Below are 144179 nucleotides of genomic sequence, written 5' to 3'. Positions count from 1 at the left end.
TCATATTTGTGTTAATAGAACCCAGTTGTGGCTGGGATGCATTGTCTTTAATCTCTTTTCTGATGAGTTCAATTTTCTTATTAAAGAAATTCATAAAGTCATCTGCTGAGTGGGTGGAGCTACTGGGAGGAGTCCCTTGTTGGGTTAGCGATGCTACTGTACTAAACAAAAATTTAGGATCATTTTTGTTGAGGTGGATGAGATTTGAGTAATATTTAGCTTTAGCTGAGGTAAGCATGCGTTTATAAGTTATTAAACTATCACTCCATGCTTGATGGAAAACCTCAAGTTTAGTCGCACGCCATTTGCGTTCCAGCTTTCTACATGATAATTTCTGGGCTTTAGTTTCTTCTGTAAACCATGGGGTACGCCTTTTAGGGGCCCTTTTTAGCTTTAGCGGTGCTACAATATCAATGGTGTCGCGCAGGGCGTCGTTAAAGTTGTTAGTGAGGTTATCAATAGAGCCCACATAATTTGGGAAAGGTGCCATTACTGAAGGCAGTAGGTCAGTAAGAGTCGTCGTTGTGGCAGTATTAATGTTGCGGCTGCTATAGTAGTTATTATTATTATTATTAGTTTGTTGACAATGAGTCCGAACTTCGAATTTTATAAGGTAATGATCGGACATTACTTTAGTGTACGGGAGTATCGTAACTTTAGAGGTGGTGACACCCCTGACAAGCACTAGATCTATCGTATTACCGTTGCGATGCGTGGGTTCATTTATTATTTGTGTAAGACCACAGCTATCAATTATAGTCTGGAGCGCCACGCATGGAGGGTCCGATGGGGTATTCATATGGATGTTAAAGTCTCCCATTATGATTATATTGTCGGCGTGCGTCACTAGATCAGCAACGAACTCTGAAAATTCATTGATAAAGTCCGAATAGGGCCCAGGGGGGCGGTAGATGACAGCCAGGTGGAGAGGCAGCGGTGTGACAAACCTCATAGTGAGCACCTCAAACGAGTTATATTTATTATTTAGGTCCGAGGTAAGGCTAAAGTTTTTGTTGTATATTAGTGCAACACCCCCACCCCTTTTAATGGGGCGGGCAATATGCGTTCCCGCATAGCCAGGAGGAGACGCCTCACCCAGCGCAAAAAATTCGTCTGGTTTGAGCCAGGTCTCGGCTAAACCAACGACATCAAGATTGTTGTCTCTGATGACTTCATTAACTAATAACGTTTTGGAAGACAATGACCTTATGTTTAAAAAGCCCATATTATAGGTAGTGGGCTGTTTTGAGGAGTTTTTGTTGAAAGTATCCGTAGTAGCAATATTAATAATGTTACGTTTATTATGCATAGTGCACTTTAAATAATTTCGACCATATCTAGGAATTGATATGACAGGAATTTTTAGATTGTTTGCCACCTCAGTAAAATGCATGTCCACCTCTGACGCAGAAAAAACATTATGTGAGTTGTATATTATTCTAGAAGAATTGCTATGTGTGCAGGGATTATCCAGCCTGGCGCTGGCTAGTTCTAGCTTAACAGACTCCTTATTAGCGCTTCTTTGTGGATTAGCATTTAGCTTTTTCGTTAGCCCCGCTAACAACAAAGCATTTAGCTTTGTTGTTAGCCCCGCCCGACACCCCCGCTTCTGCTTCCGAGCGCACCGCTTACGTCTCTTTCGCTGACCGTCTCCGCTGGTAGTCGACGCCGCTGCTTCAAAGGCCACTGCTGGATGTAGCTCGCGAAGAATTCCCAAGCTAGCGAGCAGGTCCATCGTACACGCATCTATCAGCCCAAAATGGCCCGATCTCTCCACATCCAGAATTGTAAGTCGGTCGTAAGTGATCACGGAGTGAACACGCTGTGAGCCAGCCATGAAATTGACTGAATTGAGGGGTATTTTTGCCCTCACTTCCAGGATATATATATATATATATATATATATATATATATATATATATATATATATATATATATTATTTATTTATTTATATAATAGATTGTATTTGTAATCTACTTTACATTTGATTCCAAATCTCAAAGTGCTACAGAATTACATCCATTGGCGTAATTAGGCCTATTTTGGCGTTGTAATAAATAAATAAATTTAAAAAAGGCTTATCGATAAGCCATTTGTTTTATTTGATATATATATATATATAACAGTGTGGTTTTCGTCCTGGTCGTGGAACTGTGGACCAGCTCTATACTCTCGGCAGGGTCCTTGAGGGTGCATGGGAGTTTGCCCAACCAGTCTACATGTGTTTTGTGGACTTGGAGAAGGCATTCGACCGTGTCCCTCGGGAAGTCCTGTGGGGAGTGCTCAGAGAGTATGGGGTATCGGACTGTCTGATTGTGGCGGTCCGCTCCCTGTATGATCAGTGCCAGAGTTTGGTCCGCATTGCCGGCAGTAAGTCGGACACGTTTCCAGTGAAGGTTGGACTCCGCCAAGGCTGCCCTTTGTCACCGATTCTGTTCATAACTTTTATGGACAGAATTTCTAGGCGCAGTCAAGGCATTGAGGGGATCTGGTTTGGTGGCTGCAGGATTAGGTCTCTGCTTTTTGCAGATGATGTGGTCCTGATGGCTTCATCTGGCCAGGAGCTTCAGCTCTCGCTGGATCGGTTCGCAGCTGAGTGTGAAGCGACTGGGATGAGAATCAGCACCTCCAAGTAGGAGTCCATGTATATATATATATATATATATAGATATGTATGAAAGACTTAATATGTATATATATATATATATATAAGAAAAACCCAGACACCATCTTTGTAGTCATTTTTCTCCTGCGTGGACTTCCGTCTTCCTTTACAATGAGTGAAGCTGCACGAAACCTTGTGTCTGCAATTGTAAATAATTTAGTTTTTAAGTTTTGTGTTTCTTGTAGAATCTTTATAAAGTAATATACATTAGCCTGTTGTTAAAATAATGAAAAACACATCATTAAATATATTTGTTTTATTGTATTGTTACATTAATAGCTGTTGTATTATTATAGGATGGCTTGTTAAACATTTCATAGGATTTTCAGAGGGAGGAAAAACCAAGACATTTAATATAAAATGTAAAATGAATAAATACATAAAAAGAAAAAGAAAAAAAATGGTTAAAAGCCATCGTCCCGGGGAGCATTTCATTTCGTCCCGTGCATTTTGTTTACCGTCCCCGGGACGACAGGACTACGTTAATCTCAAGCCCTGGAAGTTACATTTTATTGTTTGCATTATTTGTTTCAGCATTGCACTTTGAAGATGGTCCCTCCGCTCTTGACAGCTTTGGCTCTTTTTCAAATCAGCAGACAGACTCTAAGTCTTTCTTATTTACAGTATATATAAACGTTTCTCATTTCTATTCAGACTTCCATATATATTTAATTTCCTTAATATATATATATATATATATATATATATATATATATATATATGTATATATTATATATAAGCCAAATTATCCCGATCCAGATATTACTTTAATTCAAGTAATTAAGTAATATTTCCAGGGCTTGAATTTACAACCATTTTAGTCACATATGTGCCCAAAATGTAATCTGTGCAACTTCAAAATATATGGGAACAAACAATCATTGTATTGAGAGCGAAAGTGGTGGCATTAGCCTCTATGTTGTGAATTAATAACATAGAGGCTAATGTCATGACTTTCATTGTGTTTCAGTGTATCTTGAAGGATCATGCAAGTAATTGTTTCTTGTTGATGCTGTAAACAAAATGTCACTGTGCTGATGTGTTGTACTGAACACAGATTTAAAATAAACCGACTGAAATAATAATAATAACAATGAATAATTTCTAAGTCTTTGTTAGCCGTTTGTGAAGTTTTGTGCTCGTGCGCTACGTTCGCTCGCATCCTGTGCATCTCCTGGGGGCTAAGCCCCCCCTGTCCTTAAAAGCTAGTGACGCCCCTGTCTTTCACAAAGTTGGACACATAGAATTGAAAGAAGACCTCCCCAACCTTTTTTACCACAAAGTTTGAAGCATTTAAATGAAACTGAAAAATCAAACTAGGGTCGTCCTAATTGAACCCTTGCAAACCGAAAAGCTTCAAATGACTGATTAACTCCCGGAATTCGGCACAAAGTCAGAAATGCTGCAGTTTGTTGCTGCTGGTAAAAACTGCAGTGCAAATTGAGTCGATATGCTAGGAGACGCATTAGCATGGCTGGAAGACAGTTTTTATTTTTTGTACGTCGTTCTGGACAAACCAAGCGTGGATGCGGCGCACGTTAAATATTAGCACATCCTGGCTTTAAAAATGGTCGATCCAATTCATTGTTTAAGTACGCCTCCGTGACCAACCATTTGTGTGACAAAATACTATTAATATGCTTATGAAGGGCCAAAAGGCATCTCGCAATTTGAATAACAAGCCGCAAATTTAATGTATTCAGCATCTTTGAAGTGAGAGGGTTGGATAAGGATGTTTTAATCATACTGTATGTAAAGAACAGTGAGGTAAACTTCTCTGTACTCCTGTTTAGAAACAAACAAGTGTCCACACAATAAAGACATTGTTGTGGTTTTATCACTGTTTGTTTACCATCAAACCTTGCAAATTAGCCTTACTATTGGGCTATTGTTAGACATTAACATGACATCAACACTCACCTGGCACGAGTTAACTAATGGCATCCAAAAAGATCGCCTCCAGTGTCACATTTGTCTGCTTCCCGGACTGACCGATGCAATCGATGCTTTTCTAAAAATGTTCATACTAGAGAGGATCAATTGGCATTTTCCTCCCACATGCACACAAATAGGGCCATTGATGCTATTAAGTGCCCTCAGGACGCACTATGCTAATGTTGCTTTACTGCTTCCTTCTTTTACATCTCATAATGCAACATGGAGCTACTTTGATGGAATATAACACCTCAGGCTTACACACGCACAACACACACACACGCATATATATATATATATATATATATATATATATATATATATATATATATATATATATACATATATATATATATATATATATATATATATATATATATATATATATATATATATATATATATGTATATATACATATATATATATATATATATATATATATATATATATATATATATATATATATATATATATATATATATATATATACATATAACTTTCCAAAAACTGCTGTTGTCGAGTGGTTTGTGTTGAGGCTACCCGCTAAACCTTTTTGATTGCCATCTACGTGGAGATATGAAGCTTTGTTAGTGCCAGATTCCCGGCGTTCCCATTGCCTTTGTGACTTCAAATCCTTCCATAAAATATTCTGTCATGGATTTTGGTTAGGAAATAAGCACCCGTATAACTGGTATTGCACCAGGAAAATACTTCTATGCATTCCCTCGACGATGATCTCCACAGTATTCTCCTTATGGGATCTGGCCCGCCGCTGTGATTGGTGGCTTGGAAGAATGGGAAGCAGCTTAATATGTCAATCATACTGGCATAAATACTGAGACACGCTTTTAAACTGATGAATTAATCAGAGGCTTGTAATCGCACTTAATAGCATTTTTCGCTGCTTCAAACATACTAATGTCACAAACTACTAACTTTGGACATATTTTCTTCTACATTTTTATGCAGCTTAAAAACAACAAGTTTCACCAATAATTTTGGTCAAACTTCGAGGTTTTTCATTCATTCCCTTACTCCAGAGTTTACGGGTAACATTAAAGATGTATTAGAGTGACTATGAATCATGGAACAAACCGACACTTAAGAATTTTAAAACCTTGCTAAAAACAAAGTTTTTCCATTAGCATTCGTCAAATAATCAAGCAAATTGGGTTTTATCTTGTATTACCTCAACAGTTTTAGCTAAAATCTTAATGGTGCTGTTATTTTATTACTGTATATTTTATTGTTTTTACTGCTTTTATGTCTAATGTGCCCTGTGCAGCACTGTGGTCAACCTAAGTTGTTTTATTATGTTGTTTGTATTGTACCATATGTCCCGGCAAGAAATCTGCGTTCTAAGAATCAAAAATCAAGGCCCGGGGGCAAAATCTGGCCCGCCACATTATTTTATGTAGCCCACGAAAGCCTGGAAATAATATGTGTTAATAAAATGCTTAATCTTTTCTTACTAAATATATTTGTTATTTCCCTTTTGACATTAAAAATCATGTACTGCATGCAATTGCATATCTTTTAAAATTCCATATTATCAAAATCTAAATATTATATTATCATGTATTCCAAAAATATTTTTTGTTAAAATAGAGATAAATACCGTACTCAAATATTTGCTTGATTTATGATTTCAAAACAAATTGATGATCAAATTGTAGACTGTAAAATTGACAATAGATTTTACGGTTAAATTCCGCCGACTGAGCTTTTTACCATACTTTTACTTTTTTTTCCCATATACAATAATACACAAACATTTAAAAAACAAACAAAAAAACATTAAAACAAGATTTTACGGTAAAAAAACCCAAAACTGGCAGCTCTGTTGCTTGAATTTTACCGCTAAAAACAGTGGTATCGTTTTTCCATTCCATTTATTCAATTTCTTTATATGCTGTAAAAAACCCACTGATTTTTACTGAGAAATTCTGGTGACCGAGCTGCCAGTTTTTAAAGTAACATTTTAATACTTTTTTTAAGCTTATGTAAAAAAATATATTGTTAATGTATTATATTTATACATGTATGGTTTCCCTCCGGGTACTCTGGCTTCCTCCCACCTCCAAAGACATGCACCTGGGCATAGGTTGATTGGCAACACTAAATTGGCCCTGGTGTGTGAATGTGAGTGTGAATGTTGTCTGTCTATCTGTGTTGGCCCTGCGATGAGGTGGCGACTTGTCCAGGGTGTACCCCGCCTTCCGCCCGAATGCAGCTGAGATAGGCTCCAGCACCCCCGGCGACCCCGAACGGGACAAGCGGTAGAAAATGGATGGATGGATGTATATTCATATATTACTCATTGTTAAATGCAGCCCTCTGAGGGCAACCATAACTGCGATGTGGCCCTCAATGAAAACGAGTTTGACACCCCTGTTTTAAAGTGTGTGCAGGATCAAATTAGAGCACATTTTGTTGTTTTACACTACAATTAAATTGGAAATGAATACAGGAGTTAGCTTGGCAACAAACACGACAAAATATACATTAATTTGTGATTAGTAGCTTTTTTTCTTATGTTTAGGTCTGTTTCCGTTCTCTACCCTCGTTTCTTTTGGTTGCCATGGACACTAATTGCTTGCACCTGCCTTCAGTTGATTGATTAGTGTCCTCACCTGTTTCTGCCCCTAATCACTCCCCTTTATATTCTGGCGTCGCCAAGCCTTTAGTTGCAGGATCAATGCTCACTTCATGCGACAGCTTGCGTTAGTGTTGTCATTCTCTGATTCCTGGACAAATAAGTTTATGTTGAAAGCTTGATTGATTGATTGAAACTTTTATTAGTAGATTGCACAGTGAAGTACATATTCCGTACAATTGACCACTAAATGGTAACACCCGAATAAGTTTTCCAACTTGTTTAAGTCGGGGTCCACTTAAATTGATTCATGATACAGATATATACAATCAAATATATACTAACATCATAATACAGTCATCACACAAGATAATTATCAGAGTATATACATTGAATTATTTACATTATTTACATTATTTACAATGTGAGATATGGAAGGGGGGTTGGGTTTGGTTGGTATCAACACTTCAGTCATCAACACTTCAGTCATCAACAATTGCATCATCAGAGAAATGGACATTGGAACAGTGTAGTACTGACTTGGTAGGATATGTACAGCAAGTAGTGGACATAGAGAGAGGGATCAGAAATTGTAAGAAAAAGTGTCTACATTTGATCATTTACATTTGATTATTTACAATCCGAAGAGGTGTTATGTGGAAGGGAGGGTGTTAGTTTAGGGTTGTAGTTGCCTGGAGGTGTTTTTTTAGTGCGGTTTTGAAGGAGGATAGAGATGCTCTTTCTTTTACACCTGTTGGGATTACATTCCACATTGATGTGGCATAGAAAGAGAATGAGTTAAGACCTTTGTTAGTTCGGAATCTGGGTTTAACGTGGTTAGTGGAGCTCCCTCTGGTGTTGTGGTTATGGCGGTCATTTACGTTAAGGAAGTACTCCTGGGCTCAGTGGCCTAGTGGTTAGAGTGTACGCCCTGAGGTCGGTAGGTTGTGAGTTCAAACCCTATATACAAAGACTATAAAAATGGGACCCATTACCTATCTGCTTGGCACTCAGCATCAAGTGTTGGAAATGGGGGTTAAATTAAAAAAAATGATTCCCGGGCGTGGCCATCGCTGCTTCTCACTGCTCCCCTCACCTCCCAGGGGGTGAACAAGGGGATGGGTCGAATGCAGAGGACAAATTTCACCACACCTAGTGTGTGTGTGACAATCATTGGTACTTTAACTTAACTTGTGAAGCATTTTCATAGCTTCCTGTGTTCTCGGCACGTAAATCTTTAGTACATTTTTGCTTTTGTTATTGGAATAAATATAAATTCCTACCTGAACGCTGCTCCTGCCGCTTCCTGCTTGTCCTCTGAGTGTATACGATTGTGACATCAACGCAACACCCACATCAGATAGATCACTTTTCTGCAGAACTTTGTTGAGGAAAATCTTCCTCGCGTCTCCTGCTTGCTGCTCTGTAAACGAACCCCACCCACTATGCTCCGTGCCTCGTCTGCATGGAGCTGCTGTGACATCGTTCCTATGGTTACCGTAGGAACCCGCAAGTCACACAAAAGTGCAGATTCTAACCAGCGTCGGATTAATTTCTATAGTTTGGGAACATCCAAACGGCTGCATTTCAATGTTAATTATATTGTATTATGCCAAGGTAGCCCAGGCTACTGCCTTTTTGCTGCTTTGCAGGACCCTTTGTCAGTGGCTTCAAACTTGACACCTCATTGGCTGGTTCTGAGACAGGATCAATTGCTTCAGTCTAAGGCTATGTCTACACTAAGCCGGATAACCCCTTAAACTAATACTTATTTAGCCTAAGCCCCGTTTCACCCACGCTAAACCATTGTTTATGATTCCCCTCCTTGGATAATTTTTTAGACGGGTAAGTTGCGCCGTGTATTTTTTGAATCTCCGGGTCTTCGCTTTGTATGGACTCATTAAATCGTTTACAAACTGAGTTCGGAGAGGAAGTGAAGTCAGAAAGACCGCGCCACAGCCAGCTTCATAACAACCGGAGCTAACCACTGGAAATATGGAGGCGAGTCATCCAGACATGCCTGTGTTTCTCCTTCTACATGTACAGACGCTTGTGGAAATCACACATGAATACCTTAAGAGAAAGCGATTGTAGCTATTTCGGATACAACACTTCTCAGACGGCAAGAGAACTTTCGAATGTCCAGATCAGCTGTGATTCTACTTACCGAAAAACTTTGTCCATTTGTCGAAGGAGCGACAACGAGAATGCGAGCTCCTGTGGATGTGATAAAAAAAGGTAGCATGTGCTTTGTATTACCTGGCCGTCGAGGGAAGACTACGGAAAACAGCAAATGCATTTGGACTGGCAAAGCAGACTGTATCAGTTATTGTCCGCCGTGTATGTTGTGGACTCAACGTCTAGGTCCAGAGTATATAAAGTCACCAAAAACGAATGGACAATGAAGGTGAAGGCAAAAGAGTGAGGAGTGTCCTGACCACGTTAAAGCAATTTTAATCATAAAGAAAATAAATTAATAACACAGTTTTTAACGGAAAAGTATTATTCTATGGTTTTATTGTTAGGTTGTTTTTTGTTTTTTTTTCCCCCATCCTGACAACTGGGGCTCTGCCTCACCTGCCTACCCTGACCGTACATCCCTGAACGCCACCCAGCATGGTAGGCCAAAGGACACACCAGACTGGCAATCAGGTACGTCCTGATTGCCAGTCAGGGACAGGTGAGGGAGCCAGCACTCATAAGTAGTGGCAAAAAGGAGGAAAACAGGAAATGGAACACAAATCAAAACGCTTGACAGGAAATAAAACACCAGAAACTAATAATGATCGGCATGAGAGATTTGGGGAACTTTAGTCAGTTTTTCGTGAGGTAATGTATGTTTTCCTCCCAAAATGTGGATCTTTAGAGACATATACCTTAAGGAAAATACTGCATATACAGCAAAAAAGTTAGAGCTGTATTCGTCAACAAGAGAATTGTGCAAATGTAAAAACATTACAAAAATTATGGTAAAACTTTGCTGTTTTATAAAGCTTTAATGCCTTAATTTTCCTAAAAAAAAAATGGTGGTAAAACTCTGAATTCAGCAAGCTCAATGACCATTTAGCTTTAGAGCAGGGGTGTCAAACGTAAGGCCCGAGGCCCGAGAACAGACCCGCGAACAGGTTTTATCCGGCCCGCGGGATGGTTTGCTAAGTATAAAAATGAGCCGAAATTTTTTAATGAAAGAAACAGCTGTTCTAAATGTGTCCACTAGATGTCGCAATAGCAATTATTTGTATCTTTGTAGATTATGCTACATATGTTCAAAATAAACCACATGATGTTAGTGCACCAGTCGAGGAACATGAGCAAACTACATGAATAACATCCTGTAATTTACATTTTTTATATATTTTTTGTATTTTGATAGATTGAAAATGAACACCAATGAGTTCACTGATGAACATGATCACATAATTTATTCAGAAAATATAAATAACGACAAATAAAGATAGAACACTATTAACCACAACACGTAAGTGTAAAGAAACCCCAACAACATTATGATTTGTACATTTTCAGAATGTGCTTGTTCTATTTTTAAACAAGGAAAACAATCTGAAGTTGTGTTTATTTTTAAGTTATCGTGCCGTGATTTTACCAGTCCGGCCCACTTGGGAGTAGATTTTTCTCCATGTGGCCCCCCATCTAAAATGAGTTTGACACCCCTGCTCTCGAGGATCCACTGACTTAATTAACATTGTTTATTATAATGGTTGTACATTGCATGGAAGGTTACTTCCAGGTACATGTTCACTGTTTTTGTTTGCGTGTGTGCTATGAGAACATACTGTAGCTAACACACACACACACACACACACACACAAACACACACACACACACACACACACACACACACACACACACACTCACACACACTCATGGTGCAGATATCTGAGCAGCGTACTGGAGGTAGTAAACCAGCATAGAGCAGTAATGTTGCACAGCCTCGGGGGCTTATTAGGAGGCATAAAATCTGTTCGCTGCCTTCATTCATATTCCCCATAAACACACCATGGCGCCACTGCTTCTTTTGCGGGCCAAAACATAAGCCAGTGTTTTGTGCTGCATGATTTATTTGCAAAGTAGGCCGGCGCTGCGAAGACGGCGAGGACTTGCCTCTTCTGTGTGCAAACGCAAATTGCAGTGTCAGATCGCCGCATGGATATTGTTTGTCTGGCACAGACTCAGCGTGGCACCAATTTTTTTTGGGCCTCTTTCTCTCCATAACTGACGTAATCTGCAAAAATTGGAGCTAGCGTTGATTAAAGCAGTCAAGGAGGGGACAAAGGACTGAGAACATGGACACTGCCAAAGTGAAATCATGGCCAGTAATGAAAAGCACAACAAAATGCAATTTAAACGCAGAAGGGAAGTACTAGTGAATCTCAAGTGCTCCCAATGACAATTCACAACAGGTTTGGACTACCAACATCACATTCAAATTGTTATCAGCATAATATTCACACTGCAAAAAACAATCCTACAAACATACAAAAAAGATAACAGTAGTTTCCGATTGTTGCCTTACAGAGTTTTAATTATGATTTTTTTTGTACATATAAAAAACGTCTTTGTGGTCTACATAACATGTAATGATGGTTATTTGGTCAAAATGTTGCATAGATTATGTTTTACAGACCGTTTTCAAGCTGCTTTCTGACAGTCTCAGAATGCACCGTTTTGTGAGCGATCTAATACTGCGTTCCTCAGCGTTAAAACTAATACTTGGTTAATTCATACCGACAGCCATCAGACTGTATAATGCATATGTTCCTTGACTGCACTTAAATGTAGAGTATATGTAGAACATATTTATATTATTTATATATTATATATATAATATATTATATATATTATTTATTATTATTACTGTCTATTGTGAGCGAACTGTGGTGCTGAATTTCCCCCAGGGATCAATAAAGTACTTTCTATTCTATTCTATTCTATTCTATTAATATGCAGTATCGTTGGCGGTTTTTGGAAGGTTTTTTTAGAGGGATTTTTGGGCACAACGGATGACTCCCTTTAGCTTCATTGTTAGCCATCTCCTACTTGCCATGTATTACAAATCAGAATGCATAAATAAGAGAGACATATGTGTTCCTGTCTTACATAATGATTGTGAATGATAGGCAACATTCCCCAAAAAGTGCAGTTCCCCTTTTAAAATGCCTACAGGGCTAAAATAGTACACAATAACGAACTAAATAAATTGCAAAATGTAGTAATTTCAAAATTAACTTAAAAATTCTTGAGTTTCAGAAATACAATTTTATTCGGGTGCCGTCATTACTCGCGTTTTTCGGCATCCTCTAATAGTGGCATAAAATAGCATAATGCTTCATAAGTATATTTTCAAGTTGTTAGAGATTAAAGGTCGAAGGTTTGATAGCAAAAACCTGACAATAGCAATCGGTACTATAATTGCACAGGTGTAGGGATGTGTATCGTTTACATTTCAACCAATATTAGTACCAAATTGGTACTTTAGAAAGGGTGCCGGGGATGAAACGGTGCCGGAACCTGTTGTTCAAAAAATGGATAACGTGCACATTTTTGTAAAAAAAACTTAGTCTTATTTTCATGGAATATAATGACATTCAATTTGAACAGACTAGTAATTGATATAATCAGTTATATTAATTAAATGATAACTAAATAAGACAGTCTAAATAAAAAACACTACTAATTTGCAGAATTATTGCATAATTGATCAAAGCAGTCAAGGAGGGGACAAAGTACTGAGGACATGGACACTGCCAAAGTGGAAATAATGGCCAGTAATGAAAAGCACAACAAAATGCAATTTAAAAGCAGAAGAAGTGAAGTACTCTCAAGTGCTCCCAATGACAATTCCCAACAGGCTTGGACTACCAACATCAAATTCTAATTTTTATCAGCATAATATTCACACTGCAAAAAACAATCCTACAAACATACACAAATGATAACAGTTGTTTCCGATTGTTGCCTTAAAGAGGGCTAATTAGGATTTTTTTGTCTCCATTTATAACACTTCTTTGTGGTCTACTCTACATGACATGTAATGGTGGTTCTTTGGTCAAAATTTTGCATAAAATATTTTACAGACCGTTTTCAAGCTAACCGTCTCTTCAGAATGCACCATTTTGTGATCGATCCAATACTGCGTTCCATTTACCTCGGAAGTTGGAAGTTGGAGCTGGGAATGACGTCCCGGCCGAGTTGTGAGGGTTCCAGTTACGAGGTCGGATATCAAGATGGCCAAGTCCACAAAAGCTATTTTTGCTCTTGTCTTGTTTGAATATAAACAACTTATGGGAAAATATGGACTCTTTCTACAACCTTCAAGCACGGTGGATGAAGAGAAAACCGACACTATTTCTAGCGACGTACAGCACATATACCACATGAAATAAATGTAGTTCACACTATAAGTGACGTTACCATATAAAAACGTCCAACAATACATCGTATATGGCGGATTTATTGCGACAAAAACTAATCAGTGCTAGTACCAGATTCTATAGGAGTGGACATCATTATTTACATCTCGAGCAGCCATCTTTGAGACAATTTCTGGGGTGGTGAGAATGCTCTGACTATCTGAGTCTTAAAATCCGACCTCGAGGGGCGTTCCAGTTGAAATTTTGACTGGGAACTCGAAAATTCCGACTTCCCAGTACAAATGGAATACACCATCATTTAGGTGGCTCCGTTTCGACAGCGTCTTCTCCCAGCCATCTTTGTTGCATCTTTGTTTAGCACTTTCATAGTTTCTACTGACAGATATAAGTGACAACTATGCGCTACTTTGTACTAGAAATAACAGCAGAGGATGCATGTGCACGTACACTACCGTTCAAAAGTTTGGGGTCACATTGAAATGTCCTTATTTTTGAAGGTAAAGCACTGTACTTTTCAATGTAGATAACTTTAAACTAGTCTTAACTTTAAAGAAATACACTCTATACATTGCTAATGTGGTAAATGACTATTCTAGCTGCAAATGTCTGGTTTTTGGTGCAATATCTACATAGGTGTATAGAGGCCCATTTCCAGCAACTATCACTCCAGTGTTCTAATGGTACAATGTGTTTGCTCATTGGCTCAGAAGGCTAATTGATGATTAGAAAACCCTTGTGCAATCATGTTCACACATCTGAAAACAGTTTAGCTCGTTACAGAAGCTACAAAACTGACCTTCCTTTGAGCAGATTGAGTTTCTGGAGCATCACATTTGTGGGGTCAATTAAACGCTCAAAATGGCCAGAAAAAGAGAACTTTCATCTGAAACTCGACTGTCTATTCTTGTTCTTAGAAATGAAGGCTATTCCACAAAATTGTTTGGGTGACCCCAAACTTTTGAACGGGAGTGTACGAGCCAATCTGCACCACAACAAGAGAAAAGAGAAAAAGTTGAGTTTAGGATTAGTTTATTTCAAAGGGGACAATGCAATTTCATAAAACACATGACTATACATGGTTAAACAAGCCAGAATTAGCCAGAAGGCTAGTTTTCATCTGTAGTCCCCTGGCCATGATGTAAAAAAAGGCAGTAACATTTAAAATTTCAAAGAAAAAGAAAATGAAAAAGAGAGAAAAAGAAAAAAAGCACTCAATACATATACGATATAATAAAAAAATAAAATACAACATTACAACATAACATTTATCTTAGTATCAAAACAGGCTCATCTTTTAGTGCTGGCAGCTGTAGGCGTTGATAAGCCTCATTTTCCATTTTTTTGTGAAGGCCTTGTAAGTTGTGACCGGTTTAACCTCCCCAGGTACTGAGTTCCATACATTTGCACTCCTTACTGACTATAGTGTCGGACTACAATGGCATGGAATTTAATGGCATTTGAACAGACTAGTAATTGAAATACTCAATTACATGAAATAAACGATAACTAAATAAGACATTCTAAATAAAAAACTAAATCCACAACTATTTTGCATAATTAGTGCAGCAATACAGAACGTTTAGTGTGCAACAAATATCTTGGTGACCTTTTTTTCTGTGTAGTTATCACTGTGGAACTGTGTTTCGGTGCCCATCCTTACACAGGTGTCAACGTAAATGTTGTTAACCATGTCATGACTCGATGTCCCGGGTCATGTCTTGTTTTGGTAATTATTCACAGTTTAGTGTTCTGTTTTGTCCTCCGCGCTCCTTCCTGTTTACTTTTCTCGTTGTGAGGTTCGCTGATTAGACACTCCTGTTTCTGTTTAGTGCTCCCACCTGTCTCCTTAGTTAATCACTCCCCTATTTATTCTTTGGTTACCCAGCCTTAGTTGCTGGATCAATGTTCGCCAATCGCGGCAGTTGCATTTTCTTGTTTTTGCCACGCTAAAAGACTTTCATGCTGTTTGCCCTTGGCAACTGTTTGCGTTTTGCTTCATGCTAAGATTTTGTGTTTTTTTGTCTTGCCTTGTGGTATTGAAATAGATGTTTATCTGCATGCTGCTCCTGACGCTTCCTGCTTGTTTTTCTGCATCCTTGACAACGCAACCATCGCAGCTGTGCGCCCCCACGATCGCAACAAACCACACCAAAACACTAAGACATACAGTTGTGGTCAAAAGTTTACATGCGCTTGTGAAAGACATAATGTCATGGCTGTCTTAAGTTTTAAATAATTTCTTATCTCTTTATTTTTTTGTGATAGAGTGATTGGAGCACATACTTGCACAGAACTTTCCTGTGATGTCAGATGAAACAAAAATTTAGCTGTTTGGCCACAATACCCAGCAATGTGTTTGGAGGAGAAAAGGTAAGGCCTTTAATTCCAGGAACACCACCCCTACCACCAAGCATGGTGGTGGTAGTATTATGCTCTGGGCCTGTTTTGCTGCCAATGGAACTGGTGCTTTACAGAGAGTAAATGGGACAATGAAAAAGGAGGATTACCTCCAAATTCTTCAGGACAACCTAAAATCATCAGCCCGGAGGTTGGGTCTTGGGCGCAGTTGGGTGTTCCAACAGGACAATGACCTCAAACACACGTCACAAGTGGTAAAGGAATGGCTAAATCAGGCTAGAATTAAGGTTTTAGAATGGCCTTCCCGAAGTCCTGACTTAAACGTGTGGACAATGCTGAAGAAACAAGTCCATGTCAGAAAACCAACACATTTAGCTGAACTGCACCAATTTTATCAAGAGGAGTGGTCAAAAATTCAACCAGAAGCTTGCCAGAAGCTTGTGGATGGCTACCAAAAGCGCCTTATTGCAGTGAAACTTGCCAAGGGACATGTAACCAAATAATAACATTGCTGTATGTATACTTTTGACCCAGCAGATTTGATCACATTTTCAGTAGACCCATAATAAATTCATAAAAGAACCAAACTTCATGAATGTTTTTTGTGACTAACAAGTATGTGCTCTAATCACTCTATCACAAAAAAATAAGAGTTGTAGAAATGATTTGAAACTCAAGAAAGCCATAACATTATGTTCTTTACATGTGTATGTAAACTTTTGACCACGACTGCAGGTGCATCATTTCGGTGCTCAGATTACCGATGTCATTAAACAATTATGTAAGTACAGCAGCGTCCCAAGAGAGGTGAGCACAGTTGGACGCCCTTTTAAAACTTTTACAACATTACCACATTAACAGCACTGCAGTTCCAAAACTGTATTCAATATTGCACTTTTCTCCATCGCTCTCGACGCCACACTTCAATCAACTTCAAATCACGCTCTCACAGCCAGATGCAGTCACAAACACAGGAATTACGACCATCAAGATTATAACACAAGCAGGCCGTTACACTAATTTTAATTTTGCTCAATTTATTTTACAACTCGTGCATGTCAATGAAGTAGCAGACACTGATCATTTAAAATTCCCAAATGTATGTAGCAATAGCAATTTCTGCTTGAATTGTGCAGAATGTATACACACACAAAAAAAAAAAGTGCACATTTTGTTGTCATATTGTTAAATTACTTATGAATTTATTTATATTACCTTTTTAAAAAATACTATTCTGTTCAACTTGCAATTCTGGAAAAATAAAAATGTGTATGCTTTCCATTTCCATTTAATTTCAGTGCTGTTTAAGGAGTCGTTTTAGAAGTACAGATTTGGCACCGGTAAAACATGTAAACGATGCCATTCAATCCCTGATAGCACCACAATGACAGGCCATTTTTCTGATGTGCATCATCATCATCAACAGTCAAATGAAACCAAACCAGCCACTTTGAAGCATCCCAAGCTGCAATTACCAAATGGCGTGTGGGCTGAGCCTGTCTCATCCACGGCGTGATGCGCTTTGCTGCTACAAGCGAAGCAAGCAGAGACTGTGAGAACATTCATGCCTTGTTAAACATGTGCCCCCCACCCTCTTCTGGCAGCCAGCAGATACTGTTAGATGACAGATATCAAAGTTTTTTTTCTTGGCCCTTCTTGTCACGCAGAAAATGAAATGAAAAGTTTACCTCTTGACAAGCAATGCAGGGAACAAGTTGGCGTCATTCCTGGATGTCGGTGACAGGACGCCATGGGATGCTGCTGCCCCTCGGCCTTGTGGAAGAGCTCCAAACATGGAGGGTTTGACAACTTGGGGAAACAAATCACAAACGTGTGGTGCAAATGTTTGAATCAACTATGACAACTTCAGTTGATAAATCACAAACATGCGGCCAAATTGTTGTACACTAGACACAATTCTGCATTTATAAATTATTTTAGCACTTGGTTTGCATTGTCTCAGGGTCACGGTTTTTTGTTACTAGCATAACAAAACTAGCCAATCATGCGATTTAACCAATAAGAAGTAATAACATTATTAATAAAAATAATGGATTATATTCACATAGACCAGGGGTCGGCAACCCAAAATGTTGAAAGAGCCATATTGGACCAAAAATACAAAAAAATAGTCTGTCTGGAGCCGCAAAAAATTAAAAGCCATACATAAGTCTTAAAATGAAGGCAACACATGACTTAAGTGTCTATATTAGCCTACTATCAAAATGACTGTGTCGCAAGCTGAAGCAAATCTTCGTTGACAGAAATGTTGAAATGTTATATTTATTCTACACATGTTTACATTAGAAACCATTAGTAAATCTGAGGCTACTCAGAAGATGAGATAACGTCTGGAAATGGGAATATAGATGTGTGTGTCCAAGTTAAAGGCTGTCTTCTTTTAATAGATGTATTACAATATTTGGCAAGCTAGGCAACATTTGCTGTGGTCTGGAACAGCATGGCACACAGACAACGTTTTGAAATGCAGCCAATATTACATCCAGATAATGTGTCATGAGACATGCAAAACTAAATTACATACAAAGAGTATAAAAGTAAAGGATATTAAATGAGCTCAAATATACCTACAAATGAGGCATAATGATGCAATATGTACATACAGCTAGCCTGATTAGCACTCCAACAAGTCAATAACATCAACAAAGTGCACCTTTGTGCATTTACGCACAGCATGAAACTTTTGGTGGACAAAACGAGACAAAGGAGGAGTGGAAGATTTTACATGTAAACAAACGGTTGCGTCACAGTCCACACTATGGTGAGATAATTTTAAGAACCGCTGTAATGATGTTCACCAAATACTGTCATCAGTGAAGCGTACACACACACATATTCAACAGTGGGCTTTCTAACAATTGGGAAGGTTTGTGTCATGTTTGTTCTTAAACAAAAACCATACTAAAACAAACAAAAAAAATGTTTTCCCCCATCTTTTTCCATTTTCAATACATTTTTTTAAATGCTCCAGGGAGCAACTAGGGCGGCGCTAAAGAGCCACATGCAGCTCGAGAGCCGTGGTTTGCTGACCCCCGACATAGACCTTTTCTCAACTCTTAAAAGCGCTTTACAGTGAGAACGGAGAACCTGTCATTCATTCACTCCATATTCACATTTTGATGGTGGTAAGACACATCTGTAGCCAAAGCTGCCCTGGGGTAGACTGACGGAAACATGGCCGGCAATTTGCGGCTACCATCAAGGAGTCATAAACATTCATACAACAATGTTAGCGGCACTGGGAGAAAAGTGGGTGAGGTGTTTTGCCCCTGGATTCGAACCAGGGAACCTTCAAGTTGCTGGACGGCTGCTCTATCTATCTGAATCACTTTTTGTTCACCAATGGGAGACACACCGGAATATCACCAAAACAAGACATACGGAATGATATACTGTCGACTTACATGGTCAGAAGATTTTTCCGTGTAGGGGCCTGATCTACTAAGATCCCAAGTAACAAGTGCTAAATAGCGATCAAACCATGTAGAAGTTAGTCACAATAGTTATACATTTCCACTATATATGTCCGATAATGGCTTTTTTGCCGATATCCGATATTCCGATATTGTCCAACTCTTAATTACCGATTCCGATATCAACCGATACCGATATATACAGTCGTGGAATTAACACATTATTATGCCTAAGTTTGTTGTGATGCCCCGCTGGATGCATTAAACAATGTAACAAGGTTTTCCAAAATAAATCAACTCAAGTTATGGAAACAAATGCTAACATGGCACTGCCATATTTATTATTGAAGTCACAAAGTGCATTATTTTTTTTTAACATGCCTCAAAACAGCAGCTTGGAATTTTGGGACATGCTCTCCCTGAGAGCATGACGAGGTTGAGGTGGGCGGGGTTGAGTTTGGGGGTGGCAGGGGGTGTATATTGTAGCGTCCCGGAAGAGTTAGTGCTGCAAGGGGTTCTGGGTATTTCTTCTGTTGTGTTTATGTTGTGTTAGGGTGCGGATGTTCTCCCGAAATGTGTTTGTCATTCTTGTTTGGTGTGGGTTCTCAGTGTGGCGCATATTTGTAACAGTGTTAAAGTTGTTTATACGGCCACTCTGTGTGACCTGTATGGCTGTTGACCAAGTATGCATTGCATTCACACGTGTGTGTGTGTGTGTGTGTGTGTGTGTGTGTGTGTGTGTGTGTGTGTGTGTGTGTGTGTGTGTGTGTGTGTGTGTGTGTGTGTGTGTGTGTGTGTGTGTGTGAAAAGCTGTAGATATTATGTGATTGGGCCGGCACGCAAAGGCAGTGCCTTTAAGGCACGCCTCCAACATTGTTGTCTGGGTGGAAATCGGGAGAATGGTTGCCCCGGGAGATTTTTGGGAGGGGCACTGAAATTCGGGAGTCTCCTGTGAAAATCGGGAGGGTTGGCAAGTATTACTGGGAGACGCAACTGCTCTGTACTTCTCCCTACGTCCGTGTACCACTCCGTACAGCGGCGTTTTAAAAAGTCATACATTTTACTTTTTGAAACCGATACCGATAAATTCAGATATTACATTTTAAAGCATTTATCGGCCGATAATATCGGCAGTCCGATATTATCGGACATCTCTAATTTCCACCAGGTTGTGGCCTCATTGGAGTCAATATCCACATGTAGTCATGACCAGACCCTAACCTTTAACCCTCATATAATTTTAAAAGGGGATCTGATCATATGAAGTAGGGTAATGAAAGTTTGATGGTTAATGGCGAGGAGCAGTCTTTGCCGCCATGCTACGCCCACCCATGTAATTTAATCATCACGCTAAACATCGTCACTGTGTTCAGTGTCCCCTGCATAAATGTGAAAGTGATTCAATAAAATACAGGTTTGTGTGGGGCCTGTAATTTGGGGGGACTTCCTGTCGCCATCGGACTGTCACCAATCAAGGAAGTGACATGTGGATGTCTTCACAGTGACATTTTCATCAAACACACCAAACGTAATCATAGTCTGACCTTGTGGAGCCGAGCTAATTAAAGTTGTGTGCTTTCTGGCGAGTCTTAAAGGCTCCGCCCACATTCTAAGGCATACCCTGAAATTGTTCACAATTTATCATCTGTCTTTCATTTTCATGGGGGCTTGGTTGGTCAAAGTCCCAAAGACTAGTTCGTTAAATTATGACCCCTGGTTTCACACCAAAATGGCTGACTTCATGTTCAGCCTTTCCATCTGCAGTCAAATGATGACACTTTGATCGTGAATGGTGATGGAAGAAATTTAGCCGTCATGCCACATCCGCAATGTGTGCATCGCAACCTAAGCTAACGTTTACAGTAATGGTGGGCAGGGTCGGGGGGGGGGGACGAGGCTGGTGGGCGGGGTTAAGGGGGGAGGAGTATATGTATAGCTAGAATTCACTGAAATTCAAGTATTTCTTATATATATATATATATATATATATATATATATATATATATATATATATATATATATATATATATATATATATATATATATATAAATAAAATAAATACTTGACTTTCAGTGAATTCTAGCTATATATATATATATATATATATATATATATATATATATATATATATATATATATGTATATATGTATATATATATATATATGTATATATGTATATATATATATATGTATGTGTATTTTATTATATATATATATATATATATACGGTATACATATACATAAAATAAACACTTGAATTTCACTGTTCATTTATTTACACATATACACACAACACTCCTCTCTACTCATTGTTGAATTTGAAAGTGCAATGCTTTGCAGCAAGTAGCACAGCCTTTGAAGGAGCATAGGTATGGGCAGTGTAATATTCTGGGTTGGAGTCAATAACCAGGCGAGGTGACGAAGTTACGTCTCTTTACTTCATACTTCAGAACCGACTCCCACACTTGCCGTCAGGGTGTGCAATACAACGTAAACCGTTGGGCAACCAAAAAGTAACCACAGAACACTTGGTTGGCCAAACGGACGTGACGACAGGCTGTCCTCACTCAGGTCCGCACGGACATGGAGGTGGCGTGCCTTAAGTCCGGCTGGAAATCGGGAGTAATTCGGGAGAATGGTTGTCCCGGGAGATTTTCGGGAGAGGCACTGAAATTCGGGAGTCTCCCGGAAAATTCGGGAGGGTTGGCAAGTATGGGTTATCAAGTTATCAAGCGCTGCTGACTTGTCTCCATTATGGCTGTCAACATTGGAGACACTCATTTCCCTCCAAATTTATGGTATCGCATGCTCTAACCTGTGGTGTTTTGTCATGTTGTTGACATGCACCTATTTTTAGCACGCTGAATGTGCGCTCTGGGAGGTGTTGCGTTATGAAAATGCATATTGAAATTTTTTTTAAATATAAAACATACAGCTTAAAAATATCTCCGAAATGAAAAAACAAAAAACGCTATAGCTGACACCAAAACAAATCAATGTGTTTTAATTAAGTCATCAAGCAGATAAAAAATGTCACTATGTCTATTATTTGTATTTGTCTCTGCAGTGCGATCACCTTCTTTTTTCACAACGATTTGTGTGTAACTGTCAGTTTACGCAAACTTTTCGGACGTACTAAATATAGACACAAAACCGCAGCCGCCGTCCTGGTAAGTCACATCGCATGTGCTAAATTATTAGAACCACATCTCTTCCCAGTATTGTGGGCGTTCTGATGATCAGCATATATTATGCATATTCATGAAGACAGACAGGCTGAATGGATGGCCCTTTTTATTTTGTTTTTTTAAGAGAGGCAATCCTTAGTGCATGCGCTTAGTAGATCTATCAAGTTTGCACATATTGTAATACATGCAAACCTTTAGATCAGGCCCGATAAATTCTACTGAATGCATTAACTATGCTTTGCGGCTGTGCTCCAAATGTGCTTTGTGCTCCTCCATCATTCATCAGCTGCATGCCAGCCAGGAATGACACTACGAGTGACCCCACCGACAAGTTCTCACGGTGAAATAGCGCGCATCCACGTGACAAAATTGGTATGTGGGATAAATTCAACAACAAGCAAACAGAAGGTCAAACTGTAGAAGGAGAAGAGGTTGAACTTGCTTGGATTGTATTCTTATTTCCTGATTGTTGCGCTTTTAATGCATCAGTAACATTTATTAAATACCGTATTTTCCGGACTATAAGGCGCACTTAAAAGCCTTTTTTTTCTCTCAAAACTCGACAGTGCGCCTTATATCCCGGTGCACCTAATAGAAAAAATAAGTTTGGTTGAGTTTACTCGCCTCGAAGCTATTTTATTTAGTACATGGTGTAATGATAAGTGTGACCAGTAGATGGCAGTCAAACATGACACATAAGTGTAGAGGGCACTATGACGGCAATATGTCTGAAGTAAACAACACCAACATTTTATATGTTCCATTAAAATATAGAACATTACAAATGGAGCTCAAAAATATATCAAAATGTTTTATTCCGACTTTGGTAAGCTATGAAGCCGCACCGCTTGAATAATTGTCAGTGCATTAAACATAGGAGTATTATTATGGTGTGTGTATAAGGTAAGACATATTATCCGGCGTTTTTGTTTCGCAATATTATGCAAAAGCAACTTTTCTTACCTTCTGGTACCTGCTGATCTGTATAAGTCCTGAAAAATTGCACACGTCCGCAAGTCGATAAGGTTGTTCTTCTTCTCGATCTTCTTACGTGACATTCATCCTCCGCTGTTGCCATTTCTAATATAAAGTAGTGTAAAGTTCTTACTGATATCTGTCAGTAAACTCGCCATGAAAGCGCTAAAACATACCGGTGTAGTGAGTTTAGTTTATTCACCCAAGGAACTTTAGTTATTAGAGAGTTCCAGTCGGACGGTTTTTCACGGGACACATTTCCTGTGTTGTTGTTTCTGGATGAAAAGATGCTGCTCCGTTATTGATTTAAGTAAAGTCTGAATGTCATTAAAACAGTTAGCTCCATCTTTTGACACTTCTTCCACTCCCGTCCTTGCACGCTACATCGCTACAAGATGACGGGGAGAAGACGCTGCCGAAGGTGAGCCACGTAAAAAAGGCCGCCCACAAAACGGCGCATCCGGAAGCGACTGTCTGAAAGCGGCTTGAAGATGATCTGTAAAACATAATCTATGCAACATTTTGACCAAAGAACCACCAATACATGTTATGTAGACCACAAGGAACTGTTTTCAATTAAGAAAAAAATAAGAATAATAGGACTCCTTTAATGCACCCTATAATCTGGTGCACCTTATATATGAAAACAGATAAAAATAGACCTTTCATCGGCAGTGCGCCTTATAATCCGGTGCACCCTATGGTCCGGAAAATACGGAACGTATTGTTTTATTTTGAAAATCAACTGGATTTTATTTATGTGTTGTACTGTCCTGCTTTATCCCATATGTACAATTGTAGAATGGGCCAGAGTAGAGTGAAACACAGCGCAGCTAGTGGAAACTGACAAATGACGAAACATACAGTACTGGTTCTGCAGAAGTAACGCAGATGCAACACAAGTGCACTCGCTGGAATTTAGGTGTCAGTTGGTGTTATTTATTGACCCTTTTTAGGATAAACTTGCAATGATATTGTGTTGTGATTTCTTCCATATTGTTTATTGTGAGTTCATCATGGCAACCTGCGTATAGTGGCCACCTTTCTATAATAGCTATACTCTTGTTTCCTGTCAGTGGTTGCTACAGACAAGTTTGAGAGTTTCTGGTTCAATCGGGCCTTTGTACCGCTTTCGTCTGCACTTCCCTAATATTGTGTTTCCCGGGCAAAAAAGCGCAACGGTATTTGAGCAGCACCCCCAAAATGTACATATATTAGCCGCACCAGAAAGAGTTTGTAAATGTTTATTTACATACCTTTTTAGTTGTTTCCTAACGGTGCCTATTCACACGGCAGTAAAACGGCTGATCAAACCAAACAAAAGTTATCGTCATGGATCCACTAGCTGCGGAAGCTAGTTCTTCAACCAGCTAAACAGACAAAAAAAAACCATTGTAAGTTAATAACACAAACATTTGTAAACGTTGTAGAGGTTGCCCTCCAGTGGGTTCTTCAGGAGAGCCAGGAATTCCGGGTATAACACTGTTTTATTTTCATAAATAGTGCAAGTCTTTCTGCTTTTCAGCACAACGTCTTTTCCTGCTGCGTCTCCTCAGCAGCACCTCCAACTCCGTCTCTCCTCCCGGTTGCTGCTTATACAGAGCGACAGGTGATTAGATAACAAGGCCCAGGTGGGCCATCTACGCACCTGTCGCTGACTTCAAGGCCGGTCCTGGCAGACCCCTTTCCGCTGCAGGCCCGCAGGCCACGCCACCCTCCACAAACGTGCTAGCATATTCACTAATGCCAACGACGCTAGCTTCATTACATTCCGATAGCATGTACAAATATGCATGAAAACCTTACTACAGACATCACACATGGGACGGTTTAGTAAGTATGACTTGTTTTAGTTACATTGTAAAATGTACAAACGTTGCTTGGAGTGATGAATGAAGAATCCATAAGAGTAGAAACGCTATAAAGGAATATTTCCGGTTCAAGGAACGAAACAGAAAGTACATTTTCAACCGACAGCACCTGCAGTGAGTGAATTCGCCTAAAAGATGGCAACATAGCCAGAAATCGTCTTAATGCACAGGCCTACCTGGACTGAAGGCCAGGGGCCCTACCCAATCAGGGCCCCCTTAAATGCAATGATTGGTATTCATAGCTGTCAATGACAAACGGCTTAGCTTCGTCTAGCGATGATGTACTCTCTCTCTCGGCTGCGTCATTTTTTCCTACTCCTCTGAGCAAGGCTCGAATCCACATCGCCTGTGTGAGAGATCAGCATACTACTGTTGAGCTAAAAAACACAGGCAGTCTCCCGGATCGTCAGCACTTTACTTGAAGTTGACTAGCTTCTATTGCACTCACACATACGTGAACAAAATCATTTTAAAAATGGGTGATATTTTTGCATTGTTGCTGTTCTGTTGAGTGAAATCTTATTTTTTTTCTAAACTGAGGTTTGGGGGTGCGGGGGGCATAGCACAAACAATAACACACCTTTTCAGTGTCTCTGTCTGTGTTCTATTAATAATATTTGGTGAATAAAAAACATTATTGTCACGTCGGGGTCACATGTTATTGCACATATAATTTTCCCAGGATGCAGACGGAACTCCGGAGGCAAAGTGCAGGTAAAACAATGATATATTTACCATTAATCCGTCAAGATCCAAAAATACAGGAAATTGCAAACAAACACAAGAAAAGTGTGCCGATTGCATGGGAAGCTAAAGGAATAGCTATCAGGAAGACTTGTCATTCAATCAGAAATCAAATAGTGTACCCACGTAACTTGTTGCATAGCGCAAACAAGACAGCCAGACTGAGTGTGGCGAAAAAACAGGAATAAATAGCTCTCTGATTAGTGCCCGGGAGCAGGTGAGCGTCCTGAACACTAGTCAGAAGCAGGTGAAAATAATCATCCCCCATGGCAACTAAAACGCAAACCCAGGGGTGCTGAAAACAGAACTTAGGGTTTCCAACTAAAATAAAACATGATCCGGGCAACGGATCATGACAATTATGGCCGTGAGCAAAGAAAAATCCAGCAATTAGCCGGACCGTTTTATAGGCCACAGGGTTCAAAGCGTGGGAAAAATACTATTGGTATAGTCCGGAAAATACAGTAATCTGGATCATCTTGGTCAATGATAAATTAAGGCTATTTACCTAGCATAAATGTTCCTCTCTTTGTAGGTGGTTAAAAACCATATGGCTTTTGAGTCATTTCTGACTAAAGGTGGCTGAGGTCAATTGTCATAGATCAGGGGCTGTATTTATCAAGCGTCTTAGAGTGCCATTTTACACTTAAGTCCTGAGATTTTGCGAAATTTAGTCCTACTCTCAAACTTAAGAATAAAAGCTATTTATCAACTTTCTTAAGTCTAACAATCACTCCTACTCTCCACGGTATTTAAGAGACCTTCAGAGATGTCCCAAGTGGTTAGGAGTTGCCAGCGAGAGAGACGTGCGCGAACGTTCAGGGAGCGGAAGGATGTCCTGGCTTTGTTTGATGACAAGAAGCTGAACAAACTGTATCGTTTAGACAGAGCGGGTATTATTTTTGTCACAGATTTAATAAGGGGCGTCATCTCATCAGCAACATCACGCAGCAGAGCTTTCACAGCAGGACTAAAGGTCATCACAATGCTTCGATATCTCGCCACTGGGAAAATGCACATTTATTTTTGATTCATTGCCAATATTGTTTGTTTGATTTGTATTATTTTGTAGTTTATTGTCAAAATATACACTCCCATTGTCCACTTAAATATTTCTAAGATATTTCTTTATTCTTAGACAAGGGATTCCCTTCCGTGATTGGTCATTTCTATGGACACAGAAATGACGTCACCTAAAATTCCGTTTACGGCACATAGTAATGTCGTGATTCAGCTCTGAGTGTGACACTTAAGATTCAGTCCTACACTTCGCTGAAAGTGTGAGTAAGACGCTTGATAACTAACTTTTAAGTGCAGCTTTCAGCGAAGAATTTCTTTACACATAAGTCAACTCTTAGCAGACTTCTTAGGAGTAATTCTAAGAAGCTTGATAAATACGGCCCCAGAGCTTCAAAATCAATAGGGTGAAAGGGTTCTAGTGAGGGTTCTTGTACATGCATCTTCAGTATATTTGCTCAATGTCTGTCTGATCATATTGGTAAAGTCAACGCTAGCTAAAATATTCCTTTAGAAAAAATGTATGTCCACAGGGAGTGAGCACAAAAAACCTGTTGATTTTAAGTGACAACAGAATAAAAGTGTTTGAAATGTAATTCATTATAAGCCAACCAGCTATCAAGTAGCTAAGTGGGACATTTTCCTATTAATTACAATTTCCAGCCGATATTTGTTTGTTGCTTTGAAGTGTCAAAATAATAAAGATGTTGCTTGTTTTCCGCAAATTAAAACATGTTTTGTTTTTTTTCCTTTCCTGTTTTCTCTGTCTGCCTCTTTTGGGACAAAAATAATGACTATTAAAAATCGCAACCTCCCCATGCGACATTCTACTTGCAACACTTTCTGCCGTTAATGAGTAATAAGGAACAGAAGGAGCATCTTCGTCGTCTTTCTAAACTGTTCTAAACTTTGGGGACTGCATGTTTTCTGCACTGGATAATTAATGGCTGCAGACAAATGGCTGCTTGATTGAGCGACTCATCCTACTATTTTCAATCACCATCTGCTGCATGGTTCAGCAAAATACCCCTAAAAGAACGTTAATTACCTCGAGTATGCCCGCGACGTATTAATTAGAGCCACGGCAACAAAAAGGATTGTCTTAGGGATGATGTCTGTAGGTTTTACATGGATTAGCATCCAAGAGCCTTGCTGATGTGTTGTTTTGATGCCATACACACATTTTCTTACCTCGCCGACTCCAGGTCGATGACAATGAGCCTTTTTGACCACATGCAAAGATGGCGCCCATGTCTGCGCTTTTCAATATCATTGTTTTTTTTGTTTTTTTTCAATCCACAACAATTAGAACACGTTGGTAGTTTTCGTTCAACGCGCCGACAAATAGGCTTAATTCCGTGATAGAAGTAGGACATTCAGAGTCCATTATGCAGCGGATGGAAGCTTGGGCTTGATGAGCCTTCTTACATAAACATGTGACTATTGTGTTTTTAAATGCAGGGGGAAACCTTGAATAATACCATGCTGACCCGGCTATAAGACAGCCCAGAATACATTCAAGATGACCCTTCTTTTTTAAGGTGTTTTCTTAAAACCAAAAAAAAAAAGGTTTTAATTATGTCCTGGTTTGCATATAAATACAATAATTCAATTAAAAAACCACTATGACGTTGTATATACTGTAAGGCAACCTTTATTTTTCCATTAGGCCATTGAAAGGTTTTACAAAAACGATTATTTGATGACTCCAACATCAATCATCGTCACCATTATCTTGAAATGGGCATCATCATCACATATGTGTGTGAGTGTGTGTGTGTGTGTGTGCGTGTGTACCAGGTGTGAATGAATGATGGGTTCCCACTTCTCTGTGAGCACTTTGAGTATCTAATAGAAAAGCGCAATATAACATCTAATTCATTATTATTATTATTTGTGTGTGTGTGTGTTCTTGTATTTCTACCCTTCTTGAGACATCAAGAAGGGTCCATATGAGGACCGGTGAACAAGTTAGGACCGAAATCATGGTCCCAATACGGAAAACCATTGCATTTGATAGATAATGTCTCATTTGCACCCCTGGTGGTGAAATCTATCAAAATTAGGGTGGTCCCAAAATGGAGGGATTTTTCAAATTGACTGTGTGTCGGTTTTAAAAGTGCCCCCCCTCTGGTTAACATATGAAATAACAAGTGTGTGTAAGAAATTGAAATGCGCCGCCTTTGGCCAAAATTAATAAAATACATACGTATAAAGAGACATACTGTAATAACTTGACGTAAATAATGAAGATTAAAAACTAATTACAAACAAATTGAAAAAAAACAATTATTAACTAAAAGCTTAACTTTTTTATATTTGCATAGTATGGATATATTATTAATGTTGTAAATACAAATCTTTATGTATCTAGAAGGGGTGGTCCTAATGAGGCAGGCATTTTTCAAGGGTCTCAAGAAGATAGCAAATACAAGAGTGTATGTGTGTGTGTTGTATTTCTACCCTTCTTTGAAGTCGTTTTTCACATGTTAAATATCAATAAAACATATAACATTAAAACGATACAACGTTGAATTGTCAACATCAAATTGTTGACATCGGAGTTCAATGTTGATTACCGTATTTTCCGGACTATAAGCCGCACTTAAACTCCTTTTTTTCCCCCTCAAAACTCGACAGTGCGCCTTATAACCCGGTGCGCCTAATGTACGGAATAATTCTGGTTTTGCTTACCGACCTTGAAGCTATTTTATTTGGTACATGGTGTAATAAGTGTGACCAGTAGATGGCAGTCAAACATAATATATATGTGTAGACTGCAATATGATGGCAATATGACTCAAGTAAACACCAACATTTTATATGTTCCATTGAAAATATAGAACATTACACAAAAATCTGTCAAAATGTTTTAGTACGACTTTGGTAAGCTATGAAGTCGTACCGCTTGATGGATTGTCGGCGCATTAAACATACGAGTATTATCATGGTGTGTGTATAAGGTAAGATATATTACCTGGTGTTTTGTTTCGCAATATTATGCAAAAGCAACTTTTCTTACCTTCTGGTACCTGCTGATCTGTATTTGGGATCTGCATCAATCCTGAAAAATTGTGCGCGTCTGCCTTTGTAGTCCGTAGCGACATCGTAGTCGATAAGATTCTTCTTTTTCTCTATCTTCTTGTTATGTGACATTCATCCTCCGCTGTTGCCATTTCTAATATTAAGTAGTGTGAAGTTCTTACTTATATCTGTCAGTAAACTCGCCATGAAAGCGCTAAAACATACTGGTGTATTGAGTTTAGTTTATTCACCCAAGGAACTTTAGTTATTAAAGTTCCGGTCGGACGGTTTTTCACCGGACACCTTTCCGGCGTTGTTGTTGTTGAATTAGGAGATGCTGCTCCGTTATTGATTTAAGTTAAGTCTGATTGTCATTAAAACAGTTAGCTCCATCTTTTAACACTTCTTCCACACCCGTCCTTGCACGCTACACCGCTACAACAAAGATGACGGGGAGAAGACGCTGTCGAAGGTGAGCCACGTAAATAAGACCGCCCACGAAACGGTGCATCCGGAAACGACTGTCAGAAAGCAGCTTGAAGGTGATCTGTAAAACATAATCAATGCAACATTTTGACAAAAGAACCACCATTACATGTTATGTAGACCACTAGGAAGTGTTTTCAATTAAGAAAAAAATAAGAATAATAGGAATCCTTTAATGCGCCCTATAATCCGGTGCGCCTTATATATGAAAAACGAAACAAAATAGACCATTCATCTGCAGTGCTCCTTATAATCCAGTGTGCCCTACGGTGCGGAAAATACGGTATATACCTTCTGCTAGTATTCTAACAATATTGGTTTCATAGCGTCAGGGCGACGGAATTTCATTTGTATGTATCAACTGCTGTAGATATTGAAATAACATTGAAATTTCAACGTAACTAAGAATCAATGACATTTGAACAATATTACCAGAAGACATGGGGCTAATTTAGCCTACTCCTCTTCACACTACTGACCTACGACTGCACAGCTTAATAAATCATATATATAGTATATGAATGTACCAGAGGTGGGACCAAGTCATTGCTTTGCAAGTCACAAGTAAGTCTCAAGTCTTTGCCCTCAAGTCTCGAGTCAAGTCTCGAGTCAAGACAGGCAAGTCCCGAGTCAAGTCCAAAGTCAAGACTGGAAAGTCTCAAGTCAAGTCACAAGTCCTGCATTTTGAGTTTCGAGTCCTTTCAAGTCCTTTTGACCACAGACTAATATTTTTACACAGATTGTGTATGCTTTTAAACCGCTGTATTTATTTATTAAAACAAGTGCATTTGAAATAGCAGGAAAAAAAATAGTACTGACATTGCAATTCATAATAGCACTATTAACCAGTCATTTTAATAGTTTAAACAATTTTAAACATTTAACTCATTCCTTTACAGAATAAACACATTTGCAAAAACAAGTGCAACTGTACTTATTTGTACAAAAGTGTTAACATTGTATTTCCATGGCATATTGCATTGTAACTAGTTCCACAGCGGTTTCTATTCTGTTCTTACCTTATCTCATTGATCTCATCTCATACTGTATGTGTGTTGATGTGTGTGTACACATGAAAAACATAACAAATACATGAACATAACAATGAACAGAGTTGTACTTTTTAGATGTCAGGGCCCTATGCAATATGTACACATATTCTTAATATAGTATACATTTTAACTGACCTTTATTTGACTATGTTTGTCTTTTTGTAGGTGGTTAAAATATGCGGTGCTGCTGACCGCCGTCTAACATTATGTTACTGTGTGTGATACATTGACTAACGTAACGTTATGTTTGGTACCTCATGCAACCCTGCTTAAAAAAATCACTTGACAAAAAGTATGAATAAGGTAGCAAACTGCAGTGGACGCAACATATTGCTGTGTTTGAAATGATGTTATAACCATAGACATCTTATAAGTAGACGAAGTATTGGTTGCTGTGACGCGAGCAAATTGCATCTTGAAGTGGTGATGAGGAGCCGGCGAGCAGCCTAAACTGACAGTTGACAGGTAGAAAACAAAGATGCCGGGCTGGTGTTCAGCGTTTTCCTGCTCAAATGAGCGGACTGTTGAAAATAGGAATCGGGGGATTACTTTTCACAAGTAAGATTTAACATTAATGTACTATTGGTTGTATTTTATGAAAATAACATCACCACAGAGTTGAGAAGGAGCAAAGATCTTCAATATTTGTATGTGAAAATCACAAATAAATCTTCTGGGGGAGGATGACGCCCCTACAGGGGTTTGGTTTACAAACTTTCAGCCCCACCTAAAACAAAATTCACAAGCCGCCACTGATTATGATGCATTCTCATTTTAGGCAAAATATAAGACAATACTTTCTTAACAGTATAATTGTAACCAGGAATAAGTCTTCAAGTAACAATATTCAAATACTAACATTGTTGGGTAAGACAGCATTTGGTTTTATTCTGAATCCAGTGAAACAGATTGGTGGTTTTAGCTGATATAAAGAGTTTCAGGTGTTTATATAAGTTTAAGTATTTGGCAGACGCTTTTATCCAAAGCGACATACATAAAAAATACATATATAACAATCACTGTAAACATTATCATTTAAGGGAAGAATGTAATACAAAATATCAATACAAAGTGTCAAGACAGAATAAACTCTCTGCTGCTGCAGCAACAGAGATACGGTCTATAAGATATATAGATATCTAATGTATTCATACATTGTTTATGTAGGATATACGCATGTATATATAACGTAATCATATTGTTTCTTCAACTTAAAAATAGCTGACCGTTTTTTCCCCCTTCTCTGGGATTATATTCCCAGTTTTGATCTCGGACGTCTGGTCAGTTATAGCATATAAGAATATTATATTACTGTTAAGCAAACTATGAATAATAAAACATGTGTCCGTTATCATAGCTACACGTATGACAAAAAAGCGCGTGAAAATGAGTGGTATTCAGTGAGGTAAAATGAATTAAATGCGCTGACAGTTCATTGCTCCTGCCAAATGAATTGCACTGAGTGGAGCGGATCACCACTCCAAGATGGCGGCCCCGCGTCTCGTCTGCGCCAGTAGGCAGTAGCCCTCGATGCTGCGTCTACTTATAAGATGTCTATGGTTATGACGTTAGCAGTGAGTTTACAGCCTCACTGATTTAACTACACAGCAAATAAAAGTCACGTTACTTAGCCAATAAACGTTATATTACATTCAAAACTTACCCTTCTTTGTGCAACTTCAAATGTCGAACGAAGTTGGAAGTTGTTGCGTCTCCGTCTGTAATATTTGAACTGCGTGATTTGCATACGGCAATTCGTTTTTTGTTGACCAAGTCGTAGTTTTTATACCCGAACGAAACCAACTTTGGTATAAATCTTTCTCACTGGCGCGTTGTTTGACAACTCTTGTTCATTGGTTGTCCTGCAATTTGATTGGCTGAATGCTGTGTGATGAAAACAATGTAGATCTAATTTGATTGGCTGTTGTACTGAGAGCACACACGCTGACACGCAGCACACACGCTGATAGACAGACACGTACAAAATGAAAGCTACGGAGCGCTCCCAAATAACTTTTTAAGATTTAGGTTTTGGGGAAAGTAGCAAGTCATGTCAAGTCAAAAGGCTCAAGTCCAAGTGAAGTCACAAGTCATTGATGTTAAAGTCTAAGTCGAGTTGCAAGTCTCTTTACATTTTGTCAAGTCGAGTCTAAAGTCATCAAATTCATGACTCGAGTCTGACTCGAGTCCAAGTCATGTGACTCGAGTCCACACCTCTGGAATGTACAGTATGTATATCATTTATGAAAAAATAACTATCTCTTGCTAACTATTGGATATCATTTAATGTTGAAGTAATGTCAGTGAATGGATGTTTCTCGAAGATATATTTTGAGGACTTTTGAAACATAAAACCACTCGTAGGGACCTCCGGCTTCAAACCACTTCCTTTGAAACGCAGAAGCTCGCAATCCTGCGCCGTTTTTCGCATATTTGTCGGATCAAGGCGCCATAATGGCTCCGTTCAAGCATTCCTGATGGCTGCAAAAGAGAGAGGAGCTGAGTGCTCTCTCCTTTTATTTTCGAAATCCCAGCCCCGCTCTCTTTCAACAGACCCGAACTTGAACCCGCGACTCGCACACAGCGAGCCATCACGCCGTAATAGACGCTTCCACATGGACAGTTATTGTTTGTTTACTACTATTTATGTCAATGTACAGTCTGTGGAAAATGGCTCCATAATATAATCAGTCATCCCCCTGCTGTCCCTCTCTGCCGTCCATCAGGCTAATGACCAACAGGAATTGTTTGCGCGTCCTTCCCGCCGTAATGAGGCAGTGATCTCATTCTTATGTCTGGAAAACGAAAGAAAGAAATTGTAGTTCCTGGAAAACGGTGCTACTTTTAGCTACAACGACCACTATCAAATTTATTGGCGAAATCCTTTAGTTTAGACTCATAGTGCTTCTGATCTGTCCTCCCACTTGTGCGAGACCATTAATGTTCTATCATTTAGACTGACGGTGTTTACATGTTAAGCTCGTGGTGTGTTCAAGTTGTACCAGAATGTTGACATTTTCATCGGAGTCCCTTCCATTACTACTGTATTATTACCACGACTTATTATTTCTGCATTTGTACCGCCAACAAACCTTGGTTGCCATTGGTTTGTCTGCTGTGTAGTTGGCAAAATAACTCATCAATTCACAGGCAATGGTGCCTTAAACTTGAAGTAAATATCAAAATTTGGATAAGGAACACATTTGTACATTTTGGAGCTGATCTGGATCATTTCGACTACGTTAACTTACGTTTACATTAGCAGCTTTAACTTCTCTTTGTGCGTATGCGAGCGGCCCCGCATCCACCCACAGAGAAAAAGACAGTGGAGGTGGCACTGTCCAATTATTTAATTCCTCTAAAGATAGATAAAAAAAGAACATGTATGAGTGGATTTTGATTAAACTTTCAGGAACTAAAGGAATTACACTTTGGGGGTGATCGGGATCACTGTCTGGATTCAGGACTGTTCCTTTTAATTTACGTACATATGTTACAGTACAGTTTGTAACAAGCCGTTGCCCAGGTCATGTTTTCTTCTGTTAGTTTTGACTACCTCAGTTCTGTTTTCTGCACCCCTGGGTTTGTGTTTCAGTTGCCATGACTGCAGATAAGTTCCACCTGCCTCTGATTAGTGTTCGGGACGCTCACCTGCTCCTGGGCACTAATCAGAGAGCTATTTATTCCCGTTTCTTTCCACAATCAGTCTGGCTTCCTTGGTTGCATCACGCAACAGCTAACGACGGTTATAGTTTTTTGATTTCTGTTCATATGCTAGCTCCCGCGCTAGCCTCCTTAGCTTTGCCTACCGTACTATCGGCACGCTTTTGTTTTTTCCTGCATGATTTATGAGAAATAAATCATTTCCTACCTGCACGCTGTGTCCGGATTTCCTGCTGCAATCTTGGGAGAACGACCTCCGCATAAACATGCGACCCGATCGTTAGTTATTATACAAATGTTTAAATCACAGGTGTCAAACTCAAGGCCCGGGGGCCAAATGTGGCCCACGAAAGCTTGGAAATAATATGTATCAATAAAGTACTGTAACATTTATTACTAAATGTATTATTTTTGTATTTTGCGAGAAAAAAAAAACATGTACTCCATGTCATAGCAAATTATGTTAACTTAAATATTGTCTAATTATGCAAAAATGTATCATCAAACATTCAAACCATTTTTTAAAAATAGAAATAAATACTAATAATAATGATTTCAAAGGAAGTTATCCATCAAATTGTGCAATATAAAAGTAGCAATAGATTCCATGGTAAAATTGTGAAATTTACTGTGGTTTTTGTGAAATATAATGTGGTTTTTACAATATTTACAACAGTACTTTTTTTTGTACTGTAAAACTGTGGTGCCGTTTTGGCATTTACAGTAATACACCGGAAAAAATATACAGTTGTTGATTTGCGGTAAAACAAAAAACAAAACAAAAAAATGTCTGGTCAGGTGCCAAAATGATAATGTATAATTGCAGTTTTTTTGTTTACAGTAAAAAAAACTAATGGACATTTTACTGTAAAATTCTAGCAACTGAGCTGCCTTTTTTTTTTTAACCATAAATACAGCAGTACTGTTTTTCCATTTACAGTAATGTGCACTACATTTTGATGTGAAATTATTGCAACTTACCATATTTTTTTTTTTACATTTTAGAGTTTTAAAAATCTACTAATAAAATGCATAAAAAAATGTGTAATAATAGTATTCTGCGATGTGGCCCTCAGTGAAAACGACTTTGACACCTCTGGTTTAAATGAAATATTTTTACAAAGCCTTGTCAAATCCAGCTCAAAAATCACATCTGAGCCCCTGTTTGAACCCTAATTACTTTAGCTTACTGTACAATGTCTGCTGTCACAGGGATGCTGACTGTTGGGATGTTGATATACTGCCGTTTAGATGAAGAATGACTCATAATCCTCACGAAGAAAAAAGGGCGGTAGGAAAAAAGTGTCTCTTTGGGTCTTTTTCAACATATCTGGGTCTAATTTGGCTGTCAAAGTTGACCAATTTCTCAGTTTATGTCCACATCATTTTACTATCCCGGTGAGAGGCAAGATTTATAATCTAGAATCAACTTTCACAAGCTCCTAGACGAGAAAGCAGCTCACCAGCTGATGTCAATACAGCAGCATTAGGAAGTTTACTCTCTCTGATCAATGCGCCACGTAATGTAGGTCCTTAACGTTAGCGCTTATAATAACAATATCACTAATACTTAATTCATATTCAGGTCACAAAATGTAATTGGAGTATTGTTGGTGCTTTTTGGATGGTTATTTATTGGGTTTTATAGTCGGAAAAGACACAATGACGTCATGGCTCCACTTGGCTCTATTGTAAGCACACTTTTATTCACAAGTTAGAATGCATAAAAAAAAAAAGACATGTGTTCTTGTCTAATAAAAAATTTAAATTATAGGCAAAATTCCAAAAGAGCATTTCCCCTTTAAAGGGGTCTTATTATGCAAAACCAACTTGTCTTGCCTGTTGGTACCTTTTTTGTGTATTTGGGATCTGCATTAATCCCGACAATTTGAATGGAGGCATGGTGGAGCTATTTACAATCTTGCCTTCTTCCAAATTAGCACCAAATGAGCCATTTGGAATATGAGACTTTAGTGACTTTAGTGAAAATATGCTGCAGATACCTCCAGCATATGGTCTGCCATTTTTATTTAGTTGTAGTCAATAAGTTCCTTATTTTTGTCTTTCCTGTTGTTGTGGGGCAGACTGGCTCATACATGCACATGCATGCTAAAATCCTCAATTGTTTGGCATTTCTAATAAAAAGTAGCGTATAGTTCTCTATCTGTAAACTCTATATGGAAGTGTTAAAAACTACAACATTTCTGACGGGGTGGAGATGCTGTCGAAGGGGGTTTAGCCTGGAGGAGGACTTAGGCACGTAAATAACAACGCCTACGAAACGGCGCATCCTGAAGAGACGGTCAGAAAGCGGCTTAAGGGTGGTCTGTAAAACAAAATACATATATTTTTGAGCACAGAACCACCATTACATGTTATGTAGACTACAAGGAACTGTTTTAAATGTGAAAAAAAAATCCCAATATGATTAATTGTGGTTCATTGTATCCATTGTTGTATTTACAATCAGCAAAGTATGTGAAAATACTGTCTAAACATCACAAAATGCCACAAATTCAGTTGGCCATTTTGAATATTCTGCTCCAAATATCTTCAATCAATCAATCAATCAAAGTTTATTTATATAGCCCTAAATCACAAAAGTCTCAAGGGGGTGCACAAGCCACAATGACATCCTCGGCACAGAGCCCACACAAGGGACGTCGATGTGAATGACTATGAGAAACCTTGGAGAGGATCGCATATGTGGGTAACCCCCCCTCTTAGTACAGTCCCTAGTGGATCCACATAACAGTGAGAGTCCAGTCCATAGTGGGGCCAGCAGGAGACCATCCCGAGCAGAGACAGGTCAGTAGCGCAGAGACGTCCCCAACCGATCCACCCCGGGTCCCAACTCTGGACAGCCAGCACCTCATCCATGGTCACCGGAACCGGAATAACCCGGCGAGGGGGCAAAGGAGAAAAGAAAACGGCAGATCTAAAAAAAAGGGGGGTCTATTTAAAGGCTAGAGTATACAAATGAGTTTTAAGATGGGACTTAAATGGCATCTCTAACTTTTACCGGGAGGGCATTCCATAGTACTGGAGCCCGAACAGAAAACGCTCTATAGCCCGCAGACTTTTTTTGGGCTCTGGGAATCACTAATAAGTCGGAGTTCTTTGAACGCAGACATATGGTACAATACAATCAGCAAGATAGGCTGGAGCTAGACCGTGTAGTATTTTATACGTAAGTAGTAAAACCTTAAAGTCGCATCTTAAGTGCACAGGAAGCCAGTGCAGGTGAGCCAGTATAGGCGTAATATGATCAAACTTTCTTGTTCTTGTCAAGAGTCTAGCAGCCGCATTTTGTACCAACTGTAATCTTTTAATGCTAGACATAGGGAGACCCGAAAATAATATGTCACAGTTATTGAGACGAGACGTAACGAATGCATGAATAATGATCTCAGCGTCGCTAGTGGACAAAATGGAACGAATTTTAGCGATATTACGGAGATGAAAGAAGGCCGTTTTAGTAACACTCTTAATGTGTGACTCAAACGAGAGAGTTGGGTCGAAAATAATACCCAGATTCTTTACCGAGTCGCCTTGTGTAATTGTTTGGTTGTCAAATGTTAAGGTGGTATTATTAAATAGGTGTCGGTGTCTAGCAGGACCGATAATCAGCATTTCCGTTTTCTTAGCGTTGAGTTGCAAAAAGTTAGCGGACATCCGTTGTTTAATTTCATTAAGACACGCCTCCAGCTGACTACAATCTTCAGCAATTTCAGTAGATACTACGTCACTGGAGTAACCCTTCTGCACTCTGACCATAGTATCAGATCAGTCAAATTGGAAATACCCACCAATTGGAAAGAGATGTGCCGTTTATCATTCAGAATCCTTACATACGACAAAAACACATATGCTTGGCTTTGTTATGCATTCGAAATCGTAAATAAATAGCTAACAATTGAGTCAACAGATCGAGGGTCCTCTGTTGCGCTCATTATACTCTCTCTAAAAATACCCAGAAACCGCAGACAATACTCTATTTACATGTCGTCACCTGAAAATTAACCAAATATGAGTGATATTGTTATTACAAGCGCCAACGCAGATGGACTCTTTTAGCGGCGAATTGATAGCAGTGAGCTCATGCTAGCTTACTTTGCTATTGTTGACAAATTGAGGCGGCGGCTGCTTCTGCTTTGTCTCAAACGTTCTACACGTTGACGTGAGATTATCATTTATGCATCTCTCACCTGGTAGTAGACAAATGTGGCCATGGACCGAGAGGCTCGTCGACTTTCATATCCCCCGAGATGGTGAAAAAGACGCTAGTAGCTGCGGCTTTTTTTTGACACTTTGTAACGATTGTCATTACTTCATCTAAACAGAATTATGTGAGCATCCCATCAGTCGGCATCCCAGCGAGAGTGGAACTTGTACATTAAGGGTTTTCTTATGGTTTATTATGGTTAGTTTGTATGTTTAGCACCTTCAGGACCAATGCTGCTAATGCTACAGTGTCACAATGAAGCTTCATCTGTTTAGCACTTGGCTTCTAAAACTTATTGCTCATACTCTTTGAGTTCGGGCTCAAAATTATAAGGTTCTGGATCATAATTTTTCCCAAACTAATCGTTGTTGGCTCTCACAAAGTCTACTTGATTAGCATTGTTGTTGATGGGGAAGGGCTCTGTGGTTCCTAACGCTACGTCACGGATCACGTGATTGGATCCTAATTATCTCTCAAAATGGCTCAGGAATCTCTGAGATTGATACTATTTTGAAAATATCTATTTATTCGCAAACTTTGGAAGTCTTTTGGTTTCATACATCAGACATATATGATCATAACTTCAATATAGAGGCAACTTGTTTTTTTTCCATCTACTGCTACTTTAAATGGGATGTCTGCAACCATTTTTGCGGATGCCTAGAGGACGCTAACTTTCCAATGTATTTTAAGCATTATGGCCTGCTCTTTTTCAGCATGTAATGACATAACTACCCCCGTGCGTAACACATGCATGCACATTAGCACATTAGAGATAAGTAATTTTTAATTCAATATATTTAGAAATTGTAAAAAAACAGACACTTTTTAAAATGTATGTTCTGTTAAAACACTAATGGTAACAAACATAAGCTTAGCCGGTGGGGTTCCGTATAATTTTTGGTGTTGAAAAATGTAACTGAGCAAGCAACTGCCCATTTAAAGGCCTACTGAAACCCACTACTACCGACCACGCAGTCTGATAGTTTATATATCAATGATGAAATCTTAACATTGCAACACATGCCAATACGGCCGGGTTAACTTATAAAGTGCAATTTTAAATTTCCCGGGAAACTTCCGGTTGAAAACGTCTAGGTATGATGACATTTGCGCGTGACGTCAATGGTTGAAGCGGAAGTATTCGGACACATTGTATCCCAATACAAACAGCTCTGTTTTCATCGCAAAATTCCACAGTATTCTGGACATCTGTGTTGGTGAATCTTTTGCAATTTGTTTAATGAACAATGGAGACTGCAAAGAACAAAGCTGTAGGTGGGATCGGTGTATTAGCGGCTGGCTGCAGCAACACAACCAGGAGGACTTTGAGTTGGATAGCATCCACGAATCTTTCATCCTCGCTCAAATTAATTGGGTAATCGTCGCTTTATCGGTCCGAATCGCTCTCGCTGCTGGTGTAAACAATGGGGAAATGTGAGGAGCCTTTCAACCTGCGACGTCACGCTACTTCCGGTACAGGCAAGGCTTTTTTTATCAGCGACCAAAAGTTGCGAACTTTATCGTCGAGGTTCTCTACTAAATCCTTTCAGCAAAAATATGGCTATATCGCCAAATGATCAAGTATGACACAGAGAATGGATCTGCTATCCCCGTTTAAATAAGAAAATTTCATTTCAGTAGGCCTTTAAGTGCAATCTTTTATATAAAATGATATACTGTGTATATATAATATGTAAATATTACATATGATATATTTTATATTGCTACTATGGTACATTTTTAGTCTACTTAATACAAACCCTGCTTCCATATGAGTTGGGAAATTGTGTTAGATGTAAATATAAACGGAATACAATGATTTGCAAATCATTTTCAACCCATTTTCAGTTGAATATGCTACAAAGACAACATATTTGATGTTTAAACTGATAAAAAAAATTGTTTTTGCAAATAATCATTAACTTTAGAATTTGATGCCAGCAACACGTGACAAAGAAGTTGGGAAAGGTGGCAATAAATACTGATAAAGTTGAGGAATGCTCATCAAACACTTATTTGGAACATCCCACAGGTGTGCAGGCTAATTGGGAACAGGTGGGTGCCATGATTGGGTATAAAAACAGCTTCCCAAAAAATGCTGTTGAGGCGAGGTACACCCCTTTGTCCACAACTGCGTGAGCAAAAAGTCAAACAGTTTAAGAACAATGTTTCTCAAAGTGCAATTGCAAGACATTTAGGGATTTCAACATCTACGGTCCGTAATATCATCAAAAGTTTCAGAGAATCTGGGGAAATCACTCCATGTAAGCGGCATGGCCGGAAAACAACATTGAATGACCGTGACCTTCGATCCCTCCGACGGCACTGTATCAAAAACCGACATCAATCTCTAAAGGATATCACCACATGGGCTCAGGAACACTTCAGAAAACCACTGTCACTAAATACATTTCTTCGCTACATCTGTAAGTGCAAGTTAAAGCTCTACTATGCAAAGCGAAAGCCATTTATCAACAACATCCAGAAACGCCGCCGGCTTCTCTGGGCCCGAGATCATCTAAGATGGACTGATGCAAAGTGGAAAAGTGTTCTGTGGTCTGACGTGTCCACATTTCAAATTGTTTTTGGAAATATTCGACATCATGTCATCCGGACCAAAGGGGAAGCGAACCATCCAGACTGTTATCGACGCAAAGTTCAAAAGCCAGCATCTGTGATGGTATGGGGGTGCATTAGTGCCCAAGGCAAGGGTAACTTACACATCTGTGAAGGCACCATTAATGCTGAAAGGTACATACAGGTTTTGGAACAACATATGCTGCCATCTAAGCGCCGTCTTTTTCATGGACGCCCCTGCTTATTTCAGCAAGACAATGCCAAGCCACATTCAGCACGTGTTACAACAGCGTGGCTTCGTAAAAAAAGTGCGGGTACTTTCCTGGTCCCGCATGCAGTCCAGACCTGTCTCCCACCGAAAATCAGTGGCGCATTATGAAGCGTAAAATACGACAGCGGAGACCCCGGACTGTTGAACGACTGCAGCTCTACTTAAAACAAGAATGGAAAATAATTCCACTTTCAAAGCTTCAACAATTAGTTTCCCAATCGTTTATTGAGTGTTGTTAAAAGAAAAAGGGATGTAACACAGTGGTGAACATGCCCTTTCCCAACTACTTTGCCACGTGTTGCAGCCATAAAATTCTAAGTTAATTATTATTTGCAAAAAAAAAAAAAAAAGTTTATAAGTTTGAACATCAAGTATCTTGTCTTTGTAGTGCATTCAATTGAATATGGGTTGAAAAGAATTAGCAAATAATTGTATTCCGTTTATATTTACATCTAACACAATTTCCCAACTTATATGGAAACGGGGTTTGTACATGCATTATCCTTTTCATCCTTACCCTTTCCATCCTTTGAAACTGAGCTACTGTGTGGGACAATTTCCTTTGTGGATCAATAAAGTTTGTTCTAAGTCTAATCTTGGATAGGCTGCTATGCAAAATGAGTATGGCTCTTGCTTTGACAAAGACAAGCTTTTGAAAGCTGAAAATCTATCTTAAAATAGCAGAAAATGTCATGGCAAGCTGCTTTCACTTATTGGATCATTCAAAAATCTGAAAGATTTTTACTTTGACATGCTTTTGCATAAACAAATGTAAAGCGGTACAATAAAAAAGCAGTAATTTTCTTGTTATACACAGAGAATGTGTGTTATTAGCTGTAGCCTTATTATTGTTGATACTGATTTTGCATCTTGCATTGACATTGAATCAAATAAGTGCTGACATTTTGAAAATCAATATTAAATAAGTTACCTTAACCGAGTTGAAACCGAGAGGAAACAAGTCAACAGCGAAAACGAGAACACCCGAGACTCTACCTTGAAAGAAGGATCAAAGAAAAGAACCTGCGTCTACAAAAGTCCTAGAAAATCACATATTTTAATAACTGTGATAACATCTGAAATGGCGCTTCTGCTTTTATGTTTATCTCCATCGGAACATCCGAGGCTGTTTGAAAACAAGCCACACATGCTTGTAGATGACCACAATGTACTCCACAGGACATCCTCCAGTTGTCAATAATACTTCATATAAACAATATGACCTGCCCAGCAGCCCAGTTTTCATGTTGTGCTTCAGTATGTCACAGTACTGTAGCACCACAGTGCAGTCCGAGACCGTGGTTCTCCCAGTCTCTTGCTTGACTGTTGGCAAGACACACTTTGTCTTTGTATTCCTCTTCTTCTGGTTGCCTCCACACACACTTGACACCACGCTATCTGAACCAATTACGTTTATCTCGGTTTTGTCAGACCACAGGAAACGTTCCAGTTATTCTTGTCCTCAGTCTGCTTGTCTGTTCCTGGCTTTCTTGTTCGCCATTCTGCATCTCATTATCAGGGCTCTGGCCATCTTCTTACAGTTTTCGACATCTTTATGTAGAACAGCAATTTTTTTTTTGCCATCCTAAGAACGTTCTTTGCCATGTTGAACGTCCAGTGACATTTACACTATTAAACAAGCTGTACATTGACCTCGTATTCACTGTTACCCCATTAAAATATTATAAAATAAGGGGTACATAGTTGTGTGGAGGTAGTGTCTGTGTAGCATTAAAGTTCAACAAAACAATAGTAATAATAAATAAATGGTATTAAATCTCTGAGAAACGGATATAAAAATATAGTCCTGTGACTGTGATGGAAAGAGAGGTGAGGTTCTAGGGATGTTTTCATTGTGCCAAAAGGCCAAGAAGAGTGAGACCTCCCTCTGAAATGAAATCTCTCCGGAGGGTCTTAATAAAAAACCCAATCACACACATACTTCCCCTCCTTCAAAGTTTAATGCACATTTTCACATATTTACTCTTGAAAGAAGAGTGCTCCATGGCAGACTGCAATTTTCTTTAAATTCAAATAATAGTTTTAGATATGTATAGAACTCCCCGTAACATATATTGAAAAACTAGGCCTTTGCTTCCTTAAGGGGTCAACTGGCTTGTATGGGTCTATATATATATCCCATTTTTCAAGAGTTGAACTGAAAGATATACAACTTTGACTATAGATACAAAACACCTATTACTCTCAAATATTGTTCACAAATCTGTCTAAATCTGTGTTAGTGAGCATTTCTTATTTGCCAAGATAATCCATCCCACCTCACAGGTGTGACATATCAATATGCTGATTAAACAGCATGATTATTGCACAGGTGTGCCTTACAGTGCCCACAATAAAAGGCCCTTATGAAATGAGCAGTTTTGCTTTACTGGAGTCTGGGGGGCTCAGAAAAGCAGTCAGTATCTGGTGTGACCACCATTTGCCTCACGCGGTGCAACACATCTCCCTCGTATAGACTTAATCAGGTTGTTGATTGTGGCCTGTGGAATGTTGGTCCACTCCTCTTCAATGGCTGTCCCCAAGTTTCTGGATATTGGCAGGAACTGGAACACGCTGCCGATCCACAGCACCCCAAACATGCTCAATGGGTGACATGTATGCTGGCCATGCAAGAACTGGGATATTTTCAGCTTCCCGGAATTGTGTACAGATCCTTGCTACATGGGGCCGTGCATTGTCATGCTGCAACACTAGGTGATGGTCTCGGGTGAATGGCACAACAATGGGCCTCAGGATCTCGTCACGGTATCTCTGTGCAATCAAAATGCTATCGATAAAATAACATACACCTACTCATACCATAACCCCACCCCCACCATGGGCCACACCATTCACAACAATGACATCAGCAAACAACTCTCCCACACACCCTGTCTGCCATCTACCCTGAACAGTGAAAACTGGGATTCATCTGCGAAGAGAACACCTCTCCAACGTGCCGGACGCCATCGAATGTGAGCATTTGCTCACTCAAGTTGGCTACAACGATAAACTGCAGTCAGGTCGAGACCCCGATGATGACGACGAGCATGCAGATGAGCTTTCCTGAGACGGTTTCTCAAAGTTTGTGCAGAAATTCTTTAGTTATGCAAACCAATTGTTACAGCAGCTGTCCGCGTGGCTGGTCTCAGACGATCATGGAGGTTCAACCTGCTGGATGTGGAGGTCCTTGCCTGGTTTGGTCACACGTGGTTGTGAGGCCAGTTGGATGTACTGCCAAATTCTCTGAAACACCTTTGGAGACTGCTTATGGTAGACAAATGAACATTCAATTCACAGAAAACAGCTCTGGTGGACATTCCTGCAGTCAGCATGCCAAATGCACGCTGCCTCGAAACTTGCGACATCTGTGGCATTGTGCTGTGTGATGACAACTTCACATTTTAGAGTGGCCTTTTATTGTGGGCAGTCCGAGGCACACCTGTGCAAAAATAATGCTTTTCAATCATTATCTTGATATGCCACACCTGTGAGGTGGGATGGATTATCTTGGCAAAGAAGAAATGCTCACTAACATAGATTTAGACAGATTTGTGAGCAATATTGGAAAGGAATAGGTATTGTGTGTACATAGTCAAAGTTTTAGATCATTGAGTTGAACTCATGAAAAAGGGAGCAAAAACAAGTGTTACGTTAATATTTTTGTTCAGTATGTATGTATATATATACTGTATGTATATATATATATTTATATATATATATATATATATATATATATATATATATATATATATATATATATATATATATATATATATATATACATACATACATGTGTGTATATATGTGTATGCTTATATGTATGTGTGTGTGTATATATATATACATATATATACACATACAGTACATATACATATATATATATATATATATATATATATATACATATATGTATATATATGTATATGTACTGTATGTGTATATATATGTATATATATATACAGTATATATATATATATATATATATATATATATATATATAATGTATATGTACTGTATGTGTATATATATGTATATATATATATATATATATGTATATATATATATATATATATATATATATATATATATATATATATATATATATATATATATATATATATTTATTAGGGGTGTGGGAAAAAATCGATTCGAATTTGAATCACGATTCTCACATTGTGCGATTCAGAATCGATTCTCATTTTTTAAAAATCGATTTTTTAAAATCTATTTATTTGAAAAAAAAAATATATATATATATATATATTTTTTATTTTATTTTTATTAATCAATCCAACAAAACAATACACAGCAATACCATAACAATGCAATCCAATTTTAAAACCAAACCCGACCCAGCAACACTCAGAACTTGTCATGTCTGTTCATGTTTTTGTTTTGGCCATGTGTTTGTTTTTTGGACTCTTTTTGGTTCCTGGTTGCACTTCCTTGTTTGGTTTGGTTTCCATGGTCACCCATTAGTTTTCACCTGTCTTGTCACGCACCTGTTTCACGTTTCGAGTCACGCACCTGTTTTCACTGATCACGTCACTATTTAAATCTGTCTGTTTCTGTTGTTCGTCCTGGCGTCCTCACACATTCACACTCTGATGATCCATGCTGCTCTTTTTCATGTTTTTCTCATGCCAAATAAGTTTTGTTTATTAAGACCACAGTTAGTGTTGTTTAGTGATGGGTTGATGAGGCCTCATGCGTTTCGACACATTGCAAAACTGTATTGATACTGTGTCGATACTGTGTCAATAAATACTGACATCTGCTGGACATTAAAAATCCCTACAGGCAACCTATGGACCGACTCAACTGACACTGATTTTATGACCTAGTATATACATTAATATAAACCAAGTCATTGTATTTCATATCTTCATTTAAATAAAAATATATTTTTATCTTTTTTAGATACAGTCAAGTAATGTGAACATGTATCGTGACTAGGATGGTAGAAGGTGGGGATTGAACCCCAGTAACCAGCAACCCTCCGATTGCTGGCACGGCCACTCTACCAACTTCGCCACGCCGTCATTCCTGTACCTTCTCTAGTAACAGTAGTGATGGGTCCTGCAACACAGATGCATCGGCGCATGCGTCGAGCTCATAGAGCGAAACCCTGTGTCGGTGCGCGTACCGCTTTTAGAAAGTCACGTGACCGATCATGAGCTGCTTTGGTCACGTGACCGATACGCGAACTGTATCGCACTGACGCCTCCTCTGTGCCCTGTGAGCAACGTTCCCTCTAAGGTGCGCGCCTGCGCAATTGCGCAGTGCTCAAGCGTCCTCCGCGCACACCGTGCGCCACACAGCCAATATAGGCCGCGCACCAAATCAAACCCATCTGAATTCTAAACAAAATAAACACATTTATTCTGTGTAATTTTCAAATGCAACTTTTGAGTGACAGTGACAACAAGCGGCCCTAACGGTGTTCGTCAACAACACGCATTGCGCCGCTTCCTAATAAACACAGTTTGGCGCGCAGGCGTCAGTGCGATACAGTTCATGAGCGGTCACGTGACCAGAACAGCTCATGAGCGATCACGTGACCAAAACAGCTCGTGTTCGGTCACGTGACTTTCTAAAAGCGATACGCGCACCGACACAGGGTATCGCTCTATGAGCTCGACGCATGCGCCGATGCATCTGTGTTGCCGGACCCATCACTAGTGTTGTTGTTTCTTTGTTCATAGTTTTTGTGCATACGTGCATGTCTTTTGTTTCTTAGTCAAGTTTGTATTTCCGCCTTTGTGCGCGCCATTTGTTTGCTTCCTTTTTTTTGTAGTTTATTAGTGTTAAAAAATCAATCATGTATTTAAATTCACGCCTTGCCCGCACCAATTTTCCTTTGCCTTCCGGAGAAGCAAACCCCAAGAATCAAGTCTTGACAGAACTGCAATATAGTGGTTAGAGTGTCCGCCCTGAGATCGGTAGGTTGGAGTTCAAATCCCAGCCGAGTCATACCAAAGACTATAAAAATGGGACCCATTACCTCCCTGCTTGGCACTCAGCATCAAGGGTTGGAATTGGGGGTTAAATCACCAAAATGATTCCCGGGCGCGGCGCCGCTGCTGCCCACTGCTCCCCAAGGGGATGGGTCAAATGCAGAGGACACATTTCACCACACCTAGTGTGTGTGTGACAATCATTGGTACTTTAACTTTAAACAGAGCAATTGAGAGGGGACACAAACACGACACAGAACAAACCAAGAGTAGTGAAACAAAAATTAATATTATCAACAACAGTATCAATATTAGTTACAATACAAAAATCCCTCATTGACATTATCATTAGACATTTATAAAAATACAAATAAAAGAACAATAGTGTCACTGTGGCTTACACTTGCATCGCATCTCATACGCTTGACAACACACTGTGTCTAATATTTTCACAAAGATAAAATAAGTCATATTTTTGGTTCATTTAATAGTTAAAACAAATTTACATTATTGCAATCAGTTGATAAAACATTGTCCTTTACAATTATGAAAGCTTTTTACAAAAATCTACTACTCTGCTTGCATGTCAGCAGACTGGGGTAGATCCTGCTGAAATCCTATGTATTGAATGAATAGAGAATCGTTTTGAATCGAGAAAAAATCATTTTTGAATCGAGAATCGTGTTGAATTGAAAAAAAAAAAAAGATTTTGAATCGAATCGTGACCCCAAGAATCGATATTGAATCGAATCGTGGGACACCCAAAAATTCACAGCCCTAATATACAGTATATGTATATATATATATATATGTATATATATATATATATATATACATGTATATGTGTGTGTGTGTATATATATATATATATATATATATATATATATATATATATATATATATACATATATATATATATATACATGTGTATGTGTATGTGTATATATGTATATACTCTGCTTGTCTTCGTGAAATGCCTCCCTTGGACTTCCGGCTGGCAAGGAGTCAAACTGTGAACGCCAAAGACGGACGGAAGGAAACTTTCAAACACATTTTCCCTTTATTGGCATGGTGAGGCGAATGAGAATTTCACATTAAAAAAAAACAAAAAAACATGAAAATTGACAAGAAAAGTGGAACAAGAAAAGGTAGAACCACAAAAGGCATTGGTAAGAACTTGGCAGAAGGCAACGTGGATAAAACACACACATCTCTTAACACACGCACACGCACACAAGCACACGCACACAAACATATTGTCCTTCCCAAACAAAACATGGACACCAAAGCAGTGACTTAGTCCTCAAAAGTTCTCAATAGTACAAATTAGAATCTTGATATTGCTACTCTACACCATTTACAAAGCTGTTTTTTATTTATTATTAATACATTTATTTAAAGCCAAATCTACACAATGGGTCACAATACCCATAAACACTATACAAGATATCAACAAAAACAACACAAGAACGTTTTCTTCCTCTTTTTTTTTTAACGTTCTTACGTCTGACGGGAGCCTCGTTACTTTCTGAAATGGGATATTTAAGTTTTTTTTATGACCCACTTTGAAGGGTCTTAAAGCAGGGGTGAAGAGCTACCATTGGTTGCAAATTTTTTAGCATTGTTACTTTTTGGGACAGTTTTTGGAAATTGCATGATGGGGCCAGATTAAATGCACAATCATACTATATTTGGCCCGAGTTTAGTAGCTTCCTCACCCCTGACTTTAAAGGGAACAGCAATGTGGTCTTAAACAAGAAAACAAATACATAAAATTAAAAAAAATCAGCGCTTAAAATACACTTCTGAAAAATAATTATTGCTTATGTTATATATATATATATATATATATATATATATATATATATATATATATATATATATATATATATATATATATATATATATATATATATACATATATATATATATATATATATATATATATATATATACAGTGTATATATATATTCCCCCATTTTTATTATTACCGTGAATGATATTACTAATATTTCTATTATTGTACATCAAATACTTTGTAAAAAATTCAAGAAAGAAAATTGTAAACTTTTGTTTGGCATTCACAGAATCAAACGCGAACAGAGCAATGTGGAAAAAGTCCTGCAAGAAAAAAATAAAAAATATTTATTGCTCTTAAGTAAAAGAAGAAGAAACCAAACTGGCACCAAAATGAGACTTGATTGTTCCAGAAAAAAGGCATAGAAGGTTATATTATTCCCCCCCCCCACCACCGCCTTCTGTTTGTTTATTGTACACCCTGTCTCGTAATTTTCTTTTGAATAAAATTACAAATAAATAATGACCAACGGCAGCCATAAATATTGCTGATTCCAAAATAAATACATAAAATAAATAGTCCGCTTGCTCTCCCTGTTGAATCAATGAGAAACGTATCAAATAAATTGCATATATGTGTTGTACACAGTATATAAACACAATATAATCGTGATTGCTTTGTGTTTTTATAGAAAAAAAAATCATTTAAAAAAAATGGGGTATTTTTTCTTTAAGCATGATGAAAAGCACAAACTGAACAATTGTTCACGTGCGCCCTCAGAAATGAGCAGCGTGTTCATCTGTTTTGTTGCCTTTTTTGTTTACAATCATCATATGTCTCAACATCAAAAATCCTGTTTGACAGGAGCGCACTGTTATTTTTTTTTAGGATCTACTGCAAAAAGTCAAGAATCTTCTGTGACAAGATGTTGCTTCTGTTTTTAGGACCTACTGCAAAAAGTTCAAGATCCTCTATGTGACAGGTGTTCTCTGACTAGCAGTAGGGGCTTAAAACCAGTGCAGGATCTCTATACGATAGGAGTGGTCTGTTGTTTTTAAGGACGTTTTGCAAAAACGCTGGTCAAAGAGCCTCTATATGACAAGAGCGGTATGACTAGTGCTCTAGTCATACCATGTGACTACAACCCTCGAGTTAGGAGCAATATGCCAAATTAACCGCTCCACACTCTATGCCAATGATGTGTGCACACTCTATCTCTTTTTATCCTCCTGATCGTTGTGCACATGTGTGCAAATTTGTACAAAATTGCAAAGGTGAGGTCACCAAGTATTGAATTGGGTACTGGTACTGGCCTGGTGTCCAATATCATCTATTCAGTTCTTCTGTTCTGTATTTTGACTTGCCTTATCTTATTGGAAAACATTATCATGGTTTCTATTATTACTGCTGTATTGTTGAATGTGCTCAAAAAGTAGTGTGAAAAAATATTTTGGTGGTTTTTGAGCTGCAATACTCGCCAACGAGATATCTGTTTAGTGTCCAAAGGAGCCATATGCTCTTGGGGTGCAGAGGAGGAGAGGGAGGGGTTTTGTTCCCCCCCTTATCTCAAAACACTTTGGTAGGTTATGTCCCATTCTTGACTTGAGGGAGCAAAACAAATACCTCTGGGTATTCAACTTCCAAATTTTCAAAGTGAAGTCCTTGTTTCAGGTCATTTCGGAGCTGTGACTGGTTCAAAACAGTGGACTTTGCGACGCTTATTTCCACAAAGCTATACAACCGAACCATCACTGCTACCAGCAATTTGCTTTTACGGTATGGCGTATGAGTACGACGTCCTTCCATTTGGTCTCTCGCTGTCACCACGGATCTTCCCAAAGTAAACTGTATGTTCCTACTAGTGGGATGATTGGCTTGTGTGTGACTCATCTTTGAGCCTGGCCAAAAAACAATAAAGCTATGTTTGCACACCTCACTTAACTTGGCCTGCATGTAAGGAAGATCCAGGGTTACCAGGCAGATCAGCCAAGTTTCTGGGGCTTCATCTGGACTACTGCATAACGAGAGCCTGTTTGATACGCATACGAGCATCTGCAATCATAGAATTGTCGTGTTCAGTGCAATGTCGGCTTAGCAGTACCAGAGACTGAGGTTGCTGAACACACGCCTATTTTCTTTCCAAAAGACAAGAGAAGACTGTCTTGCGAGAGCCTCTAAATCCTTGCATGGTGGGAAAGCTTGAGAGCTGTTGAATCCAGTGAAGGGGTTCCCCTGGATCTAGGGGGATCCAAGGTGGCTAGTACCACAGACACCTCCAAAACAAGCTGGGGCACTGTCTTGAAAGGAAGATCTGCTTGAGGCATTTGGGACCTTGTGCGTCATGCATGGCAGATTAACCTCCTCAAGATTGGGGTAATTTATTTCACCCTGCCACCCTTCCTCGCAGGGGTGAGGGACAGGCTGGTGATGGTGAGGCAGGATACGACAGCTGTGGTGTCCTACATCAATCATAAATGTGGAATGAAAACGTAAAACTTGCATGCTAGTGCAAAGACCCTGATTCTGTGGACTTAGACCAGGGCTATGCTGATCAGCTCTCAAGAGGAGCTCCTTTCTAGAATGGTAACTTTGGCCATAAGTGATCAGACAGATTTGGGGTCACTTCGGTCAGGCCACAGTCCACTTTTTTGCTACAGAGGATTATCCACATTGTCCTCTGTGGTTCTCAATGCCCGGCCGACCATGACCTTTGGAAAATTATGCTCTAAGCTTTCCATAGAACTAAGTGACCATCTATGCATTCTAACAACTCCCCCTCTTCCTGGCCTTGTTTGGCAGAGTGAGGTTGTCTCAGACCAGGTGCTCTCAGAACTGACCACAGATGCCTTGGATGGCCGAGACCCACATGATGCTGGATGGGCAACCGTGGCGTGGGCCAATCAAGCCAGACTTACTTTCACAGGGACAGGGCAAGCTATGGCATCCTGAGTCGAAGTCCTGAAGCTTTATGTGGACAGTGTTGGCAGTCTCTGGGGTTGAGTATCAATGATATTGACACCATGCAGGCCTCATGAGTCATTCCACTCAGCATATTTATTGTGTAGGATGGAGGATATTTAGTGAGGGTGTCGGGAAAACGGTGGCAACCCTGTACCCTGTGATTTACTTGTGGTGCTGTTCTTCAACACCTTTTGGAACAAGGGTAGTCAGAGTCCACCATCAGGGGTTATCTCTCAACTAATCCCACAGTTAAAGGTCGGTGAGATGAATTGACACCTGGGGAACATCCTTTTGCAAAACCTGTGCCTGAATGGTTTAAGCAGGTAATGCCCTGCAAAGAGGCTTTTGCTCCTGTCTTGGGTTCATTAGTGGGTCCTGAGGGCACTTTGTCTGCATCCGTTTGAGCTCTTACCCCATTTGGATATTTGTCTCCTTAGTCTGAGTATTACGTTTCTAATTGCTATTGCATTAGTTGCGAGAGTGAGCAAGCTGGTTGCTCTCTCTGTTAGTACAGGATGTGTTCAGTTTGGGGATGGGACAAGGTAGTGTTTCTTCTAACAAACCCTGCATTCCATCCCGAAGTGTTGCAGAAGAACACATGGCCAAGCTGAAATCTCATTATCCACCGCCATATTAGTCTGAGGAAACAAAAAGGCTACAATATGTGTCCTGTGAGGGCCATGAAGGCACATATAGCCAAAGCACACTGCCATTGTACAGTTGATAACCTGTTGTGCTTTTAAATGGTAGAGCAACGTTGTGCAGACTTGTTGGCAAGCAACGCCTATCCAACTGGATAGTTGACCTCATCTATCTTATCTTTGCTCAAGCAAGACAGACTCCCTCATCATGAGTGGTTTCCCACTCTACACGTGGCATGTGGCCGAATCTTGGCCCCTGTTGAGAAGTGCACACTTGGAGGATGTCTGTAGTAGTGCTGGTTGGGCATCGACCTCAACCTTCCCCAGATTTCATGGGCTGAATCTGCCTGAATCCTCCATCCCCTCCACTGTTCTCTGGGCTGTGATGGATGAATGGTACCTAATGGTAATATTAAACTTAACTTTAAAGGAGTCCTATCATGTTCTGGTGTATTTTGTTTTCCATATGTTTATTACCCAAGAAACAAGTTTATATTCATGGGTTATACTGAAGCTTTACAATTTGATATTCTCTTGTCACACCGTTACAGGTTCACTGAAATGAAAAAGACAATTGTTTACGTATGTAAACACGGTCCTATGAATAAAAGTGAATCTGTAACCATCCAGGTTACTTTTATGTTCAATTGGTTAGGGTTCGCCCAGTTGATAGAAAAAGGATGAATGTGTGCACACACATCATTCATATATACTGTAGTGTTGCTTAATTTGGCATAATGCTCCTGATCCCAGGGTTGTAATCACATGGTTACATGTTGATGTTTGTTCCTAGAAGTGTGTGTGTATATACATATATATATGTATATATGTATATGTAAACAATCAGTAGGTCCTTAGAAATAGCAGTGCACTCCTGGTATATAAAGGATTGTTGACTGACGTTTTTGCAGTAGGTCCTTAAAAACAACAAATACCTTCTACAGTATGTGACAGGAGTGCTCTGCTGTTTAAAGGACCTACAGGCGCAAATGTAGGCAAAACATATATTTTAGTTGTGTCATTACTATAGACCGACATTCTGAATTAAGAACAAATTGACCCCCACATTTGTTTTTTCTTCTTTAAAAAAAGGCTGCGTTTTACAGTGCATAGCTGTAACAAATAAAAACTATTTTCTTATATATATATATATATGTACATTAAAACAAAAATAAATTTTTTTATAGTTATTTGTAAATACACAACTACCTTTTTAAAATGTAGACAATAAGAGATTTCCTTTGTTTGAAAAAAAAAAAATGTAACAAAGATTTTAAAGGCAAAAAAACAACATACATCTTTTTGAACAAGCGGTTTTCGCCCCCCTCACCCCAAAGGATTATGGGTTTTGTAATGCTTGGAGAAGATCGTCTTTCATCGTCCCTTTTTGCATCCTCTCAGCAGCAATTGTTCATGTAAACTTCGTAGTAGATTATTTATTCTCATAGCTCCACAGAGAGTGCACAGACTTCTTAGCGTCTCATCGTCAACGAGAGACGTTGAGGTAATCGCAAAGTCACCCCCAGCCGCCACCCCAGCCCCAGGCGGGCCACCGTAAGGAAGGAACAGAGGCAGGTAGGCAGGCGAGCAGGTTACCTTCTCAGGCTGCCCTGAGCCTCCTGCAGCAAGCTGTCGAAATCCAACAAGTCATACTTGCTTTTGGTGGAGGCCGGATCGAAGTCGTCTGAGTGGGAGTCTACAAAGGAAAAAGGTGGAATGCGCTCAGCTTATATTATTTTCTTGCAATGTATATTGTATACGGTAGGGCGGCGCGATATAGACAATATACGATATAAATGATCTAAAGTTGGTGGACGATACAGCTTTTAATACTATCATTATAACGCATGTTGATGACAAATCCTCGCAAGTTTGACAGCAACAAGCGAAAAAACACGTCCTCAACGCAATGTAGCATCCTTGCTAGCGTTAAACGTTCGTCCACAGTGCAAAGTCGCTCCTAAATCAGTAACCCTAGCCTCCATGGCGGCAAGTAAACTGTTTCTTACAAGTATAATATTCGGAGGACAAGACTAGCTAAACATGCTACTAGTGTTGTCCCGATACCAATATTTTGGTACCGGTTCCATTACCAAAATTGTTTGATACTTTTCGGTAATTTGATACTTTTCTAAATAAAAAGGACCACAAAAATTGCATAATTGGCTTTGTTTTAACAAAAAACATTTACGGTACATGAAACATATGTTTCTTATTGCAAGTTTGGCCTTAAATAAAATTAGTGAACATACAAGACAACTTGTCTTTTATTAGTAAGTAAGCAAAAAAGGCTTCTAATTTAGTCTGCTGACATATGCAGTAACATATTGTGTCATTTATCATTCTATTATTTTGTCAAAATTATTAAGGACCAGCGGTAGAAAATGAATTATTAATCTACTTGTTCATTTACTGTTAATATCTGCTTACTTCCTCTTGTAACATGTTGTATCTACACTTCTGTTAAAATGTAATAATCACTTAATCTTCTTTTTGGATGCTTTACGTTAGTTTTGGATGATACCACACATTTGGGTATCAATCCGATACCAAGTCGTTACAGGATCATACATTGGTCATATTCAAAGTCCTCATGTGTCCAGGGACCGGTAGGTTTCAGAGGCGGTATAGTACCTAATATGATTCATTAGTATCGCGGTACTATACTAATACCGGTATACCGTACAACCCTACATGCTACATTGAACACCGTAGGAGGATATGCTCATCGCAAACTTGAATGTAAACAAATATCGACAGTGACGGAACCAAGTAGTATTCAGTAGTATCAGGACAATATCTCAGTGGTTAGATCGATATTTTTTACTTACTTACTTAACAAAAAATATTTTGTTGTTTTTGTTATTGTTAACAAACTCAGAAAATACGTCCTTGGCTATAGAAGGGCTTTAAGAGCAAACAAACCAAAGGATTTGTATCAGAGCCAGTATTAGGAAATAAATAAAATATGTAATTGATATTGTTACATTGTATTGTGTTTTTGTCTGATTATAATGTTCAAAATAATAATCAAAATATGCATCATTCAATGATTTTGAACATTTTAGGTATCAGTATTGGTATCAAACAATACTGTCCCTGTGGTTACTTGGTATTGGATCGTCCAAAACTAATGTAAAGTGTCCAAACAACAGGAGAATAAATGCTTTTAACATTTTAACAGAAATATATGTGGAAACCGTGTGAACAGTGAACAAGATATTAATAGTAAATTAGCAAGTATATTAATAATCTTAATAAAATAATACAATAATATGCAACTGCATATTGTATGTTAGCAGCTAAATTAGGAGCCTTTGTAACCCATTTTGAAATCGTTATAATAGATTTTGAGCCATATTGAGCATTCCGAGTATACGGGGTGCTCGAAAATATTATACACATATTGTTATAGACTAAAGCAAAATACATTTCACACAATCAACATACTTCCTGACATCAACAATTATGGTATAAAATAGCAGCCCAGTAACAAATTGTGATGCATTTTCTTTCAAAAATGTCTATTTTTAAACTGAGACGCCTTTCGTTCTATCTTCCTGTGTCTCGTATGTCCTATTTCTCCTGATCAGGGTGATAATACATAGGCTATCTTATCTCTGCCAACAGACAGCTCCAACAAATGGAGGCCCTAGAGGGACCCCGGCCGGCAGCGCACTGAGAAATGGAACTGACCATGGCAGCCTAGGAGATAGGGGGCGTGATCTACGCTAATGCAATAGCCAGCGGCTGTATTGTGTCACGCCGCGCACCTCGAGGGGATGACCAATACCCCCCTGCTCTATTTAAAACTAATGGACAGGATGCTTGGAAAACAACAGCAACACTCACAAAAATAGACTACCAGACAACACGATCAGAATAACGTCAGCTCGCTAAAATACAAACTCATTAAAACTACAAATGGATGGTTGGCATTATCTACAGTCGTAAATGATGTTATACCTTAAAACACAAGCAAAACGTTCATGCAAGTCCAAGATACACGACAGTACATGGCAAGGCTGCTCGGCTGTTTTTAAGGACGTACTGCAGAAGCACTAGTCAAAAATCCTCTTTATTACAGGGCGGCCTGCTGTTTTTGAGAACCTGGTAGTTAAATATTTTCTAAATTCAGGGGGGAGTGGGGGCACTGCTGTTTTGGATAACTTACTGCAAACAAAGACTAGCCTAAGATCCTCTATATCAGGCCTGGGCAATTATTTTGACTCGGAGGGCACATTTAGAGAAAAACATGTGTCTGGGGGCCGGTATAACTATTTTTAGAAACACGAATACAAAACCTCACAATAATGTCTGATTGAATGCTAAACACGTTATGACAGACCGCCTTAAAAAACGGAATAGAATTAAAACATTTTTTTACTGAATGAGACACCCAGAATGTACATGAAAATAAAGAATGTGGGATTTAAATTATTAACTATGAACGATAAAACACTGAATATTGACAACATATGAACGTCGCACCCCCTCTCGATCGACATATTTTGCAATAAAGCGGAACGCAACAAAAATGCAACAAACAAGGAAATATGAACGCTAAGGGTAAAAAAAAAACCCACCTCCAATCTGATATATCACTAAGCTTTAGAACTTCTTGTAAAAATCTCCTTCCTTGTCTGTCCCTGACACCCACATTTCAGGCTGGCGGATCTGGAACCATTCAGTGGAAACGCTCCCCACCCACAGCGCTTGGTGCCCCGTCTGAGCTGCTGTGACGTAGATTACCATAGTAACTAAATAGATTACCATAGTAACTAATTAGATTACCATAGTAACTAGTATATCATGCAAAAGCGCAGAATCCAACCATCGAAATACTTTGTATAGTTCGAGACTCACGGTCATTTGAAAACATCACTGCACATCATAATGGCAGCTACAGTTTCCATCTTAAATATCTAAAAAAAATATTTGGGAATGTCCGGCGGGCCAGATTGAAAAGCTTAACGGGCCGCATGTGGCCCCCAGGCCTTAATTTGCCCCATGTCTGGTCTATATGATCAGAGCCCTCTGCTGTTTTTAAGGACGTACTGCAAAAATTCAAGTCAATCGTCCTCTATATGACTACTCTTTTAAGACAAACACTTGTCAAAGATCCTCTACATCACTAGGACAGGTCTGCAATAAAGCGAGTAAAATATTCTCTATATAAGTGGTTCTCAAATGGGGGTACGCGTACCCCTGGGGGTACTTGAAGGTATGCCAAGGGGTACGTGAGATTTTTTTTAAATATTCTAAAAATAGCAACAATTCACAAATCCTTTATAAATATATTTATTGAATAATACTTCAACAAAATATGAATGTAAGTTCATAAACTGAACTGAACATCAAATCAAGTAGGCTATTCCATTCATTACCATAAACCCAGAGTTCCCCCCATGCCATGATGGTTTGACCCTCACTAAAATGTCTGTCAAAAAGAACTGTGAAAATAAATGCAACAATGCAATATTCAATGTTGACAGCTAGATTTTTTTTGGAAATGTTCCATAAATATTGATGTTAAAGATTTATTTTTTTGTGAAGAAATGTTTAGAATTAAGTTCATGAATCCAGATGGATCTCTATTACAATCCCCAAAGAGGGCACTTTAAGTTGATTACTTCTATGTGTAAAAATCTTTATTTATAATTGAATCACTTATTTATTTTTCAACAAGTTTTTAGTTGTTTTTATATATTTTTTTCCAAATAGTTCAAGAAAGACCACTACAAATGAGCAATATTTTGCACTGTTATACAATGTAATGAATCAGAAACTGATGACATAGTGCTGTATTTTACTTCTTTATCTCTTTTTTTCAACCAAAAATGCTTTTCTCTGATTAGGGGGTACTTGAATCAAAAAAATGTTCACAGGGGGTACATCACTGAAAAAAGGTTGAGAACCACTGCTCTATATGATAGACGCACTGTGCAAAACCACTAGATATATTTCAACTGGCTCCTATAGCTACGACTACAGAAGCTCTGTGGTCTCAAAGTCACCTCTGAACTCCAGCTGATCTTTGCAGATGCCCGGTGGACACATCCATGTTGCCAACAACATTTTGCATCACTTAGTCGCGCCTTTATTTCCTCTGTGTTACCTCATCACCAGACCAAATATAACAATACTGCATTCGGGGGATTGCTATTGTGAGTGGGGGGGGGTTCTTGGTCAAAAACACAGCCGTACTTACCCAAGTCAGTGTAATGAGATTTGCCCAACTGCTTTTGTCCGCCGAAGCATAGCTCGAGGCGGGGCTCGTCAGACTGGCGCAAGGTGTGTCCGTTGTCGAGGGCAGTGAGGGCGTCACACGTGTAGCGGTATGTGATGAAGCCAAAATTGTCCCTGGGCAAGGAGAGACGAGGGAAATGTTTGATTTGATCATTTAAACCTAATGTACAACAATCAAAAGGACACAAAAGACGATGAATGAAGTGTCTCTCTTACTGAATCGACTCAAATATAAGACAGCAGGAAGAACTTAACAAGCCTTACTTCACAAGTCAAATTGCAATATTTTGTTTTTAAACGGGAAAACAACATTTTAAGTCTCAGTTTTGACCCAAATATAAGACAGCCTTGTCTATTTCAATGCAAAAGACAATCAATAAGCGCCCTTCGTTAATAATACTGTATTACTCCAAATATAAGACAATAGGACAAACTTCTCATGGCAGAAGTCAAAATCAGCCCTTTTGTTCTTAAACGGAGGAAAACATTTTAAGATTACAGTTTTTACCCAAACAGTTATTGGGGAAAAAATAATTTAAACTACAGACAGTGATTCTCAAATTGTGGTACACGGGTTCCATCTAGTGGTACGCCAAATAATCACTTAATTAAATAATCAAACACACTGTTACTGTTCAAACTGTGTTATGCTACAGTGGACAAAAATATTAAATACATTTTTTTAAATATAACATCTGCCTTCTTTTAATTAATATTTAGGCCTACTACGCTACACTGCAAAAAGTCAGTGTTCAAAAACAAGAAAAAAAAATACAAAAATTAGGGGTATTTTATTTGAACTAAGCAAAATTATCTGCCAATAGAACAAGAAAATTTGGCTTGTCAAGACTTTACAAAACAAGTAAAATTAGCTAACCTCAATGAACCCAAAAATACCTTCAAATAAGTTTATTCTCACTAATAACAACTGTACTACTATATGAGTATGTATTTTCTATTGTTTCATTGAAAATATAACAGCAAAGTCCATTTGGCTGTCATCTGTTTTAATTATGAGACACAATTGTGTCAAAGTCATGATTTTTTTTTCCATGCTTGAAATAAGAAATTGTTACTTTAAAAAAGTAGTTTTATACTTGTGAGTGTTGATGACACAGCTTTGCAACAGTTGAAATTTTAGTTTCGAGCATGTTTTACTCAATATAAGTCATAAAATCTCAGCAACAAGCTGTAATATCTTACTGAAATAATTTAGGACCAAAACACGTATAATCTGCTTAGTGAGAAGAATTATCTTATCAGACCGAAAATGAGCAAATATCACCCTTATTTGAGATATTCAATCTTACTTAGATTTCAGTTTTTGCAGTGTACCGTATTTTAATGTCGGTCATAATGGTACTTGGGGAGCCAAGTGTTTTCTGAGGTGGTACTTGGTGAAAAAAGTTTGAGAACCACTGAAATAGACACAACTAATCGTTTATTTAAAATGTCAGTGACATAACTGGTAGGTTGTGATAACAATGATTTATTTAATGACTATGCTTCATTTGACCATGTATCCATTCATCCATCCATTTTTTACCGTTTGTCCCTCTAGTCGCCGCCTCATCGCAGGGCCAACACAGAGACAACATTCACACACTTGGGCACATTTAGGTGCATGTCTTTGGAGGATTATTTAAACATTGAGTATGAGTGACAAAAAGAGAAGTCATTTGAAGCCAAAATGCAATATTTAGCTTTTAAATGGAAGAAACAAATGTTAATTTTATTGTTTTGACCCAAATACTGTATATGACCAACCTTAAAGGCCTACTGAAACCCACTACTACCGACCACGCAGTCTGATTGTTTATATATCAATGATGAAATCTTAACATTGCAACACATGCCAATATGGCCGGGTTAACTTATAAAGTGCAATTTTAAATTTCCCGCGAAACTTACGGTTGAAAACGTCTATGTATGATGACGTATGCGCGTGACGTCAATGGTTGAAACGGAAGTATTCGGACACATTGTATCCAATACAAAAAGCTCGATTTTCATCGCAAAATTCCACAGTATTCTGGACATCTGTGTTGGTGAATCTTTTGCAATTTGTTTAATGAACAATGAAGACTGCAAAGAAGAAAGCTGTAGGTGGGATCGGTGTATTAGCGGCTGGCTGCAGCAACACAACCAGGAGGACTTTGACTTGGATAGCAGACGCGCTATCCGACGCTAGCCGCCGACCGCATCGATGATCGGGTGAAGTCATTCGTCGCTCTGTTGATCACTGGAACGCAGGTGAGCACGGGTGTTGATGAGCAGATGAGGGCTGGCTGGCGTAGGTGGATAGGTAATGTTTTTAGCATAGCTCTGTGAGGTCCCGTAGCTAAGTTAGCTTCAATGGCGTCGTTAGCAACAGCATTGTTAAGCTTCGCCAGGCTGGAAAGCATTAACCGTGTAGTTACAGGTCCATGGTTTAAGAGTATTGTTGATTTTCTGTATCCTTCCAGTCAGGGGTTTATTTCTTTTGTTTCTATCTGCAGTTAAGCCCGATGCTATCACGTTAGCTCCGTAGCTAAAGTGCTTCGCCGATGTATTGTCGTGGGGATAAAAGTCACTGGGAAAGTCCATTTCGCGTTCTCGACTCTCATTTTCAAGAGGATATAGTATCCGAGGTGGTTTAAAATACAAATCCGTGATCCACAATAGAAAAAGGAGAAAGTGTGGAATCCAATGAGCCCTTGTACCTAAGTTACGGTCAGAGCGAAAAAAGATACGTCCTGCACTGCACTCTAGTCCTTCACTCTCACGGTCCTCATCCACAAATCTTTCATCCTCGCTCAAATTAATGGGATAATCGTCGCTTTCTCGGTCCGAATCGCTCTCGCTGCTGGTGTAAACAATGGGGAAATGTGAGGAGCCCTTCAACTTGCAACGTCACGCTACTTCCGGTACAGGCAAGGCTTTTTTTATCAGCGACCAAAAGTTGCGAACTTTATCGTCGATGTTCTCTACTAAATCCTTTCAGCAAAAATATGGCAATATCGCAAAATGATCAAGTATGACACATAGAATGGATCTGCTATCCCCGTTTAAATAAAAAAAAATCATTTCAGTAGGCCTTTAATACCAATAAAACAACCAACTGTGTGTTAGAAAATATACACATACAGTACAGGCCAAACGTTTGGACACACCTTCTCATTTCAATGTGTTTTCTTTATTTTCATGACTATTTACATTGTAGATTGTCACTGAAGGCATCAAAACCATGACACCTGTGAAGTGAAAACCCTTTTAGGTGACTACCTTTTGAAGCTCATCGAGAGAATGCCAAGAGTGTGCAAAGCAGTAATCAGAGAAAAGGGTGGCTATTTTGAAGAAACCAGAATATAAAACATGTTTTCAGTTATTTCACCTTTTTTTGTAAAGTACATAACTCCACATGTGTTCATTCATAGTTTTGATGCCTTCAGTGACAATCTACAATGTAAATAGTCATGAAAATAAAGAAAATGCATTGAATGAGAAGGTGTGTCCAAACTTTTGGCCTGTACTGTATATGTATTTATCAAAGTCGGAAATACGCAACATTGATATCAGTGTAATAAGAATTGAACAATTGCAGTTAACAAAGTGGTTGGATAATGTTGTTTTATTAATACTATTGAAATTGTGTGTGTGTGTGTGTGTCAGGAAGAAAAGCTCTGACTTGCAAGGTAAGAAGCTGTTTTTTAGCCATTTGTTGATTTGCATGCACACGCGTCTCAACCCCCGGATATAAGAAAACCCTTCTTTATACATTCTGTATATATCTAAGACAAAAATCAAAGAAAAATTGCATGTGTAAAATGTTCGAAACCATCGGGAATAAGATGCCCCCTCTTTCTTAAGACTCATGTTTGGACAAAGGGGGTCAATGATAATTGTAATTCACACTTACTTCTGGTCTATATCAGTGGTCCCCAACCTTTTTGTAGCTGGGGACCGGTCAATGGGGGGGGGGGGTTTCCCCCCATAAATAAATACAATCATGTGTGCTTACGGACTGTATCCCTGCAGACTGTATTGCTCTATATTGATATATAATGTATATATTGTGTTTTTTATGTTGATTTAATTTAAAAAATTTTAAAAAAATAAAAAATAGTTTTTTTTATTCATTTATTTTTTAATTTCTTGCGTGGCCCGGTACCAATCGGTGGTTGTGGGGCCACTGGTCTATATAGTATGTATTGGATATGCTTTGGCATTTACCAGGATTTATGTCACTACATATCGCACGCCACGATTAGATGAAAATAATAATTCATCCTACATTATTTTATGGTTCATTAAACTAAGTAGTAATATCGTAACGGCGCTTTCTTTTTCGGCTGGAGTTTAGCAGCTAATCCAATTTTGCGGAAAGTGGAAAGTTTCCGCATTCATTTTGTAGACATCGGAGCAGGCGGCGGGTCATGAAACAAGAAGGAGGCTGCAGGTCGCGGCCAGAGGGAAAGGAGGGGCCATGCAGGCAAAGAACTAGAAATGCCTACATAGGTACTTCCGGCAGACTGTGATGTCACACTGTATCGACTGTTCAAAAAAAGACTGCAAAACATGGCGTTCAAAGACGTCCAAAAGTGTGAGCAAGCTCACGCCCAAAAGCTGCTCAGTGGCCTTGTGGTTAGAAGGTCCGCCCTGAGATCGGTAGGTTGTAAGTTCAAAGCCGAGTCATACCAAAGACTATACAAATGGGACCCATTACCTCCCTGCTCTGCACTCAGCATCAAGGGTTGGAATTGGAGGTTAAATCGCCAAAATGATTCCCGAGCGCGGCCACTGTTGCTGCTCACTGCTCCCCTCACCTCCCAAGGGATGGAACAAATGGGATGGGTCAAATGCAGAGAGTAATTTCACCACACCTAGTGTGTGTGTGACTGTCAGTGGTACTTTAACTAACTTTAAATGCATGAACCTCATCATTTGATGCGTTGGCATTGTTTATCGCAAGTATCCAACATTGTAACAACATCAGAAAAGAGACAAATCTTAATAGGTCTGCTTTAAGAAAACAAACTAGTGTGTGACAGGAAGATAAGCTCTGACTCACTTGGGGCGAAGCGCACCCTGTTGGTTGGTGGGTACATACTATATCTGGACCCCCAAATGTAAGAGAACCATCCTTTTTTTAGACTTTTTGCTCAGTGCACTGCAAAAACTGAAATCTAAGTAAGATTGAATATCTCAAAAAAGGGTGATATTTGCTTATTTTCTGTCTGATAAAATAATTCTTCTCACTAAGCAGATTTTATGTTAGGGTGTTTTACTTGTTTTAAGGGTTTTGGTCCTAAATTATCTCAGTAAGATATTACAGCTTGTTGCTGAGATTTTATGACCTATATTGAGTAAAACATGCTTGAAACTAGAATATCAACTGTTGCAAAGCTGTGTCATCAACACCCACAAGTATAAAACTACTTTTTTAAAGTAATAATTTCTTATTTCAAGCATGAACAAAAAAATCATGACTTTGACACAATTGTCTCTCATAATTAAAACGGATGACAGCCAAATGGACTTTGCGGTTTTATTTTCAATGAAACAATAGAAAATATGCACTCATAAAGTAGTACAGTTGGCACAGTACAGTAAACGGACAGTTAATATTTAAACATTTCACATTTGACATTTCAAACTATTTTGAACAGAAATAGTTCATGCACATTCAGATGAATTCTTCAAAATTACAATTAAAAATGTTTTGGCCGGGGGCCGGGCTGTATATATGTGCACTAATTGACTGAAAGAGCATGCACTTGGCGCGATGATGTCATGTTATCGATGGAAAAATGCATTTTTAGACCATATGATTTGCCTGAGCGGCTAGTAGACCCCGAGAGTAACAAGCGGTTGCCTTGTTGCCTTTCCATTAAGAAAAATAAAGTAGTTTTTAGGATAAGTTTGCTGGTTTCAAGAAATTTAATGCCCAGCGCATATCATTATGTCAAGATAATGGCACTAGCATTTACTTAATTTAAGAATATTTTTCAACATCCATCCATCCATTCATTTTCTACCGCTTATTCCCATCGGGGTCACGGGGGGTGCTGGAGCCTATCTCAGCTACAATCGGGCGGAAGGCGGGGTACACCCTGGACAAGTCGCCACCTCATCGCAGTATTTTTCAACATATTGAGCAAAAAGGTCTAATTTTTTTTTTCTACCAAGAAAAGTGCACTTGTTATTAGTGAGAATATACTTATTTTAAGGTATTTTTGGGTTCATTGAGGTTAGCTAATTTTACTTGTTTTGGAAAGTCTTGACAAGCCAAATTTTCTTGTTCTATTGGCAGATGATTTTGCTTAGTTCAAATAAAATACCCCTTGTATATTTATTTATTTTTTTCTTGTTTTTGAACACTGAATTTTTGCAGTGTGGCAAAGAATGGTGTCTTTTATTTGGGTCAAAACAGTCTTTCTGTATTCCAAAAATCTCCCTTACCCATCGTCTCTCAAGTTGATGGCACATTCCTCAATCTCGCCAAAGAACTCAAAGCGGCGCTTCAGCTCGGCGCGGGTGCAGTCGGACCTCAGTCGTCTCACGTACACCACTCGTCTCTCATCCTGAAAAAGACACCAGATTAAAACCGTAGCCATTTTTTCCACCCCGTCTCATGGACTCGCCTGGGCCCGCTACCCGCGGACGTCTTCCGTGATCGGTCGGCCTGCTCGGCGAAATCTGATGGACGGAAGCGCCTGCGGTCTTCCGCGAGGCGCTACAATCCTTCTACCTCTTGGGACAACATGCCAACCAGGGGCGGGGCACTGATTTTTATCAAATGATGTGACGTCTTCCTCCCGGTCTAAAAATAAAGCTTTGAGGTGACTCAGCGACACACTTTTAGCAAAATCTTAGCCTTTTTTAAAGGGATCCAGGGGGTATTACTTTAACCTCAATAGCACAATATAGAATAATTAAGCAACATTCACTAATCATTTTCTAAAGCCTTGAGGTATATCATTTACTTATTCCAGATGGTAAGTGCCGCCTTGACAGTTCTGCTGACATATGCAAACGAGGTGTCACCTATGACCCCCAGAAACTTTTTTATACTCCATGCTTCTGTTTTCAAGGACCTACCACAAAAATCATTTTTTAAAGATCCTCAATACGAATTACTAATAAGGACCCGTTGTAAATTGCTAGTCAAAGATTCTATATGTAAGAAAAGCTCTGATCGTTTTAGGTATGCAAATGAGCCTAGTAAATATAAATTATTTGCAGATTTCTACCCTCTCTTTTTTAGGCTTCTGTCCAGAGTTGTGGACAAGGGAACGCTGAACGAGGACTTTTACTTGCTGACAACTGATAAATAGGCAAAATCTTATTTGACTGCCCCCCTGAGGGCTGCCTGTGAGTGGGAGAGAGAGAGAGAGGCAGCCAGACGGAGGACAGAGACAATTTCTCCCGTCTCACAAGTCTTTGTTTGACAGTGTCGGTGCTAATTGTTTGTCTGCGCGCCGGGCCAAGTTTCAACGAGGACGGAATCGTTTCATGCGGTCCCAATATGGACGGGCTGGGTCGTAGAGGCGTTGGGTAAGAATGGCAGCATCAGCACTAACGGAGGACCGGCTGCAAACAATTCTAGCCAAATATTTCCTATGGGACGGGAGCGGCGATGGGCAAGCTACTTGCAAAATGTGGATAAACTAAGCTACAAGTTACTCTGGATTAGAGATGTCCGATAATGGCTTTTTTGCCAATATCCGATATTCCGATATTGTCCAAATCTTAATAGCCGATACCGATATCAACCGATACCGATATATACAGACGTGGAATTAACACATTATTATGCCTAATTCTGTTGTGATGCCCCTCTGGATGCATTAAACAAGGGGTGTCCAAAGTGCGGCCCGGGGGCCATTTGCGGCCTGCAGCTAATTGTTTACCGGCCTGCCACACATTCTGGAAATGCTATTGCAAAAAATAAAAATGAACATTAAAAAAAGTGGAATGAGGTGAAATCTAACGAGAAAAAGTTGCAATGTTGACACAAAGCTGCCATGCAGGCTGTTTTTTTTTTCTTTTGTCTTTCTTTCCTTTTCTTTTTTTGCCACTGCTCAAAAAAAAAAAAAAGACAAAAAATCCATGTTATAATTAATTATTTTCAAAGCTCCAATTAGTTCAAATGTTTCACTTTAAAAGGTTTTATGTGGTAAATATTGCATATAGTGTGTAGTTGCCATATAAAAACAAAGTTTTATTTGACAAAAGAGCATAATACAAACAAAATAATAGTTCAAACGTAAAATCGACAGATGTATCTGAAGTTGATTTCGTAACTTAAGTGATGAAAGTAAAAAAAAAAAAACGAATAAAAACGTATCACTTTATGAGTGGGGCACCTTTTGGATCCCAAATATATTTAGTGGTATTTTATTTATCTTTTCACTGTGATGACTCAAAAATATTAAATAATTAAAATCAATGGTGTCCTGCATTATTTATATTTTAGGGCTCTAATTACTAAATATTGCATATTTCAGTTTTACTATAAAAAAAAAGTTGTTTTTGACAGAAAGCCATAAAACCTTTTTTTTTTTTTTAAAGTTATTATAGAGATTTACTGTAAGCGTTAATTAAAAAAAAAAATACAAACATTTTAATAACTGAGACCCTTTATGGTCCCCGGGACCCCTAAAGGTGAAATAAATACAAAAAATCCATATATTTTGTTATGGTTTGAAATGAAAAATATCAAAATGGCCCCCACATGCTTTAATTTTTCCGTTTGCGGCCCTCAGTGGAAAAAGTTTGGACACCCCTGCATTAAACAGTGTAACAAGGTTTTCCAAAATAAGAGAACAACTTCAACTCAAGTTATGGAAAAAAATGCCAACATGGCACTGCCATATTTATTATTGAAGTCACAAAGTGCATTATTTTTTTTAACATGCCTCAAAACAGCAGCTTGGAATTTGGGACATGCTCTCCCTAAGAGAGCAGTAGGAGGTTGAAGTGGGCGGGGTTAGGGGTGGCGGTGTTGAGGTGGGGCGGGGGGGAGGTAAGGATTGCGGGGGGGTGGGGGGTGTATATTGTAGCGTCCCGGAAGAGTTAGTGCTGCAAGGGATTCTGGGTATTTGTTCTGTTGTGTTTATGTTGTGTTACGGTGCAGATGTTCTCCCAAAATGTGTTTGTCATTCTTGTTTGGTGTGGGTTCACAGTGTGGCGCATATTTGTAACAGTGTTAAAGTTGTTTATACGGCTACCCTCAGCGTGACCTGTATGGCTGTTGACCAAGTATGCTTTGCATTCACTTGTGTGTGTGAAAAGCCGTAGATATTATGTGACTGTGCCTTCAAGGTTTATTGGCGCTCTGTACTTCTCCCTACGTCCGTGTACACAGTGGCATTTAAAAAAGTCATACAGTTTACTTTTTAAAACAGATACCGATAACTTCCGTTATTACATTTTAAAGCATTTATCAGCCGATAATATCGGCAGTCCGATATTATCGGACATCCCTACTTTGGATTAATTGTAGCGAGCTACACGGCAAAAGTAGCTTGCTACATCAACACTACATGTTAAATTAACACTCATTAGCTCCACTGACCTAACCTGACTCTCGCTGAGCTCCACACAAGGATCTAGGACTTCTCGATAGGAGATGTATTTCAGAAGGCGGAGCCTTGTAAAAAAAACGGACTAAAAATAGTCATATTTTGCGGCTCCAGACATATTTATTTTTTGTATTTTTGATCCAATATGGCTCTTTCAACCTTTTGGGTTGCCGACCACTGCCCTAACCTTAGACAACCGTGAATCATCAATTGTAAACCAACCTAAAATCAGGGATTTTCTCCGTATTTTTTTGTCCCACTTTGGATTTGCAGTCCATTTTCCATCTTTGTAGCTTGTAACTTTGATGTAAGCTACCTCGTTAAACGGGACTGAAAATAGATAAGCTCCTGGAATCGCTACTGGCTCAAAAAGTAACGACGCTGTGAAATGTAGTTAAACTACGCAGCGTCGCTACTTGTAGCGAGCTACTGCCCAACACTGGACAGGAGTGTTCTGCTGTTTTTAAGAAGCAGAGGGATGCTAACCTCTTCTAATTTGACTGACACATTTTTTAACCATCATGGCGAGAGAAAATAAATCACTCACAATAGCTTTTTGGTGTTGCCTGTCCCTCTGCTCTGCCCTTTCGAACTCCCGCTTCTCATAGTCCCGGCGGTACTCCTCCCTCTTCAGTCGGTCGTGCTGATAGTCCTCGTAGCTGTCGTACCTTGGGGATGGACGGGGGACAACACATGGATGTTTTTACAGCCAAGTCCTAAAGGGACCAGCATTTGTCAGCAAAACTTCACATGCCATTACGTTGTGCACAGGAAGTGCAACATCGACTGATGAATGACTCTCAGCCTTGTCAGGTGTCATTAGGACACATGAGTGCCAAATCAGCTGGGAGCTCAGAGACGGTCTCACGCTACTTTAACCACCACTGACCCCCCCCCTAATCCCAACTCAAAATGTGGTGCTGTTTTTACTGAATTTCAAACATGATGACACAACAAATATGTTTTTAAGATACTATAGATCAAGATCAGGATTAAACACTAGTCAACGACGCTCTATGTCAGGGGTGTCCAAACTACAGTCCAGACATCACAATTTTAACAAAACCAATGTTGATGATCATGAGTTTCGCCTGGAAGTGGCTAGAGAACATCATAGAATAGAATAGAAAGTACTTTATTGATCCCTGGGGGAAATTCAGCACCACAGTTCGCTCACAATAAACAATTAACACTTAGGTATTTTCAATGTACACTACCGTTCAAAAGTTTGGGGTCACCCAAACAATTTTGTGGAATAGCCTTCATTTCTAAGAACAAGAATAGACTGTCGAGTTTCAGATGAAAGTTCTCTTTTTCTGGCCATTTTGAGCGTTTAATTGACCCCACAAATGTGATGCTCCAGAAACTCAATCTGATCAAAGGAAGGTCAGTTTTGTAGCTTCTGTAACGAGCTAAACTGTTTTCAGATGTGTGAACATGATTGCACAAGGGTTTTCTAATCATCAATTAGCCTTCTGAGCCAATGAGCAAACACATTGTACCATTAGAACACTGGAGTGATAGTTGCTGGAAATGGGCCTCTATACACCTATGTAGATATTGCACCAAAAACCAGACATTTGCAGCTAGAATAGTCATTTACCACATTAGCAATGTATAGAGTGTATTTCTTTAAAGTTAAGACTAGTTTAAAGTTATCTTCCTTGAAAAGTACAGTGCTTTTCCTTCAAAAATAAGGACATTTCAATGTGACCCCAAACTTTTGAACGGTAGTGTATATCATCAATATATATGATCCAATTAAAAAAAAAAAATTTCCCACTCTTGGTATAAATTAACTATAACCAACCAATTACCGTATTTTTCGGACTATAAATCGCAGTTTTTTTCATAGTTTGGTCGGGGGTGCGACTTATACTCAGGAGCGACTTGTGTGTGAAATGATTAACACATTACCGTAAAATATCAAATAATATTATTCAGCTCATTCACGTAAGAGACTAGACGTATAAAATTTCATGGGATTTAGCGATTAGGAGTGACAGATTGTTTGGTAAACGTATAGCATGTTCTTTATGTTATAGTTATTTGAATGAGTCTTACCTTATTATGTCACGTTAACATACCAGGCACATTCTCAGTTGGTTATTTATGCGTCATATAACGTACACTTATTCAGCCTGTTGTTCACTATTCTTTATTTATTTTAAATTGCCTTTCAAATGTCTATTCTTGGTGTTGGGTTTTATCAAATACATTTCCCCAAAAAATGCGACTTATACTCCAGTGCGACTTATATATGTTTTTTTTCCTTCTTTATAAGGGCATTTTCAGCAGGTGCGATTTATAAAAATACGGTAAGTCACCACACAGTCACACATTAAAACTTCTCCTGCTCATTGAACTTTTTGGACATTATAAAATGCGTTCATGCACTAAATATAATTTCAAAATTACAGATGTATAAATCCATTTAAGTGCATGATGGGTCATATACAAAAACACTTCCTCCACACTTTCCCATATGTGGCACATTTTAGCTGCTTGGTAATTCCGATTGATTTCAAAACTTTAAGGAGGTCGTCAGGTAAATAAACAAGGCATGAGTCGAACTTTCACATACTCTTAATATTCAACGATTTATCGTTTATACTTTATATTGTATTGTCGTCAGGGTCTGATGTGGGGGGGTGTTGTTATTCAGTCTGTTATAGCCTGCTTTAATCAATGCAAACATTTTTGTACAAATTATTGTTGTTACGTCACAATCAACGCTCTGCTGTGTGGCAAAAAAAGCGTTGTGATGTGTGTATTTCTGTATGCATATGTATGTGTGTGTGCACGTGCATCCTTGTAACAGCGTAATGGCGATTTACCCTCGAAAATATGGCTTTAACGCAGGTTGTACTGTATTCTTACATGTTTGGCACACTTCCCTCCTCAAATTGGTATTAAATTAATATGCGGACTCACAGCATTGCGATTGCAGATTACGTGTAAAAACAGCTATGTAAATCTGATCACAGAATACTGTTGGAATAAATAATACTGTATTTTCCGGATTATAAATCGCTTCCGAGTATACGTCGCACCGGCCGAAAATGCATAATAAAGAAGGAAAAAAACATATATACGTCGCACTCGAGTATAAGTCGCATTTTTGGGGGAAATTTATTTGATAAAACCCAACACCAAGAATAGACATTTGAAAGGCAATTTAAAATAAATAAAGAATAGTGAACAACAGGCTGAATAAGTGTACGTTATATGACGTACAAATAACCAACTGAGAACGTGCCTGGTATGTTAACGTAACATATTATGGTAAGAGTCATTCAAATAACTATAACATATAGAACATGCTGTACGTTTACCAAACAATCTGTCACTCCTAATCGCTAAATCCCATGAAATCTTCTTCTCGTTGTCGCCTCTGGTGTGCGCTCCGCTAGCGTCCTTTCTTTCTGCTGCTCGATTGCCGTTCTCTGCTGCATATTTCACTACGTGCGGCTTGTAATCTGCAGTATATGATTTCCTTTTCGGTGCCATTTTTGTGCAGCCCTTCTCAGTTTTTATAAGTTACCGCCAATGTAGAAATTATCCATTTTAATAGCTACGGCAGTAGCATATAGCATGTAGCAGTTAGCATCCCATGACCCACAATGCACTTCTGCCATGACCCTCCCCCGCCAAATTCTTATTGGTTGACGTGTGAGTGATGATTGCTGACATTTTGCTTCGTCTCTTCCGTGAATAAGATAAATAATATTATTTGATATTTTACGGTAATGTGTTAATAATTTCACACATACGTCGCTCCGGAGTATAAGTCGCACCCACGGCCAAACTATGAAAAAAACTGCGATTTATAATCCAAAAAATACGGTAATAATAAAAAAACAACAATATATATATATATATATATATATATATATATATATATATATATATATATATATATATATATATATATATATATATATATATATATATATATATATATATATATATATATATATATATAAGGTCAGGAAAAAACAACTCCCCTGAAGACATTATGTACTTTACAAGTGTATGTAAACTTTTGGTCACGACTGTGTGTGTATATATATATATATATATATATATATATATATATATATATATATATATATATATATATATATATATATATATAATGTATACACATATATATGTATAAACTATGTGTGAATATAAATTGTTACTTTACATGCAGTCAGCTTTTGGCCCCCAGCCAAATCTTTTAGCCCAATGCCGCCCCCAAGTCAAAAACTTTGGACACTCCTGCTCTATATAAAAGGACAGCTCTGCTGTTTTTAGCGGGCTACTGCAAAAATGCTAGTCAAATATATTTTGTGATAAGACTGCTCTGCTGTTTTAAAATATGTACTGCTTGTCAAAAGTCTGGAAAGACCTACAGAGCTCCCCTGGCCAAAAACCTTTTTTTTCACCAAATGCCACTTATAATTGGAAAAAGTGAACAAATTCACAGGTATGACTTGAACGCCTGCATTATGTTTTAGCAATACTTTTTTAGATCTGAACTTATCTTTACTTGTATTCCTATGTTTACCTAACCTCTGTTGTTATTGTGTCTATTATACTTTTTTATATATGTCAATGTTTGTATTTTAGTGCTGTCCATCTCGTGTTGATGAGCAAAGACAATTTTCCACCTCAGTGGGCAATAAAGATTTTATTCTAAAGCTTTATTATAGGACGAGTGCGCTGCTGTTTTTTTATGAATCCGCTGTACAAATGCTTGTCGCGTCCAACTTTAGACCTGAACCTGGTCTAGATTTGTCCTGGGGGCCACCGGTTGAATATCCTTGGCTTAGTATATTGTTGAGCACAAAATAAGTGAAACAATCACCTTGGCCTGCGACAGAGAGGAGACTGAGACTGAGGCCGGGGGCTCTTTTGGCTTCTGGAACGAAAACTGCTGAAGTCATTGCTGTGACGAGACCTGCGGGGGAGATAAAGACAGCTGATGTTAAAATAGTCCCACCTTTTGTTGGAGACCAGTTACATTTTCGAGCAGAATGTCACCTTCCTTTGACTATTCATGCATGTGCTGTTGGTGCTGCACTAACTGCAGGGCAAATAACGTCACGCTTCGTGATGCTTCATTATTGAAGCCTTGCGAAGGGACTTGAATTATGGAAGAACAGACGCAAAAGGATCGGCGCAGCATCTCAAAGTGGGATTTTAAGAAAACATCAAGCTTTCAGTTCCTGTGGCGTCCCCCCCCAAACTTAAGCCCGCGATGTCGTATTTTTCAAAGAGGTTGTCGAGCCTGTGATTGAACGTTGTGAAACTATTATTATGTGAGCGAGTTAGCTTTGAGTCGCAAGCAAAACAGACAAACAAAATCAAAGTGACTCCGCAGAATAAACTGACCTTTAAGTAATTTGCCAAACAAACTGCACCGAGGAACTAACTTCATTCAATCAAAGATCCTCTCTGTGACAGAAGTGCTCAGCTGTCCACAAGGGCCTATTGCAAAAACTCTACTCAAAGAGCCTCCAGATCAGGGGTCCCCAACCTTTTTTGCACCACGGACCGGTTTAATGGAGGCATTATTTTCACGGACCGGCCTTCCACGTGTGGCGGATAAATACATATACAGGGTATGGCAAATACCGTATTTTTCGGAGTATAAGTCGCACCTGCCGAAAATGCATAATAAAGAAGGAAAAAAACATATAAGTCGCATTTTTTGGGGAAATTAATTTGATAAAACCCAACACCAAGAATAGACATTTGAAAGGCAATTTAAAATAAATAAAGAATAGTGAACAACAGGCTGAATAAGTGTACGTTATAGGACGCATAAATAACCAACTGAGAACGTGCCTGGTATGTTAACGTAACATATTATGGTAAGAGCCATTCAAATAACTATAACATATAGAACATGCTAAACGTTTACCAAACAATCTGTCACTCCTAATCTCTAAATCCGATGAAATCTTATACATCTAGTCTCTTACGTGAATGAGCTAAATAATATTATTTGATATTTTACGGTAATGTGTTAATAATTTCACACATAAGTCGCTCCTGAGTATAAGTCGCACCCCCGGCCAAAACTATGAAAAAAACTGTGATTTATAGTCCGAAAAATACGGTAAGTGCATGAAAAATGAATGCATGAAAAAACTCACCATAACGTTGAATTAGTGGGAGCCCCTGGCCTTTTGCCTTTGCAAAAAAGCTCTCCATAGACTTTTGTTTTGTACTCATTTTTGCTAGTATTAGGCTTTTTTTTTGGCTTTATTATCTGATGGGTTATATGTGGTACATCACATTCAAGGACAAGAGCATGGATATATAATAAAGCTAGACATGTGTGCCATTAGTTACAATAGATTTATTTCTATTTCCATTCTAAAAGTTATGTATTCAAATTTTGTGCAATATTTCATACATAAATACACTAATGTTAGCTTTTTTTGTTCAAATTTTCCATGCGTAAATTCAACTGTTATTGCTAACTACTTGTGTAATAGGACGATGTGCAATAAAACCAGCACTTTAACTTACTAAGCCAAAGGAGATGTGTATTTTTTTCCTTCAGCACAATTATTATATGCAACAATTTAGCACTTCTCCATTTAACTGCTATGGTCACTTTGTTCCTGATCTGCCCTGATCTTAGGTCATCAATCTATCATGGACTGCAGACGGAAACTAGCTTTTGACTACGAATTGGCACCTTTACATTTTATATGTTTATTATTTTGCATTGTCCCATGTAAGAAAGATGTAACAAATATAACAAAAGGCGACTTCCTATCAGGAGTTTTATAATACATCTATGAACAATCTAATTGGTGTGTCTGGTGGGACTGGCCAAAGTTTAGTAGGAGAAAATGCGGTCATTTATAAATTATTTAATGTCTCTGTGCGGCCCGGTAGCAAATGCGTCATGGATCGGTGCCGGTCCCCGGACCGGTGGTTGGGGACCTCTGCTCAGACAGGAGCGTTGGGCTGTTTTATAAGAATCTACAACAAAAACACGAGTCAAAGATTATCTATACAACAGGAACGTTCTGCTCTTTTTTAAGGACCTACTGCAAAAAACACTAGTCAAAAGTTCTTTGCTTGCCGTTGACAAACTTAATTTACTACTAGACCCTGCAGAAGCCCTCCAGCCCTGATCAAAGGGAACCATGGGAAATGAAGTTCTCCCTCTGATGACAGGAGTCTGCTTTGAAATGAGATTTAAAGACGCATTCCCACAGCCGGGGTTTGGCTTTCATCTCCTGGGATGTGAAAAAAAATGAAGAAGAGGAGCATGCCGTAAAAAACAAAAACAAAAAAAAACAACAGCTGCCGCTTAAAACAATAACCCCCGCATCAAACGAATAAAGGCAGCATCAGAAGGGACAGAATATTAGGAAGACACTTTGGAGGGATAAAAGTGTTCCAACAGGATATTCCCTTTTGTTGCTATAGCACTATTTTCCTCAGAGATACGCGCCTGATAATTCCTCCTAAGGTTGTTCATATTCTTATGTATTGACCCAAATTTAGGATGCTATTTTAGACCCACCTAAAAATCTTTTAACTCATGATGGGTTATCATATTTTTCGTGTTGAAGAGATTTAGATTTCATAAATAAATTAAAACAGCACTCAGAGTCCAGGACCTCCACCAGGCCCCATCTTCCAATACTAAAGAATCCTTCAAACCATCCTGAATATAGATGGTGATCCGGATCACCTCAAAAATCGAATCACTGGTTTCCTATCTCACTTTTGACATTTTCTTGATATTTCCTCAAAAACTTTTTGAGATATGATGCTGAAATAAGCTTAGTGAACCCTCTTGACAGTCATCCCCTCTCTTTGTCTCCGTGGGTGGAGGCGGGACAGCTAACAAGAAGTAGCATGTCAAACCACTGTTTATTTAATTCTAACACAAACATAAGGTAATATAATTGATCCAGATCACCCCAAAATGCAACCACTTATTTCTTAGCGCAATTCTGACATTTTATCAAAGTTTTATCAAAACCACAACACAAAGGTCCGCTCAAAATCTGTAATTATTCAAAAATAGGATCTTGGAAAAACAAGATTTATTCTATATTCATGGTTGTTTTATATATATTTTTTTAATATTGCAGTTTTTTCTCCTTTTGTCTGTTTTTCACAAAAAAGCTCTTGGAAAAATAGTTTTCATCTTGTCATCAGGGTGGTCTTATGTTCAGGGTTGTTTATATTCAGAGTGCTTTTTTTGCAGGTGGTCTTATATCAAAGGCCATCTTAGGTATATAGTATGTGCAGTACTTAAGCAAAAGATGAAGAAGTCAAGTGTTTCTCGAGTTGATCCAGTCTGATGTTTTTACCCAACTTAGCTCATAGGTTTCAGGCAGAGAAAGTGGACTGGAAGACCACTTACCAGGAGGTAGGGTGTCTATCAGGTGAGCTGGACAGCGAGCGTCTTCGGTGGCGCCAAGAAGAGCCGCGGGATCCAGAGCGAGACCGAGAACGGGAGCGCGAGCCAGCGCCGCTCCATCGGAGAGACCCGCCGGGCAACAACAGCAGGGAGGACGGCAGCGGAGACGGGGTGCTTCGGGAGGGGGAGCAGCTCAATGGTGGAGAACAGGACGGGGAGCAGTCAAAGAGGAGGTCCAAAGGGGTGCCCTCCCACGGGTAAAGAAACCGACTCTCTTGGCCTTCACCCAAATCCAGCTCATCATTCAGGGACAGAAGCCCTGAACCAGGTAGCCTATGGGAATCGCCATCCTCAATAGACTGCGGGGACGCAGCCATCTCTGCTTCACCGGCACTGGACAGGGCTTTCAAGGGGAGCCCAAAGTGCTTGTTGAGTTCTGCTCGGATTTCCAGGTCATACAGAAACTTCCGGTTGACGGCATATGAGGGGTCCTGGCCCTGAGAGGTCGGGGTCGGCGATTTCTTCCTTAATACTTCATTTTCTCCAACAGTGGAGACCAAACTAGCAGAACCAGTAGATGAAGAGTGTGGCGGCATGCCTGAGTCCTTAAATCCAAAATCACCTATAAGCCCAGGAGCAGCAGGGCAACACGGTGTCTGAGCCTCTGTGGGGGCGCAGGAGGCCGTGGTACCGTCCTTCTTGACACTAGCCGACGCCTGGCAATAGTCATGGTCGCTGTACCCTCGGGAGGAACTCAGCTTGTGTCCACCAGCGCTGCAGCGACGCTCCTCCGGTCCGCTCCCTGCCACTCGCTGCTGTGTGGCAGAGTAAGGGAGAACGGTGGACGCTTTGCTCAGCTGGGCGTACAGCTCAGTCTGTTCAGGACCCTTCCTGGCAATGCCACCGCCTGAGGCGCTGGGGGCCACGGCACCCGGGCCTGACTCGCCCAGCCTTGCTTTTTTGTACGCCGAAGCTGAGGAGACACATGAGGACAACTTGGTTTTGAGCGATGCTTTGAAAAGATTCTCTGGACTGTCTTTGTATGGGGGTGTGGTAGGTGGTGTCAGACCTGGACAGAGGACATGAAACACAGCATAAGAAGTCAACAACAACAAAAAACGGGCCTCAAATATACCACATTCCCTCACAAGTTGGGTTTATGGAGAGGCCTGATTAAAATCTGCACTTTCACTGTGATTAATCCTGATCTCTCTTTGATTACAATCTTGACAGATTCATGTAATGCATGAAGGAACTTAATATGCTGGTGTTGTAACACGGATGGTTTGTCACCGACCTCCCCCACCTCACCCACCCTGTGACCTTGAAAACAGGCTCTTAGGTAGGAAAAATAACACAGGACAAACCTCATGTAAGTAAGAATAAGTGTTTAAGATCAAGTGTAAAGCTGCTAGTGTAAATATGTATGATACAGGAGGGGATCTACAACTTTTTAGACCTACTGTGCGTATAAGTTTGACACGTTCTTGTGCAACTGTATATCATGCGGTTGGTGTGTTTTTCACTTATACCCATATGGTTGAATTTTTAATACCACTCTTAAATATTAAGAAGGGTCGATCCTCACAACAGCAGAGGTCTTCAATGTTTTCTAGACCGAGAACCCCCAAACTGATGTAGAGCGGAGCAGGAACCCCCTACTTGTGTATCTTGTATAAAATAGTGTTTTAAAATAAACTGGTCTGAGAGGGACCCATCCCTCTCCAGGTGGTCATCGGGTTATAAACGAGTTGCGTTCCTGGATGTTCTCAATGTCGAGTTTTATAGTGTAAGTCAGATCTTATATCTAAAACGTAAACAAAATCACTCCTAAGTCACTCACAGTGTACAGAGAACAAATGAAGGATATTTACAATACACAAATGAAATGGACTAAACACACAAATTAAATGAAAGAATAATAAAAAAGAGAACAACTTCTTGTCTCTCTCCCCGTGACGGCTGTAACCCGTTGTTGTCTTTCAGGCGTTTCTACCTTCGGAAATTTGGCCCAGGTTTGCCAACCTTCATTACATTAATACTTTAGATCAGACCTGGGCAAATTAAGGCCCGGGGGCCGCATGCGGCCCGTTAAGCTTTTCAATCTGGCCCGCCGGACATTCCCAAATAATTATTTTAGATCTTAAGATGGAAAATGTAGCTGCCATTATGATGTGCAGTGATATTTTCAAATTACCGTAAGACTTGAACTATACAAAGTATTTCTATGGTTGGCATCTGCGCTTTTGCATGATATCCTAGTTACTATGGTAATCTAATTAGTTACTATGGTAATCTAAAAGTCCCAGCAGCTCAGACGAGGCACCAAGCAGTGTGGGTGGGGAGCATTTCCACAGTGTTTCCTGAGCAGCCAGCCTAAAATGCGGGTGTCTGGGACAGACGCAGAAGGAGAACAAAGTTCTTAGCTTAGTGATGTATCAGATGTATCAGATTTTAGGTGTTTTTTTTTTTTTACCCTTCGCGTTCATATTTGACTGTTTGTTGCATTTTCGTTGCATTTCGCTTGATTGTAAAATATGTCGATCAAGACGGTGTGTGACGTTCATATATTGTCAATATTCAGTGTTTTATCATTCATAGTTAATATTATAAATCCCACATTCTTTATTTTCATGTACATTCTGGGTGTCTCATTCAGTAAAAAAAATGTAATTCCATTCCGTTTTTAAGTTGGTCTGTCATACCGTTTTTAGCTTTCAATCAGACATTATTGTGAGGTTTTGTATTAGTGTTCCTAAAAATCAGATATACCGGCACCCAGACACATTTTTTTCTCTAAATTTGGCCCCCCGAGTCAAAATAATGGCCCAGGCCTGCTTTAGATTATCCCAGTTTAATTTTGCCTCAATTTTCACTTTAAGCGTGAGTGATGAGTGTGTGAAGAATGCACTACCGACCTGATAAGTCCGAAAGAGAAAGAGATTATACAATTTTCAGCTCACAGACGGTACCTGGTGGTTGTTTGAGCACACTGCAGCTAGTCCTGGATAGTCCCATTCCTTAATGCTTCAGTCATGCACAAGATTCTCACAGGGATGTGGCAAAATGACAGTGGTACCTAATGTATCCTTTCTGTATTGGCTATTATAGTCAAGAAATCGGAAACAAATGTGCGACTACTGTCGGTGGCCGTTTATCTTCTCTGAACTTTTATGCTGTTCATTTTCATTTTCATGGCACACTGCTGCATGGGGGACATAATGAAGGCCATAAAGTTAACTAAAAAGTGATGTTATTGTCAGTGCAGTAACTGAGCTGTCTCACTCCTGCTGGCTGCCTTGATTCACACATAGACCATGTTGAAATAATGAAGATTTGTACTTAAAAACATCCAAAATTGTAAAAAAAGAAAAAGAAAAAAAGAATACGGAGGAAATAATAAAAAAAATATTATTAAAAAATAAAACTAATCAACCAACAATTTCACAACACCCTGCAGTACCTCTGAGGGTCGCGGACCCCTGTTAAAGACCAATGCTCTATACGACAAGAGTGCTCTTTAGTTTTTAGGATCTGCTGCAAAACTGCTAGTCAAAGATCCTCAAAGTGTTTGTTCCTCCTGAGTTTTGAAGTAAAGCTCTGCTTTCAGTCATTTTGGGTGCAAAAGATCAGCTTCCGTCCTTCGGCTGCAGTTTATGTATGACCATCCCAAGGTCAACAGGGTGTCCTTTAGCCTCATATTTTTCAGTTCAGTTCCAATGTTAGGTATTTATTTACCAGCTGTGCAAATGACTCACTTTGTGTGCACATTGTACTGTCAGGGAAGGAAATCTGTAACAAATCCCTCCAGCTTGACGGGGACCTATTGCTCGTTTTACCCTTTTGGTGCCTCTGCATCCGGTTAATATTTCCAATGCATTTAGACTAAACAAGCTTAACTTCCTTATGCAGTGCAAAATTTGGGATTTAATATTCGCTGGAAATTAGTTAGTGCAGGTTAGGGTTATTGAGCACATGTGAAAGTGGTCCTGATAAGAGTAAAATTCCACTACAATGGTGTAACTGATAACGATGTGGGCTTTTCCACCTTTAGTCAGCACAAATGGAACTTTCCATAAATCCAACTTGATGATGAAATGACTTCCCCTGAGTCATCACATGATGCTTTTTGTGATAGATTACTGTTAAAAACCTTTGCTTTACTTCTTCTGCTGTTCTACCCCCCCCAGCGGTGACATGATGAGTGTCCATCCATCACTGTTGAGTTTGACTGAGGGACACACATTTATCTAATTCTGATTTATTCTGCCCTCGCACGTTAATGGGTTCTAGTTTATGACCCGACGTGTGCTTTTGTTTTTCGGGACAGATGGCGCTTGGTTCATTGTGTTCGAATGGAGCTTCTTCAGGCGTTTGTTGGGCATCATTTATACACCGCCTATATCTAGTGTCTACACTTGCATGACATCAGGAATTCCTAACACAGCCCGGCTTATTTATTCCATCCGAGCCGCCTCCTCCGACGCCGGATTTGATGCTAAGAGCTGTCATTTGGTGCAATTCGGGAGCGAGCGAGGAATGGAGTGCGTTACAAGAAAGGTAAAGAAGAGGGGGAGAGCGTAGGTGTGTCGGAGTGACATAGCGGAGAGACTGCGGTTTGTTGTGTCGGAAATCTAAGCAAGGAAAAAAAGAGTAATGGTGACGATGTGTGAGTGCATTAACAATGCTATAAAGTGGGCTCATCTCAGGACTTGCCATATAACTGCCATCTGTCTGCTTGTAAATCTGCAAAGGGGAGGTGGAGGCCGTCAGCAGGAGGATCTCTGAGAGGAATGACAATCTATTTGCCCCTTGTTCTAGGGCTAGTCAACTGGCGGCACACAGCCCAAATCCTGACCAGCTATGACAGATGACAGTGGTCACCAACCTTTTTGAGCCCAAGATCCCTGGTCCCAGCCAAAAACCAAAGCAAGATATATATATATATATATATATATATATATATATATATATATATATATATATATATATATATATATATATATATATATATATATAGTATATATATATATATATATATATATATATATATATATATATATATATACAGTATATATATATATATATAGTCGAGGTTTCTGTGGTTTATCCGTTATACAGTGCAGGGTAGAGCGGAATATACGTTAGGTCAGGAAAAATCCCCTGACAAGCAGGGAAACCTGCAAAACAGGCTTGTAGGGATGAAATAGCCTCTGTGTTTTTTCCTGACCTAACGTATATATATATATATATATATATATATATATATATATATATAAATATATATATATATATATATATATATATATATATATATATATATATATATATATATATATATATATATACATATATATATATATATACATACATACAGTACATACATTATACATATATATATATATATATAGTCGAGGTTTCTGTGGTTTATCCGTTATACAGTGCTCAATACCGGGATAGAGCGGAATATACGTTAGGTCAGGAAAAATCCCTTGACAAGCAGGGAAACCTGCAAAACAGCTTTGTAGGGATGAAATAGCCTCTGTGTTTTTGGGCAAGACACTTTACCCACCTGCTCCCAGTGCCATCCACACTGGTTTAAATGTAACTTAGATATTGGGTTTCACAATGCAAAGCGCTTTGAGTCACTTGAGAAAAAGCGCTATATAAATGTAATTCACTTCACTTCACTACATACATACATACACATACATACAGTACATACATATATATATATACACATATGTATATATACACACACATACATACATTTACACACACACACACACACACACACACACACACACATACTGTATATATATATACATACATACACATATACATATACTGTATATATATAAATATATATATATATATATATATATATATATATATATATATATATATATATATATATATATATATATATATATATATACATACATATACATATGTATATATATATATGTATATATATATATATACATATAAATATATACATATGTGTGTATATATAAATATATATATATGTATATGTATATGTATGTATGTATGTGTGTGTGTGTACATATATAACATATTTTTATTATATATTATATATATTTTTTGTTTTACCCCTGGGTTCGATCCCTGGGCTCAGGGTCTTTCTGCGTGAAGTTTGCATGTTCTCCTTTCTCTCTTTGACTATTGATTGTGACATAGGCCAGCCCTCTTGTCATTTGAGGACCTTTACAAGTGTTTTTGCAGTACATCATTAAAAACAAGAAAGTGGTCCTATCATACAGGGAATCTTTGACAAGTGTCTTAGCAAACAATCTTTAAAAAAATGGCAGATCGCTGTCGTGAATAATCTTTACTGGACATCATATTCAATCGTTTGCCACATGAATGTTCTGCTAATGCTGAACTCTTGAGATGCAAAGAGTGTCTTCTTACCTGGGGTTCCAGCAATCGCCACACCTAATGTGCACTCAATGGTTTTGTTCTCAAACGATGAAGATCCCTTGTGGTCACTGCAAGACAAAAAAAAGACAAAAATTAGTCATGTTAGTCACATGAAGACGTTAAAAGTGATGTGAAAAGACGTGGAAATGAGTAACAAATAATGCCTCAGCTTGGATTTTTTGTCTTCTATACTGTCTCTTTCTAGTATGCACTTACTTTGGAGACTCTGGGGTCAAAGGAAGTGGCAAGGTGGTTGGTTTGGCTGCAGAACACAAAAGGGCATGGGTAATTATTGATCTAAGAGCTGCAACATTAAAGATACCAAATAAAAATGCACTAAAAATAATGACAAAATCCAAAACCCCCATCCCTGGTTAGCCTTCCTATTGTCTTTTTGTCTCTTTTGGATGACCCCATTGTATCTTACAGACTATGAGGCAGGATGAGGTGATGTCACAGGTGTCCAGATACAGACATAGCCCGCTGGAGACAGCTTGGGATGGGACATAGAGACGACGCCACGGACAAGACACATGACGGCGGGTGAGACCTTCTCCACCAACAAAATCATCATCATCAAGCATGCACCACCAACAAGGAGAGGTAGAGGAAGGGGATGGAAAGTTAGCCTTTTTGGAGTGGGTCCAGAGAATTCCTGTCTTATAGAAGATCTCTGACTAGCATTTTTTTTTGCCAGTCCTTAGAAAAAAAGCACCATGCTCATGTGAAACACAGCATTTTGACTTGGGTTTTTTGCAGTCGGTCCTTAAAAAACAGCAGAGTGCGTCTGTCATATACTGTACCAAATCTTTGAGCAATGTTTTTTCAGTCGGTCCTTGAAGACGGCAGAATGATCTTTTAAATCGAGGATCTTTGACTAGTGTCTTTGCTGTAGCTCCCTAAAACCAGCAGAATTATTCTATAGAAGATTTTTGAGTAGTGTTTTTGCACAGAGCACTCCTGTTTTACAGACGATCTTAGGCTAGCATTTTTGAAATTGGTCTTTTAAAACAGCAGAGCACTCCTGTCGTATAATGGAGGGTCTTTATCTTGCGTGTTTTACAACTGGTCCTTCAAAAAAGCAGAGCGCTCCTGTTGAGGATGGGAGAATCTGTGGGTCACAGGTGTCCGGATACAGACATTCAGTGCTCTGCTTGAGACAGCTTGGGATGGGACAAAGACGGAGACAAGACACATGACGGCGGGTGAGGCTCCTTCCACCAACAAAAAAAATCATCAAGCATGCACCAACAGCAAGGACAGAAAGGGTACAGAAGATAAGAAAGGAGAGTCAAGGAAGCTTGTGCAGTTGCCCGAGGCTTTGGCCCAACTTGTGGAACGTGGCTCTCAAGACTAAAGACAGACAACAACACACTAACCCCATGTTTCACTCCAATTTGACGGGAGGGATATTAGAATTTAGTCCAGTTAGTGGAAAAAGTGGTTAAGAGGAGAAGCAGCAGTAGCAGAGATAAAGGCCAGCGGGGGGGATGCAGTCATGATTACCTAACAACAGGTGGTCTGCGTGGTCTGGGCGCTGCCTGTGTTTCATGCGGGCGGGGGCGGGCTCTGCAATGCTAGTATCTGGGAAGCTCGGCGGGCGGGCCGTGACATCATCATCAGCATCATCATCATGGTCAACATCCTCCCCATGGCCTCTCTGGCTTAGACTCTTGAGAGGCTCAGGGGACTTAGGCGGGGCTCGGTACTGAGCAGGCCTGGCGGTGAGCAGCCGGCTAAGTAAAGGGTGCCCCGGCTTCTCGTCCCGTTTCCTAATGGTGACGGTGACGCGCCTACGCTGCCTCTTATCTCGAGGGGCGCCTACAGCCTCTCGGCAACGCTCACAGCTGTGACTCACCTCTCGGGGAGGGAGGGAATAAGAATGCATATACCTAATAAACCTAGCGGCACAGGCCAGCCGGTCAGTGTCGCCCGGCCGCCTCCCTTCTTCGCCGATGTAGCTTCCTTGGCCACCCTCCGACTCATCAACATCCTGAGAGCAACGCTGCCACTTCCCAGCCCCAACACCAGCCACACTACACTGGCCTGCAGCCCGGCGCTCACCTCGCTGCGGTGGATGCTGCTGATGCTGCTGAGCTGGCACGGCGGACTTCTTCTTGGAGGACGAGGAGGAGGAAGTGGAGGAAAGTGAGGAGAATGAGGAGGTGGACGACGAGGACGGCGAGGAGGACGAAGAGGAGGCACTGTGGCCGCCCTTTACGTCGCTGGCTTTAGTGTGGAGGAGGATGTCGTCGGTGGCTGTTAAGTACTTTAACAGCTCGGTGCAAGGCCGCCTCAAAGAGCGATTCTGCTGGCTGGAGACCCCCCTCGTTTTGCTGCTCCAGGGGCTCTCTGTCTGCACAAAAGGAGAAAAGGAAGAAGGAGCCATGTTTATAGTTTATCTGAATGGTGTGACAGCATATTCTCAAAGGAAACTGATATACTTTATAGTAGTCAGTGTGTAGCTGGTATATCAGTATACACTTACTAATCATTGAAAATGAGCCTACACACGTCCATTATTGTCTAACAGCTGGCAACACAAGTCAGTAGCAAGATAATTGTGTATTCATCAGTCATGGTGGTGGTAGCCTCATGGTCTGGGGCTGCACGAGTGCTGCCATCAATGGGGAGCCCTGGTTAATTTCTGTGAAATGATTTTACAACATGTACTTTGGTATTCAGTACGTTGACATGCACTAAAGAAAACCAATGCTCGAAATATATATTGTGCATTGTATATGTATATATATATATATATATATATATATATATATATATATACAGTCACGGTCAAAAGTTTACATACACTTGTAAAGAACATAGTGTCATGGCTGTCTTGAGTTTCCAATAATTTCTACAACTCTTGTTTTTTTGTGATAGAGTGATTGGAGCACATACTTGTCGGTCACAAAAAACATTCATGGAGTTTGTTTCTTTTATGAATTTATTATGGGTCTACTGAAAATGTGACCAAATCTGCTGGGTCAAAAGTATAAATACAGCAATGTTAATATTTGGTTACATGTCCCTTGGCAAGTTTCACTGCAATAAGGCGCTTTTGGTAGCCATCCACAAGCTTCTGGCAAGCTGCTGCTTGAATTTTTGACCACTCCTCGTGACAAAATTGGTGCAGTTCAGTTAAATGTGTTGGTTTTCTGACATGGACTTGTTTCTTCAGCATTGTCCACATTGTCAGGACTTTGGGAAGGCCATTCTAAAACCTTAATTCTAGCCTGTTTTAGCCATTCCTTTACCACTTTTGACATGTGTTTGGGGTCATTGTCCTGTTGGAACACCCAACTGCGCCCAAGACCCGGGCTGATGATTTTAGGTTGTCCTGAAGAATTTGGAGGTAATTCTTCTTTTTCATTGTCCCATTTACTCTCTGTAAAGCACCAGTTCCATTCAGCAAAACAGGCCCAGAGCATAATACTACCACCACCATGCTTGACGGTAGGTATTGTGTTCCTGGGATTAAAGGCCTCGCCTTTTCTCCTCCAAACATATTGCTGGGTATTGTGGCCAAACAGCTAAATTTTTGTTTAATCAGACCAGAGAACTTTCCTCCAGAAGGTCTTATCTTTGTTCATGTGATGTACGATGAAACTAATCTATCAATGCACAATATATATATATATATATAGAGATATATATATATATATATATATATATATAGAGATATATATATATATATATCTATATATCTATATATATATTAGATATGTATATATATATATATATATATATATATATATATATATATATATATATATATATATATATATATATATATATATATATATATATATATTATATATATATATATATATTATAATCATTGTGCATTGTATAAAATGGCTGATAGTCTTGTTGCATGTTTGCAGATATTATTCTACCTCCTGATCTATTAATCTATTTGCTAATTTCCTCTTCCTAGCTGGTTACTTGCTGCTGTAATGCGGTTCAAATTAGACTTTTGTTGAAATGTACAAAGCATTAATTTTTTTCTTGTTTCACTTCTTCACATTCAAGCTATCTCAGCACCATGGCTAGCACAGCTTGTCCTCGCCTCCTCCACTAGATCTGCATTTTAGAATTGTCCGTATTACTAAATTTAAAATACATAAATAATCAATATCTAGTTGAGACGAGCACATCCCGGTAGAGAGAAACTTATAAACAGTCATATTTAGACACTAACGTTTTTGTATACACAATGGAATTGATACATATTACGTGTTTTGTTAGTCAGTCAGTCAAAAACCTGACCAACACCAAATAGCAATGGGAAGTTTGTAGTTATCGGTTAGATCGGGAGCTTGAGAGATATTCGCTTTATCTTCCAAGCATGTAGCATGATCTTCTTCTATTTACATTCCCACATAGATAAACAAGCTGAAATGACCACCATCCCCACTTATTGTACGAAAGGGAAACACAGCAAATGGCCAACAGTCGTTAGAGAAAGACTATGTAAACTGGGACTTCAAATTAGACGAAAAGCTAATATTTGAGAAATCAGACTAATGTACATACTTGCCAACCTTAAAACCTCCGGATTCGGGAGATGGGGGAGGGAGGTGGGGGGGTGTGTATATATTTTCAAGTATTTCTTATATAAATATCTATATATATATATATATATAGATATATATACAGTATATATATATACAGTATATGTATATAATTTCAATGGAGAAGTCTGATCTACAAATTTGCAGGCAGCATTCCTCTTCCCCTTCGAGCTGTTCTGGATGAACTGAAATTATTTTTTCCAATCATTTTGGAACTTGCAAGCGTACTTCTTCTTCTTACTCGTCGTCGCCGTGTCTCTTCTTCGTTCTTCTGCTTCGTCTCTGTTATGCTTTTGGACATTATTACTTGCCGTAGTTTTGAAGCAATGCATGATGGGAATCCGGATTTTGTGTGTCAGTGTATTAACGTGCCGGCTGGAATAAACACACGCTGAGAAATAGCTCCGTGCCTGCCTACTTTATGTGTTATAGATAAACCTATGGATAACGGAGACATATATAATAGTCTCCTTTTCAGGTGAGAGAGGGCGCTAAAGACTGTGCCTTTAAGGCACGCCCCCAATATTGTTGTCCGGGTGGAAATCGGGAGAAATTCGGGAGAATGGTTGCCCCGGGAGATTTTCGGGAGCGGCACTGAAATTCGGGAGTCTCCCGGGAAAATCGGGAGGGTTGGCAAGTATGTTAATTTGGTGCATGGAAACATACTGATTGTGAAGCAGAAACTGGACCACATGGCAGATTTCGAACTACACAAGGAGCCTGATCACCACTAGTGGAGAAAATCAGAGCTGGACCAGACATAACCGGGGCCTTAAACCCTGTGCTATCGAGTGACTCGATTGGGCTTTAACCTTGGTAGTCAGCACACTTGCCTCTAATGCCGACAACCGGGCTTGGCGCCCCGCTCTGAGCAATAGGAAATACTCAAGACAAAGAGTACACAACCGTTACACTTGCTCTCTTTTTTTCTCTTTCTTTTTGCGTTTTGCCGCTTTGTTAACTCTGTCGTAAAAATGCTCACCCGGCTTGTACTCTATTGACAAGCGACTGATGACGTTGGTGGACGGCCGATGACGATTTTACCCAAAATGCACTTGAAGGCAATATCGTGCAAACAGCACAATGTTTTATTCAGTATTTTACACCTACTAAATCACTATAGTCGGTCTTGTAAAGTGTTAAGCAACTATGACTAATCTTGACTGGGTCAACCTATAAGCCCACATACGTCCAGCTGTTTTATTAATAGTGATTAGAATAAAACTGTTTGCATGATCTGAGCTCCTCCAGGCCCGAGCCATGGGAGAGTACTGCCCTCCCTACCCCGGAACCGGACGAGGGGCCCCGTCTCCGCCATGTTCCCGCTCCAGGTAGGTCACAACTAGTGCTTCTCTCCCAGCCCCCTACGACCCTTCCCACCACAATCTCAAGATGACAAGTGCCCTGCTGAGGCCAAGTGTCTCCTCCAGACCTGAATCAAAATCCTCAAAACAGAAGGAAAAAGGGTGGAGGAGTGCAAGGTGTCTAATAGGGTTGTACGGTATACCGGTACTGGTATAGTATCGCGGTACTAACGAATCAAAAACGGTACTATACTCTGTTTGAAAAGTACCGGTTCCCGGGCATGACGGCGCGTCCTCACGTCATGACATTGCTGAGTTTACGAGCAGAGGAGCATGTTCGGCAGCACACAATCACAGAGTACTTAGAAGCAGACACAGTGTGCAGACAGAAAAGGGAGAACGGACGCATGTTGGCCTGAAAACTGAAGATAAAGGTGAAGTTATAACATTGAAACGCCCTCAGGAAGAGGTGCTTTAAGACATGGCTAGCTAGCAAGCGGCGGACGTCCATTTGCAGTCGGCAGTGCTTTAGCTACTTCTAAATCACTAATCCTCGCATCCATGGCGACAAAAAGTAAGTTTCTTACAAGCATCATCCCTGCAGGATGAGGAATGCTTCACTACACACCTTGGGAAGATACAATAGCTAACCGCTAACAGCAAGCTAGTACCCTGAATGTAAACAAATGCCATGGGTGGATCCACACCTGACATCCACTGTAATGATACCAAGTACAATAGCGTATCTAGTCGATACTACTATAGTTACATGGACATTTTTTTATCGTCACAAAATCGTTTTTCCTTTATTTAAAATTCATAGGGTTTATAAACTCAGTAAATATGTCCCTGGACACATGAGGACTTTGAATATGACCAATGTATGATCCTGAAACTACTTGGTATCGGATTGATACCTACATTTGTGCATCCAAAACTTATCAAACAAGAGAAGAATAAGTGATTATTACATTTTAACAGAAGTGTAGATAGAACATGTTAAAGGAGAAAGTAAGCAGATATTAACAGTAAATGAACAAGTAGATTAATAATCCATTTGTACAGCTTGTCCCTCATAATTTTGACAAAATAATAGAATGATAAATGACACAATATGTTACTGCATATGTCAGCAGACAAATTAGGAGCCTTTGTTTGCTTACTTACTAATAAAAGACAAGATATCTTGTATGTTCACGATTTTATTTAAGGACAAAATTGTTCTCTGATTGCAATAAGAAACATGTTTAATGTACTGTAAGATTTTTTGTTAAAATAAAGCCAATAATGCCATTTTTTGTGGTCCCCCTTATTAAGAAAAGCACGGAAAAGAATCAACATACATTTTGGTACCGGTACGAAAATATTGGTATCGGGACGACACAGTTGTATTGTAATCACTATTATTAACATTTTGGACGCAATTTGGATATGTGTGAGGTGTTACCAGATATTTAGACAGTAATGGCATTCACATTATTTTATCAGTAGAAAATAAATATCTCCTGTATTTTTGTGTATATGTTGACACTAGATTATATGTTGTCGCACCCAAATGACTACTTTGGGTCACAGGCTTTTGATTGGTCAGAAGAGCGTTCAGGAGAGCAACTCGGTGAATTAATTGCACTGCTTTACGACCACTCCTAATCCTTCGGGAGTCCTTGGCACGCCAGAATTGAATGACTAAAAAGTAGGGCAGGAGAACGGAACGCGACACTCTGGCAAACGTTTTGCAACGTAAAAACAAATTTCAAAATAAGAGAACATTAAGTGGCGCGTTTCGAGATGTAATTATTCCGACTGCAGCGTCGTCCGAAGGCGTCGACGTGACCATACGTTTTTCTTTTAACGGTCCGTCATAGCAAGACGGTGGCGGCGCTAATGAGAAGAATGCTGCCGCCGTGTCTGCGAAAGCCCAACAGCAATAAGGCCTGTTTTCATTACGCCCCTCTGGGATGCGAAGCTGTAGTTTAGGCTACCGAAACAATAAAATTACGACAGCAGTGCAGAGCGGGGGAAGATTAACTAACATAAAAACGTGCGTACCTTGACGACAGCAGGTGGTGGTCTGATGCGGTGGTTGTTGTTGCTGCCGGCTGCATGGTTCTGCGCCTTGCTACCTGTGTATTGATTGTAGCCCAGCTGGGTGTTGGCGGGCGCCAAGAGGAGCTTCTTCAGCTGGGGAGAGACGGCACAATTAGCACGGACTATCAAAATGGACATCATGGACGTGTTGCTTTTTATTTATCCAAGTTAAACAAAACTTTATATAAGCTGTATATAAAAAATTTAAAAATGTTGGCATGACTTGACAATTACGGAAATGTAACCAGACTATTGTAATGTCTACGGCACAGGTGTCAAACTCAATACCCAGGGGCCAGATGTGGCCCGCCATTTTATTTTATTTGACCCTCGAAAGCCTGGAAAGAATATGTACCTATAAAGTACTGCAACTTTTCTTACTAAATGTATTCTTTCTTTCTATTTTGGGACAAAAAAAAATGTATCTACTCCATGTAATCGCAAATTATGTTGTCTACTTATGCAAAAAATATATTTTCAAACCATTTTTTAAATAGAAATAAATAGTAATAATAATGATTTCAAAGCAAGTTGTCCATCAAATTGTGCAATGTAAAAGTAACAACAGATTTCAATGTAAAATTGTGAAATTTGCTGTAGTTTTTACAGCATTTTTCTCTAAATGAATTTTTTTTTACTATTTTTACTGTAATAAACTGTGGTGCTGTTTTGGCATTTACAGTAATTCACCGAAAAATCTGCAGTTGTTGATTTACGGTAAAAAAAAACAAAAACAAAAAAAAAACTGGCAACTCAGGTGCCAAATTGTTACTGTAAAACTGAAGTTTTTTTAAAAAATTTACAGTAAAAAAACAAATGTAAATTGTGCTAATTGACTATTGTAATGTCTACGGCACAGGTGTCAAACTCAATGACCAGGGGCCAGATGTGGCCCGCCACTTCATTTTATTTGGCCCTGGAAAGCCTGGAAAGAGTATGTACCTATAAAGTACTGCAACTTTTCTTACTAAATGTATTCTTTCTTTCTATTTTGGGAGAAAAAAAATGTATCTACTCCATGTAATCGCAAATTATGTTGTCTAATTATGCAAAAAATATATTTTCAAACCATTTTTTAAATAGAAATAAATAGTAATAATAATGATTTCAAAGCAAGTTGTCCATCAAATTGTGCAATGTAAAAGTAACAACAGATTTCAATGTAAAATTGTGAAATTTGCTGTAGTTTTTACAGCATTTTTCTCTAAATGAATTTTTTTTTACTATTTTTACTGTAATAAACTGTGGTGCTGTTTTGGCATTTACAGTAATACACCGAAAAATCTGCAGTTGTTGATTTACGGTAAAAAAAACAAAAAAAAAAACAAAAACTGGCAACTCAGGTGCCAAATTGTTACTGTAAAATTGAAGTTTTTTTTTTAAATTTACAGTAAAAAAACAAATGTAAATTGTGCTAATTGACTATTGTAATGTCTACGGCACAGGTGTCAAACTCAATGACCAGGGGCCAGATGTGGCCCGCCACTTCATTTTATTTGGCCCTGGAAAGCCTGGAAAGAGTATGTACCTATAAAGTACTGCAACTTTTCTTACTAAATGTATTCTTTCTTTCTATTTTGGGAGAAAAAAAATGTATCTACTCCATGTAATCGCAAATTATGTTGTCTAATTATGCAAAAAATATATTTTCAAACCATTTTTTAAATAGAAATAAATACTAATAATAATGATTTCAAAGCAAGTTGTCCATCAAATTGTGCAATGTAAAAGTAGCAACAGATTTCAATGTAAAATTGTGAAATTTACTGTGGTTTTTCTACAGCATTTTTCTCTAAATGAAAAAAAAGTACTATTTTTACTGTAAGAATGCCATGACTGGGTTCTTGGGTTTTGCTTCTCCGGAAGGCAAAGGAAAATTGGCGCGGGCAAGGCGTGAATTTAAATACATTATTTATTTTTTTAACACTAATAAACTACAACAAAAGGAAGCAAACAAAAGGCGCACACAAAGGCGGAAATACAAACTTGACTATGAAACAAAAGACATGCACGTGGGCACAAAAACTATGAACAATAAAACAAAAACACTAACTGTGGCATAAATGAACAAAACTTACTTGGTAAAGAACTGTGACAAGACATGAAGCAGAGTGATGAAATAGTGTGAGGACGCCAGGACGAACAACAGAAACGGACAGATTTAAATAATGACGTGATCAGTGAAAACAGGTGCGTGACAAGACAGGTGAACAGGTGCGTGACATGACAATGTCAACCAGGTGAAACTAATGGTTGCTATGGTGACAAATAAAAGTGCACAAAAAGTCCAAAACCAAATCCCAATATGACTAAAACAAAACATAATCACAGACATGACAAATAAACTGTAGTGCTGTTTTGGCATTTACAGTAATACACCTAAAAATCTACAGTTGTTGATTTACGGTAAAAAAAACAAAAAACAAAAACAAACTGGCAACTCAGGTGCCAAATTGTTACTGTAAAATTGATGTTGTTTTTTTTAATTTACAGTAAAAAAAACAAATGTAAATTTTACAGTAAAATTCAAAAACCTGGAAATAATATGTATCAATAAAGTACTGTAACTTTTCTTACTAAATGTATTCTTTCTTTTTAGTTTGGGAGAAAAAAAATGTACTCCTTGTAATCGCAAATATTGTTAACTTAAATATTGTCTAATTATGAAAAAAATATATTTTCAAACCATTTTTTAAATAGAAATAAATAGTAATAATAATGATTTCACAGCAAGTTATCCATCAAATTGTGCCATGTAAAAGTAGCAACAGATTTCAATGTGAAATTGTGAAATTTACTGTGGTTTTTACAGCATTTTTCTCTAAATGAAAAAAACTGTACTTTTTTTACTGTAATAAACTGTGGTGCTGTTTTGGCATTTACAGTAATACACCGAAAAATCTACAGTTGTTGATTTACGGTAAAAAAAACAAAAAAACAAACAAACTGGCAACTCAGGTGCCAAATTGTTACTGTAAAATTGAAGTTTTTTTTAAATTTACAATAAAAAAACAAAAGTACATTTTCCAGTAAAATTTGAAAGCCTGGAAATAATGTGTATCAATAAAGTACTGTAACTTTTCTTACTAAATGTATTATTTATTTTTATTTTGGCAGAAAAAAAAAAAAATACTCCTTGTAATCGCAAATAATGTTGACTTAAATATTGTCTAACTATGCAAAAATATATTTTCAAACCATTTTTTAAATATTAATAAATACTAATAATAATGATTTCAAAGCAAGTTATCCATCAAATTGTGCCATGTAAAAGTAGCAATAGATTTCACGGTAAAATTGTGAAACTTACTGTGGTTTTTACCGCATTTTTCTCTAAATGAAAAAAACTGTAGTTTTTTTTTTTTACTGTAATAAACTGTGGTGCTGTTTTGACATTTACAGTAATACACCGAAACATCTACAGTTGTTGATTTACAGATAAAAAGCAAACAAACCAGCAGCTCAGGTGCAAAAAATGTTTTTTTACAGTAAAAAAAAAACGGTAACATGGGGAACATATTCATTAATTAGTTGCTTATTAAAGTAACAAAGACTTAATTTAGAGTTATTTGGACACTAGGGGAACATATAAGGGTTAGGGTTAGGGTTGCTAATAAGCAATAATTCTGAAGTTATTGAGGGAAGACTCTTAGTGAATGGCTTACTGGTTGTATAATAAGGCCATGCCGAAAAAGGCATTAATATGTACTTAATGACTAATTAAGAGCCAATGTGTTACTAATTTGCATGTTAATAAGCAACTAATTAATGGTGAAGATGTGTTCCCCATACTAAAGTGTTACCAAAAAACAAATGTAAATTTTACAGTACAATTCTGGCAACTGAGCTTCCTTTTTTTTTTTTTTACCATAAAAACAGCAGTACTGTTTTTCCATTTACAGTAATATACACAACATTTTGAGGTGAAATTATTGCAACTTACCATATTTGTTTTTACATTTTAGTTTTGAAAATATCTACTAATAAAATGCATTACAAATTGTATAATAATAGTATTCACTGTTAGAAGCGGCCCTTTGGGGCCAAACCTAACTGTGATGTGGCCCTCAGTGAAAACGACTTTGACACCTATGGTGAATAAAAAACAAAGTAGCGGTATCAGAGTTGTCAGGCCGGGAGGCAGTAGGTGTCCTGGCTGGTCCACCAATATCAAATTGGCTAAAAATGTTCTCCTTCTTACAAGCCACATTTTGAGGCTGGTCACTCCAGGTGCAGCTGTTACAGACGGTTGCTTTAAAGTGATTACCAGAGAGGGTTCCTCGGGCTCCTCTGGAGTAGCGGGCAGGTCTTCCGGGGAGGAGGGACAGCTCTGGTCACTGGCATTGGTCACGTCCCCGTCTGCCAGAGCCTCGAATGAAGGCAGGCCGTCCTCATCCACCGGGATGCTGTCCAGGGTCTCTGTAAGCACTGCCAGCAAGTTGGCCTCATTTTCTTCATCTATCTTCTTAGCAGGCGTGAAAAAAAAAACAGTAGACAGACAGAAACATAGAGAGAGAAAGAAAATAGGACATTTTAGTCTGGAAGTTGTAAATATTTTCCTCCAAGGAAAGTAAAAGTGGTGGGTGGTTGCATGCAAGTTTTGCCTAAAATCCCCCCACCCACCCAAACACACACACACACACACACACACACACACATACACACTTCCTCCTGAGTGAGTCAAGCCTGTCAGTCATATTTTAAAAAACGCAGCTTAACGGGACCAAAATAATATCGTCTCCCAGAAAAGCCATTAGCCAGGCTGACAAGCGAGCAAGTATCTAGGGTAGGCAGGGATGTTTTCAAAGGGAGTTTGTGGGCAAACAATGACGCCCGGTTCAAATCTACGCAGACAAAATGTTTGCCAGCAATCCTCCAGATACGGGAGAATTAGCGCGCTGCTAATGCCGAATAAAGGCGCCGTATTTAAAGATGTTAATGACAGTCGGGGAGTTTCATATAAGGGGGCCGTGAAATAAACAAACAAATGCCACATATAAAGGTGAATGCAGACTGAAGAGCTTTTTGGAGGGTAAACTGCATATATATTTTGCAGTGAAAGCAGCAAAAAGGCTTCTGTGCGCTCCTGTCACAGAGGATCTTTGACTTGCTTCTTGTCTCTACGACCACTCATTTATACTACCTGAGCTTTGACTAAGGATTTTCATCTGATTCGTACGATTTTGCCTATAGTCGACGATCAGTCGCATCTATGGCATCATGTTTTCTTTAAAGGCCTACTGAAACCCACTACTACCGACCACGCAGTCTGATAGTTTATATATCAATGATGAAATCTTAACATTGCAACACATGCCAATACGGCCGGGTTAGATTAGTAAAGTGCAATTTTAAATTTCCCGCAAAATATCCTGCTGAAAACGTCTCGGAATGATGACGTTTCCGCGTGACGTCACGGATTGTGCGGACATATTGGGACACCATTGTGGCCAGCTATTAAGTCGTCTGTTTTCATAGCAAAATTCCACAGTATTCTGGACATCTGTGTTGGTGAATCTTTTGCAATTTGTTTAATGAACAATGAAGACAACAAAGAAGAAAGCTGTAGGTGGGATCGGTGTATTAGCGACTGGCTGCAGCAACACAAACAGGAGGACTTTGAGTTGGATAGCAGACGCGCTACCGTGAGTACAGCTTTGGCTTCCAAACATTTGATCGCTTGCCCGTACGTGCGTGCCGCTATGTGCATGTCACGTATGTAACTTTGGGGAAATATGTGTGCTGTACGAACTTTACGGAGGTGAACGGTACTTTGGGCTGTGGGATTGAGTGTGTTGTGCGGGTGTTTGATTTGTATTGGTGGGTTGTATGGACGGGAGGGGGGAGGTGTTTGTTATGCGGATTAATTTGTGGCATATTAAATATAAGCCTGGTTGTGTTGTGGCTAATAGAGTATATATATGTCTTGTGTTTATTTACTGTTTTAGTCATTCCCAGCTGAATATCAGGTCCCACCCGCCTCTCACAGAATCTTCCCTATCTGAATTGCTTCCACTGCCCTCTAGTCCTTTACTCTCACTTTCCTCATCCACAAATCTTTCATCCTCGCTCAAATTAATGGGGTAATTGTCGCTTTCTCGGTCCGAATCGCTCTCGCTGCTGCTGGCCATGATTGTAAACAATGTGCAGATGTGAGGAGCTCCACAACCTGTGACGTCACGCTACTTCCGGTACAGGCAAGGCTTTTTTATCAGCGACCAAAAGTTGTGAACTTTATCGTCGATGTTCTTTACTAAATTCTTTCAGCAAAAATATGGCAATATCGCTAAATGATCAAGTATGACACATAGAATGGACCTGCTATTCCCGTTTAAATAAGAACATTTCATTTCAGTAGGCCTTTAAAGAGCAAAGCTTTATTTAACCTGACTCTCGCCAGATCCTTGTAGTTGGCTGAGCTCCACACAAGGATCTGGGACTTCTCAATAGGAGATGTATTTCAGAAGGCGGGGCCTTGTAAAAAAAAAAATAATTGTATGTGATTGGATAAACCACTTGTCCGTTATCTTGAATGACGCGGTACTTCAACCACTCACAACCCGTGACGCTGATGAGAGCGACGCTGGGAAATCCAAAAGGGAACAGCCAACATATTGGATAACGACAGAGCAAAAAGTTCTCGGTTCATCTTTTAAATAATAAATATTCGATAGATTCGACAAAACAGTTGCAATAGCAGAATCAATGTCAGCACACGACTCCTCGCTGCGTGCCGCCATTGTTGTTTGAGTCAAACAGTCGCTTCGGCGCTACGTCACATCTATGAAATCCCGCCCGGAGATCCTGGCTGGTTCATTATTTTTTGCTATCTTGAAGTAGTTTGCATTGCCCTCGAGCCCAGATCCTTGTGTGGAGCTCAGCAAACTACAATGATCTGGTGAGAGTCAGGTTAAAGCTTATTGGGCTCTCCACAAAAAAACGGATTCTGAAGATATGTAGCACTATACAATGGTCAATAGGTGTCAGTAACATCTCATGGATGTAGAAACACAGATCTTATTTTCAGGGGAGCCGAGAAGACGATCAAACTTGACTACCTATAGCACAGGTGTCAAACTCAAGGCCTGGGGGCCACATTGTGAAGCAAAAGCCTGGAAACAGTGTGCGACAATCAAGCATACATCTTTCCTACTTAATGTCTTCGTTCTTTCAATTTTGACAGAGACATTGCATGCCCTGCATCCAATTGCATGTATTTTAACTGTAATAGTATCCGGTGGAACAACACTCATCAACATATATTTCAAAATATTTTTGTTAAAATAGGATTCAATACTTAAATATCTGCTAAGTTGTACCCTGAATTGTGATTTCAAATAATATTATCCATCCATTTGTTTCTTATTTAAAATAATAATACATACAAAAGCAATTGTGTAATATTATAATGAGGTAATTATACAATAATATTCATATATTTACTGGGGTTAGTTATGTTAGTGCATGTGATTTAATAAAAAATTAATTATTGCGGTATTAAATATGAGTGAAGATTAATCACTCTGTGATTGAGATGAGAGGCGGCCAATTTCTTTTCAAAACATAACTTTAGATACGACTGAAGTACCTTGTTGGTATTGCAGCAAAAACATTATCGGCGAACATCAACTTTAAAATGACATCTTAAAGCGAAACACGTAGTCGAGGACGGTAACGATAGCATGAATGCTACATCCACAACAAACAGAGAACGCTATGCTGGCGGTTTACCTGCGTATTTGTTGTCAACAAAAGTACTACAGTTAAGTTAAACATATGATTTTGCTAAACGGACAGCCACCGCATGTAAACCACCTAACATCTGTGAAGACCAAGTCCTGCAAGAAGATGTCATTCATATCACCGCAGCTGATCTGTCGTACAATACCTTCGAGAGGCACAACTGCAGCAATGATGAACCAACAGTTCAACACAAACAGGAGCATCAAGTTGCAACTTCAGGCAGAATGTGAATTTATTTTGCTTACTGGAAAACATTGGACATCTGTAAGTAACAGTGACGTGCGGTGAGATTCATGGCTGGTGAGGCACTGACTTCATCACAGTCAGATTTACAAACATATGAACCCTAAAGAGTATCTTATTCACCATTTGATTGGCAGCAGTTAACGGGTTATGTTTAAAAGGTTATACCTGCATTCTTCCCTGCTTGGCCCTCAGCATCAAGGGTTGGAATTGGGGGTTAAATCACCAAAAATTATTCCCGGGCGCGGCGCCGCTGTTGCCCACTGCTCCCCTCACCTCCCAGGGGGTGATCAAGGGATGGGTCAAATGCAGAGGACAAATTTCACCACACCTAGTGTGTGTGTGACAATCATTGGTATTTTAACTTAACTTTACACATACAAACTGTAGCACACAAAAAAGCACATTTAATAAAAAAAACGATATTATGGTCTTACATTTATGTAATATATTGGGTTGTAGGCAATAACCAGGCGAGGTGATGAAGTACGTCTCTTTACTGTAGATTTCAGAACAGACTCAACACACTTGACGTCAGGTGCGCAACACCACGTAAATCGTTGGCCAACCAAAAAGTAACCCCAGTACGCTATAGCCAACATTAACCAGAAGATGGCAACAGACAAACATAGATCACTCTATTACATTCCTCCCCTTTTAGAAATGTAGAAGTTTGTCAAAAGAAATAAGCAACCCTACCAAAAAATGCAGCAGCTCAATAAGAAGCCAAAAAGTGCAAAAACAATAATGTTCGTGTTGGAGGAGTTGTGAATGAATGAAATATGAAATCCGTGCTGCAGTCTGCAGGTGTACCTAATGTTGTGGCCCTGTCATTCACAACTCCTCCAACATGAACATTATTGTTTTTGCACTTGTTGGCTTCTTATTAAATAACTTTCTTAAATAGATTCAATCTTGCCGTGGAAAGTTTAAGTGTGGGCTTTAGTTCATATAACACTCCCGTCAGGGGGTGCATTCTACGGCGGAGGTACGTTATCCACCACCAGGAGGCGGGATTACTGCGAGCCTCACACAGTGCGTCTTCGCAGCAGTTTTATGATTGCTCAGCACAAGAAATACTTTACACACATACAGTTGTTGACAAAATACACTGTACATTATATACCTCAGCTAACTAAACTATGGAAATGTATAATATAGTTCATATAGCAATACGGTCTCACTGCACAGCAGGCCAGCAGTTAGCCGAGTCCGCAATCCATGGTGAGGCTCAACGCAGTGATGTGCCTCAACTTGCTGCTGATCACCGCACCGTCTCTTCAGTATTTGAACGGCAAATGTGAAAATTTAGCGGTTTTGAATAAAAATAATCTAAAACTGGTGAAGTTAAATGGAATATAACTTTATAGTATAATCACTGGATACATATAACAATTTAATTTTTTTTTTTTTTTTTACATTTTTTTTCTTTCCATGATGGCAGGTGAGGCCCCGCCTCACCTGCCTCTAGTGACTACACGTCACTGGTAAGTAATCACAACGAGCTGGGATCGCATTGTGCCAAAAATGAAAATCAGCATTAAGCATGTTTGTTTAAAACAACTGGTTAACTATATAATTAATAACTACCTTGTTTGCAATAGTATTTTGAATACTTTCAAAATGTGCACTTAATTCTTACTAAAGTTATTGTCACCAAGTTTTGAGGAAATCATGGTCTTGCAGTCCAGTAAAACATTTAAAAAAACATTTATGTATAGCATTCTGACTACAAAATTGCATTTGTATCCAAATATTGGGATATTTTCGTAAGCAAATTTGATTTATTTTGCCACTAATAACCCGTGATTAATCATGGTTAATCACCGTTGTAGACTGTGATGAATCTGATTAAATAATAATCACTTGACAGCCCTTATATTTTCTAAAATGAAAATGATCCATCGCAGAAGAGCCCCCCAACACACCCGCTGCGATACTCAACTCGTCTCCGATGATTCGACTGCGAGGTTAATAGTCAACTCGAACGCCCGAATGGCCGACTATTCTAAGACACCTTTAGCTTTCAGCATTGCTTTTTAAATGCCTGCTCCTCTGGTGAAGCTGCCCTCTAATTGGCTGGTTTAGGACAACAAATTGATGCATTACTGCCAAAACAAAATCAAACTGTTGTTTCTTAGCAGAAAATACCCATCGACAGTGTTTTTTCAAAGGGGAAAAACATGTCATTATGCTTCCCCTGGCAAAATGTCAGCGTCCGCCACCGGTTATTTTCTCAACTTCCTCCCCTCACCCCCTCCAATTTGCATTTAGCAGACGTCTCAGATGTTCAGTTAGCTAGCTAACAGTGAGGAAAATGTTAATGGGATGCTCAGTGAGTAACAACATGAGCACTCTGTCATTATTAGAAAATGATGAAGGGGACATATTTCACAGAGATAACGCCACATACGAAGACTGGGGGTTGGAAGTACGAGGGGGCGACGCCACCCTGGCAAAGCAAAAACGTCCTGGCAGGATATTGCTCTGTATGAGGTGTCATGCTGTTTAATTACTTGTAAGGAGCTTTAAATCCAACGCACTGGAACGGTGTGCAACCCCCCCATACACACACACACACACACACACACACACACACGCACACACACACACACACACACACACCTCAAACATTATTACCTGGCGACTAAGCGGGAGAGAGGGGAGGCAAGTGGGGCGGGGGTGCTCAGCAGTTATTAGATGCTTCTTAGGCCAAATTCACGAGAGAGATTAAAAGTAGGATCATAAATGAGTCTTTAATGAGCCATCTGTTTTGGGCTGACCCCAACTCCCACCAACAAGCAATGTAGAGGAAAATATTCTACCAATGTTGGCATGAAGGAGTCTAGTGACTTAAGTGACCAACCAATCACCGGTGTTGCCTGTAAATATACACGGTATATACAGTGTTGAATCAACAAACATTGCCGAATTCCTGGTTATCTGTGGAATGATTGACATGTAGATCGACCACTGTTCCTTTTAGCAGTAGTAATGTCCGAACAATGACTGCTAATATGTGTCAAGATGGGTCAATGTTTGTACAACAAATGATTTCAACAAAGGACCAATAACTGGTGCTAATTTACAGACATGTAGCTCGACCAATGTTACCATGAAAATATGAGTCCTACCAATAACTGGTGTAGTGCGCACTGATCCTGACATTTAAACTGACCAATCTTTGCATGGCGATGGAATCACACGAACAACCAATAATGCAGTGTCTGAGGACCAAAGGAGTTGCATGTCTGAACAACGAGTGGTTTATCAACATGTAATCGTTTACATGCAAACTGACTAATGTTAGGTCCAATTCCCGACCAATGACTGTTATGTTTGCTCATGGACATGTTTGTTCATGGCAGACAAGTAGATCCAACAAAGATAAGTACATGTCCAATTAATGACTGATATTGGAAATACTATTTGAAATGTAAACTGGCCAATGTATGCACAATGAATGACCTGTACAAAAACTGGTGGTCCTGTACATGTAAGGACTGACATTTAAATTAACCAAAGTTCATCAAACGGCAGTCATATGTCTGAACAATTCCAGCAAATGACCTATAGCTGGTGCTAATGATTGACCTGCAGACCTACCAATGTTTGCATGAATCTGCCCAATGACTGACCAATAACTAGTGCTATGTGTAATGATTAGCATTTAGACTGTATAGACTGCATAAACAAGAGACTAACTGTCGCAGTATGGCAAGTCGACTGAAAGAAGTTTGCATGATGACAAATTCACATGCCCAATCAATGAGCGATGCAGCTTGTCCTGAATGACATATACCAGTCAATGTTTGCATGAATAATTATTTCAATGACTTACCAGTAACTGGTGCTACATTTAATGCTTGACTGGAGCATTGTGTCTTAACTGAAATGTAAACTGACCAATGTTTTCATGAACAATCAGCCCAATGACTGACCAATAACAAGGCCTTCCACTTAAAGGCCTACTGAAATGAAATATTTTTATTTAAACTGGGATAGCAGATCCATTCTATGTGTCATACTTGATCATTTTGCGATATTGCCATATTTTTGCTGAAAGGATTTAGTAGAGAACATCAACGATAAAGTTCGCAACTTTTGGTCGCTGATAAAAAAAGCCTTGCCTGTACCGGAAGTAGCGTGACGTCGCAGGTTGAAGGGCTCCTCACATTTCCCCATTGTTTGCACCAGCAGCGAGAGCGATTCGGACCGAGAAAGCGACGATTACCCCATTAATTTGAGCGTGGATGAAAGATTTGTGGATGAGGAACGTGAGAGTGAAGGACTAGAGTGAAGTGCAGGACGTATCTTTTTTCGCTCTGACCGTAACTTAGGTAAAATGGCTCATTGGATTCCACACTTTCTCCTTTTTCTATTGTGGATCACGGATTTGTATTTTAAACCACCTCGGATACTATATCCTCTTGAAAATGAGAGTCGAGAACCGGAAATGGACATTCCCAGTGACTTTTATCTCCACGACAATACATTGGCGAAGCACTTTAGCTACGGAGCTAACGTGATAGCATCGGGCTTAACTGAAGATAGAAACAAAATAAATAAACCCCTGACTGGAAGGATAGACAGGAAATCAACAATACTATTAAACCATGGACCTGTAACTACACGGATAATGCTTTCCAGCCTGGCAAAGCTTAACAATGCTGTTGCTAACGACGCCTTTGAAGCTAACTTAGCTACGGGACCTCACAGAGCTATGCTAAAAACATTACCTATCAACCTACGCCAGCCAGCCCTCATCTGCTCATCAACACCCGTGCTCACCTGCGTTCCAGCGATAGACGAAGGACTTCACCCGATCATCGATGCGGTTGGCGGCGAGCGTCGGATAGCGCGTGTGCTATCCAAGTCAAAGTCCTCCTGGTTGTGTTGCTGCAGCCAGCCGCTAATACACCGATCACACCTACAGCTTTCTTCTTTGCAGTCTTCATTGTTCATTAAACAAATTGCAAAAGATTCACCAACACAGATGTCCAGAATACTGTGGAATTTTGCGATGAAAACAGAGCTTTTTGTATTGGATACAATGGTGTCCGAATACTTCCGTTTCAACCATTGACGTCACGCGCAAACGTCATCATACATAGACGTTTTCAACCGGAAGTTTCGCGGGAAATTTAAAATTGCACTTTATAAGTTAACCCGGCCGTATTGGCATGTGTTGCAATGTTAAGATTTCATCATTGATATATAAACTATCAGACTGCGTGGTCGGTAGTAGTGGGTTTCAGTAGGCCTTTAAAAACACAGTATCACATACATTTTCAAGATATCCTAAATAAGCGTCAACTAACAGGAGAAGGATGATGCAAATGGCAAGGGAGGCTTCCCGTCACTTCCATTGATGACTACTGAACTATGGAGAGGAAAATGGTGGCACAAAGAACAAAGACAAAGTGTGGTGGTGGCTGTGGAATCGACTATCCCGCTTAATGGACCTCACCAAATTAAAGATTGTTTAACAATGCTGGGCTAATTGTGGGGATCACAATATATTAACCCTGTTCCTATGCTAAAGGGTGTCATTCTGTGGTTGTTTTATTCCAAATGCTTCAATTAGCCATAAAACATGCTGGCAAGTGCTTGCAAGAGCTTCTCCTCCCGCCTGTCTTACCTCCTTCACCCCTGCATTCCAGCAAAGAAAGGCACATGTTCATTACGAGGTGAGGTCCTTTTGTTATCAGGAAAGGTTTTCTTTCAGATTGTCCTTGCCATTAACTATTTTATTGAGTTCCGCACTTCCCCATTGTGTGCCAGCAGATACTATTCACAAGACCGATAACTCTGGAAGAAAGGTGAAAAGAGCTGCTTTAAACAAACACCAAAAGTTCAAATTAAATTTGTTAATTGCCAGAAACCAAACAAAGGTAAACTGTTTTTTGGACAGGGAACACTGCTTCATTAATATGTAAAAAAGGAACCCAAAGAAGCAAAATATGTAGAAAATTAAGTAGGTCATCTCAAGTTAATTATTGCTTTGGCCAAAACTGCACCATTGCAGCTTTAAATTACACTAATTACTAATCAAAGTTTTCCTATTACAGTACTGTAAAAAAACCAAAACAATGACATTAGTCAAAGATCCTCTATGTGAGAGGAGTGGTCTGCTGTTTTTATGGACTTACTGTTTGACTGCTATGCATAGCATTTTTGCATTTGGTACAAACCATAAAACTAAATGTTAAACCTCCGTCCTGGCTAGCAGAAGCTGCGATTAGCTTTAATAAATAGCTGCCAACCGGCTCTTGTTATCGTCAGAAGTTGCTCCCATTGCAATCATTTGACTGGTGGTGCTACCGCGACTTTGCAATAATCCATTAGTCCTGCTCGGAATTCACCACTCGGAAGTCTCCTTGTTAAAACACGAGAGCTATGTGGGTGAATTGACATTAGGCGAGCGCACGCTGGCTATTTATATGCCAGATGTCTGTCTGGGTTTAGAAGGCCATGCGAGTAATACATCACAGAGGAAATGGTTTGACCCATCAATGATGTGTGTGTGTGTGTAAGGATGATATATCTCCTGGGAACCATTGGAAACTGTTAGAACGCTATCACATGAGCTGACGTGGGGGACAAGAGAGGGAAAGTGAAAGTGAGAAGAGGCGCTATATAAATATATATGTGAATGTATAGATGTGTGCGTTGTAGCACATCCTGGCCACATCCGATAGAGATGCCTACCCCTGGGATGTAAGCGAGGATGTTCTTTCTTCTTCCCGTTAGAGACGGCATCACCCTGTTGCCACTGCTGAACTCGCTTACATCTGTAAGTGTAGCTTGTGTAGAAGCTTCGACTATTCCAACAAATGTGTTCAAGAGATCAAAGAGCAATGAACCCAAGCTAAAGTTTACCAACCAAGTACTAGGCAATTAGGCAACCCAATGTTTAAATCAGTCTAATAATAAATAAATAACAATAAAAAATAATAAAAGCCGCTGCCTGACCAGGGCTCAGAGACTACTCCCACCCCCACCAAGGGCTGTTTTCACCGCTGGACTCTAGAAAGAGGTTCCGCAGCCTCCGTAGCAAAACGTCCAGGTTCTGTAACAGCTTCTTCCCTCAAGCCATAAGACTCTTGAACGCATCACAATAATCCCCTCAATTCCCCCCAAAAACGGATGAACTCGCTGGAATATAAAGACAATATACCATACATCCATAAACGTGGATGCATATGCAAAAGTGCAATTTATTTATCTGTACAGTAATCTATTTATTTATATCTGCACCTTATTGCTCTTTTATCCTGCACTACAACGAGCTAATGCAACACAATGTCGTTCTTATCTGTACTGTAAAGTTCACATTTGAATGACAATAAAAGGAAGTCCAAGTCTAAGTCTTTAAGTCTATTGAACCAATAATCAGTGCTGTATGTAACATGCAGACTGACCAATTATTGGATGTCTCTAACTACTGACCAAACACTTACTACGTTTGCATACACTAAATTACTCTGATTTCTTGAATTATTTTCTTTTTGTATTGATTTTTTTTTTTTTTTTTTGTATTTTCACACCTTCAGGCGTGAACTCGAAGTGTCCATGCACCTTCTCTAATGCGACCATTGGTCATACGCCATGTGCCTGCCACTAAATATATTGCTTTTTAGGTTGACCTATGACGTCACACTAGCCTCTGTGGCTCCGTACATGTTAACAGCGAGGACAACGTGGCGCGGTTGGGAGAGTGGCCGTGCCAGCAACCTGAGGGTTCCTGGTTCAATCCCCAGCTTCTACCAACCTAGTCACGTCCGTTGTGTCCTTGAGAGAGACACTTCTCCCTTGCTCCTGATGGGTCGTGGTTAGCGCCTTGCATGGTAGCCCCCGCCAAGTGTGTGAATGTGTGTGTGTGTGAATGGGTGAATGTGGAAATAGTGTCAAAGCGCTTGGAGTTCCTTGAAGGTAGAAAAGCGCTATACGAGTATAACCCATTTACCATAACCTAGCTCTGTGGTACATGATGTCAGCTGTAATATTTGAAATGATCTCAGATTGAGCTACGAACATGACGCTACTATCAAGAATGTATTTGAGCGGATGTAGTTCCGAAGCATAGAAAGATTTTCTAAATAATTTTTTGGAAACAAAACTTCTGAATTTCTCGGAGTTCATTCATAATGCTCTTTGATTGAAGGAGTTTTGAACCCGAAGGAAAAGACTGTTCGTGCCCCGGGCAATAAATAAATAATGATAAATGGGTTATACTTGTATAGCACTTTTCTACCTTCAAGGTACTCAAAGTGCTTTGACACTATTTCCACATTCACCCATTCACACACACATGGCGGGAGCTGCCATGCAAGGCGCTAATCAGCAGCCATCAGGAGCAAGGGTGAAGTGTCTTGCCCAAGGACACAACGGACGTGACTAGGATGGTAGAAGGTGGGGATTGAACCCCAGTAACCAGCAACCCTCCGATTGCTGGCACGGCCACTCTACCAACTTCGCCCTAACGTCCCAATACTGTTCCAAATGAAGGTTGCTATTGTTCTGGACTATCTTGCTAGTTGTGTGTAATACAGAGTTATTCTTAATCACGCTTCATTTGCATTGTAATGCTTCATTCTCTTCCATCTCATTCGTATTTTGTTCAGGAGTCTGAATTAAGACGGCATCTTCCATTTCCTTAGCTACCTCCTTCACTAAATCTCTGCTTCTTTTTTTCTACTGTCGATGCACTTTAAAAAGTTCTGTTATTTTAACCTGTGAAGCAACAGTCTACTCTTCATTACAATTGTTGCTACGTTTTTATTGAATGGTATCTGATTCCGGGTTATATCCCACGCGTTAAGACTGGCGCATGTGCGATATGAAGGGTCCCCTCCGGCGCACACACCCCCTTGAGGGATCTGGTTTCCAATCACATAATCCAGGTGACCAATAAATTACTGGTGCTGCTTTGCCTAATTGGCATGTAGACCGGTCAATGCCTGGATTTGTCCACCCACTGACCAAACACTAGTGCAACACCCAATGACTGACATGTAGACTGACCAAATTACATGACTGGTGCTATCAGCGTTTCCCATAAACTGCCAAGATACCTGTGGTGGTGGGGGCGTGGCTATGGGCGTGGTCACCATGACATCATCGAGTAATTTGCATAATTTACTACAATGATATGATTTTCTCTAAAAAGGCTCAAAAAATGTATACTTACTAATTAATAATAACAGTTTTGTTTTAAATGTCCATCCATCCATCCATCCATCCATCCATTTTACAATATAATTACAACACTTTATGTACATATTTATATACAGACTTGAACAGTAAGTTATTCACTGAAATATATTTATTAATTGTGGTTCTTACAAAAAAGATATCTTATAAAATATAAAAGCTAAAATGTCTCTTAAAGCTCTGCCCTTTTAATTAGTGGATACTTAATAATTTAACTTTAGCCTACTACTACAACCATATTATTTACCAGCAACATAAAGTGAAACAGAGGCAGAGTTGTCCTGCCACAGTCAGTAACAAATAAACAGAAAACAGTAGTGGTCAAATACAAATAAGGCAACAAGAGAAGTATCCTACACTTCTCTTTTGTAAAGTAAATCTGAACAGCCTATATGGGCATCTACATCAACTATATGATTTGCCTGAGAAGCTGGACAGGACAAAAAAAAAAAAAAAAAAAAAAAAGTTTTTTTTTTTTTTTTATTTATTTATTTTTATTTGTGGCGGACGTAATTCTTTCGTGGCGGGCTGCCACAAATAAATGAATGTGTGGGAAACACTGTGCTATGTACTAATCAATGTGTGGATGTGTTTAACCAATAACCAAACACTGGTGCAACAAACATTGATTAACATGACCAATGTTTGTAAAATGACTAATTTGCATGACCGACCAATTACTGGTGCTGCTTTGCCTAATTGACATGTAGCCCGATCAATGCTTACATTTGTTTACCCACATTGATGCAACATGCATTGATTGACATGCAGACTGGCCAATGTTTGCATAAAGAGTAATTATCACTGGAGCTAATGATTGAAATACAAACTGGCCAATGAGGGCGGAATTACTTGTTGTCTTTGTTTTGGACTAGCAAAAAGAGCAGAAAGTACTCCAGTTAGTGATGGAGGACACCACCTTCGACGCCCCGCAAGCCCATCAATAGTTGGCGGTGTTTGTCTTTTGTCCTCGGAAGGACGCCAACGTGCCGCTCTAAACACATTGTGGACATCATTGTCGCTGCATGCTCAGGAAGATATACCGGGGCAGGGGGCAATATCAGAGACGAATGGTAATTGAAATGACACAATCTTTTTTTGGGGGGGAAATGCAGGCATTTGATGGCGGCGGCGAAAGAAGGTCAATGCATTTAATTTGCACTCAATGGCGGCGTGACAGGGAAACACCTGAAAGCACACGATCTTATCACAGCCTCACAGGCACCGCCACTTAGCCGCCGGCTAAAAGCTATTTGCTGATTAGCAAATAAACGCATTATCTTTTTACCTTCACTTCTGCCTGTGCGCCTGGAAGCAGGTAGAGGAGAGTCTCTTCTCCCCCTCGGTCATGACTTTGCAGGCAAGCTATTTGAGCGAGCTTTTTTTATTTTGTTTTCTTGTGTACTTTCATGTGCCATATGGGCCGTACTTTACTGGCGTTTACGCGGCGTTCATCTTTACAAGTGAGGAGAACAAAGCTGCGACAAGCTTCATCTTTGGAGAACGCATATGGACACAAATATTGGGACACTTGCAAAAGAAGTGGTGCCACTATTGCTTTTCAAAGATCATCGATGTGACAGGAGTGCTCTGCTATTTAAGAATCTACTGCAAAAGAAACACCATTCGTCAAAGATCCTCTATTTCACCCATGCTCCGCTAGTTTAAGGATCTACTGCATAGTAGTTGCTATTGATTAAAGCTAATCACAGCCTCTGCCGGCTGGGATGGAGGTTTAACATTTACATTTATGGTCTGGAACCCGGTCACATGCACAAGTGGGAATCTGAATATATAGCTGCATGGCGTCACATGGCCCACAATCACCCTTCTCTCCATCTCAGTGAATTCATGCTTAATGAGCAGTGGGTGCTGGAGCAGGGTAAGTCGCCGCCTCATCACAGGGCCAACACAGATAGACAGACAACATTCACCCTCATATTCACACACTAAGGCCAATATGGTGTTACCAATCAACCTATTCCCAGGTGCATGTCTTTGGAGGAATTAAAACCTGTAATTCACTTCACAGCAAAAGTAAGCTACTGCCTTGCGGTTTCCATCAGTCAGTTTACCCCTGGCTGAAATGTATCTTCTCCGATGACCACAAAAATAGTCATTCATTCATATACCAGTGTGGGTATAACTGGAGGAAAGGTGGGTGAATAGTAATTAATTGGATAGAGGATGTTGAGTTTGAGTTGAGTTGAGTTGAGTTTGTGTTTATTTGGAACATGCATGCATACAAAATGATACATCACAATTTCCAGTTTCTCTATTCAACATGTTCGAAAAGGAGTAGGAAGAAGCAGAGCTTATTTAATCCTACCCCTTGCTAAAACGTTAGTTCACTTCCTGTCCTCAATTCATTCACAATATACTCCGTAAGTAATAACAATAAAAATAAATAAATAATAATCAGTGAAGTAAGTTCAGTGTTTCCCATAAACTGCCAAGATACCTGTGGGGGTGGGGGCGTGACTATGGGCGTGGCTATGGGCGTGGTCACCACGACATCGAGTAATTTGCATAATGTACTACAATGATATGACTTTCTCTAAAAAGGCTCAAAAAATGTATACTTACTAATTAATAATAACAGTTTTGTTTTAAACGTCCATCCATCCATCCATCCATCCATTTTACAATATAATTACAACACTTTATGTACATATTTATATACAGACTTGAACAATAAGTTATTCACTGAAATATATTTATTAATTGTGGTTCTTACAAAAAATATATCTTATAAAATATAAAAGCTAAAATGTCTCTTAAAGCTCTGCCCCTTTAATAAGTGGATACTTAATAATTTAACTTTAGCCTACACTACAACCATATTATTTACCAGCAACATAAAGTGAAACAGAGGCAGAGGTGTCCTGCCACAGTCAGTAACAAATAAACAGAAAACAGTAGTGGTCAAATACAAATAAGGCAAGAAGAGAAGTATCCTACACTTCTCTTTTGTGACGTAAATCTGAACAGCCTATATGGGCATCTACATCAACTATATGATTTGCCTGAGAAGCTGGACAGGACAACAAAAAAAAAAAAAAAAAAAAAAGTTTTTATTTTTTTTATTTGTGGCGGACGTAATTATTTTGTGGCGGGCCGCCACAAATAAATGAATGTGTGGGAAACACTGAAATTATATTTCATATGGTGGGATAATTATCATTATCTAGAAAATAAATGGATGGATGAAATAAATTGAGAATGTTTATCATGGTTCTTCTTCTTTGTACTTTGTAAACACTTTAAGTTTGAACAGTTTGTTGAAGTGGATCATATTGATTTGTTTGCTTAATTCATTCCATAATTTAATTCCACATACTGATATACTGAAGGTCTTAAGTGTTGTACGTGCATACAGATGTTTTAAATAACATTTTTCTCTAAGATCATATTGCTCCTCTTTTGTTGAGAAGAATTGTTGTATATTATTGGGTAGCAGATTGTAGTTTGCTTTGTGTATAACTTTAGCTGTTTGCAAATTCACTATGTCGTGGAATTTCAGTATTTTCGATTCAATGAATAGTGTTGGGAATAATGGATGTTGGGTTTGAACCAGCTACCCCCGGTTTCTGGAGGACCTGCTCAATCTCTGTCATGGAGATAATCTTTCAGTGATGCTTAACTTTTGGGTCACAAAACTGTTTTCAGTGGGTCTAAGTGTCTTTGCCTGATGGAGATGTGAACTTCGCAAATGAGTCAGGTCTTTTGAACGGCTCTTTTAATTGAACGATGTCAACTGACTCGCAGAACCATTCATTTGGGGGCCTTTCTTACTTGCATATTTCGAAAAATTAGGACATGGAGCAGCGTTAATAAACATATTTTCTTTGCCATAGAGCGCACTAGTATTTAAGCCGGTTTCACAACATTTTAGAAGAAAAATAGGTTGATTGGCAACACTAAATTGGCCCTAGTGAGTGAATGTGAGTGTGAATGTTGTCTGTCTATCTGTGTTGGCCCTGTGATGAGGTGGCGACTTGTCCAGGGTGTATCCCGCCTTCCGCCCGAATGCAGCTGAGATAGGCTCCAGCACCCCCTGCGACCCTGAACGGGACAAGCGGTAGAAAATGGAAGGATGGATGGATATATTTTGACATTTATTAGCCATACGGAGCCATTAGCCGCAGATACATCCATCCATCCATTTTCTACCGCTTGTCCCTTTTTTGGGTGTCGCGGGGGGTGCTGGAGCCTATCTCGGTTGTATTCGGGCGGAAGGCGGGGTACACCCTGGACAAGTTGCCACCTCATCGCAGGGCCAACACATATCAATATAAAATATTTATAATTAAGATTTACCTTAATTGTTTCCAAAAGGTGCCTGTCACACAGCAGTAAAACAGCTACAAAAAAAATCAGAAGTCATCATCCTGGGACCACTAGCTGTGGAGGCTAGCTCTCCAAACACCTACACAGACTTAATAACTCCACGGTGACTTTTTGGTAATTTTACAAAACTGAAACAGTACAAAAAGAATGCCATTGTAAAGTAATAATTACAAATGGGAACTGATAAGATTTTTCCGGTTCCGATTCCACTTTCGATTCTGCTTAACGATGCGGTTCCTTAATGGTTCTCTTATCGATTTTTATTTGGGGAAAAAAAGAGAAAAGAAAGACCACATGATCTTAGAAAGCCTAAAGTGTATTCACATATGTAGCATAGAAGAAACACTTTTTTTTTTTTTGAAAATAAATGTAATAAATATATAAATATTATTCTGTAGAATTTAAAAAAATAAAAACAATTGTGGAAATTACACAAGAATGTAACATTTAGTTACATGCAATATTAACTTATTGCATGCAAAGTGAGAGACGTTGGTTATAAGGTTGAATTGAAAATCTCAGAAAATTTGCAGTTTTAAAAAGTGTAAGCCAAGATCATCAAAATGATAAAGGCTTGACATATCTATTTTTTTTTTGCATGTAATGAGTATATATTAGTTTCACATTTGAAGTAAATTGCTGTACACAATATTCAAATTGTTTGAGCTTCACCTGTATAATATAATGACTGCAAGAAAATCTGGTGGGAGGAAAACATGCATCTTTTCTCTGACTACAATTGGACATTCACCTAACGAAAATCAGGAGTGTCTACTGTAGCAAATAGATCTAGCGGCAGACGTGAACTGGGGCGAATACTGCCCCGGAGCCAGTCAGAATCTGTTTCTTGTCATGCTCATCTGAATGAAAAGGCATTACTTCCAATTTAACAAACAATAGTACTAACAGGATAGGTGGTTAGTTAGTACCTGTTGTATCCAGATGACTTACTAGCATTACTGCTGCATGGGATGAGAGCGGAGCGGTTCAAAAACGCGACTTTCATTTATAATTATTGCATGCTGTGTGTTCAAATGTTTCAGCATATTGCTCGCATGTCTTCTTGTTGATGAAATAGCTGCCTTATAATTATTAAAAGTAGCGCAATTGCAGTCTTTTCTTGTAAAATGTTAGTTTGTTTTGATTGAGCATTGCCATTCTGAGATCTGATGTCACTTCACAGTACGTACGTTCTGTCATGACGTCATCCCCACCCGGAAGAATCAATAAGAGAATCGCTTGGCAAAATGGCAAACGATTCCAAGTAATTGAATCACTGGGAACTGGTTCCGAACAAGATTTTGATTCCTGTTCCAAGTAATAATACTAACATGGATAATTGTAAACATGTTAGCATATTCACTCATGCTAATGACGCTAGCTTGATTGCATTACGATAGCACATACAAATATGCATGGAAACAATTCTACATATATCAAACCTGGGACGGTTTAGTAATTATGAATTGTTTCAGTTATTTTGTAAAACTTTCAAACGTTTGGATTGATGAATGAAGAATCCTTTTGAGCAGAAAACGCTAAGGACAGTTTTATTTTCGGTTCAAGGCACGAAAAAGGAAGTACATTTTCAATCTGCAGTGAGCGAGCTTGTCCAAAAGATGGCACCTTAGCACAAATAATAACACACCTTTTCAGTTTCTCTGTTGGTGTGATATGAAAACTATTTGTTGAATACAAAACACTATGGCCGTTAGCGAAGAAAAATCAAGAAATTAGCCACACCGTTTTATAAGCCGCAGGGTTAAAAGCATAGGAAAAAATAGTCTGGAAAATACAGTAAGTCAATTAAGACAACAAGACCAATTAAAGGGAAAGGGTGTGTTTGCCTTTTTTGATTAGAGCCAGCAGCTTAAGTATTTGACTTTTTGGCAATTTTTCACATTTTATCAACACTGGGTCTGGGAATGGGTTTGCGCAGTGATGACTAGGGATGATGTTTGATAAGAAATTATCGAGTTCGAGTCTATTATCGAATCCTCTTATCGAACCGATTCCTTATCGATTCTCTTATCGAGTCCAGATAAGTTGTTGTATATGGGAAAAAAAACACAATATTTGGTTTAACAAAAGCTCACTTTTATTATATAAGAAAAAAATTAAATCTAATAAATAAATACATATTGACTGTTACCCCCCTAAAAAAATAAAAATAAAATAAACAAATATTGACTGTTGTTACCCAAAGTATATTAAGTGGGATTTTTCAGAAAAACAAATATATACAGTAACACAAAAACAACCTGTCTCTGTGATCACTATAGGTGTATAAATAATAATATAGTGTTAAATAAAATCAGTCCCTTGGGCACAAAACTGAAAATACTGCTCTCCAAAAAGTGCATTTCTGCTGCTATTTGACATAACTGTCAAATGCTGATGCTTTGACATTTTTGCACTTTATTTCTTTATTGAAAGAAATTTCTATGAAGAGAAAAGTTGTTTGCAAATGTGATTACAATGCTAAAAAATGAAAAGTTAAAGCTAAAAAAAGAAATACACTTTATTGTGTTAACATTATTTATTTATAGGTGGAAAGATGTGATGTTATGAGCTAGGAAAATCACAACTACACTACCCAGCATGCAACGGGAGTGACGAGCATGCGCGGTAGACCCGAAAAGTGTTGTTGCATGTCGCCACCCGGCAGCTAAGAATGAGGTTATGAGCACGCTGTGAAAGTAAACGTCAAGAACTCAGCCAACACGCCTCGTCTGCATTATTTATAATTAGACAGACAACACATATACAGTGTGATTTTGTATTGTTTACAAGGAAAGAAAACCAAAAGTTAAAAAAGGGAGATATCATATATATGTATGTGCTGCGGTTGCTTTAAGAACGTTGCGACAGCTGCCGTAAAGGAGGTGCGTTGCTAGCCTGGTTGCTATGTTTCCGGTTGGTCGTAAAAGTGTTCGTCATGTGTTTGTAGTCTGCTCAAATCTCTCAGTAAAGTTATTCATTGGATTATACCTTTTGTTTTGAACTTTGGAGCGCTTTTTCCGGTGCATTTTTTTCCTGCTTTCGCTATCTGCTCCTAATGACTGAGCTACGTGCCGTCATTTCTTGTGATGTCTCAAGGGGCATTTCTGTTCGGGACGGTATTTGTTCTGAGGGATTCGAATAAAGAACCAACTCTTTTTCTTTACTATAGTGGTCTCGATAACGGGTACCGGTTCTCAAAAAGGGATTCGAGTCCGAGGACTCGGTTCTTTTCTTATCGAACAACCGGGAAAACCGGTTTCGAGTATCATCCCTAGTGATGACCAATTTGGGGTTTGACTTGGTAGATTTTGCAGCTAAACCAGTTGAGATCCACTTATATAGAGAATCTTTGCAATGGGTTCTGAAAAAACGGCTACTTCGGGTGATAGATATGAGATGGAGCTGTCCGATCCAGCATGGTTTGGACATCCGCTTGCCTACTTTAGGTCCTCAAGGCCAATGATTTGTTTCAAGTGGGGAAGAGGAAGATGAAGGTGGTTTGGTCCAAAACAATAGTCTCTTTTGGGAGTGTATGGAAGAAGAGCATCTTTTGATCTGCTTGGCTGTCATGCGCTATCGCTCTCTCTCACACACACATACGGAACACACACTTTCTCTCACACTTGCACACACAGAACACACACGTTCTCTCACACTTGCACACACACGCACACACACACACACAAACACGTGGTGGTCCCAGTGGGATGCTGCCGCTGATTGCTTTGGTGATCCTGCCCAGCTGATCCCAAATCCCCCAGTAGAGCTCTTCCACCACCACTGTCCACAGGTGCATTTGTGTGTAATTGAAACTTACAATACACAGATCCAATAGTGGTATTTTCTAGTCACTGTTTGTGTGTGTGTGTGCGTGCATGTGTGTGTTGGGTGGTGGTGATGTCTATTTTTAGCCAAACGGGGTAATCTCAGCTCAGAGCCTTTCAGGGCTGTTTCACGTTAACCTGGCCAAAACACTAAGCCAATAATCCAACCCTCCCCCAGACTCTCTCTCACGCACACACACACACATGTTGCCATGATGCCACGCGATAGCGCCAACACTGCTTGTATTATTTAACAGTGCCCGGAGTCCCCACTAGCACGAAACATGGAGAAAAATAGTAACTATTTTGCATCCTAACAAATGGTATAGTCAATATTGAGGCTAGAATAGGTAAATAAGAGTTTATCCAGGGTTAAGATAACGAATCCTGTGAACATTTTTACTGGATTTGCGAATGAAATGAGCTGCGTTATACACACGGAGGCCGGGATTACATAGCATAAGACCAGTGACATACAGTATAAACACATGCAAACACTGAGGGATCTGTGGTGTTTTTTTTCTTACAAACCTGCCTAGGTATGAGGTGAAACAATTTCAATCCAATAGGTTTTATAGTGCCGTTCCTGTTCCTGCTGACTTCATTTATGTATCCTGTCTGTCCCTACCCCAGGAGTCATACCAAAGACTGTAAAAAATGGGACCCATTGCTTCCCTGCTTGGCACTCAGCATCAAGGGTTGGAATTGGGGGTCAAATCACCAAAATGATTCCCGAGCGCGGCCACCGCTGCTGCTTACTGCTCCCCTCACCACCCAGGGGGTGGAACAAGGGGATGGGTCAAATGCAGAGGTTAATTTCACCACACCTAGTGTGCGTGTGACTATCAGTGTTACTTTAACTTTAACTTTATGATTGAGCCCACTGGAACAGGATCAAGATCTGTGTACCTGCTCTGCTATTTTAACGGACTGACTGCAAAAACAGGATCACAGATTCTCTCTATCAAGGGTATTTTATTTTGGCCCGCCAAAGAGTGGCTTCCTAAATTACCCTATTTTTTGGACCATAAGGCGCACCGGATCCATCAGGTCTATTTTCATACAAAAGACGAACAGGATTATAAGGCCCATTAAATGGGTCATATAACGATTTTTTTTTCCAACATTTAAAACACTTTCTTGTGGTCTACATCAGTGGTCCCCAACCTTTTTGTAGCTGCGGACCGGTCAACGCTTGAAAATTTGTCCCACGGACCGGAGAGGGGGGTATGGTATTTTATTTATTTTTTGTTTGGTTTTTTGTCATAAAGAAATACAATCATGTGTGCTTACGGAGTGTATCCCTGCAGACTGTATTGATCTATATTGATATATAATGTATATATTGTGTTTTTTATGTTGATTTAATAAACATTTTTTAAAGATATAGTTTTTTTTATTTATTTACCACGGACCGGTACCAGGCCGGTGGTTGGGGACCACTGGGCTACATGACATGTAAGCGTGGTTCGTTGGTCAAAATGTTGCATAAATTATGTTTAACAGATCATCTTTGGACTCTTTTTTGACCGTCTCTTTATGCATCATCGTTTTGTGGGCGGTTTTATTCAAGTGGCTCCACTTCGACAGCGTCTTCAACCCGTCATCTTTGTTGTACCGGTATTTTTTTAGCGCTTCCATGGCAAGTCTACTGACAGATATAAGTTAGAACTAGACACTACTTTATATCAGAAATGGCAACAGCTGAGGATGCATGCCCCACAACTAGAGGATAGTGAAACAGAAGGAGCTTATTGACTGCGGCACAAACTACAATGGTGGCCGCGCGCAAATTTTCGAGACTTATGCAGATCCCAAATGCACATCAGTAGGTTCCAATAGGAAGAAAAGCCAGATAACGTCTCCTAAGGGGCGGTATAGCTCGGTTGGTAGAGTGGCCGTGCCAGCAACTTGAGGGTTCTGTGTTCGATCCTAGCTTCTGCCAACCTAGTCACTGCCGTTGTGTCCTTGGGCAAGACACTTTACCCACCTGCTCCCAGTGCCACCCACACTGGTTTAAATGTAACTTAGATATTGGGTTTCACTATGTAAAGCACTTTGAGTCACTAGAGAAAAGCGCTATACAAATATAATTCACTTCACTAAGACAGTATGTGCCATTTTGGGGTCTTTATACACACACCATAATAAAAACAATAGGTTGAAGCACAGCATGTTTGACTACAGTAGCCGTAATGCTTCGGGTTCCATCAAAGCGGTGCGGCTTTGTAGATTACCAATGTTGGACTAAAACCTTTTGACAGATTTTTTAAAGCTGTTTGTACTGTTCTATTTTCTCAATGAAACATCAAAGTTTTGGTGTTGCTTGCTTACCTGTATTTGCCAGCGTCATTTATTGAAATGGCGTCAACATGCAGTCCACACATATTTCTTATTCATGACTGCCATCTACTGGTCACACTTATCATTACACCATGTACCACATAAATTTGCTTCAAGGTCGGTAAGCACAACCAGAATGAATATGTACTGGGTTATAAGGCGCACAGTCGATTTCTGAGATTTTAAGTGCGCCTTATAGTTCAAAAATACATTAATACTGAACTCTTTCAAACCAACACAATTTCTGATGGCATGTCTGCAAGGCCAACCGGTTGCCATGTATTGAACATGATGACCATGGTGCTGCTGTGCACTTAAAACCCCTGTGATTTCCCTGCGGCCCATTGGCACTTTTTTACTTTGGACCTTAGAGGCAAAAAATTGGGCACCCCTGCTTAATGTTATAAATCAGTGTTTTTCAACCTTTTCTGAGCTAGGGCACATTTTTTTCATTGAAAAAATCCAGAGGCACACCAACAGCAGAAAACATACAAAAATTAAACTCAGCAGCCGATATTGACAATAAAAAGTTGTTCTCGCAATTGTTGGATATGAATTCAAACCATAACCAACCATGCATCACTATAGCTCTTGTTTTAAAGTAGGTGTACTGTCACGACCTGTCACATCAAGCCGTAACTTATTTTGAAGTTTTTGGTGTTTTCCTGTGTGTAGCGTTTTAGTTCTTGTCTTGCGCTCCTTTTTTGGTGGCTTTTCCTGTTTTGTTGGTATTTTCCTGTAGCAGTTTCATGTCTTCCTTGAACGCTATCCCCCGCACCTGCTTTGTTTTCACAATCAAGACTATTTAATTTGTGCGGATGCTATCCTTCTTTGTGGGGACATTGTTGATTGTCATGTCATGTACGGATGTACTTTGTGGACGCCGTCTGCTCCACACGCTGTAAGTCTTTGCTGTCGTCCAGCATTCTGTTTTTGTTTACTTTGTAGTCAGTTCAGTTTTAAATTCATTTTGCATAACCATACCTAAGCTTCAATGGCTTTTCTTAGCGGCACTCGCCTTTTGTTTATTTTTGGTTCAAGCGTTAGATACCTTTTTACCTGCACACTGCCTCCCGCTGTCGTCTGCATATTGTGATCACGACAAAGCAATTAGCTACCCGCTGCCACCTACTGATATGGAAAAGTATAACATGGTGACTCTGCCGAGCTCTAGACAGTACAGACACTCAACAATGGCACGTTTGCGGATTATAATTACTGGTTTGCAAAAAATATTTTTTACCCAATTAGGCTAAATTACATTATCTCCCACGGCACACCAGACTGTATCTCACGGCACACAGTGGTTGAAAAACTCTGTTATAAATGCTCTGCTGTTTGAAAGACCCCATGCTGAAAACACAAGTCCAAAGAATTTATATATGACAAGGGTCAATTCTAGTCAGAAATCCTGCGTAACAAAAGCAGAGTATGCCGAAAACGACAGAGGATTTCCTCCGAGCAGACAGCCCAAACAGTGTCTCAGCATGAGGAACGTATGGATGGAGTATTCTACTGAGGCTCACAGCCAGAATATTACAATCCATACACTCTTTTCGCAGGAGCGGTGAACTGGTGTGGGTGGTGTTTTCTCCAATGTCAGCATAAATTTGCAAAATAAATAAAAATGCTTCGCAGGGTGCAGGGACAACAAGAGTATCTGCCGTGTGTGATCTTATGATAATTACTTATTCCCTTTTTTCCGGGGTAACTGATCCATCTAACCCCATAGAAAGATGCACAAAACGTCCCCGATGCCTTCAGCAGAATGAAGGCCGTCAGACTGCATGAGCGACAGCGCTCGGCGACGCGTGATCGCATGCTTGCAGAATGTCCACGCACACTATCTTGGTAAGGCTCTAAAGCCTTGGCATTTGCTTTTACTAGCTGTAAAGCCCACAACCTTTTACTTCCAATCTGTAGGCTTTGATTTGGGCTGGCATGAAGCCCAAACCTCGCCTTCTTTACCCATCTGTCCTCCTGTCTTTCTGTCTGCGTCGACACGGACACGAGTGCAGGGACACTGGCTATGACAAGAATGTGCTCCGGCACTAAGCAGCTAGCTGGGCTAGACTGGGATTACTACTATTTTATCATCTAATTTCAATGATACATATTGTACAAACAAAAAAATCAGTAGCGAGAGAAACCATTTAGATTTCTGTACCTCTTCCTGGACACTTGTTGCAAGGTAGACCTCACATGGCTCAGTCATAATTGCCCAAATAACAACAATGCCTTATGACTCCAAACCAAACCACCAGTCAGCAGGAACAGGAACATATTGTAAAAACTACTCTGATTTGTGATCCACTTCCTGGACACAAGACAAGAAGCTGATATGGCTCTATAATAGCTGCCCGGCCTCAAAATGATCATACACCGTTGGCCCTGCGATGAGGTGGCGACTTGTCCAGGGTGCACCCGGCCTTCTGCCCGAGTGCAGCTGTGATAATCTCCAGGCTCCCCGCGCCCTTGGACTAGTGGTAGAAAATGAATGGATGGATTGATGGACCAGTTTAACAAATCCTGGACCCAAAGTCAGCAGGATTAGGAACATAGACCAATATAACTGCTCTTGATTCTTGTTCATTTTGAACGTCATAGGCTCAATACCAGTTAAACTCGGCTGTTTGAACAACTAACTAACCACCGGGAGTGATGTGAGCAGGAACAGGAATGGAATGCAACATAATTAAAACTGATTTGTTTTCCTTTTGTTGACAAGCAGAACTCTTGCGGCTCAATCATCACGACACAACTGCCAGTAAGCTTTTATAATGGACTGACTCAAAGAGTAGCAAGAACAGGAACAGAGACCAACATATTACTCGTGTTTCTGCTGTTGCCCAACATTAAATAACTAATCAGTGAGTTTGTAGGAACAGGAACATAGATCCATTGGTGTTCTTCACACAACAGCATTTCATTTCCTTCTCTACACAGTAATCTCGTCTGCTCTCTATTACGCGAGAATTGGATAATGTCTTTATTTTGACTTTGTGAAATAATTTAGAGTACAAAGTTGTTGCTTTCTGTTATGAAAGTTTGTGAAATGTCACTGTGGAGGAGCAATCATATTAGTTGGCTACTTTTGAGTATTGATACCATTGTTGCTGAGCAGAGTTCATAGGGTTCAGTTACTGCTGCCCACTGATTGAATTGTCAAACTACGACTAACTAGACCAGACAGAAAGTGGGCAGGAAGAGGAACGTAGATTAACAGAATTATTGTTGGTTCGTGTTCCAGTTGTTGCAAGGAATAAAGCATGGGGCCCAATAATAGCTGCCCAACCTCTAAATTACAGTACACTCTATTTGAAGGATTAGCTAGTTCTAAAAAGAGTCTATAGGAACAGGAATGTAGTCAAACAAAATTAGCAGTGATTATTGTCCCCTTAAGAGTTCAATCATAACACCCCAAAGACAAAATTGTTACAAGACGAACTCCACCTAAGCAGAGACACACAATGAGGAAATTGAGACAAAAACTCCACTATACCATGACAAGTTTTTGTTTTGTATTAAATATGGATCATTAATAGAGGTGGGAATCTTTAGGCAACTCACGATTGGATTCCGATTACGTTTAAGGAGCTACGATTTGATTAAAAATCGATTATTGATGCATCTTTAATTTATGTATATTGATGCAGTTTTACTTTTTTTGTTGTTGAACTAAATAAGTGTATATTACTTACATGTTTTAAAACAGTGCATTTATAATAAGAATTAATTCCCACATGTATTAAATTAATAGAAATGTGTGCAAAACTGGATCATAAGTGCCCTAAAACAAAGGAGCTGTGAGGTGGCTCGCTGCAGTCAGCCAAATTTTAGAACTCTCTGCATTACTTTATTTACAATAAATAAATCAATTATCGATTATCGACGTTTACTAATCGATTTTGTAATCGTCCATGTCCGAATTGCGATGCATCTTATTTCCCCCACCCCTAATCATTAGCATTAACAACCTCTACTGGGTTGTTGGCATACAAATGCAAAGATGGCCAAAAGATAAAAATATCCCCTTTTCCTGGTTGATTGATTGATTGATCAATTAAGAGGTGTGTCCCGATGCTTATGTCCACACACCCCATTCCAGTGGCGTGCACCACTATCAATCAAAAGGTTGAAGTCGGCCCTGAAACCCAAGTCGAGATCTGGCAGGATAAAATGACATTGGTTCAATGCTGCCATGCTGTTATTTTTGGCAGTACATCAGGAACTTTATTGCAGCGAACACCCCCCTTAACAACTGACGCCCGAAATAGAGCGCCGACATTCGCGGTCAGTCCTCCTTTTTTCAGAAGGGGTTCTACATGCTTTATATTTTGTGTGAGGAGACAGTTGGGAATGGTGCTAAAGGCCAGCCAGGGGACAGTTTGGGATGAGGCACACTGCAGGGTGGCGGCCATGTTTCTCAGGGCAAGCCTCCCCCTTGCTAAATACATTAATAAAGATGACAATCAGGCTTTTTATCGTGGTGACGCGCATTGATTGCCTGCTTCTTTAGCCTTGTGCAGAGGCTAATTAGGAAATACATCCGCAGCCGCCCCATCCGCTACAGCTGCCCCCCATCCCCCACCCCGGAGCATTCTAATCCTTGCCAAGAGCCAAACTTTCCCCTGTCAGATTAAAAGGGATTAGCCAGGTCCTACTGTATGAAGAACTGGCCACTTCATATGGTGACTTTAAACTTTTCCAAAGATGGGGGGAGGATGTGTGCAGCGTACCACCCCGAACACACACACACACACACACACACCACTGCTAAGCGTGACACAATAGCTGCTGGCCCAAAACATCACTATGCGTCGCCGGCAGTGTATAATATTCATGCAGAACACACGTGCGCAGGATTTGAAGAGACACGTGCAAACACAAAATGCTTCTTTTCACCCCTGGAGAACACATCAGGGGGTCGAAATAGGGGTACAGTAAATATTTACGGGGCCAAAGGGTGACGGATAAGTGCAAAAGTAATGCAGTGTACCGCTACAGAGCATGTCAATAAACCCCCCCAAGAAAATACATTATAAAACTGATGGAAAAAAATGTTTCTCTGCTGAATATTAAAATAATTTGAGGGCCAGTCTGATGTTATTCATGTGCCATATCTGTATCAAGTGGCACCAGCTGACCTTATAGGACTAATAACCTTTGATACACATAATTGTATCCCAGTAACGACACAATGAAGTGTTGGCTTTGACTCGTCTGTATTTTTATCCTTGCATATCGCTGTTAGGCTGGCAGACGGTCACACCAGTGACCACTTAGACCACTCTGTGCGGAGGGGGTGATGTTAGAGGTGAGTTTTTGTGTGGAGGTTAAACACCGAAAAGAATTCCGCCTGTTATCAGACGGCGAACGTGAGCGAGCACATGACACGGACTGCCAACGGGTGACATTTTAGCCCCCTTGAGGCGAGGCCACGGCGTCCAATCCCCTGTCTTTCTTCCTTTGCTGGTCTATCTTCGACGCTGATAACTACTTCTAATGAACTCATGGCGGTGGGGGGCTAGGGTGGGGGGGAGCGAGACTGATGGCTTTATGGCCGCAAGGCTGGATCATCGACCTTGTTGGGCGGACTCCACAGAAAAAGAGGACAAGATGAAAAGTTTTACAATCTATTCAGACGTGCTTTTTTTACGACGTGAAGTCCACAGTTTGCCTTCAGATGTGGGCCGCGTAAACACGTTCGATAAGCAAGCCCACCGCTGTCAGGACCCAATAAAGGGGGCAAAGGTCCTGCCGGGCCAGTCGGGAGTGCTTTGCTGTTTTTAAGGACCCAACAGTTTGTCAAAGATCCTCTACATCAGTGTATTTCAACCTTTTTTGAGCCAAGGCACATTTTTTGAGTTGAAAAAATCCGGAGGCACACCACCATCAGAAATCATTAAAAAACTAAACTTAGTTGACAGTAAATAGTTGTCGTCGCAATTGTTGGATATGACTTTAAACCATAACCAACCATGCATCACTATAGCTCTTGTCTCAAAGTAGGTGTACAGTCATGACCTTTCACGTCACGCCGTGACTTATTTTGAGTGTATTGCAGTTTTCCTGTGTGTAGTGTTTTAGTTCTTGTCTTGCGCTCCTATTTTGGTGGCTTTTTCTCTTTTTTTGTTTTTTTCCTGTAGCAGTTTCATGTCTTCCTTGGAGCGATATTTCCCGCATCTACTTTGTTTTAGCAATCAAGAATATTTCAGTTGTTTTTATCCTTCTTTGTGGGGACATTGTTGATTGTCATGTCATGTTCGGATGTACATTGTGCACGCCGACTTTGCTCCACAGTAAGTCTTTGCTGTCGTCCAGCATTCTGTTTTTGTTTACTTTGTAGCCAGTTCAGTTTTAGTTTCCTTCTGCATAGCCTTCCCTAAGCTTCAATGCCTTTTCTTGGGGGCACTCACTTTTTGTTTATTTTTGGTTTAAGCATTAGACACCTTTTTACCTGCACACTGCCTCCCGCTGTTTCCGACATCTACAAAGCAATTAGCTACCGGCTGCCACCTACTGATATGGAAGAGTATTACACGGTTGCTCTGCCGAGCTCGAGGCAGCACCGACACTCAACAACAACACATAATTTGCAGACTATAATTACTGGTTTGCAAAAAATATTTTTATCCCAAATAGGTGAAATTAGATAATCTCCCACGGCACACCGACTGTATCTCACAGTGGCACGGTGGTTGAAAAACACTGCTCTATGTGACAGGAGGACTCTGATGTTTTTAATGACATACTGCAAAAAACCCTATTTAAATATCCTCTATGTGATTGGACCAATCTGCTATTTTTAAACACCTGCTGCAAAACCAATAAATACAGCAGTGTTCTGATGTTTGAATGTTTCGCTGCAAAAACACTGGTCAAAGACACTTTATATGAAATAAGTGCTTTGTTGTTGCAGCAAAAACTCTAGTCTGGACCCACATAAGGAGACAAAGGTCCTGCTGGGCTTATCAGGTGTCCCCTTATCTTGCTAACCCTCTTTCTGTTGTGTTTTGTTAGCAGGATGCTCATGCAGTGGTAGTAACAGTGACCTACCTCAAAAAGATTGGAGGCCTCGTTGCCATACTGAGCGGAAATGATCTCCGATTGGTCGCTGTACCACTTGAGGCCGCCCAGGAAGCCATCGGCGTCCAGGTCGCTGACGTCCAGCTCGGAGAGGTCAAGTTCGGGTAGGTCCGGGCAGAGGGGCTGGTCTTCGCCAACCAAGGCAGCACACTGTGGGGGGGACAGAAGAAGACTTGATACTATAAACGAGGGTGTGTGTTGTGAAAATAAACAGAAAGCAGCAAGAGCAATTTGTGTGCTTGTGGTTGTGTGTCTTTCTCAATTCACCCACATCCATACTCTTGCATGGTGTGTTTGCACTTACAAGTACGGTAAAAGGCAGTAAGTGCACTCAAAACGACCAAAGAAATGGGACAATGGACCCTTTTCCACCCTCAATAGTCGCCATCGTGGCTGCGAAGCGGAAGAGGAGGGACTAACTTGAAATAACGGAGGCTAAGTGGACTATGTACACAGTATACTTAATGAAGTGCACTGATGGAAGTATTACTTTTGAGACACAGCCTATGTATCTGCTGGTTTTCGTTGGACAACTGAAGCATCATTTAACTCTTAAGATGATCAAGGGACATGTTGTGCCATTCATGGGTTTTTCAAGGAATTTTGACTCTGTTGAGTGAATTACAGGTCATATATATTCATTTTTGAAATATTTTAACATATCTATGTTGCTTGAATTGACCTAAAATGGCCATGCCACACAAAAATGTGTATTACACGAAACAATTGCTTAATTTAAAATGCAATTTTAAAGTTTTTGACGAACATAAACAATACGGAAATAAACAATTACTTTAATTGTTTTCATTTTCATATTAGCTACAGGAGGGTGCAACGTTTTCCCATTCCAATCATCCAACAAAAAAATATCAGCTTTTACTGTTTTCTGAAAGGGTGCCTTGCTATACTGAAATGATAATTGTCTTTTGCTACGGATGTTTGGAATGATGTACATGCGAATATAATTGAATTGAAGTATTTATTTTAAACCTGCACAATACAACAACACACTTTTTTTTTTTACATTTTGGCAGAGACATTTATGCAAGGCTTGAAAAGGGGTTAGATGAAGCAGATGCTTATAATATGTATAAGCGAATAATGTGGTTCTTTTGAGATATAAAAAACAGTTGATCGGTGTAACTGGTCTTCAAATGGTTAAAACTGCAATATTATAATTAGTACCTGACATATGCATTTCAGGCTGAGGTAGTTTTGAAAGATTGACTTGTTTAATGTGCGAAAAAAAATAAAAATCTTATTTTTAAAGCGGGGCAGCACGGTGGAACAGGGGTTGGTGCATGTGCCTCACAATGCGAAGGTCCTGAGTAGTCCTGAGTTCAATCCCAGGCTCGGGATCTTTCTGTGTGGAGTTTGCATGTTCTCCCCGTGACTGCGTGGGTTCCCTCTGGGTATTCCGGCTTCCTCCCACCGCCAAAAACATTCACCTGGGGATAGGTTGATTGGCAACACTAAATTGGCCCTAGTGTGTGAATGTTGTTTGTCTATCTGTGTTGGCCCTGCGATGAGGTGGCGACTTGTCCAGGGTGTAACCCGCCTTCCGCCCGAATGCAGCTGAGATAGGCTCCAGCACCCCCCGCGACCCCAAAAGGGACAAGCGGTAGAAAATGGATGGATGGATGGATATTTTTAAAGCAGTTTTGGGGAAGCAGGCATTTTTTTTGCTCTAAAGACACACAAAAAATCAACACATGAAAATCTATTTTGCTGCCAATCATTGACAAGTCTTGAGACCTGTAGTATTTATCATTAATTGATTTATAGTGTGTTACAAATTGAGAACAGGATGTGAACAAATGTGTTAGTAATTAGAAATGGGGTAGGATTAAATAAGTTCCTTTTTGTACATGCTGTATTTGGAAACTGGAAATATGTGAAATATGTGCTGTATGATCACTGTAACTGTATGCATGTTTGAAATAAACTTACCAATAATAAGAATTGCAAAAAAAAATAGTGCTAAAATGTATGGAAATTATGTTGGGACTTTTTTTTTTAATAAATAAATAAAAAATTTAAAAAAAAGTGGAGTTATGTAAATCACAAACCTATAATTATTATTTAATTTGTAGAATTCAAGCTGAAATACATGTTTTACAAGTGGGGAAAAAGTTAATGCATGATATTTTTACAGCAATTTAGGAAACCACAAAAGGACTACTCTGCTGTTTTTAGGAACCCACTGCAACAACACAAGTCATAGATCGTCTATATGACAGAAGCGATGTGCGGGTTTTAAGAACGCACTGCAAAAAAGATTAGTCCACGATCTTTTACATGCATCTTCTGTTTTGGAAGACCTTACTGCAAAAACCCTATTCAGGACCCAAATGGGGACTGGGGGGCTTATCAGGCATCCCCTTATGTTGGAATAATAATACACAAAAAGACAATTAGTGCACATGAAGCCCAATAATAGAGACATTGAAGCAGTATGGTGCAACACATTTATAGTTTTTGCACCACTCCACTCTGGAAAAAGAAAAAAAAAAACATCTGCAGAGGTAATAAATGATGTGAATGCAGATGGAGCGACTATGAGTGAGATAACGTGCACATAGAGTGGTAGCTGATTGAATTTACGCACTGATGACTCGCACAAAGCAAAAATAAAACTAATCACTAATTCATCAGAATCACCGCGTCCGCGGTACCTGAACGCAACACTAACGCACCATCCGACTGCGAGCCAAGGGGGTCTTCCCCGTAAGCGTGGACATGGAGGTGATGTAAAAAAGCAGATAGTTGCCCTATTGCGCATTCAAATGTCTCCTCATTACGCATCCGCTAGTGCGGCTCCACAAAAAAAAGAGACAAGTCCGGCACAAACAAACAAAACAAAGAACGATGTCTCACCTCTAATTCTCTCCACACCGAGTCCTGCTGGTTACACCTGTCCCACGCCATCCAGCCACTGAATGACGCTTCGGAAAAAGGACAACAACCAAAAAAAAATCCAACCTCCGTGCACACGCTGCAAACAACACGCTTAAAAATGACACCAAAAAAAAAAAAAAAAAAAGGATTCAAGTAAAAAAAAAAAAAAAAAAGAAAAAAAAAGAGAGAGACAAATCCACGCACGCTTTAGTTCCCCACTGGCGAGGCAAAACTGCAGCTCCCCTCTCCGAGAATGAACCGAGGGCACCTGTCTTCTTACAACTGCTTTCTATCACATGACAAAGCTATTAAAAGTAGGCTCGGGGAGTGACTAGCAACCTCAACACCACTCCGCGAAGCCCGTGACGCGCACGCAGCAGGCGGAGTCTGCAGGCATGCATGCGGGCTTTGCATGCACTCATACGTAGGAAGAGGGGATACAAAAAAAAAAACATCCACGGTTCGACAGAACATGGGTGCACTTTTAACGCGTGCAAAACGGCAAAAAAAGAAATACATAATCCGTTTCAAAGCATTATAAAGTGCATCCAAGCACACGAGGTGGAATACATAGAACCAAGTCTGCAAGTGGAAAGAGATTAAAACCTCGACAAGGACTATTCCTGCAAAAATGTGGATTTAAAAAAAACACGCTAACTCAGTGAAAATGGGTTAAAGGTTTCAAATTTCAACACTGGAAGGATTAAAATATACCCGTAAAACAGTAATAGCTACCTCAACTCAACATAGACCATATTGCCAAAAGTATTTGGCCACCTGCCTTGACTCACATATGAACTTGAAGTGCCATCCCATTCCTAACCCATAGCATTCAATAGGATGCCGGTCCACCTTTTGCAGCTATTACAGCTTCGACTCTTCTGGGAAGGCTGTCCACAAGGTTGCGGAGTGTGTTTATAGGAATTTTCCACCATTATTCCGAAAGCGCATTGGTGAGGTCGCACGCCGATGTCGGCCGAGAAGGCCTGGCTCTCAGTCTCTAATTCTAGTTCTAATTCATCCCAAAGGTGTTCTGTCGGGTTCAGGTCAGGACTCTGTGCAGGCCAGTCAAGTTCATCCACACCGGACTTTTGCTTTGTGCACTGGTGCACAGTCGTGTTGGAAGAGGAAGTGGCCCGCTCCGAGCTGTTCCCACAAGGTTGGGAGCATGGAATTGTCCAAAATGTTTTGGTATCCTGGAGCATTCAAAGTTCCTTTCACTGGAACTAAGGGGCCAAGCCCAACTCCTGAAAAACAACCCCACACCATAATTCCTTCTCCACCAAATTTCACATTCGGCACAATGCAGTCCGAAATGTACCGTTCTCCTGCAACCTCCAAACCCAGAATATTTTGGAGCGAGGACATTTCACGACTGGATTTGTTGCACAGGTGGCATCCTATGACAGTTCCACGCTGGAAATCACTGAGCTCCTGAGAGCGGCACATTTTTTCGCAAATGTTTGTAGAAACAGTCTCCATGCCTAAGTGCTTGATTGTATACACCTTTGGCCGGGCCAAGTGATTAGGACACCTGATTCTGATCATTTGGGATGGGTGGCCAAATACTGTTGGCAATATAATGTACATAAGGCAAGGCAAGGCAAGGCAAGGCAACTTTATTTGTAAAGCACTTTTCATACACAAGGCAGACTCAAAGTGCTTCACAGACAACAAAGTGAAATGAAAGAAAATAAAAGCAAAATTAAAATGCAGACAATAAAAATAAAAACAGTGCGGACGTTAAAAGTTAAACGATTAAAATATTTAGCTGAAAGCTAAGGTGAACATAAAAGTCTTCAGTCTAGTTTTAAAAGTAGTCAGAGTTGGGGAAAGTCTGACATATTCAGGAAGTTTATTCCAGCTTTTTGTTGCATAGTGACTGAATGATGCTCTCCCTTGATTTGAGTTTACTCTTGGAACCGCTAACAGATTGGTCTCAGAAGATCTTAGTGATCTAGAGGGCTTATATAGTGGGAGCATATCAGTGATATACTTGGGCCCTAGACCATGTAGTGATTTATATGTGAGCAGGAGGATTTTGAAATCAATTCTCTGATGCACAGGGAGCCAATGTAAGGATTGAAGAATTGGTGTAATGTGCTCACATTTTTTGGTCTTTGTTAGAACTCTAGCAGCAGCATTCTGAACAAGCTATAGCTGCCTGACAGTTTTTTTGGGAAGACCTGCAAGGAGACCATTACAATAGTCTAGCCTACTGGTAATAAAGGCATGTACAAGTTTGTCTAAGTCTTGAGCTGACATGAGCCCTCTAAGTCTTGTTACATTTTTGAGGTGATAGGCCGATTTTGTTACTGATTTGATAAGGATGAATAAATACCATTATTCATGATGAAAACATGTCCAAAGACTATTCAGAAAAAAATATGGCCAAAAATGACCAAAAATAGTGACATGTTTGATCTAAATCTGTACTTAATTGCACTTTTTTGGAATTTTGCCGATCATGTGACGATCTGTCACTTCATTTCTTCTGGTTGTGTTTCCTTGTTTGATGTTTATTTCCTGTCAGCACACTTATTTTTGTTGCATTTCCTGCAGGTCTCCCGGAGCGCTTGTTTCCCTCACCTGTCCCTGATTGGCAGCCCGGCACACCTGGTTGCAGTTGCCAATCAGGCTGCTATTTATGCCTGCCTCGCCTGTTCCTCAGTGATCGAGGATTGATTATGTTTCCTCCTTGTTTAAGTACAATAAAAACTCTTACCTGCTCGTCAACTTCCTGTTTCCTGCATCTTGGGGTCACAACTACTGCAGCCAGGCGGGTTCATGACAGATCATTCACAATCCTTATGAACAGATATTTGTTTTTTCTCTCCATGCATTCTAACTGGTAAATAAATGCGAGCAAAAGCCCGCTAACAATGGAACGAACCCGAGTCACTCTTTTCTGCCTAAAAAAGTGCTTAAAAACATCCAAACACTTACTTCTAAGCTTTATACACACGCTGTAAGTACAAAACCCAACACCAGTGAAGTTGGCACGTTGTGTAATTCGTAAACAAAAACAGAATACAATGATTTGCAAATCCTTTTCAACTTATATTCAATTGAATAGACTGCAAAGACAAGATATTTAATGTTCGAACTGAGAAACACATTTTTATTTTTGCAAATAATCATTAACTTACAATTTAATGGCAGCAACACATTGCAAAAAAGTTGGCACAGGGGCATTTTTACCACTGTGTTACATGGCCTTTCCTTTTAACAACACTCAGTAAACGTTAGGGAACTGAGGAGACCAATGTTTGAAGCTTTTCAGGTGTAATTATTTCCCATTCTTGCTTGATGTACAGCTTAAGTTGTTCAACAGTCTCGGGTCTATGTTGTGGTATTTTAGGCTTCATATTGCGCCACACATTTTCAATGGGAGACAGGTCTGGACTACAGGCAGGCCAGTCTAGTACCCGCACTCTTTTACTATGAAGCTATGCTGTTGTAACACATGGCTTGGCATTGTCTTGCTGAAATAAGCAGGGGCGTCCATGATAACGTTGCTTGGATGACAACACATGTTGCTCCGAAACCTGTATGTACCTTTCAGCATTAATGGTGCCTTCACAGATGTGTAAGTTACCCACGTCTTGGGCACTAATACACCCCCATACCATCACAGATGCTGGCTTTTCAACTTTGCGCCTATAACAATCCGGATGGTTCTTTTCCTCTTTGTTCCGGAGGACACAAAGTCCACAGTTTCCAAAAACAATTTTAAATGTGGACTTGTCAGATCACAGAACGCCCGGAAAAGGGTGGCGTGCAGGGAGGAGACCCTGCCCCAAGTGGAGGAAATAAAGTACCTCGGAGTCTTGTTCACGAGTGAGGAGAGAGTGGATCGACAGGCGGATTGGTGCGGCGTCTTCAGTAATGCGGACGCTGTATCGATCCGTTGTGGTGAAGAAGGAGCTGACCCGGACAGCAAAGCTCTCAATTTACCGGTCGATCTACGTTCCCATCCTCACCTATGGTAATGAGCTTTGGGTTATGACCGAAAGGACAAGATCACGGGTACAAGCGGCCGAAATGAGTTTCCCCCGCCGCGTGGCGGGTCTCTCCCTTAGAGATAGGGTGAGAAGCTCTGCCATCCGGGGGGAGCTCAAAGTAAAGCCGCTGCTCTACCACATCGAGAGGAGCCAAATGAGGTGGTTTGGGCATCTGGCCAGGATGCCACCCGAACGCCTCCCTAGGGAGGTGTTTAGGGCACGTCCGACCGATAGGAGGCCACGGGGAAGACCCAGGACACGTTGGGAAGACTATGTCTCCCGGCTGGCCTGGGAACGCCTCGGGATCCCCTGGCAAGAGCTGGACGAAGTGGCCGGGGAGAGGGAAGTCTGGGCTTCCCTGCTTAGGCTGCTGCCCCCGCGACCCGACCTCGGATAAGCGGAAGAAGATGGATGGCTAGTTAAATAAATATATCAAGGTTACATTTGAAATGTAAAGCTTTCCTCCTTACTAACACTCAAACAAATACAAACGTTAAAGGCCTACTGAAACCCAGTACTACCAACCACGCAGTCTGATAGTTTATATATCAATGATGAAATGTTAACATTGCAACACATGCCAATACGGCCGGGTTAACTTATAAAGTGCAATTTTAAATTTCCCGCTAAACTTCCGGTTGAAAACGTCTATGTATGATGACGTATGCGCGTGACGTCAATCGTTGAAACTGAAGTATTCGGACACATTGTATCCAATACAAAAAGCTCGGTTTTCATCGCAAAATTCCACAGTATTCTGGACATCTGTGTTGGTGAATCTTTTGCAATTTGTTTAATGAACAATGAAGACTGCAAAGAAGAAAGCTGTAGGTGGGATCGGTGTATTAGCGGCTGGCTGCAGCAACACAACCTGGAGGACTTTGACTTGGATAGCAGACGCGCTATCTGACGCTAGCCGCCAACCGCATTGATGATCGGGTGAAGTTCTTCGTCACTCCGTCGATCGCTGGAACGCAGGTGAGCACGGGTGTTGATGAGCAGATGAGGGCTGGCTGGCATAGATGGATAGCTAATATTTTTGCCGTTGCTAAGTTAGCTTCAATGGTGTCGTTAGCAACAGCTGGAAAGCATTAGCGAAGTACCACTTCAACAGGGAAGTGGAGAAAGCTAAATCTGTGTACTCTAACCGTCTACAGGAACAGTTCCGCTCCAATGATTCTGCGGCAGTTTGGAGAGGTCTAAGGGCCCTTACGAACTATAAGCCCAAAACCCCCCAGGCCCTGAATGACCGGACTTTTGCTCAGGGCCTCAACACACATTACTGTCGTCATGAACGGCCTTCAGCTCATCAAAGCCATGCTCCCCCCCACCATCATCCTCCCCACCAATGCCAGCACTTCATTAAAGGACTCAAAGGACTCCAAGGACATCACAGGACTCCAAAAACATCATAGGACTGTAAAGGCCCTCTCCATCAAAGAAGACGATGTACGCCGGCAGTTCTTGAAGCTGAATACGCGGAAGGCCCCCGGGCCGGATGGTGTCTCCCCCTCCACTCTCAGACACTGTGCGGACCAGCTGGCTCCTGTCTTCACAGACATTTTTAACACCTCTCTGGAGCTATGCCGCGTGCCGTCCTGCTTTAAGACCTCCACCATTGTCCTTGTCCCCAACAAAGCACGGATCACAGGACTAAATGACTACAGGCCGGTCGCGCTGACGTCTGTGGTCATGAAGTCCTTTGAGCGCTTGGTCCTGCCCCACCTCAAGGACATCACCGCCCCCGTCCCGGACCCACTGCAGTTCGCCTACAGAGCCAACAGGTCTGTGGATGATGCAGTGAACCTGGCCCTCCACTTCATCCTGGAGCATCTGGACTCCCCAGGAACCTACGCTAGGATCCTGTTTGTGGACTTCAGCTCTGCCTTCAACACCATCCTCCCTGGACTGCTACGAGACAAGCTCTACCAGCTCAGCGTGCCAGACTCCCTCTGCAGTTGGATCAATGACTTCCTGACAGACCGAAGACAGCACGTGCTGTCTCGGACAGTCGAACCACAAACACTGGTACTCCTCAGGGCTGTGTACTCTCCCCCTGGCTCTTCTCCCTGTATACAAACTGCTGCACCTCCAGTCACCAATCCGTAAAACTGCTCAAGTTTGCGGATGACACCACCCTCATCGGGCTCATCTCGAATGGCGATGAGTCCGCCTACAGGAGAGAGGTGGACCGGCTGACGTCCTGGTGCAGCCTCAACAACCTGGAGCTGAACACCCAGAAAACAGTGGAGATGATCATGGACTTCAGGAAAGTCACAGCCCCACCATCCCCCCTCACCCTGATTGACTCTTCCACCCCCGTCCCCATTGTGGACTCCTTCCGTTTCTTGGGCACCACCATCACCCAGGACCTCAAGTGGGAGCCGACCATCAGCTCCCTCATCAAGAAGGCCCAGCAGAGGATGTACTTCCTGCGGCAGCTGAGGAAACTTAATGTGCCGACCGAGATGCTGGTGCAGTTTTACTCAGCCATCATAGAGTCCATCCTGACCTCCTCCATCATAGTGTGGTTCCCTGGCGCCACAGTCCAGGATAAGATTAGACTGCAGCGCATCGTACATGCTGCTGAGAAGGTGATTGGCTGCAAGCTCCCATCCCTCCATGACTTGTTCTCCTCCAGGACCAGGAGGCATGTGAGTCGGATCACAGCTGACTCTTCTCACCCTGGACACAAACTATTCTCCCCTCTCCCCTCAGGCAGGAGACTACGCTCCATCCAGACCCACACCTCCCGCCACATGAACAGTTTTTTCCCCTCGGCCATCAGGCAAATGAACAATAACTCCTAACAGCAGCTCCTTGAATTCCTTGAATTCCTTCTAAGTCTATCTGATAGCTCAGTTACAGCTCTTTTTATTACCAACTATGTGTTATATGTGTTTTATGTTGCACGATTGCACCAAGAAAAAATCCTAGTTGTGAACCCGTTCTCAAACAATGGCAATAAAACTATTCTGATTCTGATTCTGATTCTGATTAACCGTGTAGTTACATGTCCATTCGCTGATGTGTTGGACTTTCACAATATTATGTCGGACCCACTCGACATCCATTGCTTTCGGTCTCCCCTAGAGGGGGGGGTTACCCACATATGCGGTCCTCTCCAAGGTTTCTCATAGTCATTCACATTGACGTCCCACTGGGGTGAGTTTTCCTTGCCCGTATGTGGGCTCTGTACCGAGGATGTCGTTGTGGCTTGTACAGCCCTTTGAGACACTTGTGATTTAGGGCTATATAAATAAACAATGATTGATTGATTGATTGATTGTTGATTTTCTGTCTATCCTTCCAGTCAGGGGTTTATTTCTTTTATTTCTATCTGCAGTTAAAGGCCTACTGAAGCCCACTACTACTGACCACGCAGTCTGATAGTTTATATATCAATGATGAAATCTTAACATTGCAACACATGCCAATACGGCCGGGTTAACTTATAAAGTGACATTTAAAATTTCCCGGGAAATATCCGGCTGAAACGTCGCGGTATGATGACGTATGCGCGTGACGAAGTCAGTTTAACGGAAGTTATGGTACCCCGTAGAATCCTATACAAAAAGCTCTGTTTTCATTTCATAATTCCACAGTATTCTGGACATCTTTTGCAATTTGTTTAATGAACAATGAAGGCTGCAAAGAAGACAGTTGTAGGTGGGATCGGTGTATTAGCAGCGGACTACAGCAACACAACCAGGAGGACTTTGTTGGAGAGCAGACGCGCTAGCCGCTGACCTCACCTTGACTTCCTACGTCTCCGGGCCGCCAAACGCATCGGGTGAAGTCCTTCGTCCTTCTGCCGATCGCTGGAACGCAGGTGAGCACGGGTGTTGATGAGCAGATGAGGGCTGGCTGGCGTAGGTGGAGAGCTAATGTTTTTAGCATAGCTCTGTGCGGTCCGGTTGCTAAGTTGCTAAGTTAGCTTCAATGGCGTTGTTAGCACAGCATTGTTAACCTTCGCCAGCCTGGAAAGCATTAACCGTGTATTTACATGTCCACGGTCTAATAGTATTGTTGATTTTCTATCAATCCTTCCAGTCAGGGGTTTATTTTTTTTGTTTCTATATGCAGTTAAAGCACGATGCTATCACGTTAGCTCGTAGCTAAAGCATTTCGCCGATGTATTGTCGTGGAGATAAAAGGCACTGAATGTCCATTTCGCGTTCTCGACTCTCATTTTCAAGAGGATATAGTATCCGAGGTGGTTTAAAATACAAATCCGTGATCCACAATAGAAAAAGGAGAGTGTGGAATCCAATGAGCCAGCTTGTACCTAAGTTACGGTCAGAACGAAAAAAGATACGTCCATCACTGCCCCTCAAGTCCTTCACTGTAACGTTCCTCATCTACGAATCTTTCATCCTTGCTCAAATTAATGGGGTAATCGTCACTTTCTCGGTCCGAATCTCTCTCGCTCCATTGTAAACAATGGGGAATTGTGAGGAATACTAGCTCCTGTGACGTCACGCTACTTCCGGTACAGGCAAGGCTTTTTTTTATCAGCGAGCAAAAGTTGCGAACTTTATCGTCGATTTTCTCTACTAAATCCTTTCAGCAAAAATATGGCAATATCGCGAAATGATCAAGTATGACACATAGAATGGATCTGCTATTCACGTTTAAATTTTAAAAAATCATTTCAGTAGGCCTTTAAGCCCGATGCTATCACGTTAGCTCCGTAGCTAAAGTGCTTCGCCGATGTATTGTTGTGGAGATAAAAGTCACTGTCAATGTCCATTTTGCGTTCTCGACTCTCATTTTCAAGAGGATATAGTATCCGAGGTGGTTTAAAATTCAAATCCGTGATCCACAATAGAAAAAGGAGAGAGTGTGGAATCTAATGAGCCAGCTTGTACCTAAGTTACGGTCAGAGCGAAAAAAGATGCGTCCTGCACTGCACTCTGGTCCTTCACTCTCACGTTCCTCATCCACAAATCTTTCATCCTGGCTCAAATTAATGGGGTAATCGTCGCTTTCTCGGTCCAAATCGCTCTCGCTGCTTGTGTAAACAATGGGGAAATGTGAGGAGCCTTTCAACCTGCGACGTCACGCTACTTCCGGTACAGGCAAGACTTTTTTTATCAGCGACCAAAAGTTGCGAACTTTATCGTCAATGTTCTCTACTAAATCCTTTCAGCAAAAATATGGCAATATCGCGATATGATCAAGTATGACACATAGAATGGATCTGCTATCCCCGTTTAAATTGAAAAAATTAATTTCAGTAGGCCTTTAAAGCTCATCATAGCCCCACTATGGACTGGACTCTCACATTAACCGTATCCACTCGGCATCCATTGCACCGTTCACCTTGGGGGGTGGGGGGGCGTGATTGGTTGCTTAATTTTTGCGTAGTTTGGCTAACATACATTGGAAATGAGCTGAGTACCGGCAGTTTACATCATAGCTAACAGACAAAACCATAATTTACGAGTTCACACTCAAACAGGCGCACCAACAGAACGAGATCAGATTTCTTCAGGGATCAAATTGCATCTCACAAGTTGGAAATTGGCATGCTTGGTAATTCCACTTTTTTTTTTCCGAAGCATTTCTTTGTGCATTGGGAGGCAGTAAAAAAGACAGGTGGCGGTATCCAACGTGTATACAGTGTCAACACAACGTGTATAGGCAACACCAAGCTGCCTTCAATAAAAACAAAGAGCCTTGTGGACATTTGACACAAGGACGCTTTTGTCGTTCCTGCACGTTTTTTTTTTTTTTACACTTTTTTTTTTTTTAAAGGTCTTACGCAAACCCCTATCACATTTTATAAGCCTATTAAAGCAACAACATGGGGTAATTCGACCTCAAAATAACGATTTTCATAGTACTCTGGTTTGTATTCATTCGTCGTTTGTATTCATTAATCGTGACTGTTGTCGTCATGGTGACCCCGTAGTGGTCGACCAGCCAGGGCAACTCAGTGTGCATGTTATTGTTCAGGGTGAACAATGTGTAGTAACACAACACAATCCATGTTTTTTTCTGGTTGATATTTACAAATATATTAGCAAAAAAGTGTACAACCTAATTGTGATTTAAATGGGAGATTTTTCATGGCTAATACGGGGATCAAATGGAATAAATTGGCACTTTTTACACTTTTTCATAGAGTAAATTGACCTGTTAATGGATCCAGTTTGACAGCTATTGAAGTCTTTGTTTTCCATAATATTAAAAATTACTTTATTTGTTTTTCAATTCTTTTAAATAAAAAACAAGGAAATTCAAATTTAAAAAAAAAAAAAAAAAAGGGAGGTAAAACTTCCCTTGTTGAATTAAAAATCTACAAGTTATTTTTAAACAACTTGTACCGCTTTCCATGAAAATTTAATTTCACTTAATGCCTCTCAGAGGAGTGGGCAGGAGGGATGGGTACCGAAACTCGGTTCCATGGCTCCTGTGGCAAGTCGATGGAAGGTTGCATTCACAAACCCCCGGAATTATGAGCATCAGCATTACAACACAAACAAAATATATATTTTGCACACCATATGTTCTGTATTGCTGCAATATTTATGACGATTTGTTATGGACTTAATTTTTTTATTTTTGAACCTATTTCATTTATCTGTGGCCTGAGCAGCGGTAGCCTCGGCCAATATTCGATAAGTCAATTAACTGACGATAAATAAAAATTAAGACTTTGACTGTTTGTGCGGCAAGGCGGGATCGCGGTTCTTACATTCTTGTGGAAGTTTGTATTTTTAATGTGCATTTTTCTACTACAAATAAACAGTAGTAATGCTAACCGCTTTAAAACTTCCGACGGTTAGTATTACCGTATTAAATCAAAATGATCAAAGAACTGTTATTCATAACTGCACTTTGATACGGACGAATTGACGAGTGCTAGCTTGCTAGCCAGCTTAAATGCTAACATATAAACAACAGACTTTGACGTCTTTCCCCTTTACGATATGCCAGTCCCCAATCTAAACTTGTACAAAAACATTACTATTTAAACAACGGAACGACAGTGTAAACTTTAAACAAAAAGGATGTGCTGTTTTTGCACAAAGTGATCGATAGACTCAACAGTGTCAAGTTGAAACAGACGAACTCATGTGACGTCCCAAATCGGAAGTGAAAAAACTAATCAATCGCTGTTGCGAAAAAGGCTAAGTTTCGCTCTATCTGTGTGCTTTTAATTGTTCTACAGCTTTCTTTATCACTTCTCAAACATATTTAGTGGTACTATTTAACTTGCAAATCACCCGATCTCTGTCCCACCACCCTTTCCTCAGCTAGCTAGCTGCTAAGCTAGCGCGGAGAAAGGCAGCGCCGGTCAGAAGGTAAGTAGGAAGCTACTCCCGCAGACTGCGACCACTTCCCCGAGGACAGCAGGAACTTCACTCGGTGACAGAAAACACTGTGAGTAATGGCTTCCTGCGCATCTTGCACCATACTCACGGAGAGGTTGGCTCTGCTAGAGGGCCGTGTCCGCCAGTTAGAGCAGAGTAATGTCGTAACTTTAGATGTTGCGGACACATCTGCTAGCGTTAGCTGTAGCGAGCTAACTAGCCCAGCTTGTAGCAGTCGTAAGCGGCCTACAAGCTACGGTGTACCGGTTGAGACGCATAATAGATTTAGCTCTTTAGCTAGTCCTACACCCCAGTCTACCGGGCACCACACCTTAGTCATAGGGGACTCCATCACCCGAAACATAAAGCTTAGCAAACCAGCCACAGTAAAGTGTATCCCCGGGGCCAGAGCACCTGACATTGAAGCTAATCTTAGGGAGCTAACTCGCAACAGGCCTAGTAAACACGTACGACAGGCTAATCGCACCACTAATTATGCGAATATAGTTGTACACGTTGGCTCCAATGACACTAGAATGAGACAGTCAGAGATTACAAAGAGAAACATAGCCAGGACTTGTGATCTCGCCAGAAAGATGTCCAGGCATCGAGTAATTGTCTCTGGCCCCCTGCCTGCGAGAGGCAATGATGAGAGATATAGCAGATTAGTCTCGCTTAACAAGTGGCTGTCTAGCTTCTGTAGGCAACAGGAACTATCGTTTATTGATAACTGGCCCTCTTTCTGGGGCAAACGAGGCTTGCTGATGAGAGACGGCCTTCACCCTAACCAGGAAGGCGCCATCATCCTGTCTAGAAACATAGACTACTATTTAAGTCTCACTTGACTGACTACACTAGAGCAAGCCCGGTCACAGGCAATTACAATGTCTGTTAGTCCGGGTGAGGAGTCAGTTAAGCTAGAACTAGCCAGCGCCAGGCTGGATAATCCATGTACGCATAGCAATTCTCTTAGAATAATACACAATTCACATAATGTTTTTTCTGTTGTGTCTGTGTCAGAGGTGGACATGCATTCTACTGAGGTGGCAAAATATGATATGTCCAGTCTATTGCAGCACCAAGCAAACAATCAGAAAATTCCCGTCATATCAATTCCTAGATATGGTCGAAACTATTTAAAGTGCACTACGCATAATAAACGCAGCATTGTTAATATTGCCACTACGGATAATCTTAACAAAAACTCGTCAAAACAGCCCAATACCTATAATATGGGCTTTTTAAACATAAGATCATTGTCTCCCAAGGCGTTATTAGTTAATGAGGTCATTAGAGACAACAATGTTAACGTCATTGGTATTAGCGAAACCTGGCTCAAACCAGACAAATTTTTTGCGCTCAATGAGGCATCTCCTCCTAACTATACGAATGCGCATGTTGCCCGTCCTCTTAAAAGGGGAGGGGGTGTCGCACTAATATACAATGAACATTTCAACCTTACCCCTAACCTAAATAATAAATATAAATCGTTTGAGGTGCTTACTATGAGGTCTGTCACACCGCTACCTCTCGACCTGGCTGTTATCTACCGCCCCCCTGGGCCCTATTCGGACTTTATCAGTGAATTCTCAGAGTTCGTTGCTGATCTAGTGACGCACGCCGACAATATAATCATAATGGGGGACTTTAATATCCATATGGATACCCCATCGGACCCTCAGTGCGTGGCGCTCCAAACCATAATTGATAGCTGTGGTCTTACACAAATAATACATGAACCCACGCATCGCAACGGTAATACAATAGATCTAGTGCTTGTCAGGGGTGTCACCACCTCCAAAGTTATGATACTTCCATATACTAAAGTAATGTCCGATCATTACCTTATAAAATTTGAAGTTTTGACTCATTGTCAACAAGCTAATAATAATAATAACTGCTATAGCGGCCGCAACATTAATGCTGCCACAACGATGACTCTTGCTGACCTACTGCCTTCGGTAATGGCACCATTCCCAAATTATGTCGGCTCTATTGATAACCTCACTAACAACTTTGACGATGCCTTGCGCGAAATTATTGATAGTATAGCACCGCTAAAGCAAAAAAGGGCCCCTAAAAGGCGCACCCCATGGTTTACAGAAGAAATTAGAGCTCATAAATTATCATGTAGAAAACTGGAACGCAAATGGCGCGCGACTAAACTTGAGGTTTTCCATCAAGCATGGAGTGATAGTTTAATAACTTATAAACGCATGCTTACCTTAGCTAAAGCTAAATACTACTCAAATCTCATCCGCCTCAACAAAAACGATCCTAAATTTCTGTTTAGTACAGTAGCATCGCTAACCCAACAAGGGACTCCTCCCAGTAGCTCCACCCACTCGGCAGATGATTTTATGAATTTCTTTAATAAGAAAATTGAACTCATTAGAAAGGAGATTAAAGACAACGCATCCCAGCTACAACTGGGTTCTATTAACACGAATACGACTGTATATACGACGGACACTGCCCTCCAAAATAGTCTCTCTATTTTTGATGAAATAATATTAGAGGAATTATTACAGCGTGTAAGTGGGATAAAACAAACAACATGTTTACTTGACCCACTTCCTGGGAAACTTATCAAGGAACTGTTTGTATTATTAGGTCCATCAGTGTTAAATATTATAAACTTATCACTTTCCTCCGGCACTGTTCCCCTAGCATTCAAAAAAGCGGTTAT

At 39.9% G+C, this 144179-nt stretch overlaps 1 protein-coding gene across 1 annotated transcript; it reads right to left on the bottom strand.

Moving 5' to 3' along the window:
* Positions 1–50403: 50403 nt before the first annotated feature.
* ppargc1a (peroxisome proliferator-activated receptor gamma, coactivator 1 alpha) lies at positions 50404–130356 on the bottom strand. Its single transcript, XM_062065942.1, has 13 exons — positions 130144–130356; positions 127237–127416; positions 96723–96920; positions 92417–92548; positions 86551–86842; positions 84703–84748; positions 84478–84554; positions 78046–79111; positions 74509–74601; positions 70201–70321; positions 66529–66650; positions 60050–60201; positions 50404–55534 (listed from the first exon to the last, which is right to left on the bottom strand). The coding sequence occupies exons 1-13, from the start codon at positions 130192–130194 to the stop codon at positions 55431–55433; spliced, it is 2634 nt and encodes an 877-aa protein (XP_061921926.1). The 5' UTR covers positions 130195–130356; the 3' UTR covers positions 50404–55430.
* Positions 130357–144179: the final 13823 nt, after the last annotated feature.

Source organism: Entelurus aequoreus, linkage group LG12, assembly GCF_033978785.1.
Source record: "Entelurus aequoreus isolate RoL-2023_Sb linkage group LG12, RoL_Eaeq_v1.1, whole genome shotgun sequence".
Lineage (NCBI taxonomy): Eukaryota > Metazoa > Chordata > Actinopteri > Syngnathiformes > Syngnathidae > Entelurus > Entelurus aequoreus.
This window is presented reverse-complemented; position numbering and strand designations above follow the sequence as displayed.

Coding starts and splice junctions, on each gene's coding strand:
- ppargc1a (XM_062065942.1), bottom strand. CDS start 130,194: ATGGCGTGGGACAGGTGTAACCAGCAGGACTCGGTGTGGAGAGAATTA. Junction 92,549..96,722: donor AGCCCGAGGAACCCTCTCTG/GTAATCACTTTA, acceptor GTCTCTCCCCAG/CTGAAGAAGCTCCTCTTGGC. Junction 79,112..84,477: donor GGCGATTGCTGGAACCCCAG/GTAAGAAGACAC, acceptor TCCTCTGTCCAG/GTCTGACACCACCTACCACA.